This window comes from Chlorocebus sabaeus, chromosome 11 (assembly GCF_047675955.1).
Source record: "Chlorocebus sabaeus isolate Y175 chromosome 11, mChlSab1.0.hap1, whole genome shotgun sequence".
In the NCBI taxonomy this organism is placed as follows: Eukaryota; Metazoa; Chordata; class Mammalia; order Primates; family Cercopithecidae; genus Chlorocebus; species Chlorocebus sabaeus.
The window spans coordinates 81,361,548-81,505,726 of NC_132914.1; the positions used below are offsets into that span (position 1 = coordinate 81,361,548).

Consider the following 144,179-nt stretch of genomic DNA (forward strand, 5'->3'; position numbering starts at 1 on the left):
GTCTTCGGAAGGTTAGGTGCATTCATGCCTGCAGCTTTACATGGAATTCCCTTCATTTATTTGAACCTCCTGCAACTTCTTTTGTAAATCATAATTCAAGTCCAGTTAAAAAAACAAACTTAGATGATCTAACACCATGTGGCTTAAAATAGTGAGAAACAATCCTCCAGTACATTGCTACATATGACATTCTGGTTTGAGCCACCACAAAGGCCTTCAAACAGAATGAAACATAAATCAGTGCAAGCTGTGGAAACAATAGCTTTCCAAATATTGTACTCTAGTGTCGACATCGTGCCACAACACAAAAACATAACAGAGTTTGAACTAGACCACACTCAGAATTTCAAAGGAAAATATACATTTCTGCACAGCACAGATGCCATCTCTTTTTTTTCTGGTATACACACATCTGTTGCAATTCTGAAACAGGTTTGTAGCGCAGTGATGGCATCACCATTAACTGATTTCAATCATGTTTGCACTAAATGAAAATATTAGAAGAATTTCTGAAGTGCTTTTTTTTCTGAGACTTGTTTCCTTGTGAAGTCTTACTATTGTAATATTTACAAAGGGCCAATTAAAAACATATTATGACTAAGACTTTCTCTTGATAATCTCCAGTGGCAATTACGCTCAAAATACATAGACGAAAATGATTTTTATACAAGGCATTCTATAGTAGTTAACATATTTATATTTGTAACCCAAGATAACTTAGTGATATTGTAGATGCACTGCTCTAAAACCTGAACCATGGTAAGATAAGAAATCAACCTTGCTCCACTTAAGAGACCTCACATATTTTAGTTATCACATTTTATAAGTTTTTACCAACCACTTAAGTAGTCTTATGATAAAAATGTATACATACATACAAACATATTATGTATATGTGTGTATACATACAAATACATACATACATATATATACACATATATACATATATATACACACACATACACAGAGGTAGAGACAGTCAGACAGACAGACAGAGAGATATCTGGAGCTACAGTTAAACTGGATGATCAATTTACTCCCCAATATCTGGAGAAACACGAAGTTTAGTGGAAATATGGTAACTCTAAAATGGAGAACTAAAGAAGCATATGAACTTTTATACACATTGTTATCTTTTAGCTTTTCATTTCCATTACATGTAAGTCTCTAGAAGTTTTATTTAACTATACCTCTTGTAATTCCTATTTATTAAAGCTGAATTTACATGAATATTACTGTGTGCTTGTTTTTACTGTGGGACAAGAAAGCCAGAAAAAATTGGGCTCTGACTCAATGTTCCCCCTAAAGATTGCCCTAATGGTGAGTGGTACAATGGAAAGATTAATGAGAATTTTTAAAAGTCTGAAATTTTTCAAATATATATATATATATACACACACACACACACGTATATGTATATTTAGCAAATAGTAGTAACTTAAATTTATTGCATGCTTATTATACTCTAGGCACCAGGCTAAGAGCTTTATACATATCTCTTATTTAATTTTTGAAGACGCTCTGAAAAGTAAATAACATTAAAAACTTATTTTACAAATGAGTAAATCAAAGCACAAATAGTTTACCCAAAATTATACATGCATGGAAATTATAATTAGTAATTAATGGACCCTGGTGTTTACTTTTTAAACTACCATGTTTTAAACTATGAGAAAGAATTTGCTTAAATAATTTTTAAGTTTAATGTAATCAATAGACACTACCTCCTAATAACTTATATTTCTGTATTATCTAGGCTATAAGTGAAAAAAATCACTTGGAGCTACACAGAATGTTTGTAACAGTGGCACAGGAGGTATCTCATGCAACTCAAGCCATAGAAATAGACTAGAAACAGAGTCTGAAGTGCAGAGCTTCAGATAGAAAGAGAAAGACACAAATAATTAAAAGCACAGAGTGGAAAATTGTTGCTGACAAATTACATTTTCTCACCACTCAGAGACGAAATATGAATTCTTTTTGACCTACTTTTTGAAAACTCTGGCAAAAAGAATCTAGATGATATTGGCAGGGCTGGTATCTGTGAGATGAGATTTGTGATAGAAGATGCAAATATGTCGGGGAAGACCTCAGGGCAGAGAAAATTTTACATCCATTTCCGAGATTTACTTTACATCCATTTCCAAGATTTATTTTACAAAGACTCTTGCAAGACCCTTATGGAAGCCCTGGCCCCACAAGAATCTGTACATTTGCAGGGGAGAGTTTTGCCTCCCTAGGACATCATGAAAGCACATCAGAAATAGGTCAAGAGCAACTGAAAGGTCCAGAAACACAGCTGAGAGCAAGTGTTATGGAACAGGATATAAACAGAACATAATATGACTGTGGACATAAACAGCAGATGAAGTGGTTCTCAAATCCTTTTAATTTTTTATGACTTTCTTTTTATCAATTTGTCCAATGAGCATTTACTGGACACATAGTATGTGCTACACACTGTTCTGGATGCTAGGGATACAGCCAAATATAGAACTGAAATACTCGGCCTTCATGTAAATTACATCTTTGTGGGGAGACTTACCAGAAACAAAAAAGTAAATAGATAAATTGCCAGATATTGGTAAGTACTTACTGACAAAAGATGACTGAGGGAGGGACCATTTGCTATTGTATCCTATAGTCTGTCCAGGGAAGGATTGTGTATTAAAATGCCAACTGAGAACAAACCTAAGGGTAGTGAGAGAGCACCTTACATTATATCTGGCACAGGAAGCATGAAAACATCAAGTGCAAAGTCCCCGTAGGAGAAGTATGGCTGGGCTGTACAGACTTGAGCAATGAGGCTAATGTGGCTTGAGTCAAGGAGGGGAAGTGTGGCGGGAGGAAGATCCAATAGGGTCACTGGAGGCCAGTGAGCAGAAATAAAACTGCACGTATCCTATATATTCTAGTATTATGAAGGCAACCCCTATGTTCAAATATCATTTGGAAAGAAGATGAAAAGGACGGAATGGCATGAAAATTTTGATTGAGCAGTTAACAATAAAGATTAAATGTCCAAAAAATGTTGCTCTGAATAACATTTAATTGGCTAGATTATGATTATCCAGAAAATAGGACCCGTAGCAGAGACTGAATTAATTAGGAAGAAATACTATAAACATTTGCAGGTATAAATGTAATACATATAAACTGTATTACTCCATTTTCATTCTGCTAATAAAGACATCCAAAGACAAGGTAATTTATACAGGGAAGAGATTTAATGGACTCTCAGTTCCACATGGCTGGGGAGGCCTCACAATAATGGCAGAGACAATGAAGAGCAATTCATGTCTTAAATGGATGGCAGTAGGCAAAAAAAAAAAAAAAGAAAGAAAGAGCTCGTGCAGGGAAACTCTCCTTTATAAAACCATCAGATATTGTGAGACTTATTCACTATCAAGAAAACAGCACGGGAGAGACCCACCCCCATGATTCAGTTACCTCAATACATGGGAATTATGGGAGCTACAATTCAAGATGAGATTTGGGCGGGGACACAGAGCCAAACCATATCATTCTGCCACTTACATGTATACCTGGCATAGGAAGTATGAAAACAGCAAATCCAAAAGCCCCACAGGAGAAGTATGCCGGCAGTGTACAAACTTTAGCAATGAGTCCAATATGGCTAGAGTGAAGGAGGGGAAGAGTGGAAGCATGAAAAGTCCAATAGGGTCATTGGAGGCCAGTGAGCACAAATAAAACTGCACATATTGTACGTATCCTGGTATTATGTAGACCACCCTTACATCCAAATATAATTTGGAAAGAAGATAAAAAGGAAGAAATGGCAGGAAAATATTGATTGAGTAGTTAGCAATAAAGACTAAACTTCCAAAAAGATGTAGCTCTGGATAACATTGAATTGGCCGTATTATGCTTATCTAGTAAATAGGGTCCATAGCATAGATGGAATTAATTAGAAAGAAATATTGAAAATGTTTGCATGTTTTTTTTATATATAAACTAAAATGTTTACACTGAAAACCAGTGTGAATCATCAAATAATGAAAAAGTAATATCAATTTGTAGAGCTTTATGGGAGAAAACATTAAATAATATTTCACAGCAATGATTAGAATCTAACATACTCATTTATTTTTTTAACTACCATCAATAGAGCTTAAAGGTTAAGCATCTTTACGGCACTTTGGCAATCTAAAGAAAAAAAATGACTTAAATAAGACAAAATAAGACAATGAAAACGTTGAATAAACTAACTATGGACTGTTTAATGAGAGAGACTAGAAACAGGTTTTTTTAAAAATTACTAAAAAGCTTTGGCAAAAATATGTGTGATAGAAACATCTTATGACATGAAAGAATATCTAGGCAAAAATATTTAAATAAAAACGGGTTTTGTAGTAGTATTTTAAACAAACAATCTTGCATAGTTAACCAGATAAATTTCTACAAGTGCTAATTTGCATCTTGTAAATAGTAAGGAGATTCTTTATTAAACTTTTACCATTATTTAATGTGTTAGTTTAATTTCTAAAAATGGCTAAGCTTGATTTAGTTGGGTCTTTACTGAGTGACAGGGAGCAGAATTATTTTTTAATTTTTTATTATACTTTAAGTTCTAGGGTAGATGTGCACAACATGCAGGTTTGTTACATAGGTATACATGTGCCATGCTGGTGTGCTGCACCCATTAACTCGTCATTTACATTAGGTATATCTCCTAATGCTATCCCTCCCCACTCCCCCCACCCCACAACAGGCCCTGGTGTGTGATGTTCCCCTTCCTGTGTCCAAGTGTTCTCATTGTTCGATTTCCACCTGTGAGTGAGAACATGTGGTGGTTGGTTTTCTGTTCTTGCGATAGTTTGCTGAGAATGATGGTTTCCAACTGCATCCATGTCCCTACAAAGAACATGAACTCATCCTTTTTTATGGCTGCATAGTATTCCATGGTGTATATGTGCCACATTTTCTTAATCCAGTCTGTCATTGATGGACATTTAGGTCAGTTCCAAGTCTTTCCTAATGTGAATAGTGCTGTAATAAACATATGTGTGCATGTGCCTTTATAGTAGCATGATTTATAACCCTTTGGGTATATACCCAGTAATGGGATGGCTGGGTCAAATGGTATTTCTAGTTCTAGATCCTTGAGGAATTGCCACACTGTCTTCCACAATGGTTGAGCTGGTTTACAGTTCCACCAACAGTGTAAAAGTGTTTCTATTTCTCCACATCCTCTCCAACAGAATGTGTTTCCTGACTTTTTAATGATTGCCATTCTAACTGGTGTGAGATGGTATCTCATTGTAGTTTTGATTTGCATTTCTCTGATGGCAAGTGATGATGAGCATTTTTTCATGTGTCTGTTGGCTGTATGAATGTCTTCTTTTGAGAAGTGTCTGTTCATATCCTTTGCCCACTTTTTGATGGGGTTGTTTTGTTCTTGTAAATTTGATTGAGTTCTTTGTAGGTTCCGGATATTAGCACTTTGTCAGATGAGTAGAATGCAAAAATTTTCTCCCATTCTGTAGGTTGCCTGTTCACTCTGATGGTAGTTTCTTTTGCTGTGCAGAATCTCTTTAGTTTAATTAGATCCTATTTATCAATTTTGGCTATTGTTGCCATTGCTTTTGGTGTTTTAGACATGAAGCCCTTTCCCATGCCTATGTCCTGAATGGTATTGCCTAGGTTTTCTTCTAGGGTTTTTATGGTGTTAGGTCTAACATTTAAGTCTCTAATACATCTTGAATTAATTTTCATATAAGGTGTAAGGAAGGGATCCAGTTTCAACTTTCTACACATGACTAGCCAGTTTTCCCAGCACCATTATTAAATAGGGAATCCTTTCCCCATTTCTTGTTTTTGTCAGGTTTGTCAAAGATCAGATGCTTGTAGATGTGTGGTATTATTTCTGAGGGCTCCGTTCTGATCCATTGGTCTGTATCTCTATTTTGGTACCAGTCCCTTGCTGTTTTGGTTACTGTAGCCTTGTAGTATAGTTTGAAGTCAGGTAGCATGATGCCTCCAGCTTTGTTCTTTTGGCTTATGATTGTCTTGGCAATGCAGGGTCTTTTGTGGTTTCATATGAACTTTAAAGCAGTTTTTTCCAATTCTGTGAAGAAAGTCAGTGATAGCTTGATGGGGATGGTATTGAATCTATAAATTACCTTGGGCAGTATGGTCATTTTCACGATATTGATTCTTCCTGTCCATGAGCATGGGATGTTCTTCCATTTGTTTGTGTCCTCTTTTATTTCATTGAGCGATGGTTTGTAGTTCTCCTTGAAGAGGTCCTTCACGTTCCTTGTAAGTTGGATTCCTAGGTATTTTATTCTATTGGAAGCAACTGTGAATGGGAGTTCACTCATGATTTGGCTATCTGTTTGTATGTTATTGGCGTATAAGAATGCTTGTGATTTTTGCTCACTGATTTTGTATCCTGAGACTTTGCTGAAGTTGCTTATCAGCTTAAGGAGATTTTGGGCTGAGACAATGAGTTTTTCTAAATATACAATCATATCATCTGTGAATAGGGACAATTTGACTTCCTCTTTTTCTAATTGAATACCCTTTATTTCTTTCTCTTGCCTGATTGCCCTGGCCAGAACTTCCAGCACTGTGTTGAATAGGAGTGGTGAGAGAGGGCATCCCTATCTTGTGCCAGTTTTCAAAGGAAATGCTTCCAGATTTTGCCCATTCAGTATGATATTGGCTGTGGGTTTGTCATAAATAGCTCTTATTATTTTGAGATACATTCCATCAATACCGAATTTATTGAGAGTTTTTAATATGAAGTGCTGTTGAATTTTGTCAAAGGCCTTTTCTGCGTCTATTGAGATAATCATGTAGTTTTTGTATTTGTTTCTGTTTGTATGCTGGATTATGTTTATTGATTTGCATATGTTGAACCAGTCTTGCATCCCAGGGATGACCACTTGATCAAGGTGGATAAGCTTTTTGATGTGCTGCTGGATTCGGTTTGCCAGTATTTTATTGAGGATTTTTGCATGGATGTTCATCAGGGATATTGGTCTAAGATTCTCTTTTTTCTGTGTGTCTCTGCCAGGTTTTGGTATCAGAATGATGTCAGCCTCATAAAATGAGTTAAGGAGGATTCCCTCTTTTTCTGTTGATTGGAATACTTTCAGAGGGAATGGTACCAGCTCCTCCTTGTACCTCTGGTAGAATTTGGCTGTGAATCTGTCTGGTCCTTGACTTTTTTTGGTTGGTAGGCTATTAATTATTGCCTCAATTTCAGAGTCTGTTATTGGTCTATTCAGGGATTCAACTTCTTCCTGGTTTAGTCTTGGGAGAGTGTTTGTGTCCAGGAATTTATTGATTTCTTCTAGGTTTTCTAGTTTATTTGTGTAGAGGTGTTTATAGTATTCTCTGATGGTAGTTTGTATTTCTGTGGGGTCAGTGGTGATATCCCCTTTACTATTTTTTATTGCCTCTGTTGGATTCTTCTCTCTTTTCCTCTTTATTAGTCTTGCTAGTGGTCTATCAATTTTGTTGATCTTTTCAAAAAACCGGCTCCTGGATTCATTGATTTTTTGAAGGTTTTTTTTGTTTGTTTGTTTGTTTGTTTGTTTTTTGTCTCTATCTCCTTCAGTTCTGCTCTGATCTTAGTTATTTCTTGCCTTCTGCTAGCTTTTGAATGTGTTTGCTCTTGCTTCTCTAGTTCTTTTCATTGTAATGTTAGGGTGTCAATTTTAGATCTTTCTTGCTTTCTCTTGTGGACATTTAGTGCCATAAATTTCCCTGTACACACTGCTTTAAATATATCAGGGAGCAGAATTTTAATCTATGCCAGGGGATGCTTAATTCCTCACTACATAAATAGAAGAATAACGGATAAGTAAATAGTTTTTCAGAAACAAACAAGTAGCATTTGCACTTGTCAGTGTGACTTGATACTTAGAATACTCATTTAGAATACTAATCATTTTTCTAGCTTTTTATAGAATGATACTAATAAAATAATATCTATTTGTTAATCTCATGTAAAATTTACTTTTTCTTGCACACTGTTCTGAGTCACATAATATAATGGGTTTTATTTGGCAATGAGACGGCAGGGCTAATCCATTTTTATAATGGAATAATAAACAAGGAATTTACATTGGATAGCAGCAGTATTTTTGTATATGGAAGATTGATGCAGTTAGTAGTTTGTGGTGGTAGTTGATTAGTAATTTCTCTCTTGTCTTTTTTCCTCCAGAAATTAAAGCAATCTCTTGTGCCCTTAGAGAGTTAAAAAAAATTGCAAAGTTATTTAGGTTGAATTTGTTGATGGACTAAGATTATCAGGATGGCCCGATACATGGATAAATGGATGAGTGGATGGATGGATGGTAGATTGACAAATAGGTGAGAAATACAATCTACTCCAAAAAGTTTGAGATGCCCTTCCCCTGGAAAGGCTGTTTTCTCTCTTGTTCCTGGTAGACATTAGGATAATGAAAATCTGTGAGAATTAAGAAAAAGATTACTGCACAAAGTGTCTGTGGCCGTGAAACAAAGTAGGTCATAAGGGTCACAAAAAGAGAGAGAGAGAGAAAGAAAAGAAAAGGAAGAAAGAAATTAGATTGTCAGGCGGACTTTCCAGTTTTCCTTTGATGCAGGATTTCTTTTCGAAACAGTAGTGGGAATAGAGCAATCAATCTCAGTAGGTAAAAGTGTCAAATAGAAACATTTTGATGAATGGAGCTGGCAGAAACATAGCAGAAGAATTCTCTGGGTCGGTCAAGCTATTTTGCACTTATATACATTAGACAAAGATGGTTTCACCCTCATCAAACCTGAATGGAAGAGACAAGTGGGGTTACCTATTTCTTGATACATCCTTTTAGGTAAGTTTGTAAAAAAAGAAATATTGATAGTGATGGATGAAATCAAAAGTCAACAAGGGAGACTGATAAGAAAAATATATATATACACACACACACACACACACACACATATATATATATGATTGCGTTTAATGGTTATTCTAGGCTCTCGTGGTCTGAGGGAAACAGTTATATTTGACCCTTCTAATGCTATACTAATTTTACGATTCATCAATTAAACTATAATGTAAAGGGAAATTTGAGTTGCAAAGGGTGCATTTTTTATTTTATAGATTGAGCAAATTAGGTGATTCATAATCTATGAAAAAGAGGGTTCCAAAAGAGTAAAGATATTTCAGATCAAATTGGGAAAAATATGTAAATAAATAAATAACAAATGCTAGACATCAAATGTAATTGAATACTAGACACATGAAATGCTTTTGTTTTATATTGTATGGGTCAAAGACCATTTCAGTACTTAAAAACATATCAAATTGTAGTTGAGCATTTACTGTGTTCGATCATGATAACTAGTACAGATAATTAAATACAATGATAACATTGTAGTATGACAACTCTTATTATAACAATTTTCTAAACAAAAGAAATTGAAGATTAGAAAAGTTAATACGCTCACAGTCATTCAGCTGACGAATTGCCATCTTGGAAACAAAAGTCATTCTTTCTTTGTCGTTGTTATTGTTCATATCAAAATCTATTCACTGTGCAGAAGTGCCTTATTTGGTAACATATGGATAGATACTACTATCCTAAACCAATTTTAATGTTACACAACTCCATGAATTGTGAAAGGATATTTTTCTTTTAAATAAAATATATTTAGAGAATGGGGCAGCCATTTTTAACTTAGGAAAAAACTTGTAAATTATTTCTCTGTTATTTTGGAAAATCATAATGTTTTCTCTGTCTTTAGAATTCAGAACACATAGTGAGGGGTAAAAAGTTGGATGGAGAAAAAAAAAAAAAAGAGCATGCTAGAAAGTTTCTACTTTATCATTACCTCAACATGAATAGCAATCTAAATGGTGCAGTCAGAAGAGTGTATTTGATGACAAATCTGGTCATTATTAGGCAAAATATTCCCTTGTGTTCAGACTCATGAAATGGTACTATATCCTGAGCATGGAAATATTTTCCACTTGTGGGGAAATATGAATGGTATTTAATTGCCTATTCACATTTTTTTGTGCCACAGTGAGTAGAAGATTTGATTTGGAGAAATTTTAAACAAAATAGACATCTGCTATCCTTGAATGTGTAAAATCAAGTATCACTCTTCTTTTCTCTACCTCAATTTACCCCCAAGTTTTAAAATCATTGCAAGATAAGATTTTTTTAAATATATGGAAACTTTTAATAACATGCTGTTCAAAAAGCTTTCTTTTTAAATTTTCTTTTGTCACAGAGGAAAAACTGAATGAATATAAAGTGGATTTTTATGTAGACAAGTGATAACAGTTTTTTTAGGAAGTATTATGACAGCCAATATTTGATGTGAAAAACTAACAGATATTGTGCATGCTACTGTTTTCTAAAACCATAAAGTCATGAAGTAGTTACTATAAATGTGGTAATACACTGTTTTATTTCACTTTCAAGTTTCATGTGTATCAACAAAGCAAATGATTTTCTAGCCATGAATTAGTGTTCAAGCAACATCTTTACCATTCATCAATCACAGTGATTTTCAATGATTTATTCTCTATCACCTGACTTTATTAAGTACAGTCTCTCTTCCTGTCTCTCAATCCCTTTAAAGCTTCTAATTCTCATTGACTATTTTCCCTTGCCTTTCAGCAACAGAAAGTTATCCACATATTAATGAAGATCAAAATAAAGGCAATTCATAGGGCCAATAAATATTTTATATAATTTAAAGTTATTTTGTTATGTGTTATCTGTATTATAATTTGATTATGTAGGATTACAATATTTATTGCATAAGTAAACACAACTTAACAGGCATTTTTTAATTAACTTATGAACTTAGATTATATCTTTCTATGAATTCATACAAAATTAACAATCTGTTCATTTGGGCTAAATAATTGTTTTGCTAATTCATAACTTTTGGTAAATTCTTGGATTTACTCTACTATCAGATTCTAAGATGGACAAGATGTTTTCATTATTACATTGTACAAGTAATTTTAATCATATCTAGATTTAAATGTTGTAGTTAAATCTGTAACTTTCTTGCCTATAATTCCCAGTCTAGGATGAGGAATTCATCTGCACAGTTACATTCAGTTCTGTTTTACCTTTTCCAAACAACTTTACTAAGATTATTACTGTCAGCTTAATAATGGTTCAACAAATCCTATGCCTCACAGAGGCACTTCAGCAAAGAGGTGGATAAGGTGGGTAAGCAAGAAAATCAGTTTATTTTCCAGGGTTTGAGATGTATATTCTCAAATGTAACCTCATAGCATTGTACTAGCTCATTACTCTAAATTTAATGTACCCTGTTTGGTGTGGAAGTTTTTATGAAAACCTTCTTGAGAACATGAGGATTCTATCACTCAAGTTTTTTCCAACAAAATCTTAGGTAGTACCTGTACATAGTAGCAAGTAATTAATATTTGTTTCAATGAATCAAGGGATCACATGGTGTTGAATTATGCATAAACATAATGATAATTATATTGTTTAGTGTTTATATTTCCATCACAGGGCTAAACATTGAACACATATCATATTTCTTGTTTAAAATAAGTACATGATGCAAATATTATCCCCATCATATAACATTCCCTAATCCAAATTCAATGCATACTAAGATTTTTGTAGTTATTTGATGATTTGATAGTATTGAGACTAAGGATTATTGCCGCAATGGGTATTATATAATACCAATTAGATTCTTTCTGGTATTAGCTAACACTATAAAGGTAATTTATTTGGAATGGGAGAAGGGAGTCATGTGACAAATTAGACCTACAGAAACAAAGAATATGGTATATTTAATATACTTCTATCTGCCATTTGAATATAAGAAATTGATATACTACATAATATAGAAAGATTTTACTAGCCTAGACCACAAATGGTTGAATATGTCATTTTATTCAATCTGCAGGTCTTGGCATTTCATGTTAAGTCATTTGGACATGAGTGAGATGGAGCAGATTTGTGAGAGTGTTCCACTTTGGAAATTCAGAAGCTAGGATATAGCTCAGAATTTATTATCAGTAAACGTCATTCACCAGAAAGTAAGGACAACCTCTTTAAGTCTTTTATTAAGACAAAATTCAAACACACATAAATTATATAAAATGGTATAATGCTATACAACATCTAGATTTAAGAAGTATAAATGTATTTTATTTGCTTTATCTAAAGTTTTAAAGAATGGCTCAGTATGCATCTCTCAGAAACTTAACTAAATACTTAGACTATTATAAATACTTCTCAAAATCACATTTTTGGGTGAAGTTCAATAATGTCATTTGCAACTGATTATTTCAAACCAGGATCCAGTCAAGAATCACATGGTACATTTATTTAGACCAGATTAAAAAAAAAAAAAAGTTTTGACCTCGGAAACTTGCTCCAAACATTTGTGGCAGATTAATAAGGATAGGAAAGGAAAATCTATATACAGTGTATCAGTTATCCATTGCTGCCTTACAAACCAACTCAAACATGGTGGCTTAAAACAAGCACTATCAATTTAACTTGCAATTTTGTGGTTTGGCAATTTGTGCTTCAGCAAATAATTTCTTTTGTTCTTGGCGGGATCCTCTAATACATCTGTGGTCAGATGCCAGCTAGTTGCAGGATGGCTGAGAGAGGTGGGCCTACAATGCCCTTATTTATATATGTGATGGTTGGCATTGTGTCAGCTAGAGCAGTAAGAGCAACTAGCCATATGTCTCTCATCATCTATCAGGGTAGCCTGACCTTGTTCAAATACTGTCTCCACCAGGTTCCCAAGAGAAATCCTACTGGAATAAGCGAGTTTCAATGCCTCTCAGATTCAACGTATGGAGAAAGGTTTTACCTTTAAGTGGAAAAGACTGCAGAGTTTCATTTGAAAGGGATTTGCATAAGATGGGTGAGAAGAATCATGACCCATTTTTTGTAATCTACCACTCATACATTGCTTTAAGATGTTCGCCATGTGTAGAATATAGTAGAACTAACTCTGTCTCTTAGTCATTTTTAAATATTATTGGTTCAAAGTGCTTGGGTAAAATTTTACTCAAAACTTACAAAGCTTTCTACATGGGAAAATCTAGAAAAGCCTCTTAACATCCTATGGGTCACAAGGAAAGGGAGAAAAAAAAAAGAAACCCCACAACCCACAACCCCTGACTTCAAGAAACTCAGGCAAAGGCCAGGCCAATATTCAAGATAGAAAAGGGGAAAATGTGGAAGTTAAACTAAAAATCAAAATCTTAAATTGCACTGTGCTATGTTGGACTTTTGCAATAATTATGACTGGGGAGCAATGAGGTCTTCCACGGTTCTCTTTAAGAGACAGAATGTAGTTCAGTTGAAGCCAGTGATTGAAGAAAAACTATTTTTTGTCTGTATTCTGTCAAGGTATTTCTAAAACCAGTTTGATTTTGTGTGTTTATTTTGTTTAAATTTTTATATGTACCTGTACTTCATTCCAAAAAGAGTATAGAGACTCTATGTATTAAATAATTAAATTTAAGTGGCAGAGTGGTGAAGAAGTAAAGCAATAGGGAAGACATTAAGAGACAAGGGAGACAGTATACCACAAAATACCCACAATTTTTTATTCTTTGCTAGAGTGGTTCATATAGCCAATTTCAAGTGTCCTAGTACCCAATACAAAAAAAAAAATCAATATATTCAATTTCAGCCTTTACAGTGATTGTAAATAAAAGCAAACCAGTTGCCATGAAGAATAAATCATTAGAGAACAGATATTTATTAATCAGCTGCTGTATACTAGACAATGAGAATTTCGTGATCAGATAAGTTCCTTGCCTTCATGGAACTCATAATCCAGTGTGAGAAAAAGATCATTAGACGGATATTTAGAAGTGCAAATGAGAAGCACAGCATATAGGGCATGACTGTTTCCTCTTTTATACTTGCTTGGTATTCCTCTGGTATGTGATAATACCAGAATTTATGTCTCTTTGAAACTGGGAGTGTGTATATATTTCCATGTGTATAATGCACCATTAACCAATATTTAACAGGGCTTTAGCCTTTCTCAGAAATTAGAAATTGTTTAAGGTGAGAATATATATTATTCAACATTTTTATTCCTTGCAAGAACCACCACAATTCAGTTGTTGAATTACACTGCAATGTAAGAGGGATTTTAGGTGTAGTCATTGGAACTCTATCTACAATAATTGTGGAATCTGAAACTTTACTTCTGTCCTTAATGTAGTGGCTTTTTCATACATAACACATTGTTCATTTTCCAAGAAAATTACAAGAATGGCTAACAGAAGTGGAAAATAGTTTTAGAAATAAGGTTATTTTAGCGGTGATCCAATATAAACAAATAGTAATGCGGTTAATAGTGAGAACTTCATTCTTGTGCTGACTAGAAACTTCTGTCTTATTTATATTGTCAGCCTAAAGAAATCCTCACGAGATTTTAAAGCCCATTTCCAGCTAGTCGAACAGAATATTTTCAGGTAGAAATATTACAATGCAATGCTTCAGTTTTAAGTTTCAAATAAGCGAACAATATATTTGGGGAGAATATTCTGATTCTAATAGTGAACCTAAATCTGAAGTCAAATAATATTTAAGGATTAAACTATTGTCATGTTAGCTTAAGCTGTCAGGAAATAGTTAATAAGTGATAATGACACATGATCCTTGGGGTGTTGCTTCATCAGCCAGATACTTCTGTGGCCAGTGGCACCTTTGCCTGAGTGTTGCTTGTGCCTGCTGGATTTGTTCTGCCCCCTCGTCTGGGCAGGCTGCACTCAGCTCATGCTACTGGCCTGAATCACACATCTGCCAAAGGCAGGCCAGGCACAGAGCAGCAAGGCAAGTGTGAGCAAGTGAGTGCAGGGTCTAGCCACTGCACACAGCCAGGCACACCAGCTGCGGTGGCAGGGCAGGCAGCTCCAGGTGCTGGCATAGGTGCTAGCTCCATGCAAGGCTGTGGCTGGACCAGATGTACCACACAAAGATTCTGCTGCAGGCACTGCATCTGGATGAGGGGAACACAGTGACACCTGGAAGCTTGGGGATGCCAGAAACCACAGAGCCTCAAAGAGGGTGTCAGAGCCTTGGCTCGGGGAAGCCCTAGGTCTGGGCTCTTCAAAGGGCTGCAGAATGTCTCTCCTAGTTGCTTGCAGTGTGGTAACTGGACGGGGTAGGGGGGTGCTGTTTCAGCCCTGATTGTGTTATAACTCTTCCAATCCCACCAATCAGCAGGTCCCAAGTGTCTGTTCTGTGTCCAGAAAGAATAAGGTATGTAGACAACTGGAGGGTAAGCAAGGTGGAGAGGAGCTTCATTGAGTGACAGTAAAACTCTCAGGATACCGGAAGTGGGTAGCTCCTTTCTGCAGGCAGGTCATCCCAACATCTGTTTGAGTCTGGCTGAGTCTGGGGTTTTTATGGCCTTAGAAGAGAGGAAGTACATGCTGTTTGGTCCATGGATAGCCATGAGTGGGCCCAGAAAAAGCACCATAATTTCTCACTCTGGGCTGTAGACTCCACCCAGAACTGGCAGCCCGGGCCCCAGGCTTCAGGCCATCCCTGGCTTGAAGGTGGGGTTTCACCGGGACCTGCCCCTTTCTACCTAGGAGCCTGCCTACCTACTACCACTATCAACATGCCACCCACAATGCCCAGGTTGTTAGTGCTGAGGGTCAGCTGTAGGCCCACTCCCAGCTGCCCTCAGGCCTCCCTCAACCTCCCTCCCATGTTCATCAGCGCCCAAAGTCTGGAGGGGGCAGAGGCAGAAGGGGGCTGGTGTGTCAGCATTACCCGGGATCAGCACACACCTGGCCGGGTCACAACAGCTTTTCTAACTTGGCCACACTTTGTTCCACCCCCATTTGGATACAGGGAGCGGGCAAAAGCCAGATAGCAGGAGAAGGCACTTTCACGCCTTCGAGGGAAAGGGGCTTCCTGGGCCCAGCTGAGAGTGCAAGGATGTCCAGGTCTGGAGACATAGCTGGGTGGCTTCAGGTGAACCTGGGAATGTGGGGCTCCAGCCCCGCCAACTTGGTAGAGAGCAGGGTTGCCGTCTGTTCCTGGCCCCTACCAGGTCCATGGAGGGTGCAGCCCCAGCCATGCCTCCCCTGCTGCATCTGGCATCCCTGCAGCAGCTGCTGCAGATGGGCCACCACCACCATCAGTAAGGTTTGACATATGTATTAACTAGAGTATAAGATAAGCTTCTGTTAACCAGAAAAGAGAAAGGGACCTCTAAATCAGTGCATAGAAAGTATACATTTACTTCCACTAATCCTAATGGACAGGAACCAGGTTTGATAGGGTAGTACTGATGGCTTCAAAACTTGGCTTTCAACTTGGAGTCAAAAGGTGTTGATCTAAGTTGCGCCATCATCCAGACAGAAGGAAGGGAGAGAGGGCCACAGGAATGCATGGCAAATTTTTTCAAGTTGAGTCCTGGAAGTGGTAATCATCACTTAAACTCAACAACTATAGGAGTGAAAAATACTTAATCTCAGGGGTATGTGGAGCTACAGAAGGCTGAAAATGTAATATTTTGAAGAGCAGATAATACCCACATGTTTGCAAGAAGGGAGAGCATGTACTGGGGACACCCAGTAGTCAGCCATAAGATATTCTGTCCTAACCAAAATTTCTCAAAAAATAATTTGGTTCTTAGATTTATATATCTTACTTTTATACTTTATAATACACATGCCTTAAATACAATAAAAAACAGTTAAGGAATAGGCTTACCCATAATTTCAACCTTTGAATTTACCAAGTATTTTATATTCCATCACGTATTTTTGTTTAAAAAAATTGTGTAACATTGTTATGAAAGGTTATTAACATTCTGGTTATGTATGAAAATAGTTTGTGGTCATTGTCTATTTTTATAGCATTTACTCACCATCCTGATAGATAAATTATATTTCCTGTGTTTAAATATATATGTCACCACACCTCTCAGAAAACCTCCTGTATTCATTGAGAATTTTGGCACTTGATCTATATTATTTACCCATAAATTCCTGTAATGATTATAGATAAATACAATGTCAATCCATCGTCTTATCCTTACTATTCATTGAAAAGAAAATTGAATTTTGAGATTAATATGGCTCTTAGTAGACCATAATGTTTATCCAGAAAGGTAAGATTTGCTCCACGTATGCAGGACATTTTTTTCAAGTGATAAAATGGAAAAAAAAAAAAGAGGAAATGTATGACTGCCTCAGAAAAGTGTGTGGGGGCTATCTCAAATAAGGGTTTTTGTAGAGTATTTTAACCATATTTGTGTATCCCCTAAAATCCAGAGCCTAACCCTTAGGTTTCCAGAATCAGAAATGAAGAAATCATCCAATCTCTCAAGGAGAAGTCTCAGTAATCAAGTCAAGTCAGGGAAGGCTGATATATATAAAATATAAAGCTATATTAGGTTAAAATAATTGCTGCTCCGCAACAATTACATAAAAACACTACTTTATAAATATTTATGAGTATGAATATTTTGCATAAAACAGCATGCCATTGGGGTATAGATAGACAAATTCACCCTTTAGGAAAAATACTCAAATGAAAGAAATAACTTATCTAAATAATTGTAATATAGGACAATGAACAATGAGACAGAAGTAAAATATCACTGCCTTTAAACTTTCAGTCTTCTAATTTAAAAAACAAGTATTCTTCATATCTTCAAGTTGTTCAACAAATAATTTCCTTCCCCTCATCTGATATATGGCCCAGTCTTCAAAACATAGTTAACATTGTTTGCAATAGAATATAGTAATACTGGGAACACTATTTTCCTAGCACAATTATTGATTAAACCTGTGTTCCCCATTGATATGCAGTATGACTGTTAAAATATACATATTTCTCATTTTTATTGTAGGTCTACTTTAAGGATCTATGTGATTTAGGTAATACATTAGCAAATTTACTTATTTCTAATTCAGCAATACACTGTCTTCATTATGATGCTCTTGTGATAGGCCTTCGTTTCTTATAAGATACGACACCTGTATTATACAGGATATAATTCAGTTGTAAGTGAAAAATAAAATTTCAAAATTTATGTGAATTAAACACAAATTTTTCTCACACATAAATAGGTAATGGATAGACTAGAATTAGTAAATCAGCTCCACAAGCATTAGGACCTAGGGTGTTACTACCTGGTTTTGGTACCAAAGTCAATATCTGGTTTCTTCTTCATGCTTCGGTCCTAGTAATGAATTCAAATTCTAGACTCAGAAGAGAATCCAGGAGGAAAGAAGCATTGTCTCTGCCATTAAGGGTGGATACTAGAGGTAACATATACCATTAATACTTCCATTAACAGTTAAGTCCCACTTAACAGAATTTAATCACCTATAATTATAAGAAAGCCCAGGAAATATTCACTTATATTCAGAGATATTTCTGCTAAATTGAAAAAAACATATGTTAAAATAGATAATGGGGGTCCATGATTTTCTGAATAGTCTCTCAATTTAATTATCTTCAAGAAAACGAAGTCTCTTCTTGTATAATTCATTCAAGTACACTCTAGAGTGATTATCTCAAAGGCTATTTAAAATCCTGGAGAAATCCTAATAGATTATTTTGGGGAGAATTTATAACTTAAATTTTCTATACATAACACTGCATACTGAGAAATCTTGAAAAATATAGAAAATAGATGAAAAGGGATAAAATTTCAGAAATTATTTGCATGTTTGTACACCCATATAAAACAGAAAATAAGACTTAGAAAGGCATCTTTTATATTAGCAACAAAATGTGTAAGACAATGAGGAACACACTGAGATATCTTAGTAAACAGTGATTTTTTCCTGAACCTTTATTTACATATATATATATTTTTTTTTTTTTTTCATTAGCAAACACTTGGAGAACATTAGGCAGAATCAGTGGCAATGGTCATTCTCTCTGATTTTTTTTTTGTTGTTGTTTATTTTAAAGGGAAGTTTTTAAATTTTTATCTCATATATAATATTTTAGACATTGCTCATAGAGTATTAAAAAAGGAAAGAAAGAAAATGTAGGAACTAATAATCTATTTCAAGGTGTAAGACTAAGAACAATAAAAAAAGACCAAAAAAGTAGAAGTAATTATAGCAATACAATAATAAATGTAGATCAAAGCCAGTGAATAAAATTCAACAAATAAACTTTTTTTTGGAGATTTGTGTACTCACACAAGAATATGTAAAATGTGGAACCCAAGTTTAGAAATGTAATTACAGACTGATCTCAGTAATGAAAACAGACACAAAAATACTAAATAAAATTACAACAAAACCCTCAATCTAAAAAGCAAAACAAATTTAGAAAAAAAAAATCTACAAGACAACAAAGCAATGACCGTGATTTTTCCCAGATGTGATGAGAGGAAAAAGTGGTTTCATATTGTTCTCTATTAACTCTACATATAGGATTATGGTAGTCACTTTAGCAAATTAACTGATTTATCTGCTGATTTGTGAAGTGTTTTTATCTTCAATACATTTTGAAATTATCTAATTACTTTTTTCTGAACATATTGAAATAACTACTTGGTCTCTTTCTTTTGCTGTTAATGGGTCAGTTAATATCATCTAGTGTGAAAGCATTTTTTTTCTCATCACATCTGGAGAAAACCACTATGGTGATGTCAGGCTTTGCTACTTTTTAGGGGTTTTTTTTCCCCCCTGAATTTGCTCTATTTTATATTTTTAGATTTAGGGTTTTTGTTGTGATTGTATTTAGTGGTTTTTTTTTTTTTTTTTTTTTTTTTTTGGCATCTGTTTTCATTACTGTGATTGGTCTATAATTACATTTCTAAACTTAGGTTCCCCATTTTACATCTTTTTGTGACAGTAAACACATCTTAAAAACAATTGTTTATTTGATGAGTTTTATTCACTGGCTTTGATCTACATTTATTATTATTTTTATTTCTATAATTTCCCCTCTTCTATTTTTTTTTTTTTTTTGAGGGTATTTTTCTTTTCTTAGTCTTACACCTTGAAATAGATGAATAGCTCCTACATTTCTTTTCCTTTTTAACTACTCAATAAACAATGTCTAGGCATTGTGTATTTTCTTCATACACAAATTTATTTTACTGTCAAAACTGATTATTCATCTTAGTAAATATTACATTTAAAGAGTAAAAATGTTATCACATTACTGTTTAACCATAAGAACTCATGTGGCCACCTTTAGTTAGAAAGTTATGTCAGAACAAATTTAACTGGAGTATATAGAAATGAAAATGTAATATTTTAAGTAAAGACTGAAGGTAGAGTAGAAATAAATGCTATGCTATTAGATGCCAAAACCACAGAAGAGCTTACTACATATCTGCAACACTTTTTCCATAAAGCCATATGTAGCTAACAAAATTCTTTACTTCTACTAGAAACAAATTGATTTGAAGTATGAAGGTGTCAGAGTAATCCTTCCTTCACATTGCATTTTATAAAGCTGTCACTGTATACTTGGATTTCAAAGCTTTCCTTGCTGCCTTAATGTATAAAAGAAGGAATAATTGGAAGGACCCACAAATAAAAATCACTAGAGAAAGTGATATCCTTAGGCATGTGATCTTCTACTTATTCTTGAATCCTCTTTCTTCCTTGATTTTCTCTCAACCAAGCTTGCCTCACTCCTACAAGTCCATACACTGTTGCATATTCTTTAAATTATATCTTGATAATGCCTTTCTTATTTATTATTGTGTTTATGTCTAATTTTGTTGGCAATTTTGGATTGCCATATGCAAATAATAATTTTCAAAGGAGTTTTGCTTCTTTTCAATTACTCCCTTACCCTCATCTAATTGTATAGTTTCTACATTGATAACCTCCAGAACTGCATCTTATATCCTATCTGTCTCTATATTCAATTCCTGGTATGTATTACTAACTATAGATATTCGATGTACCTGAAACTTTTTCCTGGCAAACTGAATGTATTATTTCTCCAGAAAACCTCTTCTTCTTGAATCCCCCTTTCCTGTTTATGACAGAATTATTGTCCTATTCTCTCAATCTTCTTTGACCTTGCTTGTCTGTTCTCCCTTACAACAAATCTAACAATTGTCAAGGTTAGGCTTATCTTTCTACATTTATCAACTCTTTTCTTCTGTAATTATTATAAAATATTTTAAGCATACATTAACTATTAGAAAAATACAACAAATATATATATTTCTTTTTGTATGGATAGTCAGATCTTAATCTCTTGCTGTGTTTAACTCAGATTCATTTTTCTATTTTAAATAAATTATAGCTTTAAAAGTTGAAGACTTCTATATATATATTTACTTATATATATAGACTTCTCTCTATATATATTGTTCTGATCATAAGCCCATCTTTTCATCTCTTGAGTACCTGCTTTTCTGAATTTGATGTTTTTACTTTAAATTTATTATTTATTTTCATTATTTACAATTATATAACACTGGCTTATATATTTTAAAATTTTGTATAAAAGGTACGACATTGTATATACTGCCTGAATTTTTTCACATATTATGTTTTTGAAATTTGTTACTGTTGATACCTGTATCTCTAGTTTATTGGTTGTGATATGTCATATTATAAACAGAACATCATCTGCCCATTTGAATTTTACAGAATATTTAGATTAATTCTAATTTTTAAATGTTGAAAAACATAACAATATTCTTATAAATGTCACATTGTGCATATGTATTAAAACTATATATAGTATTTACCAGTAGTTAGATCACTAGGGTATAGAGTATGTTAGTTTTCAGTTTTCCTAAGCTTTTGTTAAATAGCTTTAGAGAATGGTTGAATCAATTTTTATTTCCTATAATTAATGAGCTTTCCATTGTCCCTCAATCTTATTAACAACTGTTCTTAAGAATTGTTTTGCCAGCCTCATGCCTTTAATCTTAGCACTTTGAGAGGCTGAGCCAGAAAAATTGCTTGAGACCAGGAGTTCAAGACCAGCGTGGGCAACAGAGTGAGACCCCATGTCTAAAAAAATAAAAATAAAAATAAAGCCAGGTGCAGTGGCATGTACCTTTAGTCCCAGCTATTTGGGAGACTGAGGCAGAAGGATCACATGGATTTCTAGGCTGAAGTGAGCAATGGTCACACCCCTTAACTCCAGCCAAGGGGAAAGAACATGACCTTGTCTTGATAAAATACAATAAAATTGTTTTGATTTTTTTGATTTTTCCGAGTCCACTGGATAGAAATGATACCTGTATTTCCCTGATTACTAATGAGACTACAACATACTTATTGGCCATTTTATTTTTCTTTTTGCAAATTGCTATTCATATTCTTTGCTCACTTTTATATAAAGTTGATGCTTCTTAGATTATTTTATTATGACTTTAAGAAGCTCTTTATATATTCATAAAAGAATAATTATAACTAACATTTATGTAGTGCCTACTAAGTTTAATAGACTTAAAAATGTTTTCTATTTATTAGCACATTTCATGGATACTAATTCTATTTTGCATATATATGATAAAATGTATTTTACTTGACTGCTGCCTTATAATGTAGAGAATATATTCATTTTGGCATATTTAAATTCATTAGCCTATTTGTTTTATGTTTTGTTTTTGTTTTTTTTTTTTTTTCAATGTCTCTAGGAATTCTTTGTTGCTACCAGGGTATTAATATATTTCCCTATATATCCTTTTTAAGTAGTTAACATCTTTATTTTCACATTTAATTATCTAATACCCCTGGAGTTTACTTTCAGCAACATTGAGATCTGCTTATTACTATATTCACAAGAAGACTAGTTGTCTCATCACCATTTGTGTTTAGTCTATAATTTTCCAGCTGAATTCTTAAATCTTCTGTCACATATAAACTTTCCAGAATTGTGTGAATCTGTGTCTGAGCTCTCTATTATGTCCAATTGGTCCATTTATCTATTCCAATGACAATATACTTTACTACAATTAGTATAACTACATAATATATCCTGGTACTGACACAATTTATTCATCCACCTTGTTTAAAATTGTATTGGTTGGCCAGGCGCGGTGGCTCACGCCTGTAATCCCAGCACTTTGGGAAGCCAAGACGGGCGGATCACGTGGTCAGGAGATCGAGACCATCCTGGCTAACACGGTGAAACCCCGTCTCTACTAAAAATACAAAAAATTAGCCGGGCGCAGTGGCGGGCGCCTGTAGTCCCAGCTACTTGGGAGGCTGAGGCAGGAGAATGGTGTGAGCCTGGGAGGCGGAGCTTGCAGTGAGCCGAAATGGCGCCACTGCACTCCAGCCTGGGTGACTGAGCGAGACTCCGTTCCAAAAATAAATAAATAAATAAATAAATAAATAGTATTAGTTATGCCCATTCTAATTATTCTTGAGAAGTTCGTTTTAAAACCATATCAACATTTTTGGAGTGAGACCGGCTCTGTAGATTGTATTTTAGACAAACTCTAATGTTCACGATGTTGAGCCTCTTATACTCAAACATAATTCGATTTTCAGATTTTCTTTTATCTCCATCATCTTTTACATTTCTTCATAAAGTTTTGTCATTTCTGTCTTTTAAAGATCTACACATCTTTAATAGATTGATACTTCATTATTTTTTGATAATGTAAATGATCAAATTTTCTACATCAGCTATTTTTAAAAAGCATTTAACATTTAATAAACCTCCCTCCATGTGACTTTAAGTAACTGAGACAAGCCCCATACTCATAAAGAAATCTTCTCCTCAGCTCTTCTGCTGAAAAACTGGCTTTCATGATGATAGGCTGCTTTGGGAAATTTTTCTTCCCCAGACAGAACATTATAGTAGGCCTAGAACAGAGAAAGGGCTTATAGTACACCATAGCAGGCACCAACTCCCAACCCACACCTTCTGGGATCTAGGTAGGCTATGTTTTAGATACTTGTACTGACATAGCCACTGACTGTCTTTGCCAGTGAATCAAGACCAGTAGATTCATCGAGAACTCTAGCACACCAGGACAAGAGCTATGTCAGGATGTTACTCTGGTGTCAGCTTGAAATTAGCTTTTGAGTGTTTATTCTGGCATATAATAGCACAAATTTAGTTTCATAACATTCTTTATTTTCCTTTCTCCATATTCAGTTTCCAGATTCAGAGTCTTAACCATCTCATTGTTATTTTTACAGAAGACAGTAGTTTTCCCTCTTACTTGGTACGGTCCTTAAACATTCTTCATCTTTCATCAGTAATATTCCGAAAGTACATTCCCAGCTATGAGTCTTCTATTTTTATGTATTGACAAAATGGCAAATTCAAAACTTGTTAAACTTAAATACATGACCTTAGCATGCCCTGCATGTTTAGACTCATCTACTCTTTTTCCATTTTGTGATCTGTTCCCAAGCTCGCATGGCTTGCGGTAACTTGTAGTGTATTGTAGGATACCAGCATGCCTACTCCGGATACTTGCTGACTGTGGCTAGATGGTGCCTTTAGTTTTTTTGACATGTGGTTCTCTCCAAAGGGAAGTTCACAACATGGCAGCTTGATTATTTTGATTATTTAAAGTCAGCGAGGAAAACAGCCTCTTCAAAAGGCCAAAAGCTAAAAATTTTTCGATAACATTTATTTAGTCAGAAAGCACTTGTATTTATTCACTCTTTCAATAAATTGAGAACCTCCTACATGCACTACAGTGTGGTATGTTTAGATGCTATACATATGGATAAATCAGACATGACCTTTTATAGGCTATTATAAAGACTAGCACAGGAACATAATTACATATATATCTCATCACCTTTATTATTTTGTTTTAAAAGGAAATTTTAATAATTATTTGGGTGCACAAATATAAAAATATTAATGTATGCCTCTTAGTAGTTATATGAGCAATGTACTAGTATCATTTCCATTTTAATGTTATAAGGGATTATTCTCTCAATCCCACACTTCTAGTAAGAGTTAAACCAGGATTAGATACAGGTACCTAAAATATTAATATTTTCTTTATATTTTCCAAATTCTTTGTAATGAACTAATTTATGAAGTATGTATATAGTATATATGTTTTATATTTGCATATGATATATAATACAGTATATATAATATGTGTGTGTACCACATATATACATAAGAGTCAAGTCTAAATCTAATTTTTGATAGGTAGAGAAATAGTTTTTCTATTGCAATTCAGAATCCATCTGAATTTCCTTGGCAATAATGGTTCCCCTTATTTACTTGATGTAAACGTACACATAAAAACTATTTACACTAGCCATGGTGTCACAATACAAATTTTTCATACTGCTGAAGGTTTGTGAAGTACAGAGAGGTCTTGACAAAATGTCAAACAAAATTAAATGAGGTAAATTATTTGTCAATCAGTATGAATAAAACATAAGTTGTATAAAAGAAAGAAAATTATTTTAATCATTAGGATGCCATAAAAATAGCATTAGAATATGAGACATACCTGTAGCAGAGGCTGACTAATCAACCTGTGAGCCAAACAATTAATCAAATACTGACCAGAATTTGCTGGGGAGGTAGACTTAGATGCTGGTACTTATGCTTGGAAAAACACATTCCATAGGTTTAAAGCAGGCTGTTAAATCTATCTTGTATTACGGGCTGTCAGAGAGAGTACAGTAGGATAACGATGATGGAGACCAGATCCGTAACCACAAGACGTAGGAATCATTGCCAAGTTAGTAGTTATATTCTATTAATGTAGGCTATAATGTTCTACCTAATCTGTTAGTTGAAAAAAACATGTATATGCAAATAAGATATGTATGTATTACTACAATAAAAGTGCATTAATTTTATGTATTAATATTTTTACTACTGGAGTAAGAATTATGATTAAACAATGACTTTCTAAATATGGGGTAGCTTTATTCATTGACTTAGTGTTTTGCTAAATGATTTTTAGAATGCAAAAATGAGACCAACCCTGTTTTAATATTATTGTACCAGAAAACCGATAGAATAACCAATCTGACCACAAGTTTCATAATAATACTTAAGAAAAATAAAACTTAAGTGGGTCAATAAAACAAACAAAAACCCACTTTTTAAAAAACCTTTTTTATTATTATTATATTTTAAGTTCTAGGGTATATGTGCACAACATGCAGGTTTGTTACATATGTATACCTGTGCCATGTTGGTGTGCTGCACCCACCAACTCATCAGCACCCATCAACTGGTCATTTACATCAGGTATAACTCCCAATGCCATCCCTCCCTCCTCCCCCCTCCCCATAATAGGCCCCAGTGTGTTATGCTCCCCTTCCAGGTGATCTTATTGTTCAGTTCCCACCTATGAATGAGAACATGGGGTGTTTGGTTTTCTGTTCTTGTGATAGCTTGCTGAGAATGATGGTTTCCAACTGCATTCATGTCCCTACAAAGGACACAAACTCATCCTTTTTTATGGCTGCATAGTATTCCATGGTGTATATGTGCCACATTTTCTTAATTTAGTCTATCACTGATGGACATTTGGGTGGTTTCCAAGTCTTTGCTATTGTGAATAGTGCCTCAATGAACATACGTGTGCATGTGTCTTTATTGCAGCATGATTTATAATCCTTTGGGTATATACCCAGTAATGGGATGGCTGGGTCATATGGTACTTCTAGTTCTAGATCCTTGAGGAATTTCCATACTGTTTTCCATAATGGTTGAACTAGTTTACAATCCCACCAACAGTGTAAAAGTGTTCCTATTTCTCCATATCATCTCCAGCACCTGTTGTTTCCTGACTTTTTAATGATTGCCATTCTAACTGGTGTGAGATGGTATCTCATTGTGGTTTTGATTTGCATTTCTCATTAATTTCAATAAAATTTAGAAATTAGAGTCTGGCTAAAATGAAATAGGCATTTTATAAAAGACAAATTAAAAGAACAAGAATATTCAAATTAAAAATGACAAAGTTGGTATAAATCACATATAAAAAGATATTGATTGCAATATAAAATAAAATATTAATGTAAACATACATTAAAATGTTACAATTATAAAAAACTAAACTTTATGAAAATTAACAAAGTAATATTGAAATCAAATTGACCACACACTAAAAAAATTATTAGTTTTCAAATATTATATTTAATCATTGTTTCAGGCTGAGATATTATGTTAAAATTTTCAGTTTTTCATGAAAAACAATTTTCAAGAACACATACTTTGAGATAATAAAAAATATACTTGCACATGCATGTATACAGCAACACAATTTGCAATTGCAAAAATGTGGAACCAACTCAAATGCCTATCCATCAAAGAGTAGATAAAGAAACTGTGATCTATCTATCTATCTATGAATGAGATTGGAGACTATTATTCTAAGTAAAGTAACTCATGAATGGAAAATCAAACATCATCTGTGCTCACACCTAAGTAGGAGCCAAGCTATGAGGATGAACAGGCATAAGAGTTACACAATGGACTTTAGGGACTCATAGGGAAAGGGTGAGAAGGGGGCGAGGGATAAAAGAGTACAAATATGGTGCAGTATATACTGCTCACGTGATAGATGCACAAAAATATCACAAATCATCACTAAAGAACTTACTTATATAACCAAACACCACCTGTTCCCCAATAACCAACAGAAATAAAACATTAAAAAAGAAAAGACCCATTCACTGGGTAACATCAAAAGTAATAAAGATAACTATTTTTCATTAAGGTACAGTTTTTTCCCATCCAATAAATAAATAAATAATAAATAATATGGAACTTTTTTCAGTAGATTTTATAAACTCAGAAACAAAAAAAATCAAATATATCTCTTAGTATATGTTAATTCTTATTCAATCTTTTATTACCTCACTGATTCTAGCTGTCTCAGTACAAGTGTGAATATGTGTGTGTGTGTGTGTGTGTGTGTACTGCATATACACACATACACAGGTTTCATTCACAGCACCTTTTACAGGTTTCAGCACCATTCTCCCCGAATTTGATAAACCTTCGTAAGAATGTATTTTCTATCAAGCATTAATCCTAATTGTCATATGCAATGCCCTCACAACAACTGCAGAACCCTCACAACAACTGCAGAACACATAATCTTTCACACCACACATGGAACACTCATTAAGATGAGTATATAATGAACTATAAAACATGTCTCAAGAAATTAAAAATTATTTAAATCATACATTATATGTTATCACAATGGGACAGTATCAAAAATCTATTTTTTCAAGTACCTGGAAAATCCCCAAATGTTGCAAATTAAATATAACACTTGTAGTCACCCACTGTGCAGAAAAGAAAAATTACAAGGTAACTCAGAAACTAGAAGTGAATACAGCCACACTCTCAGAGCAAAACACAATGAAAATAGAAATCAATACCAAGAAGATGTCTCAAAGCCATACAATTTACATTGACATTAAAAGTCTTGCTGAATGGCTTTTGTGTAAACAATAAAATTAAGGCAGAAATTGAGAAATATTTGAAACTAATGAAAGCAAAGGTAAAACATACCAGATTCTCTACGACACAACTAAAGCACTTTTAAGAGGAAAGTTTATAGCACTAAATATACACCTCAAAAAGCTAGTAAGATCTCAAACTAACAACCTAACATCACACCCAGAAAAACTAGAAAACAATAGCAAAGAAACCTCAAAGCTAGCAGAAAAAAATTACCAACATCAGAGCTAAACTGAAAATAAATAAATAAATAAGACAGGAAAAACTGTATGAAAGAGCAGCAGAACCAAAAATGGTTATTTCAAAGTATAAAAAGGATTGATAGACTGCAAGCTAGAATAATAAAGAAACAAAGAAAGAAGATCCAAATGAACAAAAACACAAATGGCAAAGGGGTTGTTAACACTCTCCCCATGGAAATATAATATAATATAATATAATATAATATAATATAAACAGAATATTATGAACATATCTATTCACACAAATTTTAAAAATAGAGAAGAAATGGATACATTCCTGCAAACATGTAACTCCCAAGATTAAACCCGGAATAACTTGAAACCCTGAATAGACCAATAATAAGTTCCAAAATTGAATCAGTAATAAAAAGCTTACCAACCAAAAAAGGCCGTGGATCAGATGGATTCACATCCAAATTCTAGCAGACAAATGAAAAAGAGCTGGTACAATTCTACTGAAACTATTCCAAAAAACTGAGAAAACATAACTCCTCTCTAACTTACTATATGAGGCCAGCATCATGCTGATATCAAAACCTAGCAGACACAGTGAGAAAAGCAAACTTCAGGCCAATATCCCTGATGAACATATATGTAAAAATCCTCAAAAAATACAAGCAAACTGAATCCAATAGCACATTAGAAAGCCAATCCACCACAATGAAATAGACTTTATTCCTGGGATGCAAGGTTAGTCCAACATACACAAATCAATAAATGTGATTTATTACATAGAATTAAAACAAAAAAACACATGATCATCTCAATAGAAGCAGAAAAGGCATTCAATAAAATGTGATTCCTTCATGTTAAAATCCCTCAATAAACTAGACATCAAAGAAACATGCCTCAAAATAAACAGAGGCACGTATGACAAACCTGCCCCCCACCATGAACATCATACTGAAAGGTAAAAGCTGGAAGCATTCCCCTTGAGAACTGGCACAGCATGAAGATGCTCCTTCCCACCACTCCTATTGGAAATAGTACTGTAAGTCTTAGCCAGAGCAAGCACGCAAGAGAAAGAAATAAAAGCCATCCAAATATGATGAGAGAAAGCCAAACTATCTTCACAGGTGATAAAATTCTATACCTAGAAAACCCCATACTCTGCTCAGAGGCTCCTAGAACTGATAAACAATTTCAGCAATGTTTCAGGGTACATACAGTATGTACAAACATCAGCAACATTTCTATAAATCAATAATGTCTAAGTCCACAGCCAAATCAAGAATGCAATCCCATTTACAATTGCTACAGAAAGAATACAATAGGTAGGAATACAGCTAGCCAGGGAAGTGAAAGATCTCTACAATGAGAATTTCAAAACACTGCTGAAAGGAATCAGAGATGTCACAAACAAATGGAAAAACATTCCATGTTCATAGACAGGAAGAGTCAATATCACTAAAATTGCCATACTACCCAAAGCAATTTGAAGATTCAATGCTCTTCATTATCAAAATATCTATATCATTCTTCACAGAATTAGAAAAAATTATTCTGAAGTTCATGTGGAACAGAAAAGAAGCCTGATAACCAAAGCAATCCGAAGCAAAAAGAAAGAAGCTAGAAGTTATCACATTACCTCACTTCAAATTATACTACAAGGCTACAGTAACCAAAAGGTCATGGTAGTGGTACAGAAACAGACACATAGAACAATGTAACAGCTTAGAGAACCCAGAAATAAAGCTACACACTTAAAATAATCTCATCTTTGATGAAGTTAACAATAACAAACAATAGGGAAGAAATCCCTATTCAATAAATGGTGCTGAGATAACTGGCTATCTATATGCAGAAGCTGGAAACTGGACCCCTTTTTGTCACTGTATGCGAAAATCAACTTAAGGTGGATTCAGCACATTTTTTATTGTAATTTTATTTTTTATTTTGGGGGGTTCATAGTAGATGTATATATTTGTGGGATTCATGAGATATTTTAATGCAGGCATGCAATGCAAAATAATCTTATCAGAGTAAATGGGGCATCCATCACCTCAAACATTTATCCTTTGTGTTACAAACAATCCAATTATACTCAGTTATTTTAACTTGTACAATTACTGTTTAATACAGTCACCTTGTTGTGCTAGGAAATACTAAGTCATATTCATTTTTTCAACCATGTTTTTTTACCCATTAACCCTCCCCATATCCCTTGCAATCCTTCACTGTCCTCCTCAGTCTCTGTTAACCATTCTACTCACTATCTCCATGAGTTCAGTTATTTTGATTTTTAGCTTCCACAAATAAGTGGGGACAAGAGAAATTTGTCTTTCTGTGCCTGGCTTATTTCACTTAACATAATGACTTCCAGTCCCATCCATGTTCTTGCAAGTAACAGGGTCTAATTTTTTTAATGGCTGAATAGTAGTCTATTGCGTATATGTATTTTCTGTATCCATTCACCTATTGATGAATGAGTTGCTTACAAATTGTGGCCATTATCAATAATGTTTGGGAAATCCTCTGTTATTATCCATTTGAATAAGTTTCCCACCTGTGTATCTCTCCCTCCCCTTTAAGGCCAATAATGCTAGATTTGCCCTTTCGAGGCTATTTTCTAGATCTTTTAAGTATGCTTCACTGTTTTTATTCTTTTTTCTTTTTCTTTTTCTTTTTTTTTTTTTTTTTTTTTTTTTTTTTTTTGCCTGGCTGTGTTTTCAAATAGCCTGCTTCAAACTCAATAATACTTTCTTCTGCTTCATCAGTTGTGCTATTAAGAGACTCTGATGCCTTCTTCACTATGTTAACTGCATTTTCCAACTCTAGAATATCTGCTCAATTTTTTAGTTATTTCAATCTCTTTTTTAAATTTATCTAGTAGAATTCTGAATTCCTTTCAGCTTCCTCAAAACAACTATTCTGAATTCTCTCTATGAAAGTTCACATATCTCTGTTTCTCCAGGATTGATCCCTGGTGCCTCATTTACGTCATTTGGTGAGGTTACATTTTCCTGGATGGTCTTTATGCTTATGGATGTTTGTCTGTGTCTGGACATTGAACAGTTAGGTATTTATTGTAGTATTCACTCTCTGGGCTTGTTTGTACCTGTCCCTCTGAGGAAGTCTTTCCAGGAATTCAAAAAGTCTTGGGTATTGTGGTTTAAATTGCATCCGCATGAGAAAGCACCCCCAAATCAGCAATCCTGTGGTTTTAGCAGACTCCTAAAGATACTACCTCAATAGTCTTGAATAAGATCTGGAAGAATACTTTATATTACCAGTCAGTAAAAACTCTTCTTCAATGCCTTTACTTTTTCCCAACAAATGGAGTCTGTCTCTGTTCTGAGCCACCTGTAGATGGTGGTAGGGGAACACAAGCACCCCTGTGGCAACCACCACTGGGACTGTGCTGGGTCAGACCTAAAGCCAGCACAGTACAGAGGTTCACCAGGGCCCACTGTAATCACTGCCCGGCTACAGTCTATGTGTGCTCAAGGCCCGAAGGCCCTACAATTAACAGGTAGTGAAGCCACCTAGGCTTGTATCCTTCACTTCATTACAGTGAGTTCCTCCAGGCCCTCAGCAGGTCCAGAAGTGCATTCTGGGAGCCAGGGACTGCAATAAAAAACTTTACAACACTACCTTGTGTTCTATTGTACAGTGACTAAGCAAGCACACAAACCATAAGACACAGTCCTTCCCTCTCCTCCCTCTCCTTTCCACAGGAAGTGAAGCCCCATAGTAAGTAATGCCAGGCTAGTGCCAATATTCCCTTCAGGCTCAAGGAAACCTCATTCAGCTTGTGGTGAACACTGCCTGGCCTGGGACTCAACATTCAGGGCATTGGGTTCCCCTCTGGCCCAGAGATGGTCCAGAAATGCTATCCAAGAGCTAAGGCGTAGAGTCAGGGAGCCCAAGAACCTGCTTGGTGCTCTACCCTGCTGTGGTAGAGATGGTACCTAAGGTGGAAGACAAAGTCTCCTTTTCTTTTCCCTCCACTTTTCTCAAACAGAAAGAGTGTCTCCTTATAGTCAACACAGCTGGGAGTATGCTGAGTCTCACCTGAGGCCAAAAAGTCTCAGTCTCTCACCCAAGGTCCTTGGCATACGACCTGGGTATTGCTGCAGATTATCTAGGGATCAAGGGCTCTCTAGTCAACAAGTGATGGCTCATACCCTTCATGACAATGAGTTCCTTTCTGGCCCAGGGTATGTCTAGAAATGTCATCTAGGAGTTAGAGCCTGGAAAGGGAGCCTCACAATGCTGCATGGTGCCCTCTTCTACTCTGGCTTAGCTGATATCCAAATAAAAGACAAAGTCCTCTTTAGTCTTACGTCTCTTCTCAAGCAGAAGGAAGGCGTTTGTTTTGGAGCCACAACCTGTGAAGCCTGAGTTTAGGGAAGGGGTGGTGCAAGCACTGTCTCAGCCACGCTGGCTGGTGTTTCAGTACCCCCTAAAGCTACTGGTTCTGAGCGTAGTCAGCACTAGGACTCACCTAGGATTTTCAGTCCTTGAGACTTAGACTGCTTTTCAAGTTTATGTAGAGCCCCAGAGTACTTCAGCCCAGGGTGGTGAGGCTTACCAGAATTCACATTCTGACCATTGGTATGAGTGATTCCCCTCTGGCTAGAGCCTGTTTAAATGATCCCTACATGGGTGGGTATCAGCTCAGTTCAGCTCGATTTTGTTTTTTGCTATTGACAGGACAACACTTGAGTTCAATGCAGTGTCGCAGAGGTGTTTCACTCTCTCTACCCAAAGTGCACAGATTTTCTTCCAGTGACACATAGCAATTTATTTTCTTTTGTATGTGTTTTCAGTAATGGAATTGCTGGATCAAATCTCTCCGCCAGGGGATGGCGGAGAGATGGTGTCAGCAATTCAAGATTGTCTTTCCTACCTTCCTCAATGCCTCTTTCAGTGATATGTATTTAAAACAAGGTATTGTGCGCACTCACCTGATTTTTGGTTCTAATGAATGTGTCTTTTCGTGTAGATAGTTGCTAAATTTGCGACGTTACAGGGGGACCAATCAGTGGAGCCATGTATTTGGCCATCTTGTTCCACCCTCTGTCTCAGATTAGACACTTAATCATAAACCTTAAAGCTATAAATAGCCTAGAAGAAAACCTAGGAAAAAACATTCTGGACAGAGAACTAGGCAAAGATTAATGACAAAGATGCCAAAAGCAATTGCAGCAAAACCAAAAATTCACAAATGGAACTTCATTAAAGTAAAGAGCTTCTGCACGGGAAAAGAAAAATCTGTCAACAATGTAAATAGACAACCTACGGAATGAAAGAAAATATTTACAAACTATCATTCAACAAAGGTCTAATATCCAGAATCTACAAGGAAATTAAACAATTCAGCAGGTACAAAACAAATAACCCCATTAAAAAATGGGCAAAGGACATGACAGATCACTTTTCAAAAGAAGACATACAAGGGCCAACAAATATGAAAAAAAATGTTCCACATAACTAATCATCAGAGAAAAGCAAATCAAAACTCTAATGAGATAACATATCACACCAGTCAAAATGACTATTAATAAAAAGTCAAAAAGCAGCAGATGCTTACAAGGCAGTGGAGAAAAGAGAATGCTAATACACTATTGGTGGAAATGTAAACTAGCTCAGCCACTGTGGAAAGCAGTTCGTACATTTCTCAAAGAACTCAAAATAGAACTACCATTTGACCCAGCAATTCCATTACTGAAAACACATATAAAAGAAAATAAATTGCTCCACCAAAAAGACACATGCACTTATATGTTCATCATAGCACTATTCAGAATAGCAAAGACATGGAGTTAACCTAGCTGCCCATCAGCAATGGATTGGGTAGATAAAATGTGGTACATATATAAACCATAGAATACTATGCAACCATAAAAAAAATTATTTCTTTTGTAGCAACATGGATACAGCTGGAGGCCATTATCCTTAACAAATTAACATAGGAACCGAAAACCACATACTTCATGTTCTCACTTATTAGTGGGAGCAAACAATGGGGACTCATGAACATAAAGATAGGAACAGTAGACATTGGGAACTCCTAGAGGTGAAGACAGGTAGGGGCAAGGTTTCAAAACCTAACTATTTGGTACTATACTCACTACTTGGGTTATGTGATCAATCATTCTCCAAATCTTAGCATCACATGATATATCCATATAACAAACCTGCACATATACTCCTTAGACCTAAAGGAAAAGTTGGAATTATTTTTTAACAAATAAATAAATCAATCAATAAATAAAACATATTTTCATATTTCCATAATATCATTAATAATCATTAAAAAGTGTAACTGAAATAGGAGACTGATAGGACTTGTTTTCTGGTCACAACACTCTTGAGCAAAACGGGATCTGATCTAGACACAATGTGGTAAAGAAACCACTCAAAACCAGCAGATAGTGAGGAAAGTGATCTCAAGCAGCGCTGGTTACTCATTAGCATAAGACACTCCCACTAGTGCCATAGCAGTTCACAAATTCCATGGCAATGACCAGGAAGTTACTGCCCTCTTCCACGACACAACTCACAAGTTACCACAACTTTCCTAGAAATTTCTGGATACCCTGCCCCTTTATTTGCATGTAACTGAAAGTGGGTCTAAGTATATATAAATATTTTGCCCATAGTCTAGAATTGCAGCACAGGGCACACTGCCTATGAATTATCCCTGCTCCAAAAGGAGCAGTTCCAGTTCAATAAAAGATTGTTGTTTAAAAACACCGGCCCACTCTTGCATTCTTTCCTCAATTTGGGGACTCGCCTGCCTACGTGTATCACCTCTACACCCAAATTTATCACAGACAAATTCTTTTCACGCTAATATTCCGTTTCCTTTGCCTCTATATTGACTCTTTCAATTAAACTTCCTGAAAAAGTTTATCAGAAATTTGCCTTATATGTAAAAACAAGGAACAAATCTCCCATTATTTTTCTTAAGATTCTTACATACTGAAGATATGACCATGACGATTATAAGTCATTATTTTCATTCTTGAACCTTATTTGGACGTTTTAATAGGTTGATCTGGTTCTAACAAATGCTGCTCGCTTAAAAAATGATAAATGAAAACTCACTCAAAACTGCACAACTACATGAAAACTGAACAACCTTCTCTTGAATGACTACTGGGTAAATAACTAAATTAAGGTAGAAATAAAGAAGTCATTTGAAACCAATGAGAACAGAGACACAACATAGCAGAATCTCTAAGACAAAGCTAAAGCAGTGTTTAGAGGGAAATTTATAGCACTAAATGCCCACAAGAGAAAGCAGGAAAGATCTAGAATCAGCACCCTAACATTACAATTAAAAGAACCTGGGAAGCAAGAGCAAACAAATTCAAAAGCTAGCAGAAGACAAGAAATAACTAAGCTCAGAGCAGAACTGAAGGAGATAGAGACACGAAAAACCCTTAAAAAAATCAATGATTTCAGGAGCTGGATTTTTGAAAAGATTAACAGAAAAGATAAACTGCTTGCCAGACAAAGAAGAAAACACAGAAAAATCAAATAGACACAATAAAAAATGATAAATGGGATATCACCACTCATCCCACAGAAATGCAGACTTCCATCAGAGAATACTACAAACACCCCTACACGAATAAACTAGAAAATCCAGAACAAATGGATAAATTCTTAAACACATACACCCTCCGAATACTAGACCAGGAAGAAGTAACAAGTTCTGAAATTGAGGCAGTAATTAATAGCCTGCCAACCAAAAAAAAACCAGAATCAGAGGGATTCACAGCCAAATTCTACCAGAGGTACAAAGAGGAGCTGGTACCACTCCTTCTCAAACTATTCCAAACAACACAAAAAGAGGGACTTCTCCCTAACTCATTTTATGAGGCCAGCATCATCCTAATGGCAAAGCCTGTCAGAGACACAACAAAAAAATGAAAATTTTAGGCTAATATACCTGATGAACATCGATGTGAAAATCCTCAATAAAATACTGGAAAACCTTATCCAGCAGCACATCAAAAAGCTTATCCACCATGATCAAGTCAGTTTCATCTCTGGGATGCAAGGCTGGTTCAATATACATAAAACAATAAATGTAATCCATCACATAAACATAATAAATGATAAAAATCACATGATTATGTCAATAGATGCAGAAAAGTCCTTTGATAAAATTTAAAACTCCTTCATGCTAACAACTCTCAATAAACTAGATATTGATGGAACATGTCTCAAAATAATAAGAACTATTTATGACAATCCAACAGCCAATACCATACTGAATGGGCAAAAACTGGAAGCATTCCCTTTGAAAACCGGCACAAGACAAGGATAGCTTCTCTCACCACTCCTATTCCACATAGTATTAGAAGTTCTGGCAAGGGCAATCAGGTAATAGAAAGAAATAACGTGTATTCAAATAGGAAGAGAGGAAGTCAAATTGTCTCTGTTTGCAGATGAAATATTTGTATACCTAGAAAACCCCATTGTCTCAGCTTAAATTCTCCTTAAGCTGATAAATGACATCAGCAAAGTCTCAGGATACAAAATCCATGTGCAAATATTACAACCATTCCTATACATCAATAATAGATAGAGAGCCAAATCATGAGTGAACTCCCATTCACAATTGCTACAAAGAGAATAAAATACCTAGGAACACAACTTACAAGGGATGTGAAGGACCTCTTCAAGGAGAACTACAAAATACTGCTCAAGGACATAAGAGAGGACACAAACAAATAGAAAAACATTCCATGCTCATGGATAGGAAGAATCAATATTGTGAAAATGTCCCTACTGCCCAAAGTAATTCATAGATTTAATGCTATCCTCATCAAGCTACCATTGACTTTCTTCACAGACTTAGAAAAAACTACTTTAAATATCATATGGAAGCAAAAAAAAGAGCCCATATAGCCAAGACAGTCCTAAACAAAAAGAACAAAGCTGAAGGCATCACCCTACATGACTTCAAACTATACTACAAAGCTACAGTAACCAAAACAGCATGGTATTTGTACTGAAACAGATATGTAGACCAATGGAGCAGAACAAAGGCCTCAGAAATAATGTCACATATAAACTACCATCTGATTTTTGACAACCCTGACAGAAACAAGCAATGGGGAAAGGATTCTCTATTTAATAAATGGTGTTGGGAAAACTGGCTAGTCACATGCGGAAAACTGTAACTGGGCCCCTCCTTACACCTTATGCAAAAATTAACTCAAGATGGATTAAAAACTTAAACATAAGACCAAAAACCATAAAATCCCTAGAAGAGAATCTAGGTAATACCATTCAGGATATAGGCATGTGCAAAGATTTCATGACTGAAACACCAAAAGCAATAGCAACAAAAGTCAAAATTGACAAATGGGTTCTGTTAAACTAAAGAGCTTCTGCACAGCAAAAGAAACTATCATCAGAGTGGACAGGCAACTTACAGAATGGAGGAAAAAATTGCAGTCTATCCATTTGACAAAGGCCTAATATCCAGAATCTACAAGGAACTTAAACAAATTTGCAAGAAAAAATCAACCACATCAAAAAGTGGGCAAAGGATATGAACAGACACTTCTCCAAAGGGGATATTTATGCAGCCAACAAATATATGAAAAAAAGCTCATCTTCACTGTTCATTAGAGAAATGGAAATGAAAACCACAAAGAGATACCATCTCACGCCAGTTAGAATGATAATCATTAAAAAGTCAGGAAACAACAGATGCTAGAGAGGATGTGGAGAAATGGGAATGCTTTTACACTGTTGGTGGAAGTGTAAATTAGTTCAACCATTGTGGAAGACAGTGTGGCGATTCCTCAAGGATCTAGAACTAGAAATAGAAATACCATTTGATCCAGCAAGCTCATTACTGGGCATATACCCAAAGGATTATAAATCATTCTACTGTAAAGACAAATGCACATGTATGTTTACTGCAGCACTATTCATAATAGTGAAGACTTGGAACCAAGCCAAACGCCCATCAATGATAGACTGGATAAAGAAAATGTGGCACATATACACCACGGAAAACTATGCAGTCATAAAAAAGGATGAGTTCAGCCAGGCGCCATGGCTCACACCTGTAATCCTAGCACTTTGGGAGGCCAAGGTGGGCAGATCTCAAGGTCAGGAGTTTGAGACCAGTCTGACCAACATGGTGAAACCTCATCTCTACTAAAAATACAAAAATTAGCCAGGCTTGGTGGCACCTGCCTGTAGTCTCAGCTACTCAGGAGGTCAAGGCAGGAGAATCATTTGAACCTGGGAGGTGGAGGTTACAGTGAGCCAAGATGGTGCCACTGCATTCCAGCCTGGGCAACAGAGCAAGATTCCATTTCATGAAAAAAAGGAAAAAGAAAAGAAAAATAAAAGGATGAGTTTATATCCTTTGCAGGGACATGGATGAAGCTGAGAAAACATCATTCTCAGCTAATTAACACAGGATCAAAAAACCAAGCACCGCAAGTTCTCACTCATAAGTGGGAGTTGAACAATGAGAACACCTGGAGACAGGGAGGGGAACACCACACATGGGTGCCTTTTGGAGGGTGGTGGGCTAGGGGAAGGATAGCATTAAGAGAAATTCCTAATGTAGATGGAGGGTTGATGGGTGCGGGAAACCACGAAGGCACGCATGTACCTGTGTAACAAACCTGCACATTCTGCACATGTATCCCAGAACTTAAAATATAATTTTAAAAAATGACAAAGAAAATTACAAAATGAAAGCAATGTTACATTTCTTGGTAGAGTATGGTTTGAAAGCCATTTTTAAGTAGGAGGACTACTTTTAACTGGAGACCAGAAAACCTGCCAAGAATATGTCATAAATGAATTTTTTTAATGTCGGTAAATTCAGTCAGTGATTGATATGCTTTGAAAGACTGTTCACTTAGCAGAAATCCCCATTTGCAATGCTAAAGTGTAAAATAGCAAAAGAGAGGAAATAAACGTACTTGAATCATTTATAAAGATTTGCAGAGGCAGTAATAAGTTCACCTTTAGAAAATTATCAGTGAATGAAGTTTGTGGTGGTGAAACTGAGGGATAGAAGCCAAATGCCTATTGGCTGGTGTCCTGTGGACTTCCCCTCACATTTCTGCCAACAATCCTTAGCTCTGACCCTGAAACACCTGCTTCCTCGAAGGGACAGTCTGTCAAACTGATCTAAGTAAAAATTGTTCTGTACTTTGAGAAAATGTGCAGGAGTAGAATGAAATCTTACAGTCTATTTTTTAAATCTGGGATCTGAGCTTTAAAACAGAAATTGTCTGAGTTTAATCAGTTCATTAGTCCTCATCTCAGTTACCAAATCTAATGTCTTGAGAAAAAAAGTGTTATCTAAAATGTGAAATAAAAATATGTAAACTTTCTAAATTGGGGTTAAAAATTGTACATTATTTGTTTAAATTGAAACTAAAAACAAACCGATATTGTATTTTGGAAGGAATGATTTGAAAATAATATAAACATAATTTTAAAGCACTGCTGATATTAATACTACTATTACCCTTTTGATTCCTTTGTGTTGCAATGTTTGTAATAAATGAATTGCATCAATAGTTATTGCTCTTATCACCAGGAAAGAAAAATAGACCAGCATGTGAGTCTACACTCAACTGATTAACTGAAGTTATGGTTTTGAACAATCGGTTTTGTCATTGTCAGCCTCAGATTCTTCTATAAAAATGGATAATTCTCTCTTCCATAATGTGCAATAAAACATTTATATGTCCTTCAGTTTGTCATTTATCAAGCAACTTTGAAACAAATAAGAGGTTAGACGAACAGGTTGTTGAAAAATTAAACATTTAACTAGTATTTAGATTCATCTAGATAAAATTTAGAAATTGTAATTATTTACACACCAAGTACTATAAAATTAAAAATTAACATGTGAGTACTTTGTATCTACCATAACAGAGTTATTTCTATTTACAACACTTTTATGAAAAAGATTTAAAAAATCGATATTGGTAAGTTGGTTTTTATAACCCCAAGGGCTGTTAATTTAACTTGAAATTCTGACATTTTTAATCTTTATTAAGGAAGATTAAATGTATTAATATCTCATTATAGAAAACTTTCAGTTGTAAATGCACCTAAAAGTTAAACTGTATTTGTTACAGGAGGTTGACTATACCCACAAAAATTATAATTAGCTCATTGTACTTGATTTTAGCTTATTTTGTAAATTATAAGTTAATTATTTCTACTTCACTTGTTGCTGTGAATGTATTGATTCTTTAAATCTATATATTTCTCTCTATAGCCTCATTTTGTTTATTTTTGAAAAAATCAACAGATACTTATTATATAGACATTCAAAAATGTGCAGCTAGTAGAAAACCCAATAGAAGACCTTCATAAATTTAAAATTCAATTTAAAAACTTGCTTGTAGCATATGAACTTCTATACTAGACAAAATTAAATTAAACAGAGATTTGATATGTGAGCAATTTAAATATCTAGGATATCTTAATAATAAAATCACTTTGTTAGTTTCCTATAAATAATATATATTCAAAATACATGAAAGTCATTTGATATTTTAATGAAGGAAAGCTTAAATACCTGTTTGATAATGTATATGATAGTTTTAAAACAGAATCAATTTGAGAATAACTGTCTCTCATTTAATGCACCGCTGAGACTCCTTCACCCATCTCCAACTTCTCACCATGGCATTCAGCAAAACGTTCATTTCCTCATCTTCTTTAGCATGATACATCAAGCTCCTGATGACTTGTCTTCCTATCTATATGGTATAGGCATGTCATACCACATGTAATTTATGAGCCAGGTGTAATGAATTAGTGTCAGTACTCAGAATATAACATAGCATTCCACATTTCTGTATATGTGTACATATTGTCAATGCCATCTCATTTTCCTTTCCATCGGCTTTTTTTTTTTTTTTTTAAATAAAATACACCCATTCTTCAGCAGTTGATTCTTATTAGCAGGTTCTTCCTCCTCTATTCTACTGCAGATCTCCTCTGACTTACAATGGTTTGATATGTAATTTTTTGACATAAAGATGGTGCAAATGCAATATGCATTCAGTACACTCCCAGGGTTGTAATGAGGTTATGTCCATATAAATCTTTTTAATTTGAAAATATTATCAGTGGAAATACATTTTCAGTTTACAATATTTTCAATTCCCAATGAGTTTATCAGATTGTAACCCCACTGTAAACCAAGGAGCATCTGTATAGATTATTGTATAGTAGTATATTTCAATTATATGTCTACTTTGTTCTGTTAGTATTAAGTTTTCTGAGAACAGATTTTATTTCAAATGAATTTTAGTTAAAAGCTCTTTGAGATCAAATATTTAATTTTCTTATATTTGAAGCACACATTCTAAGAGGTTCAATTATTTAATAATGAATGAAAATGAAATGACTGGAGGAGTAAAATATATTTTCAATGATGGATTACTCTTGTTTTTCTTGAACTCATTGCACTGAACCAAAAGAATCGATCTATGTCTTAAAGAATACATTTAAAACTCTCACATTCTTTCTATTACCCACTACTTATCCTTTTTAGGAATATATATTCTTTTATAACATCATTTGCATTGTAATTAAAAGTAACTTTTCTGTTACTTAAATATCTCCAAACATAGTAGAGAATGGACATGATAAATATGGAAATAAAACAACTGATTTGTTTACTGACTTAATGGCAATTATTTCAATGAAGACAAAGCAAAATTTGAAGCATTTATTCTTAGTAATATAAGAAACAAAACAATTATCTGGAAAAAGCCACAAAATGAGAGACAATTGTTTAAATAGAAAGAAGGAGGAAAGAATGCCTAAAATTCCTAGTTTCTCAAACAAAATATTCTTAATAAACCATTTGTGTGAAAACTAGATAAGATGTTTTGTTTGTTTTTTATTAAGTTTAAACATATTACCAGAGGATAAAGTTTGAAATCATTGAGATGTTAAATAAAAACAAAATCAGTTAAAATTTTTGCAAAATAATTGCTTTCAGAAAAGCAATATAAACTTTAGTATTTTCATTTAAATTCAACCACTACTTTCAAGCACTAGCAGATACAGTATAATAGTGAATGAGCATTCTTTTGCAAATGTCTAGCAGATACCAATATAAAAAAAAAATTAATGAAATATGGAGCACCTGATACTTATTGAGTACTCACTATGCCCTAGGCACTGATCTGGGTTCTAGAAATATATAAGGAATGAAATTAACAAATGTTTTCACTCTATAGAACTTTTATTTTAATATGGTTGAACATAATAATTATATTACATGGTTATGTGTGTGTGTATATATGTATGTATATATACACATACATAGAAAGATAATTTTTTTTTTCTTCCTTTTTTTTTTTTGAGACAGAACCTCAGTCTGTCCCTCAGGCTGGAGTGCAGTGGTGTGATCTTGGCTCATTGCAACTTCTGCCTCTTGGGTTTAAGTAATTCTCCAGCCTCAGCCTCCTGAGTAGCTGGGATTACAGTGAGGGCCATCATGCCTTGCTACTTGTGTATTTTTATTACAGATGAGGTTTCACCATGTTAGCCCGGCTGGTTTTGAGTGCCTGGTCTCAAAAGATCTGCCCAATATGCTGGGATTACAGGCTTGAGTGACTATGCCCTGCTGGTTATCAATTTAAGAAGAACAATTGTACTTCAAAAAGGGCATAGAGATTTTTGTTGGGAGGTCAGGAACGGCTTCTTTGATTGAGCGTTACCTGTGTTTTATGCACAGCAAAAATCATTAGATGTGGAAAATATACACAAACATACACATACATACACTTTTGAGCAGGAATTAAAATAAACAAATCATTAGATCTAATTCCCACAGAATATACTCAAAAAGGAAAAACTAAAGAAAAAAAAAGGTAGCAGTAAACCACATACATATACGATCTTTGCAAAGACAGCCACATGAGCACAGAACATCAGCAACTGCTGAAATTAAACAAAAATACAGTGAGAAGAGATCTTACTTGAAGTAAATAGTTTTACATTTCATATCTTTTTACCAACTTCATTGGCATGCTAAGGCTGCCATAACAAACATCAAGATTCTGTAGCTTAAACAACAGAAATTTATTTTCCCCACAGACCTGGAGGCTGGAAGTCTTGAGATCAAGGTGTTGGCAGGTTTGGTTTCTTGTGAGGCCTCTCTCTTTGGCTCGCAGATGCACCTCCCCTCCCTGCTTCTTCACATGGACTTTCTCTGTGTCTGAGGTGCCTCTTTTATAAGGCTATCAGTCATGCTGGATTAGGACCTGCTATCATCACTTCATTTTAACTTACCTCTTTAAAGGCCTTATCGTTAAAGGTGGTCACATTCTAAGGTACTAGAGTTAGGACTTCTGCATATGAATTTAATGGAGGCAGAATACAACTCAGCCCATAGAACAACTTTTATATTTTACATTTAAAGAAAAACTTTGGTAATAGAGAAAGTTCTCCTATATCCCACATCCAGTTCACCTATTATTAACATCTTATATTAGTATAGTACATTTGTTACAATTAATGAACCAATATTGATACATTGTTACTAAAGTCTATAGTATACTCATATTTTCATAATTTTTTAATGTAATATCCTTTTCCTTCTCCTCAGGATCCAATTCCTGATGCCACATCATAATTAGTTGTCATGTCCTCAAAGGCTCATTTTAGCTATGAGAGTTTGCCTGATTTTGTTTTTGATGACCCTGACAGTTAAAAGGAATGTTAGTGAGATATTTTGTATGATGCCTTTCTACTGGAATATGCCTATTTTTTTATTATTAGATTGGACTTATGGTTGGGGGAAGAAGATCACCATGCCATTTTCAGCACATCATAGCAAGCTTATATACTATCTACATACTATTGATGTTGTCCTTGGTAACTTGACTGTGATAGTTTCTCAGGTTCTAAACTGTCACAGCATATCTTTTTCCTCCCCTTCCCATACTATTCCCTTTAAGAAGAAGTCACTACATGCAGCCCACACTTAAGGAGTTTATAGTTACCAGGGTGAACAAAGTACATAAGTTACTTGGAATTAGATATTTGTCTCTTACTCCCCATTTATCAATTTCATTAATTATTTATTTCTATCAGTCCAGATAGGTAAGCGTTTATTTTACTTCGGATTAAAATCCAATATTACTTTTCTGTTTCTCAAAACGTTCCAGCTTTGGCCATCAGGAGTTCTCTCAGCTTCCTCCAGTGTCCCTTTGACTCACTCCCAGGTTTATGGGTGGTTCTTTGTCTTGTTTTTGAGCCTTTCCTTACATGCTGGAATTCCAAGATGCTCCAGTCTTATGTTGCCTGTTTCATCCATTTAGCAAAGGAGACTTCATTTCTCTTATTAGCGAATAATATTAGAAATCAAGGTCTATGTGTCAGATGTGCTTATATCTATAGGTTCGTCATTTCTTTTAAGCTCTCTCAACTGACAAGGTAGATAAACATATGGGTGTATTCTAACCCATATATATATACACATATTTACACATGTTTATATATGTATTAATCTGTATTTATACTATTGAATTATACTCATTTTCTGAAGTGTCCTTCACAATCAGATGTTTTCTCTTTTAATAAAGTCTACCATCAATTTTCTCCTTGACTGTTATCTTGGTGTGGATCTATAAACTTCTCCAAAAACTTAGGTTAAACAAATTTTCCATGTTTTCTTCTAGAAATTTATAGCTTTGTATTTTACATTTAGATATATGATCCACTTTGAGTTCTTTTTTGTAAGAGTCATAAGGTCTGTGTCTGGATTTATTTTTGCATGTGAGTGTCTGATTATTCCGGTACCAAATAATAAGACTCCCCTTCATACATTGAATTGTTTTTTCCCTTTGCTAAAGATAATAGAGGACATTTGTGTGCATCTAATTGAGGGACTCTCCATTCTGTCCCTTTGATTTATGTGCCTCTTGTTATGCCAATCTTTGTGTGTATTGATTACCGTAGATTTATTTATTTATTTATTTATTTATTTTATTTTATTTATTTTTTTTTTTTTTGAGACGGAGTCTCGCTCTGTCGCCCAGGCTGGAGTGCAGTGGCCGGATCTCAGCTCACTGCAAGCTCCGCCTCCCGGGTTCTCGCCATTCTCCTGCCTCAGCCTCCCGAGTAGCTGGGACTACAGGCGCCCGCCACCACGCCCGGCCAGTTTTTTGTATTTTTTAGTAGAGACGGGGTTTCACCGAGTTAGCCAGGATGGTTTCGATCTCCTGACCTCGTGATCCGCCCGTCTCGGCCTCCCAAAGTGCTGGGATTACAGGCTTGAGCCACCGCGCCCGGCTGATTACCGTAGATTTATAGTAAGTCTCAAAGTCAGGTAGCGTCAATGCTCCAGCTTTGTTCCTCTACTTTAGTATTGTGCCGTATATATTGGATCTTTTGCCTTCCCATATAAACTTTAGATTAACATTGCCAATATCCACAAAATAGCTTCCTGAGGTTTTTTTTTCCTTTCTTTCTTTTTTGATGTGTGTATGATTGCATGGAATGATCAATTAGGGAATAATTAACATCTTAACCATACTGAATCTTCTAATTCATGAGCACAGAATAGCTCACATTTATTTACATATTTATTATCTCTTTTACCAGATTTTTGTAGTTTTCCACATATAGATGCTGTACATGTTTTATTAGTTCTATGCCTTATTATTTCTTCATTTTGTGTTAAAGTAAATAGTATTTATTTTTTATTACAATTCTTCCATGGATTCAGAGGTCAGAGTGCTCACCATTACACCATAGAATCTCACGCTTTAATTGCAATTCTTAATTGTTCATTGTGGATATCTAAGAAAACATTGGGTTTTTGTATAATAAATTTAAATTCTGTGACCTTGATGCACTCACTTATTTCCTGGGTTTTTATCTTTGGGGGTTTTCTTGCTAATTATTTGAGATTTCTGCAAGAACAATCATGCCATCTACTAATTAAAACAATTATAGATTTTTTTCTCCCCAATCTTATTGCACTAGTTTGTACTTCCATATAATGTTAAAAGAAGAACTGAATGGGGAACTTTTTCTTGGCCTTTTCCTCAGTCTTAATAAAAAGGCATGCGATTTCTCACAACTATGTCTGATGTTAGCTGTACTTTTTTTGTAGATATTCCTTTTTAAGTAGAAAAAGTTTCTCTCTATTTCAATTTCTAAGAGTTTCTCTCAAAAATGGACATTGGGTTTTGCCACATGATTTTTCTACATTAATTAATATGGTCATATAATATTTTTCCTTGAGACTTTTGATGTGGTGGGTTACTTTAATTGATTTTTTGAATGTTGAATTAGCATTTCATACCTGAAATAAATCCCATTTGGCTTTGTTTTAGAATTCTTTTTACATTTGTGCATTCACTCTTCTAGGATTTTTGTTAAGGCATTTTGCATTTATATTGATGAGAGAGATTGAACTGTGATTTTTTCCTGATATTATGTTTATAACATATTGCTATTAGGATAATGCTGCCCTCACAGAATGAATTAGAAAATATCTCATTTGTTTTTATTTTTCAAGAAGATTGTAGAATATTGTCACCATTTATTCTCTTATAATTGACCAGTGAACTCATTTTGGCCTTAGCTTTCATTTTGGAAGAATATTAATTAGTGGTTAAATTTCCTGATTGCCATAGATTTATTCAGATAATCTATTTGTCCTTGTATTAGCTTGGTGAATTTTAGAAACTTATTAACTTTATGTAAGTTATCAAATGTATGGGTATAAAATTATCCATAAAATTTGTTATTATTTTAATGGCCATGGGATTCTCTTTCATTTCTGATATATATAATTGTGTCTTCTCCGTTTTTCTTGGCTAGCTTGACTAGGGGCATATCACTTTTATTATTGCTTCAATCAGATTTGATTTAATTTTTTTCTCTATGGTTTCTTATTTATTAAAATATTATTACCAATTTCTGCTCTAATTATATTGTATTTTTCTGCTTGTTTTAGCATAAAATTTTTCTACTAAAGTCAAAAAGGTAAAAAAAAAATCACTACAGCTGCATTAAGTTGTTAAGGAACTCACAATATTTAAAGGTGTAAATTAAGGCAATAAAAATATAAATAATGGGGATAGAGAAAAAGACCAGAGTATTTTTATGCAGTCAAAGTTAAGTTGCTATCAGCTTAAAATAATCTATTACAACTACAAGATTCTTTATGCTAGTGTTAGTAACCACAAGGAAATAAATTGCAGCAGATACACGAACCAGAAAGAATAAACAATCAGAGCTTGGCATCACAGAAAACCACAAAAGTAACTATACGAAGAAAGGAAAAAATGGTACACAAAACAACCAGGAAACAATTAACAAAATGGCAGAAGTAAGTTCTTACCTATCAATAGTAACCTTAATTAAAAAAAAAAAAAAAAATGAAATTCCCTAATTAGAAGATATAGAGTGGCAGAATGGTTTTTAAAAACCAAAAATAATAACAAAAACACAAGACCCAACTGTTTTAATTTAATTTAATTTAACTTAATTTAGGAGAGCTAAGTAATTAAACATGAGGCCAAAGTACATAAGAAAGTGGCAGTCTTTTATTGCAAATATGCACACACTCTCGGACGAGGTTCTCTGGTCCTCAGGTGTGGGTGGGGCCAGGGAAGTCGCGCCGGCGCTCTGGGATGATGTTCTCCGGTCCACAAATGCGACGGCCGAAGAAGTCACACGGGCTCCTGCCGGCATTGGACTTTTATGCATTGGTACTGGAAGGGGGAGGGCAGTGGGCGGGATAAGGGCATGATAGGGGCGTCTCCATAGGCGTGGCTGGGTAAGTTTCGATCTCTTCGGATTGACATCACCTGGCGCATGCTCAGTTGATCTGCATCTTCCTGGGGCGGGCTGCATTTTCCCGCGCGCGGGAAAGTTGGTGAGGAAGAACCCAGAAGCAACATGGATTATGCCTTCTTGTTCACCTTCCTCCATCTTGTCCCTTCTCCCTCACCCAAACACCAACTATATGCTAACTACCAGAAACCTACTTCATCTGTAAGAACATGCACAGAGTGCAAGTGAAGGAATGGAAAAGATATTTTATACAAACTGAAACAAAAATGAACAGGAGTAGCTGTAATTATACATCCTGAACCTGTAAATAAAATATTCAAATGCTCAAAAATCTTAAATGTTTTTTAGCACTGACGTGTTGCTTCAAGGTCATGCTCAAAGGAAATACTTATTGGAATATTTCAAATTTTCTGTTTGGGGTAATCAACTGGGTAAATATAATGTAAATATTCTAAAATTGAAAAATCAAATCAAAATTTTAACTTTTTTTTTTTTTTTTTTGATAAGGTCTCACTTTATCACCAAGGCTACAGTGTGGTGGTGTGAGCTTGGCTCACTGCAGCCTTGACCTTCCAGGTTCAGGTGATCCTCCTGTCTCAGCCCACTAAGTAGCTGGGACTATGCATACACACTACCACAGCTGACAGGCTACTTTTTTTTTTTTTTTTTTTTTAAAGAGATGGTATTTCACCATGTTTCCCAGACTGGTCTACAACTCCTGAGCTCAAGTGATCCTCCTGCTTCAGCTTCCCAAAGTGTTAGGATTACAGGCATGAGCCACAGCACCCAGCCTAAAAAAAGTCAAAAAATTAACACTCCTGGTCCCAAGCATTTTGGGTAAGTACTCAATCTGTATCAGATAAAATAGACTTTAAGCCAAAAACTGTTTAAAAAAAAAAACAAAAAGGTAATTATATAATGAGTTTCTAAGGTGTAATCTTGGTTATTAATTTTAGATATTTCTTTTTTTTCTAATGTATTTAATGCTATAATTTTTACTCTAAGAACTCAGTCACAGCTTTCACCAAACCCTATAAATTTTGAAACAGTATGTAAACCGTTACATCAAAAAGTTTGCCATTAGTACCAAATATTTAAGTATTTTTCTTGAAATTTCCTCTTTGGCCCATATTTTACTAAGAAGTATGTGGTTTAGTCAAATATTTTGTTATTTTGGAGCTAGGCATTGTAGTAACGAAAATTTCATGTGCTCCGTGGTTCCCATGTAACATGGACTGAATGTTTGTATTCCCTTCTCAAAATTCCTATGCTAAGAATCTAATCAACAATGTGATCATATTAAAATGTAGAACTTTTGAGAGGTAATCAGATCATAAGGGCAGAGCTACATGAATGAGATTTATGTCCTTAGAAAAGAGGTCTTATAGAGCTGCCTGTCCTGTCCCCTTTCATCATGTGAGCACACACGAAGGCACTATCTATGAACCAGGAAATGGACCTTCACCAGAAACTGGTGGTACCTTGATCTTGGACCTTCCAACTCTAGAATTGTGAGAAACAAGGTTTTGTTGTTTACAAGCTATCCAATTCATGGAAATCTTTTATGGCAGTCTGACCAGACTAAGACATGGTAGAAACATCTAATTTGCTTGTTTAACTAATTTGGTGCAATGGCAGAAAACAGAAACTCATTAAGTTAAGTACTAGGTGCAGTGAAGCTGTTCTGGCTGATACCAGAGCTAGACAGATGGAGTGCCTTTTTGACTAGGTGAAAAGCATATCAGATGAGAGCAGAAGAACTCATGGTAAGGCCTTTGGGGCTCTGTTAGGTACACAGAAGTCAAGACAGCACTGAAAATTCTTTACCTTAGTACACATTTGGCTGAATATCAATCAAATTTGTAATCGTTTTCTGTTTGTTTCACTTGTTATTTGTTTCTGTTTTTTAAAAAACTTTCTTTTCTACCTTTTTTTTTTCCTTTTAACTGAACACTATATAATTCTATTTTGTCTTATTTTAACATATGAATTATACTTATTTTGAAAAAATACTTAGTGCTCACCCTAGAGTTTCCAACACACATTTACAACTAATGTAATTTTACTTTCAAATAACATTACCTCAGACTTTATAGACCATATCACATGGAGGTTGACAACCATATACTGGCCATAGTGACATCACTGAGCTAATGAGGCAAAGATTAGAGTTCAGGGCTGCTTCAGTAGTGGTATTTGTAGGGCAGTTTATCTACAATGAGGAAACCGTTTCGATGAGAAGGATCTTCTCTCCAGAATTCTGGTAAGGAGATTCTTCTTTGTCCTTGTCAAGGGCTGGGCTGAGCATGTTCAGGGCATGTCTCTGCAAGATTTAGCAGAAAATGGCTGCTATTTCCTGAGAGCTGAACAGCAAAGCACGTGTTCATGCAGGGCTAAAAATCATTAGACTTCTGGGTCAGTCAGAATGAAAAATCTTCTTGAGCACCTGAATCATTCAGTAGAGACTCCAAGAAGGCCATGCCTTAAGTGGAAGGACCATAATCTAGAGCAAGCTTGTCCGACCCACAGCTTATGGCCCAGAGAGTAAGGGTAACACAACGGGTCTAAAAACAAAAAATATTACATCAGCCCTAACAAACAATAAAACGAAATGTAAGAGGATCAAAAGGATCTGCCAGTAATTTAACTAACTATCAAGCCTTATTCAAACCTCTTTCAACACTCATTAAATAAAAATTACACAATCCACACCCTATGATATAAATATACGAGATTCATCCTACAATAAATAAAGGACTAGCTATGCAAGGCAGCAAATAAAAGGTGAACCTTCATCAATAAATTGTGACCAATCCACAAATTCAGAGATGACTTAAGTATTGAAGTTAATAGATAAATACTTTCAGATACAATAAATATGTTGTAGGCCTAAAGGAAGAAATATGCATAATGAACAAAAAAAATGAAGAATCTCAGTAGAGAAATGAATACCGTTAAAAAAAAAAAAAAAAAAAAAAACTAAAGAACTCAAAAAGAAATTTTAGAATTAAAAATATAATAAATGTAAAAAAAAATTGCAATTGGTTAAACAGCAGATGGAGACTACAAAATAAAATTTCAATAAAACTAAAAACAAATCAAAACCATCCATTTTGAAGAACAGAGAAAAAAATGACTGAAAAACAACAACAGATGCATAGTCTTGCAGACATGGCAAAATATATCAAGTATTTTCGCATGTGTGTCATATCAATTCCTAAGGGAAAGAAGAAAAAGACTATGATATAAAGATATATTTGAAAAAATAATGACTAAAATTTTATTCAAATAAGTAAAAATATCAAACAAGATTCACAACCCCGTATAGGAAGGAAAACTGCAAAGAAACGCAAAACTAGTGGTTAAACTGTTGTAAGTCAAAGACACAAAAAGAGAAAAAAATCATAAAATCTGCAAGAGAAATACTGTAACTTATAAGTGCATAAAGTTATATAGATGTGACCCAAAAATGGAGGCCAGAAGATAATGGAATGACAACTTTAAAACGCTATAGAAAAATAATCGTCCTAATATTCTATATTCAACAAAAATATATTCAAAGTGAGCATAAAATATACACATTTTTAAATTAATTAAATATAACAGAATTCATTGAGTACAGAACTGTACTCGAATTTTTTAAACTGCTAAAAGGAACGATGCCAGATAAAAACATATCTACAGAAAAAAAAAAAAAAAAAAAACCAGACATTTTAATGATGCATATTGAAGGACTAACCTGCCCCTCCACACCTATGGGTGTTTCTCGTTAGGTGGAACAAGAGACTTGAGAAAAGAAATGAGACACAGAGACAAAGTATAGAGAAAGAAAAAGTGGGCCCAGGGGACCGGTGCTCAGCATACAGAGGACCCGTGCCAGCACCGTCTCTGAGTTCCCTCAGTATTTATTGATCATTATCTTTACCATCTCGGAAAAGGGGAAGTGGCAGGATAATAGGGTCATCGTAGGGAGAAGGTCAGCAGTAAGACACATGAATAAAGATCTTTGTGACATGAATAAGTTTAAGGAAAAGTGCTGTGCCTTGATATGCATATGCAAACATCGCCATAAACCTTTTTAGTGCATAAAGAGCAGCATTGCCGCTAGCATGTCCCACCTTTCACCCTACGGCGGTTTTCTCCTTTCTCAGTAAACAGAACACAATAGGGTTTTACACTGAGATGTTCCATTGCCCAGGGACGGGCAGGAGACTGATGCTTTTCTCTATCTTAGCTGCCAAGAGGCCTTCTTTCCTCTTACACTAGTCCTCCTCAGCACAGATCCTTCACAGGTGTCAGGCTGGGGGACGATCACGTCTTTCCCTTCCCAAGAGGCCATATTTCAGACTATCACATGGGGAGAAACCTTGGACAATACCTAGCTTTCCTAGGCAGAGGTCCCTGCGACCTTCCACAGTGTATGTGTCCCTGGGTACCTGAGGTTAAGAGAATGGTGATGACTTTTCACAAGCTTACTGCATTCAGCGCTTGTTTAACAAAGCACACCCAGCACAGCCCAAAATCCATTAAACCTTGAATCACCACAGCACATATCTCTTGCAAGAACAAGGTTGGGGGTAGGGTCACAGATTAACAGCATCTCAAATACAGAACTACTATTTTCTTTTTACATTTTAATGTATTTGGAACTTCTCATTTTGTGTGTTACGTTTTATAATTCTTTTATGATATGGTGAACCAATTATGGCCACAAGAGGAACCACAGAAGAGGCTCAGGAAAACAAAGTTCTTAACACTCACAGGTCCTAGAGACAACAGGTACAACGTGCCAAGCAAGATCTATTATGTCTACTTCTTTCTATATAGACACAGTAACAGTCTGATCTCTCTTTCTTTTCCCCACACATATAAATACAACTAGTAACATTTTATTGTTACTTTATTAAAAATACAATTGTTAAACACAAAAATTATAATATTGTATTGTGAGTTAAATAATGCATGTATAGTGTAAAAAATATATAACCTCAATAGCACAATGTGTTTAAATTACATTTTGTTGTTGAAGGTGTCTTGTGTTTATGTGAAATGCTAAAATAATGTTTCTACATAGACTGCAGTTGGTTCAATATATAAATTTGATTTCCTAATTCACCATTAAATTAAAAAGTATAACTGAAGACCCGGTGGATGAATAAAATAGGTTATTAAAAATTCCTTGTAAATGAAGAAGAAAAATCTGATGTGACAACCAATTACAAAAAGCAAGATGGTGATAAAAACTAAAGATATTACTATAAATGTGAGTCTATTTCTGTCATCTCATTGTGTATTTTCTATTTGACTGCCTGTTGTGTTTTCTCTTTACTTATTTTCTTTCACTTAGAACAAACAAGTATTTATTTAATTATTTATTTTCTCTTTACAAATAGTAAAATATTTAAGACTAAAATTATGTATGTAGAATAAAAGATTTATTTAATTTTATTACATTTTATCAAAGCATGTTACAAATCAGCCTGCACAAATTGAAAGCTGTGGCATGTTCCTAAGTCTCCCAATGTTATAAATGCAGCAGTCATTCCGTAATATGTTATAATATTTTAATTTAATGTAGATAAATGCAGGACTTGGTTGAACCAATAAATATGAAAACTGAAGGATTATTAAAAAAATAAATGTAATTTGCCTTACATGATACTACTACTTACTACAACCTTCTACAAAATGTAGACAACAAATGAAGAATGAGATTGAGTATATATAATGAAGAAGTCGTTATATACCAAAATAGTTTAAATTGGATAAACACAATTAGACAATTAACTTGTACTGCAAATAGTTTAAATTTTTCTGCATAATATAAAGTGCTTAGAGACACTGCTCTCCCAGGGCTAACGAGTTATTAAAGGTAACAAAGGTCTCAGTTTGAGCATGTTTTTGATATACAAACTAACCACTCTAGAACCATAAGTCCTCTATCTGGTCTGTGTATCCCAGGAGACAATATTTCTCTGCCTTTATTATTCCAATGCTAGGTACCAGGCAACTAGGAACCACCCCTATATTCTAAAGCTGACCAAAATTATTCAAACTAGCCAATCCTAACTACTCACTCTGCCCTGCTTTGCGTTTCCCATGGAAACTCCAGTAAACACATGTCTAAACCTTCCCCTGGCTCCTGTCTTCTGGCGTTTGTTTATCCTGGTGTCTTTCTCACATGACCTTGCTTGGCATGTTGTACCTGTTGTCTCTAGGACCTGTGAGTGTTAAGAACTTTGTTTTCCTGAGCCTCTTCTGTGGTTCCTCTTGTGGCCATACTTTGTTCACCATATCATAAAAGAATTATAAAACGTAACACACAAAATGAGAAGTTCCAAATACATTAAAATGTAAAAAGAAAATATTAGGAGAGTTGGGACAGTCTGTACATCTTGGATGAAGTCAAAGGGAAGCAATAAACTGACAATATCAGCAACATATGTAACAGAAGAAACATACATAGTTTATTAAATTCATCTATCCATTTATAATGAAAGGATACAACTTCAATAGAAAAAAGAGCAAGGATTTAATTAAGCTATCCAAATAATAAAACATAAAGTCTTACAGGCATTGGTAACACAGTACTTAAACTGATATGGAATAAAGAAATAATCTGAACCTTCTAAAAAATGTATTTGTGATAAATCAGAAAGAATTATGATACTTCAGTGAAATAAAGAGTACTCTCACACATCGGTTGTAATAATGTGACTCTAAAATATTCTGGACATATACATTGTAATATTCGTATGCCCTTCTGGTTCAGTAATATCCTTTCTGGCTTTCTATCTTTCACAAAGATAAAATGCACCTACATATAAGGACAAATAAACAAGACGAATTAGAGCAACAGAATTGACAAGATAGAAATTCTGAAAAGAACTAGAATGTTCATCAAGAAAGGAAATATGAATATACTCTATTATAATCACACTATAGAATATTATGGAGCCATTAAAAATATTTGTGTCACTGTATAATACTCATGATGTATTCATAAATGAAAATTTAGGTGCAGAGAAATGTCAGGAATAGTATACCATTCCATAAAATTAGATTTGAAAAATTCTATGTGTTTATGTAAGAATATTTTATGTATGTATGTATATATTTTGGTAATAACATTGGAAAAGATTAGTTCATGAAGGCAACAAGGTGTTCATTTTAATTACGTTAATTAGGATACTGGATAAAACAAGAATAGGAGATATATGAAGAGAAAAAACTATAGATGAATGGGAAAATGCCTTGTTTTATATTATTAAATAAAAATGAAGTAGTGTATAGTATAAGAAACATATCATGGCTATATGACTAATCATAGCCATACCACTCACTCAAACATATTTAAGTCCCAACACTACAGGTTTGCTATCAGTGTGGTGTAAGATGGCCTAGGGTTTTCCAACCCTGGTCTGCGGATTTCCAGGACACAAGACCACCTCAGCACAGATGCAACATAAATAAACCTTAAAACAAAGCTTACCCTTACAAGAATAACTTAAACTCCCTTTATAAAAGGAAGACCCAGTAACTAACCCTGACTGAATACAAGTACAGATGTTCCTTGAATTAAAATGAGGTTGTGTCCTGATAAATCCACCATAAAATGAAAAATATCATAAGAAGAAAATTCATTTTGTACACCTAACCTACTGAACATCATAGCTTAGCCTAGCCTGTCTTAAACCTCCTTGGAACACTTACAGTAGCCTACAGTTGGGCAAAATCATCTAGCACACATCCTACTTTATAATAAAGTGTGAATATCTCATGTAATATATTGAATACTCTACTGAATGTGAAAAACAGAAAGTATGGTGCTTGAAGTATGTTTTCTCCTGAATGTATATGGCTTTCGTGTGCTATTGTAAATTCAGAATCCCCAAATCAAATTGTCTTAAGCCTGGGACATCTGTATAAAAAAGGGAATAGAATCCACCAAACTCAGAGCATGGCCTTCGTATGGAGACCCTCCAGATCAAGCAGTCATTTTGACCTCTTGACTGTATCTGATCCAATCGACTGGCTTGCTTCTGCTATCAGTCTTGTGAGTGTTGGAGAATAAATTGGGCATCAGAGGGTGTCTAAGGCAACTTAGATGCAAATCAGACTGAACAGGAGAAGTGGCCCTTGGGGAAGCCAGTTAACTAGGACTACCAGAAACCCCCTGAACATAACATGTGAAATGAATTACCTCTGTAACACTTCTACAATATATAATACAAAATATGCAAATGAATAAAAGCTAGAAGCTACAGTGGAAAAATGAATAAGTTGGTTTTATTAAGTTGTGGAAGTGTGGGTAATTTACATTTTAGATTACTGTTCTTTCAATATTTGCTTTGCAGTAAAGATTTTGTTTTAGCTCGTAAGGGAAATAATTAGTAAGTTTCCTAATATGGACATAGGAGTCATTAAGGTGGATAATACCATAGCGTACCCCACCTACAAATAAAAAGTTTACTTAATTAATTATTTTCAGTCCCTAACCAATGACCATCTAAGTCAGTGGTCCCCAACCTTTTTGATCCCAGGGGCCGATTTCGTGGAAGACAATATTTCCATGAATGGGTTTGGGGGCTATAGTTTTGGGATGAAACTTTTTCACCTTAGATAATCAGGCATTAGATTATCATAAGGAGTGCACAGCCTAGAGCCCTTGCATGCACAGTTCACAATAGGGTTCGCTGTCTTACAAGAATCTAATGTCGCAGCTGATCTGACAGGAGACAGAGTTCGGGCGGAAACGCTGGCTCACCTGTTACTTTCTGCGTGGGTCCAGTTCCTAAAAGGCAGTGGAGCGATACCAGTCTGAGGTCTGGGAATTGGGTACCCCTGATGTAAGTGATTCCTATAAACAAATAAAGCAAGCAACAAATGCATACGTGCATATTGTAAATATTAAAAAGAATATGGAATTAAAGTATACTTTATTCTTCAAATATGCAATCTAAAGTATATGTTTTACCCCTCTGGAGTATTTTCTATGTGTTTAAGTGTGTGTACTAGTGCGTGCACATTTGGGTGTGAATTTGTAATCACCCAGTGGGTTCCCCTTGCCTGCTGCTTAGACAGAGCCTATTTATTAAGACGGGAGAATTGCAATGGATAAAGAGTAATTCATGTAGAGCCAACTGTGTGAGAGACCAGAGTTTTATTACTACTCTAAGTCTCTCCAAGCATTTAGGGATAGGAATTTTTAAAGATAATTTGGCTGGTAGGGGTTCAGGAAGTGGGGAGTGGGTGCTGATTGGTCAAGCTGAAGATGGAAGTATAGGAGGAGTCGACGTGAGGTTTTCTTGCTGTTTTCTATTCCTCAGTGGAATCACAGAACCGGTTAAGCCAAATTACGAGTCTGAGTGGTGTTAGCTGATCCACTGGGTGCAGAGTTTACAAAATATCCCCAGCACTCATCTTAGGTTTTAGAGTAGTGACGTTATTCCCAGGAGCAATTTGTAGAGGTTCAGACTTTTGCAGCCAGAGGCTGCATGACCCCTAAATCATAATTTCTTATCTTCTGGCTAATTTGTTAGTCCTACAAAGGCAGGCTTGTCTCCATGCAAGAATAAGTCCTTTTTGGGAGAGGTTGTATCAATTTTATTTCAGAGTCAAACCATAAACTAAAGTCCTTCCCAAGGTTAATTCGGGCTAAACCCATGAATAAATAAGGACAGCTTAAAGGTTAGAAGCAAGATGGACTCGGTTAGGTCTGATCTCTTTCACTGCCATAATTTCCTCAGTTGTAATTTTTGCAAAGGCAGTTTCAGATATAGAGGTGAAAGTTATGAAAGACAAAATGAATTAGAGAGACAAAGAGAAACTGTGCTTTTATATTCATGTCTTCTTACTATGGATGTTGTTCCAACAAAACTTTTGCTGCAAAGTTTAAGAATTATGCAATTAATCCCTACATATATAATAATTAATAGTATTGTATAAAATTATTAATTGATAGGAAAATTTATTTTAATAAACTGTAGATGGAAGTGTCTATATATTAGAAAAATACTTTTAATAGAGAATACTTAATTTTTATGCAAGTATGTAAAATTGTGGTCTGAATATACACACAAAGACAAGGGCTGTGAAAAAACAGAAGATAAATTATTTCATTAAAAATATTTTTCTGAAAATGTATTTGAATTTTGTTTATTTATATTGTAGGGTCAATTGAATGAGTTTCACTGCTATGTAATACAAAAAAAACACTTTTGCCCTTACATGATATAAAGAATTTTTTTTTTTCTTGGATCTTGGCTCACCTGGTTCTATTTGCACATGCTTCTATGTTGTGTAATATAGTCTGCATTTGTTTCTCAATTTTTTTCTTAGAGTCTAAATGAATTTTATGATATGTCTATAAATGAAACACATCATAAATATTTCAAAATTTTTTATTTTATGGGAAAAACTGGAGAGTAAATGCACTTATTCCTGAGTGAAAATATAATTTTGAATAATAGGCATAAAGTACATTCACATTCAAGTTGAATTTTATTTTACTTTTACTGAAGCACACATACACACATATTGAGTTTGTTTACAGGAGAAAGATAAGATTTATGAATAGCGATTTTAAAAAGTCCATAAGTCACCTTGATGTCAAAATACTTTTGCTAAACAACTTTTAAATTAACTAACCCTAAATGAATCTAAAAGGTAGATAAATTTAACTTTCTAATAAAATACACATGGGCCTAAAAGTTAATAAACATTATATTTGGCATCACACATTTTAAGTTTAATTGAACTTCAAGCATTAGGAATATAGGTGAAATGCCTATATGGTTCCAATTCTATAGTCATCAAAAAACTGCAGTAATTTGCATTTCATTTTGGAATCTTTAAAGATTTATAACGTTAGCATTTATTGCAACTTAGTCTATTTTCTTCTATAGAACTGTAGTCAAACTGCAGCAAGCAATTTTAGTTAGCTCTCCTTTATCTTCATTTAATTACATAGTCTATGTATTAGTCCATTCCCACACTACTATGAAGAAATACCCAAGACTGTGTAATTCATCAAGGAAAAAGGTTTAATTCACTCCAGGCCTCAGGAAACTTACAATCATGATGGAAGACACCTCTTTACAAGGCAGCAAGAGAGAGAATGGGAGCAGAGCAAAGGGAACAAAGCCCCTTATAAAAGCATCAACCCCGTGATTCAATTAACTCTCACTGGGTCCCTCCCACAACACATGGGGATTATGGGAACTACAAATCAAGATGAGAACTGGGTGGCGACACAGCCAAACCATATCATTCTGCTACTGAAAATTAATATTTTCCATTAAAGCTATGTTCTAATTCTATGTAATCAATGTGGATGTATATATTGAGTCAGTTCAAAAATATACTTGATTTTACCACAAACCCAAACATAAAATACTTTGTAAAAGGAAAATAAAATCTCAGGACTCCAATTCACATATCAAAAGGAAAAAAATATTAAGCCAAGAGCTGACTCAAGCCAGGAACTGTTTTTCCTTTGGTTTCCAAGTCCATAGCTACAGATAAAATTTTGAATATCTCTACAGAGAGCTACTCTATGTTCACCTTATCTTATATAAAATGCTAATTTACTAAGTGCAAGACTAATATATAATTGACTATTCTTTCTATCTGTTTCTTGTGGATTGTAACATGTGGATCTAGTAATGTGACCATACCCTCCTTCTCTCCCCTCCAGCCTGCCTTTCCTCTTTAAATATGGAAGCTCTCAAAATGTTCACATAAGAATATATTTTTTATTTTCATTAAATATTGAAAAACAATACAATTTTACTAATATATGTGGAGGTATAAAGTAGAGCAATAATTCAAATTAGATTGAGCCATTACTCATAAGCACATAACCATTTCATTACAAGCACTCATTCTCTGGAGGTTATTATTTCCTTGAATCCTTCATCTTTGAGTGAAAAGCCAATTTTATCATGTGAGCTTTTTTTATCATTTTATCATTGTTATGCTAGACTGTAGATTACATAGATTTACATAATTTTTAAGTTATAAAGATTGAATTATATAGTATTATGTTATCTTCTTTGATTTTTTCCCTTAATGATATTTTAAGATTTGTGGCAATGTAGCTAAAGTTAATTTATTCTATTTCATTCTATTTCAAAAATAGACATAATATGTATGGTGTGTAGATATGTGTTTACTTTTCCTTTGGATAGATGTTTTTTCTGGCTTACAGACTTTTGTTGCTACTGGTTTAGCTCTCATGAAAATTATCATACTCTCTGTTTTACAAATTAAGACCACCCTCCCTTCTAGGTTATGTGTCCTAAGAAACATGTATCTAGAAATAATGTATTGTCAAATTATTTTTCAGCAGTATTTCCCTCTTCTACTTGCTTACCAACTATTGAAATATTTAGACTTCTGTGCATGCGTGTGTGTGTGTGTTTAATCTATTATGTTTACAATGGAAATGCATTGTGGTTTTATTTTCACTTCTGATTATAAATTAACTAAAACAACATTTCTGATACTTTTGGACATTTTTATTCTTTCTCTTCAGGTACCTCTGGAAGAGTTTATCTATTTCCTCTTGGATTGTTTGTCTTTGTCTAAAATGCTATAAGAATGTATATACACATAAATGTTGTGTGTGTGTGTGTGTGTGTGTGTAATAATATAATCTTTGGATACGAATCCTTTGTCAAATATGTGTAGCAAATATCTGTGGTTTTTTTCCAGTTTATGGCTTGTATTTGAACTCTCTTTATGATCTCCTTAATGTGAAAATATTCTAAATTTTAGAATTATAGAATTTACTAATATATTTTATATTGATTTGTGTTCTTCTCTAATTTAATATATTCATCATATCTATATCAATATCATACTGACATAAATTTGTTTGTATATCAGGGATAGGTGTGTGTGTGTATATATATATAAATATATATATAAATATATATAATATTGACATGGTTACGCTTTGTATCCCCACCAAAATCTCATCTTGAATTATAGTCCCCATAATCCCTATGTTTCGTGGGAGGGACCAGGTGGAGATAATTGAATCATGGGGATGGTTTCCCCAATCCTGTTCTTGTGATAGTGGATAAGTCTCACAAGATTCAATGGTTTTATAAAGGTCAGTTCTCATGCCCATGCTCTTTTGTCTGCCACCTTGTAAGACCTTACTTTCTTCTCAATCACCTTCTGTCAGGTTTGTGAAGTCTCCCCAGCCATGGGGAACTGTGAGTCCATTAAACCTCTTTCCTATATGAATTAGCCAGTCTTGGGTATGTTTTTATTGGCAGTATGAGAACAGACTAGTACATATATATATATATATATATATATATATATATATGGACATTTGGTTTTTGGTGTTGTTCACTATTTATTGGATAAGACTTTTTCACCATTGGCCTCTTATGCCAGGCATCATTTTTTATGTTTCCAGATAGGCATTAGGCTGTTTCTAAACTCTGTAGTCTATTCATCTATTCCTAGATCAATACTCCACTATATTAATTCCTATATCTTTATACTCCTAACTTATATATCTATGAATATTTCATGATTCTTATTATTTTTAACTCCTAATGGAACTTGATTTATTGTTAAATGTTTTCTCTAATCCTCTCTTTTTATTTATTCCATTACAGTATATTTTCATATTTATTTTTTCAGTCACTAGTTGTCTGTTAAACTGTACTTAATTTTATGTTAAATTCTTCTATATTTTACTTCTAACACTTTTTATACGTAGGGATTGTATGGGTCATTCCATAACTGCTTGGGTATTTTCAAAGTCTCCTTATCTGTTTTATCTCCTTAAGCCTGTCTTTTAGTTTTTAAACAGAGTAAATATGTCTTTTAATAATCTTCATCTTATAATTCTAACATCTTAATAAGTCTACTTTTGTCATCTGATGTCTCTTGGTGTCTTTGTTCTGTTTATGCCTTACGGTTTCTTTTTCTTTTTCTTTTTCTTTTTTTTTTGGCTATATTCTAAGTGTGAGAATCTTTGAGACCTTCCCTTCAGAGTAAACAGAGAATATTTGTTTTTACTTCTCACAGGCATATGGGTTAGTACAAAGCTAGGTCTACTTTAAACTCTCTGTTAGAGATTTTGGAGAACACCACAAATTTGGTGGAATTGAGTACCATAGTGAGAAAAGGTCTGTCTCGTTGTTACCCATTAATAGGATATATTTATTTTCCGTTTCAGAAGTTCAAGATTTGTTTGAGACTGTAAAGATGCATTTATTTCTCCTCCTATGTAATGGAACTATCTCCTGGCTTTTGTGATCCATATTTTATGTTAGAGTCTTCTATTAGGTATTCAAACTTAGGAAAGATCTACACATTATGTCTTGTTCTTTTACCTCCATCCCTCCCCCGACACACATATCCCAAATCCAAGTCTTGAATCATGAAGGTCAGCAGAAGCCCTCTAGGCAGAAAGCCAACTTCGGACTCTTCTGACTTTGCTTGCCTCAAATGATTCCCTTTTTAACTTTAGATTTGGCTTTTGTTATTCTCCTATAGTATTAGTACTTTAACAATGTATTTAAGATGAAATGTTCATGTCTTTTGTAGAATTTTTAGCTGTTTTAGTGTGAATGTTATTCAGAGAGTTTAATCTGCCATATTTACAAAATAGAAATCTATATTTATTATTATACCCATGTTTATGTATACATAATTAGAATAAGCTTATTAAAGGGAATACATTAAAACAATTGTAAAATATGTATACATGTAACTAAAATCAGAGAAAAATATATTAACAATATAGTAATTATAATTTCTAGGCTACTGAAAATTGTGAAAATAAAGGAGCTACATAAAATGATTTTCAAGAGGACAAGCTAAAAATAACTCCTATAGAAATAATTATTTTTTTCAATGTTCTGAAACAGAAATGCTTGAATCAATCTTCACCCTTGTTCCTCCTGACATGTCTCCTTTCTTATTGTACGTTTATAAATTATTTCTTTAACATGAATGCAATTGACAAGACTGAGTCCTTTCTAGATCTTTTTGTGTTGGCTTTCTGATCTGCTTGACACATGTGACAATGTCACATGAATAATGGAATATAAGTAACTTGGGTATTTTTAGTCTGATTTTAAAGCTTTTTCCATCTTTTTTTCCTTCCTTTTAAATAGTTTAAATGGAAAAAACAACATTTAAAAAAAATTTTTTTTTTATTATTATTTTATTATTATTATTATACCTTAAGTTCTAGGGTACATGTGCATAACGTGCAGGTTTGTTACATATGTATACTTGTGCCATGTTGCTGTGCTGTACCCATCAACTCGTCAGCACCCATCAACTTGTCATTTACATCAGGTATAACTCCCAAAACAAAATTTTTATTAAAATTTTTTTTAATTAAAAAAGAATTTCATTGAAGATTAAACCACAATATATGAATGAATTGTTGGGAAAAAGCATAACCCAAGGCATAAAAATATATTTTACCACAAATAATTCTACAGATACATATAGAATATTAGTGATCAATACTCATTCAAACTACATCTTGTGAGTTCAAGATGACACTCTTTTAGGAAAAGGGTAGTCATGCTGTTGCAAAGCACATCTGCTTATTAGTGTCTAGCTTTTGGCAACAATGCATTTTTGAGAGAAAAAAAAATATTCCTTCAGTTCCTTGATAGATAACCTCAACACATGGAAAAATGATTTGTCTTTTCCTCTGAGTACATAGCTACCACTATATACTGAATGCTTTGCAATAGTTCTGTGTGTTGATTAAGATTCATAGTGAGGTTTTTCTTATATTTTTGATTTGAAATATAAATTGATTTGACAGAATCTGTTACTTCGTGTATTTCTTTCCAAGCAATATGCACATGTGTTTATATCATTTCCCTTTCTCCCAGCTTTTTTATGCCGAGAAAATTCTGTATTGGCGAATACATTTTCTCCACTACAGTTTCCCAGTGTCTTCAGTTTTCATATGCTGCAGTGTGTGTATGTGAGAGAAACAGAGAGAGATAAAAAGCAACACATTTTGTGACTGAATATATTGAACTGGCACTTAAATAGTAATAATTGCTCCACTGAAAATTTTACTACCCATAATGTTATGGTAAGCTGAGAATCCTTTATAATCAATGAAAACACAGTAGTGACATCCCCATGGTAACATAAATTCTAGAAGACTGATTGCAACAGTTATGCCTAAACCTGAAATAATTCCACAATAACCTGAAGTTGTAGAATTTAAATTCTCAGTACCTTGTTTCTTTATATTTTTTGCATTATTTACTCGAAGTGGATGTATTTTATAAAGGGAAAATACATGACACTTTACAATAATGTAGACATCTCAAAATATGCATATGGCTGTCTAACAGAAAGATCTTCACTTGAAAGAGTGCACCTTTTTTTGGACTAATGATGCAATTATAAGGCAGAAAAGGAATTCATTGTTCATACAATAGATGTGTTTTTGAAAACATCCGTCAAAAAGGACATTTTGAAAACAGTCGTTTAATTCCCTAAGAAATTGCCATTTAAACATAGTCTGATATAAATCTCACTTAAAGAGGATATGGTATAATCTCATTGAAAAGAAAATAATTCCTACTGTTGTACTTTTTTTTTTTTTTTTTTTTTGAAACGCAGTCTCGCTCTGTCGCCCAGGCTGGAGTGCAGTGGCGCGATCTCTATCTCGGCTCACTGCAAGCGCCACCTCCCGGGTTCACGCCATCCTCCTGTCTCAGCCTCCCGAGTAGCTGGGACTACAGGCGCCCACCACAATGCCCGGTTATTTTTTTTTTCTCTCTCTCTCTCTCTTTTTTTTTTTTTTTTTTTTTGTATTTTTAGTAGAGACGGGGTTTCACCCTGTTAGCCAGGATGGTCTCGATCTCCTGGACTTGTGATCCGTCTGCCTCGGCCTCCCAAAGTGCTGGGATTACAGGCGTGAGCCACTGCACCCAGCCACTGTTGCACATTTTTAACAGTGAATCTCTTCTTACAGAAAAAGTTAAGAATTCAACATAAGCAATTAATGTAGCACATTAACAACTTCTAAAATTATATTTAGGGATGTCATTTCACGGTATTACAATATTTGTATTAAAAAAATAAAAGTATTGTGTTTTAATTAGGAAGTTGATTATCTTTTGTGCTTGCTAAAGAACAATATGATCAAATGTTTTTGCTCAATATGTATGACGAGATCTGTAAGACTGAATTATTTCCACAAGGCACATACTCAAAAAAAAGTACACCTGTCTTAGCCTAAATTTTCCTCAAAGAAGAGCTTGAAATATATATTATCTCAGGGAGCTAAAGTGCAGAATATGGGAGTATAATGGGAAAAGTGAAAAAGCAAACACAAGAATGCTATATTAATTTGACCAATGCTTTTAAGAAACTGGTGCTTTAGCTCATGAGCATCTTGTAAGAGGACTTGTATAACGCATCCCAGAACTGTCCATCTGAAGCAACAAATTGAAGCCATATTTATGTATCTGTTCTCATACTTCATTGTTCAAATGTGCCATCATGGGCTCTGACTGTACCACCTTCATAATTTAAACCTGTGAGCACTGGGCAGATTTGCAAATTTATCTGTGCTACAGTTTCAGGGAAGCTCCAAGGCAGGAAGCAGGGAGAATGTGGCTAAGCGTGAGATGAGGTACTATTCAATTACACCTGCATGAGGCTAGTGAGATTCTGCAAGGAATTCTTTGCTATAACAGTTCCTAGAGTGTGAGATGGGGCCAAGAAGATTTTGAAATGGTTATGAGAGTTGTCCAAAAGATTTTAATTTTATTTTCCTGTGCAAAAGACAAACAAAACAGACAATATATAACTCAGACATAAATACGAATCTTGTTAGTTAAACTCAAAAGGTCTTCACCTATCCTCCCACCACTTCCACAATTTCTTCCAGTTGACATTTTGTAATATATAATAACTAAATTTACTTTATGTTATTATTGTACATACATTATCCTATTTTGTAAATGTTTTTTAAATTAGACCTCCAAAAGAGATCTAATTTTAACATTTACTTTTCATGTTAAGAAAAGTAAATATAACATTTCCATTTAATAAATTTCCAAACCACTAGGTGTATATGCAATTTTCCAGCTATAATTTTAGATATGATGGTTCTTATTCTTTGCTACTGCAATGCTTTTGAAATGTATGTGTTTGTCTCATTAACTTGAAATTCTCTGCGGGGTTTCTTATTTGTCTTGGTCTACCATTGAGTCTTAAATTTCTTCTTGACTGTTTTCAACATCATCACCTCAAATATTTTGAAGAGCATCTCCTTTTCAAAGCACAGAATAAAAAAAGCCAAGATCTGAAATAAGATTCTTATACCTGTGAGTAATCAAAACTCAAATGATGATATGAAAATAATTGTTATAAACAGACTTCTTCCATTTAGCTTTTGGAAGCCCTGTATATATTTTTTAAGCACAGAATCCATTGGCAAGTGAGACTGGTTATCTTACCTCCCTATTTGGCTGCCTTTAGGACAATTTGTCAAACTACAAAGCCTGATCATTCTGAGGTTAGCTGCAATTACTTGTCTAAGTAAATTTACAGTTAGAAATTTATAAAATGTGTATTTTCTTAGCAGCATCCAGAGGAATTTTAAGGACATGATTTCATAAAAAATAAGACTTTAAATCTTATTTTCTTTTGCATTATGAAACTATGGATGACTGATATGAAAACTGTCACCTTTAATGACTTTCTTTTTAAGCTCTCTGATACATAACAAAACTCGTGTAACAGACTTTGATTGCACCTTTTCCAAACCTTCCCCCAAGCCTCAGTATTTATTCCATGCAAAGTATTTACAATAGCTTAAAAAGCATATTCAGAAATTCTAAGGCAATACAATGGCTAAGATAAGAAATGTAAAATAAGTATTGTTTCCAGATAAAAACTATTTTAGGAGTATGAATATTTTGTTGTATTTGCCTGTAATAAAAGCCAAATATGACCCACTAACATTTTACCATTTTCCTAGCTGTTAATTTCTCACATAACAATATAATCATGGAAATTACAATAATACCTTTCCTTTATATGGGTTTTTATAATTACATATTGCTTTCACTTTGTCTATTGTCTATAAGAATCACAGACAAATTTAAGAGATTATTATTATCCATATTTAACGGAAGAAAATTAGGTCTTACAGCGATAAAATGAATTGCTTAGTCATGTAACTAAAAAGTCACACGTAGGAACATTCTTTCCTATATTAATAAAATAAACCAACATGAAAATATAATTTGATAAGTATAAACACCTTAATTAGTTGATTAAAAATAATGATCCACTGAATTATTAGGATGTTCTGGGTTTCATTAATTTTAAATGACATACCCACATTTCAGTTTTGAAGTGTATGTGATTTCTGTTCACATGCAAAAATACCAGCAACTGGTTGAAAAATATATGCAACTCTGGACAATTTTTGTAACCTTTATGTTAAACAACAATCATTAGAAAATATAAAATTTTTAAGTTTACTGGATTCATTTAAATATTTTTGTGTGTGCCTATAGATTCTCCAAACATAAAGTTATGACCTTTTCTTTCCATTTGAATTAAATTTAGGAACATGTTATCATTCTTTATGATATAATATGCATGTTTGGATGTTTTATATATATGTATGTATACATTTTCAAAGTACTTTATTTTTTAGAACAGTCTTATATATATAGGAAAGGTGAAGTGGTAGTATAGACAGCTGCCTTCTATCCCACATCACTTTCCCTATTATTAATATCTTAGATTAATTAGTATATTTGCTACATTTAATGAACCAATATTGATACAGTTGTTTTAAATAAAGAATATAACTTATTGAGATATTCTTAATTTCTACCTAATGTTTCTTTTCTATTCCAGATTGCCATTCAGGATACCACATGCAGTATACAACAATATTTGTAGTTTTCCTTTCTCCTTAAGCACCTCTTACCTGTGAGTTTTCTTACTTTTTATACATTTGATGACATGGAAGATTTAAGGAGTACTTGTCAGGCATTTATAAGAGGTCAATCTATTATAATTTGTCTGTCCTGTTCTCATGAGTATACTAGAGATATGAGTTTTAGGGAAGAAGATCACAGAGGTAAAGTACCATTTTTATTACCTCATAATAATGACACATACTATCAATATTATTTATGACTGTAATGTTGAACTTGATCACTCAGCTGGCTGAGGTGCTGTCAGTCAGGCTTTGCCAATTTAATTGTTTTTTATTTCAATAGCTTTAGGGATACAAGTAGTTTTTGGTTACATGGATGAATTATATAGTGATGAAGTCTGGGATTTTAGTGTACACATCACTCAAATAGTGTATGTTGTATCCAATAGGTAGTTTTTCATCCCTCATCCCCTTTCCACCATCTTCCTTTCTGTGAACCCAAATTGTTATAACTTAATAATCATAATGTCCAAAACACAATCTAAAACCACGTGACACACAAAAAATCATGAAAATGGCTTGCATTTCCAAGAAAAAAGAAAAAGCAAAGTCTGCATAAACTATATATTCAAACTATCAAATAAAAGTTTTAAAACAACTATTATAAATGTACTCAATGATGTAATATCAAATGGGCACCACACCCAGTCTAAATGCCCCATTTCTAAATACCAATATCACATCAGGAATAAGGAAAGATTTCAACATATGAATTTCAGAGAGATGAAATGCATTTTATAGCACTGATTTTCCTTATATTATTTTCAAAATTATTTAGCTTTAAATAGGCATTGCACAAATATCTTTGCATGTGTGTATATAAGAATAAGAGATACATTCATAACATCAGTAACTGATGGCTCAGATTCTGTTTAAAAATCTAATTAAGGTTGTAGATACTCCCAGAAGGGCTTCCAAACATCCCTTTATGGTGTCTGTTATACAGGTTGTTACAACATGAATTATTTGGTCACTTTTTTCAAAAAGATATAGATTATTATGACCTAACTTATTTCTTCTTCTTTTAACAAGTAAATAAAAACTTAAAATTACAAGTCTCACTTCTATGACAAAACATAAAATAGAGGGAAAATAATTCTATCATAACTTACTTAAATCTAGAAAAGTTTTTGAGAAGACCTTCAGGGCTATCATTTTTAACGTAAGACATTGTATTTCATATCTATAAGAAGCAAGGTTATATTTCAGGCATGTTGAATTTTGGGTGAAATCAAACTCTTTCGAAATTGCAAAAATGCAATCTTTCCATTGTAATTTATGTGATTTTGTTCAAAAGCATGTGTGTCTTCCTCATACCATTCAGTGTTTTAAAAGTTCAAACTCCTCACATTTATTTAATTTATATAAGTATGATTTAAACACAGCACAACGAATTTGCTGATAACTCTCATAATTTCTCTTGCATAGTTTTTGTAGAAATTATAGCAATGCTTAGTATGATTACTGAACAAGGTCATTTTGAAAATCATTTGTGATAAATGTAATAGAAATTGCTTTGAAAACAAAAGCATTACACAAATGCTGGTAATTATACAATTTTATAATTGTCTTATTCCTGAATTAGAACCACCAGCCTTTTAACTGCAACGGTCTTCTCTATGCTCTTGAAACTCATCAAAGCTGTTTCTCATACTATATATCTATATATTTGCCTATATTATGTCATCTCTCATGGTGTGCAGTTCCTTCTTTTCCTCCATCAGTCGATGTTCAATCACAACTTTCAGGATGAAGAGCTTGAGTTATTGTTTTTCTCCAATTATTCTAGTCTTCATTTATCTTACTGCTATATACTTTTTCTCTTATGTGGCAATGTATTCTGTGAAAATATTCATTTTGGCCTTGAACAAAGACTAACATATATTTTAATCATATCACAAAGCTCCTTTCTGTAGTTGCCATTACCACCTGAGAGAAGTCTTCTACTTACCTGGGGAGGTTGTTACAGATTACTTACTGCTTTTTTTTTTTTTTCCCCTCCCCCCCCAGAGTCTTGCCCTGTCTCCCAGGCTAGACTGCAGTGATGCGATCTCAGCTCATTGCAACCTCCATCTCCCTGGTTCAAGCAATTCCCCTGCCTCAGCCTCCGGAGTAGCTGGGATTACAAGCTCCCGACACCACACCCAGCTAATTGTTTTGTATTTTTAGTAGAGACAGGTTTTCACCATGTTGGCCAGATTGGTGTGGAACTCCTGACCTCTGGCAATTTGCCTGCCTCAGCTTCCCAAAGTGCTGGGATTACAGGTGTGAGCCACCATGCCCTGCCACATACTGCTTTTAATTGAAAAAGATTTTATAATAGGCTACTTTTTAAACAATGTCTTAGCAAGTAGAGGGCTAATACAGTTTTAAAAAGGGTATGTTCTCTTGCCAATGAATATAGATTTTTATATGTTCTTTGAGAAATCAATTTACAATTTTTCTGTAGGTGTACATTTAATGTAAAAAGAATACTTACATTGGAAGAATGATTTTATTAGTAAATCTCAGTAACAAACCTATCATTTTAATGAACCAGAATATAGCTGAACTCTTAAGAATTACAGAATTAACATTTATTTTTGAATTAATACAAGGCTTAGATTTGAGTACATTTTGAATTTAAGAAAGATTGTCTTTGTTGGTTTGTTGGTTTTGTCTTCTGAAATCCCTTACCTTTACTTTTGGAAAAAATATTGTCTGAAAACACCTAATAATGAAAGAAAAAAAAATCAAAAAGTTTTGTGAACACAGTAAAATATTAAAAGTAATGTTTATTCTCAAAAGTTTGAAAATAAGTAAAGCAAAAATATTCAACTTCATATTACTTAAATACAATAGTATAAATATATTAATTTAGATTTCATTTCTTTAGGCGAAGGAACATTCTAACAAATAGAATTATCTAAAAAGTTAAGTTGTGACTTACAGAACACTGACGTTCCTATCTATGAAATCAAAGCATTTATGCTATTAAAGCAAAAACAAATTGATTTTCAGTCAGAGTTAGGGTAGGAAGATTACTCAAGTGTTACGCAGTCCTAATCAATGACAAAATTTTCTTTTTTCTTTTCTTTTTTTCTTTTTTTTTTTTTTTTTTTGAGACAGAGTCTGGCTCTGTCCCCCAGGCTGGAGTGCAGTGGCGCGATCTCGGCTCACTGCAAGCTCCGCCTCCCGGGTTCCCGCCATTCTCCTGCCTCAGCCTCCCGAGTAGCTGGGACTACTACCGCCCGCCACCTCGCCCGGCTAGTTTTTTTGTATTTTTAGTAGAGACGGAGTTTCACCGTGTTAGCCAGGAGGTTCTCAATCTCCTGACCTCGTGATCCGCCTGCCGCGGACTCCCAAAGTGCTGGGATTATAGGCATGAGCCACCGCACCCGGCCGATAAAATTCTCTTTTTACTCGTGTGTGTGTGTGTGTGTGTGTGTGTGTGTGTGTGTGTGTGTGTGTGTCATTGACAGCTGGAGAGCTAGACCATTGGACATGAGAGCTAACAGAAGAAAAGGAAAGGACTACATGATTAGGTACTGATTAAGAACAAGTAAATGAATTGGTAAAATAAGTAAGACCCAATGTGACTGGAGATTATACTTTTGTAAATATTCCCAATGCCTTTTTTCTTGTCCTTAGCAAGTGCAGTAGCTCAGATTCCTGGACCAGAGTGTGCAATTGTAGAACTGATCAAAAGATAAGAGGTAGTGGAATGAGAGTGGTAAGAAGAGTATGGAGCAACGTGGTTGGGTGCTGTCAAGAGAGCAGTGAAGTGATACACCCTTTAAGATGGGTCCTGCAGCTTGGGATGTATTGACTGAAACAGGTTGAAAAGAAAGAATGGGAGAAATAACAATGGGAGGGCAGATGTCAAGTGAGAAACCTACATACTAATATGTGGATGTGTAAGAAATTATTTAATTATACTACCAAAAGAAAGAACTTATATATACTTATAGGATAAAGGAGCAATAACAGTGGGGAGAAAGATTAATAAACCACCCAGAGTCCAGATGTCTTGGATTTTAAATGCTGCATCGTATCAAAATCATTATGTATACTCAAGTGTTTATTTTTCAAGAATTTGAACTTTAAAACCTGTGAAAGAGCCAATTATATGTGCATTTTCACCAAAACATGAAAAATGTTTTGTTTTTTAATGAAAATTCAAGGGAAATGTTTTATATTCTTAAATAACAGAGGCAAGTCACTTCAACGTGTTTTGTCAGTAAATAATTAGGCCCTTCACTAGGTCAAGTTTTAGAGTCAAGGACAACTGTTAATGCTTAGTTCAGAGCACTTATAATGTTTTCTCCATAGCTAGGAAGATGTAAACCAACTGTCTCTTATTATTTAAAATCACCATAAACATACTGTATATGAAACTAATGAGAAACCTCATTTGCCAAAATGTCCAACAATAACTGCTTACTGAACTCTCAAAAAAGGCACATCAAATAAATAAATAAGTAGAATTTCACATCACTCTAGCAACCTTCCTTTGGGTTACTAAGCACCTTGAAGAGTAGGAAATCAGTATTATTTCATCAAGAGTGCTTATAAATAATATCTATCTAAAGCCAGTATTACTATATTATGAACACACACACACACATACACACACACACAAAATTATATCCAGAAAGTTAATTGCAGATCTTATATGAAAATATTCTCATTTTGCAAATCAGGGAATTAGGTCTGGAGATGAGCTATTTTCAAAGTAAAAACAGCTACTTATGAGTAGAATATTTGACTCAAAAGCTGAAATTTTCGTTTCCAACTTCCAGGACTATAACATATTATTTGTGTTATTTCCCTGACTTCAGAGGATATATGGAAATGCCTGGAAGTCCAGGCAGAGGTGTGCTGCAAGGATGGAGTCCTCATGGACTCTGCCCCCAAGTAGAGTCCACACTGGGACACTGTCTAGCAGAGTTGTGAAAAGAGGGCCACCATTATCCAGAACCCAGAATGGTAGATCCACTGACAGCTTGCACCTTGTACCTGGAAAAGCCTCAGACACTCAATGCCAGCCTGTGAAAGCAGCCAGGAGGGGGGCTGTTCCTTGCAAAGCCACAGGGGCAGAGCTGGCCAAGGCTGTGGAAGCCTATCTCTTGCATCTACATTACCTGGATGTGAGATGTGGAGTCAAAGGAGATCAGTTTGGAACTTTAAGGCCTAATGACTGTCCTATCGGATTTCAGACTTGCATGAGGCCTGTAAGCCCCTTCATTATGGCCAATTTATTCCATTTGAAAAAGATGTGTTGGCCCAATTTCTGTACTCCCATTGTATCTAGGAAGTAACTAACTTGGTTTTGATTTTACAGGCTCATAGGCAGAAGGGATTTGCTTTGTCTCAGATGAGACTTCAGACTTGGACTTTTGAGTTAATTCTGGAATGAGTTAAGACTTTGGGGAACTGGTGAAATGGCATGATTGTGTTTTGAAACGTAAGAACATGAAATTTGGGAAGGACCAGGGTTGGAATGATATGGTTTGGCTGTGTCCCCATCCAAATCTCATCTTGAATTGTAGTTCCCATAATCCCCAAATATCATGGAAGGGACCCAGTGGGAGGTAATTGAATTATGGGGGTAGTTACCCCCATTCTGCTGTTCTTGTAATAGTGAGAGAGTCTCACTAGACCTGATGGTTCTATAAAGAAGAGTTCCACTGCACACACTTTCTTGCCTGCTGCCATGCAATATGTGCCTTTGCTCCTTTTTACCTTCCACCATGGTTGTGAGGCCTCCCCAGCCACATGGATCTGCAAGTCCATTAAATCTCCTTTCCTTTATAAATTACCCAGTCTTGGGCATGTCTTCATTAGCATCATGAGAACAGACTAATACACTAGTTGATGGGGGTGGGGGGAGTAAGAATCAGTTCAAAGAAGAGAAAGCAGAATAAAGTAATAAGGATTTCCTGAATAGTGTTTGGATTTGAGCCAAGTTCACTTGCCACTAACATGCCAGATTCTGAATGAAGCTGAGTCTTAGGGAATAGTTTTCAGGCAATTATCCCTAGTGAAAGATTTGGATGGAAGTACGTATATCAAAACATCGCATACAAATTTATTTTTCCTACCTCTATAAGAAAAATATTCATTTCTTCCTCTGTAAATGTACTTGTTTATCTGTGAATTCTTCTACCCCGGACAATTTATTTCTACAATGGAAGGTGAGAATTTCCTATCTTTGTTCACTCGCATAAAATTTGCATTGAAATGCACACCTGTTTTCTTAGATCTATCTTAGTCCATCTAGTTTAAAAGGGATATGTAGCTAAATACATTAATAATATTAATAATAATATTAAAGTCTACCGAGCACATTTTATGCCAGGTACACTTTCTGCTATATACACATTCTTGTTTGGTCCTTAACAACAATTCTACAGATTGGTAATATCCTTATCTCCATACTAAAAATAAAAATACAAAGCAACTTGTGTAAAATTCATATCCCCTGCAATCTCACTTCAAAACTTGCATGTATATAGAAGTTCCTGGAGTTATGTTTCTAGAATAGTTAGGTAAGTAGCACTCTTATCTATCTTTTTTCTTTAACTTTACTGACTCTAATAATATCTTTTCATTATTCTTAAAATTTGCATTTTACATGCAAAATACCCTCTAAATTATAGGCTAGGTCGGGGCCCCTATTTTGTGTTTCCATTGCACTATGGACTTGTACAATCATATTTAATTTTAATTACTTGATTAATTGTTTTTACCACTAGACTTTCAGCAGGAATCTTGTCCATCATCATTTTTATTATATCTTAAGACTATTGCATAGCGTCTGGAGCACAGTCATTATTTCCTAAGTATTTACAGAATGAATCAGTAAGAAAAAAAAAAAAAAAAGGCTAACAAAGGAATGTCCAAGAGAAGGTGAGAATTTGAGTTGTTTATATTATTTGTCTATTATTTATACTATTTCAATAATATAAAATATATTATATATTGTAACTTTAATTTTTCAGTACCTCAAGAAGTAAGGACAGTAATATACTTTTGGCAAGATACTTTCAGTTTATCTTTTATCAGAAATAGTGTTTTAAAGTGTTGAATACTTATAAAATGTTACTCGATTTAGATCTAATGATGACTTTTTCATCTCATATTTTGAATGAGGCGGGCTATTTGCCATTCTTTCATCAGAACCAAGTTCCAACCCCCTAGGAATATATTCTACTATAAACAATGTTACTTTGTATAATAAATTATATCTTTCTTCAGCTTCTCTGAATTCACATTACTAGGAATAACTAAATAAATTGTCTTTTCTAATGTTTACACCATTGTAGTTCAAATAATATATTTTCTGTAATTTAAATAATACTCTTTAAGAAATACAAGTCCACATATTTCAGTTTAAAATGTGTATTAAAAGTATGTATATATCCTATAAAGTATTAAATTAAAAGTATAAATTAATGCTATGTAAACAATTCTTATACAGCATACTTCAGAGATATTGCAGGTTTGTATCCAGACCACTGCAGGAAAGCAAACGTCACAATAAAGGAAGTCACACCTTTCTATAGTTTGTTTTTCAATGTATACAAAAGTTATGTTTATAGTGTACTGTAGTCTTTACAGTGTGTAATAGCATTATGTCAAAAATATAATGAACATGCCTTCGTTAAAAGTATTTATTAGTAAAAATAAGTATACTTTTATTATTTTGAACAATTTTAGTTTTAAGAAGTGAAGCCATATGGGTTCTTCTCAAAATAAAACTTCATTAATTCTTTCAGTTTTCATCTTAGGTTACATAACTTTGGGTTTTGAACATGTGTAAGAAGTAATATCAACTATTCTCCTTCACTGACATTCTATTTTCAAAGGTGCCTTGGATTGAAGTTTCTTCTTCTTTTTTTTTTTTACACTTTAAGTTATAGGGCACATATGCACAATGTGCATGTTTGTTACATATGTATACTTCTGCCATGTTGGTGTGCTGTCATCAACTCGTCAGCACCCATCAACTCGTCATTTACATCAAGTATAACTCCCAATGCCATCCCTTCCCCCTCCCCCCTCCCCATAATAGGCCCCGGTGTGTGATGTTCCCCTTCCAGAGTCCAAGTGATCTCATTGTTTAATTCCCACCTATGAGTGAGAACATGCAGTGTTTGGTTTTCTGTTCTTGCTATAGTTTGCTGAGAATGATGGTTTCCAGCTGCATCCACGTCCCTACAAAGGACACGAACTCATCCTTTTTAATGGCTGCATAGTGTTCCATGGTGTATATGCACCACATTTTCTTAATCCAGTCTGCCACTGATGGACATTTGGGTTAATTCCAAGTCTTTGCTATTGTGAGTAGTGCCACAATGAACATACGTGTCCATGTGTCTTTATTGCAGTATGATTTATAATCCTTTGCGTATATACCCAGTAATGGGATGGCTGGGTCATATGGTATTACTAGTTCTAGATCCTTGAGGAATCACCATACTGTTTTCCACAATGGTTGAGCCAGTTTAGAATCCCACCAACAGTGTAAAAGTGTTCCTATTTCTCCACATCCTCTCCAGCACCTGTTGTTTCCTGGCTTTTTAATGATCGCCATTCTAATTGGTGTGAGATGATATCTCATTGTGGTTTTGATTTGCATTTCTCTGATGGCCAGTGATGACGAGCATTTTTTCATGTGTCTGTCGGCTGTATGAATGTCTTCTTTTGAGAAATGTCTATTCATATCCTTTGCTCACTTTTTGATGGGGTTGTTTGTTTTTTTCTCCTAAATTTGATTGAGTTCTTTGTAGGTTCTGGATGTTAGCCCTTTGTCAGATGAGTAGATTGCAAAAATTTTCTCCCATTCTGTAGGTTGCCTGTTCACTCTGATGGTAGTTTCTTTTGCTGTGCAGAAGCTCTTTAGTTTAATTAGATCACATTTGTCAATTATGGCTTTTGTTCCCATTGCTTTTGGTGTTTTAGACATGAAGTCCTTGCCCATGCCTATGACCTGAATGGTATTACCTATGTTTTCTTCTAGGGTTTTTATGGTTTTAGGTCTAACATTTAAATCTCTAATCCATCTTGAATTGATTTTCATATAGGGAGTAAGGAAAGGATCCAGTTTCAGCTTTCTACTTATGGCTAGCCAATTTTCCCAGCACCATTTATTCAATAGGGAATCCTTTCCCCATTTCTTGTTTTTCTCAGGTTTGTCAAAGATCAGATGGCTGTAGATGTGTGGTATTATTTCTGAGGGCTCTGTTCTGTTTCATTGGTCTATATCTCTGTTTTGGTACCAGTACCATGCTGTTTTGGTTACTGTAACCTTGTAGTACAGTTTGAAGTCAGGTAGCGTGATGCCTCCAGCTTTGTTCTTTTGACTTAGGATTGTCTTGGCGATGCGGGGTCTTTTTTGGTTCCATATGAACTTTAAAGCAGTTTTTTCCAATTCTGTGAAGAAACTCATTGGTAGCTTAATGGGGATGGCATTGAATCTATAGATTACCTTGGGCAGTATGGCCATTTTCATGATATTGATTCTTCCTATCCATGAGCATGGTATGTTCTTCCATTTGTTTGTGTTCTCTTTTATTCACTGAGCAGTAGTTTGTAGTTCTCCTTGAAGAGGTCCTTTACATTCATTTTAAGTTGGATTCCTAGGTATTTTATTCTCTTTGAAGCAATTGTGAATGGAAGTTCATTCGTGATTTGGCTAACTATCCTAAATATATGTGCGCCCAATACAGGAGCACCCAGTCCTTAGAGACTTACATAGAGACTTAGACTCCCATACAATAATAATGGGAGACTTCAACACCCCACTGTCAACATTAGACAGATCAACGAGACAGAAAGTTAACAAGAATTGATGCTTTCTAATGCATGAGTTGAATTCTCCAGAAAACTTCAACATCTGTAAAGTTTTCATTCTATAGTTTTAGCTGGATTTCTTGAAGTCATTCGCTTTTACATATACATTTTTTCTATGAACATCTTCTAGTATATTTCCCATTTTCTAGCCCTGTTTAATTTTCTCATTGTTACCATTTTAAAAATTAGGACATAGACTATATATTTTTACTTTCCAGATACAGTTAAAACACATATTTAGGGTGAAAAGCATAGAGAACATTTACTAGCTAACTTTTGAGAAACTTTAGCCTATTCCCCTTTCTTAACAGCTCACTGATTATTTGTCCAGTATTTCTCTACATTGTTCATGTACCTTAAGGGGTCTGAAACCACCTCTAGCTCCATGGATGCACCTTCTGCGAGCTGAGCCAATTTGGATAATCCTGTCTCCCTAACGCAGGAATCAGTTCAAGAATGTCCTTATACATATCAATGCTCTGCATTCCCCTTAGAAACACTAAATAAGTTAAGGCTAATGCGAGCTAACCTGAGCATACTTTTCCTTCTGCTGGTCCTAGAAAAAAACAAAATGCAGCCTCTACCCTTGGCACTGTAGGCAGCTGAGCAGAGAGGCAGTAGAAAAGGGGATAATTAAAAACATCACAACACTGCAGAATCAACTGATGCAGATATCCCCTTAGCTCTAGATTCTCTAGCTATATGGGTATGTTAATACATTTTTATATTTTAAACCATTTGAATTATCATTTTCTTTCATTTACATCAGAAGGCATCTTTACTACTATAAGCAGTAATTAGACACAGGTCATTCAAGAGTTTCTCCTCTTTTCTTATAATCATTGAATTATGCATAGTCTTTATTTTATATAAACCTATCGAGTCTGTGAAGAAAAATGTAATGTGCATTATTTTTGTACTTGGAAGAACACATGAAGCTTTAAGTATTCAAATTTTCAGTCTACCCAAGTATAGCATCACAATTGTTAATGAGAGCTTTTCTGTCCATCCTTGTAAGTGTCCCACTGGCCAAGCACTTTTTGGTATAGGCAGAAAAGGTTGAGGATATGTTTACTCCATATCATTAACTTCTTTATCCTCCTAAATAGATAAAATCTTTTATTTCAATCATATGGATAGTTCAGTATTATTTCATATAAAAAGGGTAGGTAGGAGATTTACTCAAATTGTTGTGGATAATTCTTCCTTGCTTTATTTCAATTCCAGTCATAAAGACAGTGTTCAGGTCAAAGTTTCCAGATACATCTCAGTTTTTATAAATGGACCTCTGTGCTTTAAAATATTTGGAAAGAAACTAACTTCATTAATAAACGACATTAACTGATAAACTGCCACAGCAATATGTTATATAGTTCACTTTAAAATGATGCTGTAAATAATGAACTTTAGAAGAATCTTTAACTAAAATTCCTTTTTCATTTTCCAACAAAAGCTTTATTATCATACTTCTTCTATTGTACCTAATATAAAATGAATATAAAATGCACATGCGCATTAATGAATTATCTTGTAATTAGTTGTTCATATTTCTGTTTCTTCAATTAAAACATAAACATTCAAAAACAGAGTCCACTTTTGAGTTTATATTAATCTCTACTGCCTAGAAAAGCATTGAATCACAAATAGTACTGTAATCAATATTTGCAAATCAGTGAATAAGCATCCTCATTTTTACTCCATTTTTTAATCCTAATTTTTCTATCTCTTTTTCTGAAACCAGTATTAAAGTTTACCTAACTTGAAGGCCATGAATAGGAAACTGTGATGAATAGAATAATGGCCTTACAGATGGCATATCCTAATCCTCAGAACCAGTGAATATGGTTGGTTCCAGTGCAAAGAGGTATTAAGTTTGCAGATTAAATTTGTAGAGGGGTATTAAGGTTGTGAATCATCTGATCTGCAGATAGTGAGATTATCCTGGATTAACTGAGTGGGATGAATATTATCACAAGGGTCTTTAAAAGTAGATGAGGCAATCAGAGGAGAAAGCTAGAGATTGGGTAGAGTGAGAAGGACTCAGCCCAATGTTCCTGGCTGTGAAAATGGAGGAAGAAGCTCATGGGACAAGGAGAATCTCTTGTAGTTGGAAAAGGAAACAGCACAGAATACCCTACAGTGGATGAGAGGAAGACATGTCTCCAACACTTTGGTCTTAGTTCAGTGAGATCAATGTCATGCTTTTAAATAATGCAGTTGAAAGATAAAAAATGTGGGCTGATTTAAGATAATACATTCATGGTAATCTGTTACAGTAGCAATTAAAATGTTAATATGGGACAGTGGCATGTTCTGCTTCTATGCTGATTTCACAAAAGTTTCTTCTCATGTGCCATCCCTCTGGTCTCTTTTATTGTCCATGGTCTGAGACTTTCTGTGCCATGAAGCCTCCCTTCTCACCAACCACATAACACTTGATATCGTTTCCACATTGCCCATTTAGGGGGGAAAAAGTCAATTAAAAGTGAAGAAGAAACAGATGACCAGAAATGTGAATACCTCAAAAACCCAACCTTTTCACAATGTCAATAACATTTTCTTTTTCTACATTGACAAATATAAATTATATATGTTTAAGGTGATTATGTGCACATACACACTTTGGGAAGTGATTACCACAATCAAGTTTGTTAACATATTCATCATCTCACAAAGTTAATTGTGTATGAGTGTGTGTGTGTGTGTGTATGTGTGTTATAAAAATACTTAACATCAACTCTTAGCAAATATTGGCTTCTCAGTTAATGTACGGTGAAAAAGTTTGTAAAGAAAATGGATTCCCCCCCAAAGAAATGAAATTTAAACTCAAGTTTGTATAAAGACTATTGAGTCATTTTTAAATTGCATAACTTTAATATGAATTTAATAAAGCAATATCTAAAGAAAGACTTTATCTTCTATACTTTTATTCAGATGAGACAAGTTTCAGATTTGCATATTTAGGTCATTGGAAAGCCTTTTTTCTATGAAATATTGGTAATTAGTGCAATGAAACTGGAAAGATCTTACTTTCAGTGCTCTGGCTCATTTATGACCTGTTCATGCTAAAAATTTTAGTGGGAATGTTTAATTCTTTCATTCTGTATGCAATCCTGGAGCTATTATGATATTTTAATGTTTTCTCATATTATCTTTCTGCTTTTTTTATTTGAACAGAAACTATGTAATTTAAAGTTTAAAAATCCTTACAAATGATAAAAGATGAGATAATACTGTATTTTAAGTGCCATCTCTACCCTGATTACTACGTTTAACTATTTTCACAGATTATAAGTACATTCTAATTTTACTTCTTAGGTGATACAAGAGACATGAATAATTCTGAAAACAGAACAGACTCTCAAAGATAAATCTAAATTAACAACAAAAAATAAACCCTGAAAATTAAAACAAAGAATTTATTTTAGTTTCTATTTTTTTAATAGGCAAAGGGTGCCTAGGTGATATATGTGTATGAAAATATTTGGAACTTGGGTTATACATAAAGGGCAAACTGACTAGAGGATAAGGGACAATAAATGGATGGAATATGAAGGATAAGGATGGGTGGGAGAATGGGAATAAGAATGTAGAAGAGAAGAAAACACTCATATTTAGGTGGCTTGTGAAAGGAGTATAAAGAGAATCCTGAAATATTGACTTTCCCAAATATTTGTAGCCTATTCCTTTATTTCTTTCCAGTCCACTCTATTTCTGATCATAAGAACTTAGATAATCAAAGAACCTATATGTCATTTTCTTCATTTCTAAATTATACACTATAGATTATATACTTTTAAGATTGTGGTATCAGAATAAAATGATGGGAAGCTCAACCATTATTTATGTTTATATGCTTAGAAAAATACTTCTATGCTACTATGGTTATATGTTATCAAGATTTTGAGGAAAAAATACCCCAAAATATTGCACTATTTTAGGAAGCTATAACAATTTCCTATGAAAACCAAGTGTCCTGCTGCCACTGAAAAAGTCCTCCCATAAGCCTGAATGCATAAACTTGTCCATTATATTTTCCAAAATAACTTAAATTTGTAAAGGTTAGTTCATCTCAAATTTAGGCTAAATAATTAGGGCCATTGTGACTTCTATGGGAAATTAGGAAAAAAATACTATTAATACAAAACTCAATTGGCCAGAACACATTTTCTTTAGTTGCATGTGGAATTGCACTTGAAATAATTTTAGTTTTATACTAATGAGAAGAAAGTACCAGAGTCTGAAGCAGGGCAGAGAGATAGCAACTCTCACACTGGTTTTGCATTATTTAGGAAATATAAAAAAGTAGATTCTGTCATTAATGCAACAATTTTGTGAGTAAACTCAACTTTTCTAGACAAGTCTTCAAATTTAAGTTGATGTTATGACAACTTTGAATCAACAAAAAGGAGATAAAAAGTATTTATTTAAAATGTTCAGGAAACCTGATGTTTCAATGAACTCCAATTAGGATTGTACCTTTTTTAAAAAGTTACTTAGATTATGGTTAAAAACTGCTTGGAAACACTGGCTATTCACCAAACACATGAAAATAATTATCCATCCTGTCGAATCACCAAAGGTAGAATTTCAACACTCCATTATTTAGGCAGAGAGAGCCTCTTCTAGAAGGAAATAGAAGGAAATGGGAAACACAGCCACTGCCAACAGTTTTGTCTTAATTAAGTTATCTACATTTTGATCCAGTGGAAAAAAGCACACATTCCAAGTAAAACGATAATTTATACTAAGGCTGGGGAGAATAGTGTGGTTGTAAGAGTACACAGTCAGTATGAAGGAACAGGTGTTGAATCTCCACAGACTACTGCTCTCCTTAACTATTTTAAGTCGACTTATTATAGAAAGAATTTCAAACTGGGAAAACAGCTTTATTTACATAGATTTGTCTATTTTTAAGGAAAAGACCTATTTGCAATGAAAGACAAAATTCAATTATTTTGAGTTATAGATTATTTATTTTATTAACATCTGAACTCTGCTATTAGCATAAAAAGGTAATGTCTCTCTAATGAATCATTTACGGTTGCTAGGATTTTTTTATTGTTGCATAATTTTTGTACAATTTTATGAGGTACTTGTAATATTTTGCTGCATGTATAGAATGTGTAATGACCAAGTCAGAGTAAGTTACTAAAATATATTTTAAAAATATTTTCTAATTTGTAAATTAAAGGTATACAGAGTTTCTACCTCTTCAAATAAATTGAGGACTAACCAAGGTAACGAAATATTTTAGTACAATACTTTAGTAGACTGAATGCAATAAATCTTTTCAGGATGATTGTTATTGTTGTTCCCATGGCACATGAAACTGTCTACATGATGCATGCAGCCTAAAATTCGTATCAGGCATGGTCATCATTAGAATGCCAATGAGATATGTACATGGTAGTGCATCGTGTGTCAGGAGGGTGCATCTGTATTGCTTTGTTAGGAAAATCGAACCTTTACTAGCATCAAAAAATAAGGCATTTAATATAGGAATTATAGCTTACAAGAATGTGGGAGAAGCTTATGTCAGTGAAAGTCTGAAAGATTGTACTCAATCACTAGGACCTCAGCCAAATCTCAGAACTAAGAGTATAGAAGCCAGAGTATAATGAGAGTATGGAAGTCAGGAGAGTGTAGAAGAAGTTGATTGAATTGCTGCTCCCTGTATCTATCACTACGAAGAAGGAGAGTTCTTGGGGGAATTCTGCAAAGCTTGAAAGTCACAACATGGGATCTTCTGGACGGCTCTGCAAAATTTTTCCATCTGGCTTCTATGACCTTTTGAGCAGAGTACATTCTTTGTCACTTCGGCTTTTCAAATCTTACTCGACTTGCTCCTCCTTTGCAAACACTAACCAATAACCTAGTGTGGAAAGAGATTCTAGGAAGTATTGTTCCTAGTTTTAGATGGCAGTAGGGGTGGTGTTAATAATAAACAATGGGCACATTATGGAACATACTATGACATATCTGTAGATACAGATCTAGATATAGATATATAGTTTATTTGGATACTTATAAAATTAAGATTTCTCGGCTAGATTTTCAGATATTTTCCACTGTTTTCTTTATTTTTTTAGTGGGGCTTGGAAACAATCTTTACCTTTTAATACCTGTGCTATAAAGGGTAAGTGCTTTTCTCACAATACGATTGGTTTCTCAACCAAATATCAGGTTCAAATGATGAACCTGCTTGCTGTCTTATACACACTATAAAGATTCAGTTTTTCAATAAACCATTATGACCACTTTCTCTTTAAAAATTTAATGATTTCCAATATGTATTTCAAACTGACATTAGTCATGGGCAGAAAAAAGTCACAGTGATAATAAAATAATTAATACTGTAATTTATTGATAGTTTATTATGTATGAAGCAGGGACTAAGGTTTTATGTATTGTAACTCATTAAATTAGCATTTTTAATCATTTTTCTTACTTTAAAGTAGCTTTTAACAACCCCTCCTATAAACTGAATAAGATGAAACTTAAAAATTGTAAATAACCTTTATAAATTCAAAAAGCTAATTAATTTGGATTTGATTTGGATACAAACTCAAATTTGTACTATGATGAGTTATTTAACATTCACAAATCTCTAAAATAATTTTGAGTATGACCAGAAATCTTTATGTAATGGAAGTGTGTTTGGGGAGAGGAGTATAGATAGGCTGCGTACCATGACAGTCATTTATTTTTAAGAAAGTTTGACTCCTTGAAATAGCATATTTTTCTAGACCCCAAACTCTTCTTTAAAAAGCTCCTTCTACTCATGATGACTTTCTAATACTTCTTGAAAGCTATAAGAAATATTTCATTACTAAACCAAAACTCCATTATTCTAAACAATAAATTTTATAAAATAAGTTAAAGTGCCAGTTTAACACCAATTGAAGCAGTTTGCTAGAATAAAATTATTCTCTGCTATATATTTTTAAAATTTTAAGCAAAACATTAACGATCTAAAATACATTGTTTTTTAGACATACATGGTATTGATTTTGAAGTAGTTTAAAGATTTTGATTATCAAACATTGTATTTATACAGATATTAGAATGTTTTGCAATATGATATTAATTTACCCAAGAAATTATCTTACAAGGAATTAAAACATGTGTTTCTAACTATACTTATTACTTTAAAAGCTTAACAAATGACCACCGTGGGAACAAAATCTTTAAAACCATAGACAAATTAGCTGAACATATCGTCTCTCAGGTCAGAAACAACAGCTGTGCATATACATTAAGACAAAATATGAGTTGAGAGGAACAGATAACAGCAAATATGTCTGTCATTTTAGGTTGAAGGATACAAGAACTCTTAATTTTTTTTTCTCTCCTGCATTCTGCTCATTGGCCAACATACTCTGTCAATGAGTAACAACTTGTCATTCCTTATTTTTTTATTTTTTTCTGTTTCTGCTGCTCTTCCACATTATAGTTCATCTCCATGTCTGCTCGGGTCCTTGACACAATTCATCCTGCCATATGGAGCCAAAGGCACTTTCCTTTCACTCTTTAGGATCTCCATTAAGCTTGTTCTACTTTAGAACTATTTTCTTCCTTTTTTAAAACTACAATAAAAGTACTCATTATACTCTTGCCTAAATTTTACACCTCATCCCCCCACCCCTGTGGACTGCCCCTCGCAATTTATTTACTTGAATGTAAGCTGACTGAGAGTTTAACATGAAATGAACATCTCCATATGGAAGACCCTAGTTAAACTGGCTTTCCCAGAATTAGCCAGTCTTTAAAATGGCTCATACAGCCATTCAAACCCTGGTCTTGCATACTTCTCTGGCTTCATTGTTCATCATTCCATTGTTTGTATTTTCTTCTCCAGTGGCTTGACTCTTCTCATCTTTCTCATCCTTAAATCTTCTTACCAACTATAACCTCTTCTTTGATAATCTCCTGCTCTGTGTTTGTGAATAAATCTTATTATTATTATTATTATTTTCAGATATCTGCTGAAAAGTCATGTTCTTTACATGCACTTGAGGAATTTTTGCCTGCTAATCAGGTTCCCCATTTTGTTTAGCTGAAGTAGGTGCTCCTACAGTATCTACTACTTCTGCTACCACAGCATCAGGTTTTTGTTTTTTTTTGTTTGTTTGTTTTTGTATTATGTTTTTAGTGCCTGCTTTCTATTTTATATTGTAAGCTCCCAGAAGAGAGGACCATGTCTATCTTGGTATTCATTTCAAATTTAATTCCTAGCAGTGAGTCTAAATAATTATTTGTTAAATGAATATTTCAAATTTGTAAATTATTTACCTAGACTTTCCTTACCTTCTTGCTTACACATATAGAAACTGTCAGGATTATCAACATGTAAGTCACAGTCATAGGGGTTTGGAGATTTTCACAGGAGACATACTATATTTGTATAGGATATCCAACATTATGTTAAAGTAAATATAACTCAAAATCATAAATATAGTTATATTTTTCTAGCTAAATGTTAGGTTTGTTAATGAGAGTAAAATCACATATGTGTGTGTGTGTTTGTGTTTGTGCGTGTGTATACCACTTTAGCCAATATTACATTTACTACTTATCAAGTGCTTCAAAGATGTAGTAGAGAGAAAAACTCTAGAAATAACAAATATCCTTAAATAAAACAAAGAACTTGTATATAAATATGACTAATATTAAACCTGGAAAAAAAAGCTGAAAGAAAACCAAATTGGAGTAAATAATGTATTTGATTTAAAAAAAAAAAAACAGCCTCCGAAACAAAATATAAATTTTCTTGGCCAGATGAAGTCTCTGAAACACCATTTTGGCATGCTGTGTACTCAATAACAAAATTGTCCCAAATAAATATTGGCTTAGAGAGGAAAACAACTATAGCATCTTATTGTTAATTATAAATAGACTTTAAACAATTTTTCTAACTTCATTGAGGTATAACTGGCAAATAAAATTTTTATATATTTACTGTGAGTAAAGTGATATTTTGATATATGTACTCTTTGTTAAATGTTTATTATAATCAAGCTACTTAAATATCCCTAACCTCACATAGCTATCCTTTGTGTGTATGTGTGTGTGTGTGAGGGTGGGGGGAGTGGCGGTGATAACATTTAAGATTTACATTCTCAGCAATTTTCAAGTATACGATGTATTATTAACTATAGTGACTATGTGGTACAATAGAAGTCCAGAATTTATTCATCTTTTCCAGCTGAAACTATGTACCTTTGACTAAAACCTATCCATGCCCAACTCCTCAGCTCCTGGAAATCACCACCCTACTCTCTGCTTCTATGAGTTCCACATTTTAAATTCTACGTATAAGTGAGATCATGTAGTATTTGTCTTTCTATGCCTGCCTTATTTTACATGGCATAATGTTCTCCAGGTTCATCCATGTTGCTGCAGATTATAAGATTCTTTGTTTTGAAAGGCTGAATAATTTTCCATTGTGTGTATACCATATTTTAAAATTCCATTCTTCCATTGATGGGCAATTAGGTTAATTTTGTATTTTACTCATTGTGAATAATGCTGCAATGAAAATGGGAGTCCACATGTCTGTTTTAAGCACTGATATTGTTTTCTTTCAGTACATGCACAGAAGTGAAATTGCTACATCATATAGTAATTCTATTTTTAATTTTTTGCGGTACCTCCATAATGGTTTTAATTATGATTCTACTTATTCACATTCCTACCAATAGTATGCAAGGGTTTCCTTTTACTAACATCCTTTTCAAAAGTTATTATCTTTCCTCTTTTTGATTAACAAGAATAAGGCAAATTGTCTTTTATTTTCCTAATAAAAAGTGTTTTGTTTACTTGGATCTGAACCGTTACATAAAACCTTTGTTAAAATGGCAGCCAAGCATAATCTATGAGCTTATTAAAGGCTGCATAATTTGCATTACTGCATTTAAAGATTTAATTACAGTAAATAATCATGATATTTAAGTATTTATAAATATTATAAATACTTAACATATTTATTAAAATACATTTATAATAAATTATTTCACACAATTCAATATTAGACACCAATGAGTGAGTGCAGTGTGATATTGTAATTATATATATTATATATATACTTTTATTTCACTCTTTTTTAGAACCAAATTTTATGAAACTTAATGTAGAAATAAGAATGTGAATCCCAGGAGAACAAATATTGAATTATTGATGAATTGCTAGGATTTTTCACAGCTTATATTTCAGAAGCAGCAGGATATTCAGAGCCAGTAATGATTTAAAAAAAAAAAAAAAAAAAAACTTTCAAAAAAGTGCAGCAATTATAATTGAAGTAAAAGGCATTAAAACGGGCAAGTTCCAACAGTCAGCTTCATGCCCCAAGGATACTAAATGAAAACAAACAAACAAAAAGTGAAATGAAAATTATAGAGGAAAATAATAGCATTAGGTAAAATGTAAAACAAACATGAAATAAAATATAAAATGGACAGAATATCCATATGTAAAACAGTAAGATTAATTATTTTTGACTATTAATTTTAACTTTGAAATTTAAAGGCAGCTACAATTTTAAGAAATTCCTTTCTAATCGACAATTTTGAATGTACATTTTATAGACCTTGTGAAATAATTCCTGAAATGAATAAATTAAAACATCACACTATTAATATTATGAAGTTTAAAACATGCAAATATTAGTTCAATGTATATTTATTGAATTTCTTTCTGTGTAAAATATTGCATTGAATGAAACGCAGGATTAAAAACGGACTGAGAATTTATTTCTGTTCTAAAGAAGCTGGTAAGCTTGTGTAGCAACTGGTTACTGGACAACTGATGTGAGATATTTGCTTCGTGTCTACAGGAAAGTGATTCTTATGTTCTTTACAGAAGAGAGACATTAATTCTACTCAGAGACTTGATGTCTTTATTTTTAAAAATGAGATTTAAGATGAGACTAGCAGTTGTATAATTTTAGCTGGTAAGGTTTTGAACTGGCCTGAATTTAGGAAATAAAATATAAAACTATAGTTAACAAAATTTATATGATATATTCAAGAAACAGGTAACACCAGTCTATCTAGATGAGTGAATGGAATAGCTTACTTTTTTTTTCCTTTCAGCAAATTTTTCTGTTACTTTATTTATTTTTATTTTAAGTTCTAGGATACATGTGCAGGGTTTTTACATAGGTAAACATGTGCCGTGGTGGTTTGCTACACCTATAGCTTACTTTTAAGGAAGAGAGGTTAGAAAAAAAAGTGCAGAGAGGACGTAAGTAGCACAGCACAGAACAGGCAAGTATAGATCTAATCATTGTAAGTCATAAATGGGACTCGTTTTTTGAGAAGTGGAGAGTCCGTGTAGATTTTTTTTTTCTTTTCTTTTTTTTTTTTAGATGAAGTCTCGCTCTGTCGCCCAGGTTGGAGTGCAGTGGCTCCATCTCCGCCCACGGCAAGCTCCGCCCCCCGGGTTCACGCCATTCTCTTGCCTCAGCCTCCCTAGTAGCTGGGACTACAGGCGCCCGCCACCACGCCCAGCTAATTTTTTGTATTTTAGTAGAGACAGGGTTTCACCGTATTAGCCAAGATGGTCTCGATCTCCTGACCTCGTGATCCGCCTGCCTTGGCCTCCCAAAGTGTTGGGATTGAGCCACTGCACCCGGCCGAGTCCGTGTAGATTTTTAAGAATGGAAGTAACAGGATCAAAGAAGTTATATTTGAAAGAGCTGTCAGGTAATCGGTTTCTAAGGGAAGAGGCAACAATAGTCTGAAAATTATAGGATGGGAAAAAAGTTGTGGGTGGAGATATTTCTGAATTAGAATTAAGAATTATGAATTCAAATTAATACATATTCATTGCCTTAAAAAGTATTTAATGACAGCTATGTGCTAGGCACTTTCCTAGGACAGGAAATACTTTTTTAGGCAATGAATACATTAAATACATTTAAGGTAATGGATACATATTAATTCACATATTCATGACCATAGTTCCTGGTCATAGGAAAGTGCCTGGCACATAGCTGTCACTGAATACTTTTTGAGTTTCCAATCAGAGAATTTCCCCACTCCCCTCAAAAATTTCCCCACTCCCCATTTTTGCGGGGAGTGGGGAAATTCTGTTCTGAAGCAGCCTGGTCAGATAAGATGTTTCTGAGTGAAGATGGGCTATGATGGGAAAAATGCAGCCATAACATGACAATAAAAGGAAAGAGCGATCCAGATAGCAGGTACAGTTAGTACAACGGCCTACTGAGATGGAAATGCAGCAACCTGGTGATTTCAAAAGACAGGAAGATGTTCTCAATGTTTGGAACTTCAATGGCAAGGGATGGAATCATAAGAGGAATAGGAAAGGGGTAGAGCTTTCTAAGTCAGCATAAGGAATTTGATTATGTTTTGAAGTGGAATTGGAGGACATTAAATAGGAAAGTGAAAGATTTTAGTATATTTAAAATTGTACACAGGGCTTCTTATTAAAAAATCAACCATATGAGGTGGAATGAACAGTAGACTATGTCTCCAGTGCCTTGAATCTGTCTGACCTGAATTGTGATTCCATTATGAGAAAAGAAAAACGATAAAGGGGTTTGGGAATGAAAATAATGAGTTCATTTTTTCTTATTCTTGAATGTAAAGAGTGTAAAAGTGTAACATCACAGATTTGTAGGGAGGAAAACATCACAGAGGACAAAGGCTATGGTGACAAATACTATAAAAAATAAAAAGTGATGAAGACAGAGAAGATGCACATTAATTTATCAATTATAAGGTCACTATAAATCATCTGGATAGCAGCTTGCTAGAGTGATAAGAAGCCAAATTATTAAGGTGAAATGAGAAGTGAGAATTAGAGATAGCAAGTGAATTCTATTATTTCAAAAAGATTAGCAATGAAATAAAGCAAAACATTCATGTATTTCAAATGTTTTATAGCAATAATAAAGAACTATTTCTCTAAAATATTGAGCAGGCATCTAAAAGTTGATCTCTGATTATTTTGACTAACTTTCTGTATTTTTAGTTTGGGAAGTAATATGTCACCTACTTCACATTTACACATACTTTTGAAAATAAGATGGTTACCCATATTGGTCTGATTGTGTTTTATTGCTTAATATAAAGAAAAGTACTGAAAAGTATTTGAAATATGGAAGGCAATTTAATACATTAATTTATAGTGTTTTATTTTATTTTTACATGCTGAAGTTCATTTAAAGATATAATTTAGTAGAGGTGTGACATAAATGAATAAAATAGTTTAAATAATGTTTCTAAGCCTCTGTTTGCTAACACATAAAACGAAGGTGACTGAACTCAATTTGTAAAGCAAACTTACGGTCTAAAACACTACGTCCAAACATTTCTAAGAAGTGTTTACAGCTTAAATGACAGAAATAATAGAATTGTCTATGATTCCGTAGCACCTTTTGATCCCCACAGCAATTCTGTAACTACTCATATTTATGCATAAGTAGAGGGAATTGAATCTTAATGAGGGTGAATTTAATTTTGTGGATTAGCAATAAGAGAATTAATATTTTGGCCCTAGTTTCCTGATACTTAAATTAGAATACTTGTTAGTGAATAATATCCTCCACTCAAAATAATAATAATAATAATTCCAATAAATGCTGTGATGGAGCCAGTGATATTTAAATGTATCCATTTTTTTTTTCTGCTATAGTTTCTAGAAAGTACAGAGAACAATCTTAGAATTATAAGAGGATTTATTAATGTGGTTCTATATTATCTCACTACATTATTGTTACTTTCAATTGTTTTCTCCCTATGTATTACTTAATCTCATCAACTTTATTTAATCAGGAAGTTTAAGTTGTATTTGAAACTAAACACCATGATTACAAAGGATGAATAAATAAATGAATGAAATAATGAAATAATTCCTCGAAATTTTTGCATGTATTGTCAGGGGCATTTATTCAGCTGGGATTTCCATTTAGTAACATATTCAAGCATTATTTATTAATTTAATATTTATTGAATGCTGGTTAAACATACTAACGACTGTAAAACAGTTAAAAGAACAGTATTGTGCACAACATTAAGCTAAGGGTTGTTGAGAGCCGTATAGTCATTCGTCAAGATATTTCACAAGATTGTCTTTGCCTTAGTAAATTTACCTGGGTCTAATGAGTAAACGGTAGTTTTATAACTAGAGGCCTGATGTTTCTGCCCAATGGCAGTAGCTCTTTCCATCAAGGGTAAATATACAACTGCTGAACATAAAACAAGAATTAGGTCCTCCAAGAGTGGAAATATGTCCTGTAAAATAGGGATTACAAACAAAGTTAAAATCAGATGGTAGATTAAAATAAAATGTTTTCACAGTATGTAACATACAATGGATCGCTATAGGGACAATCATTCTTACAATTCCAAAAGTAGACAAAATAAATAGAGTTAAGATAAACGCATAACTTTAGAATAGAAAGAAAAGGCTGGGCACTGTGACTCACACCTGTAATCCTAGCACTTTGAGAGGTCAAGGTGGGTGGATCACTTGAGGTCAGGAGTTTGAGACCAGTCTGGCCAAAATGGTGAAACCTCACCTCTACCAAAAATACAAAATTAGCCAAGAGTGGTGGTGGGTACCTGTAATTCCAGCTACTCGAGAGGCTGAGACAGGAGAATTGCATGAATCCAGGAGGCAGAGGTTGCAGGGAACAGAGATCATATCACACACATGGCACTCCAGCCTGGGAGACAGAGTAAAACTCTGTCAAAAAAAAAAAAAAAAAAGGAAGAAGAGAAGAAGGAGAAGGAGAATGAGATATAAGAGCCAAAAGAAGATATACAAATGATCAACGATTAGCATCTGAAAGTATGCTCAACCTCATTATAAATAAATAAAACAAAAATTAAAATAGATGGCTATGACTGTCTACATTAAATTGGCAAAATGAAGAACTAAACATTTGTATGACCCTATTCCTGGTATAAAGTCCTTGCAATTTATCTTTATAAAACAGCTTTGTGTGCTATTTGGACAAGCCCAGCAGAGTCTTTAGTTCTAAGAGGTATTTCTTTGAATGAAACTTGAAATGCCCTTGCCTCAGTGAATGTCCTTCTCATGTCTCTGTTATTACTGTTCCAACAGTAATAACACCCTTAGTGGATTGACTCACTTTTTAATATTTTATTCACTCTTGCTACTTATGTGTCAATGTCTAAGGTGTCCCTCCAGTTGTTTATAGTAATTTTGCATAGTTTTTAATGATTAATTTTGAAATGATTTTATAATTTTGGTCTTAAAGAACAAACTTTTCTCATTTTCAGGTTCTGAGAGATCATGTCTGTTTCCACTTAAGAAAAATAAACAGAAGGTTTAAGGTACTATTAGAATATGCACATTTTCGAAAAGTCCTCTGGCTTTTTTAACAAAAAAGATAAATAACAGTTATTCAAAGGCTATCAAAGACACATTAGTTTTTATGTGATTGAGCAAATAATACTGCTATTATAAAATACTCTGTATTGAAGAATGTTGCTTCAATTGTGATGATGTGCTTGTTTTACCAATAAAATAGTTTAAATTTAGATTTATTCAAAACAAAGCTATAAATGGAATGACTAAACTGATTACTATTCAACCATTTCAGCATGCTTTCTCAATCTTTTGACACTCTTATATCAGTGCATAACTGAACATATGGCTTTGTAGGATTCTCTGGAGGTTTAAAAAGGGAATTTTTTTTAAAAAAAATCAATTCTAGTATGTGTGATGAGCTCTTTTGTCTGTGTGTATATGTGCATGTTTATGCATTCAACACAACCTGAGGCTGAGGATTGCTGCCAACAGGAAAACATAGAGTCATTCATCACAGGCAGCAATCCCTTACAGAATGCTCCCTCCCCTTTCCAAATGTGGGAAAGTAACTGACCAAAGATAGTAAGGTTAGTTATACAATAACCGTATGAGTATAGTCATTTGAAAAGGAGATATAGATGTATACATGTACAGATGCTCTTCAACTTACAACAGGGTTCCTCCTAATAAATCCATTACAAGTTGAAAATACTTTAAGTTGAAAATGCGTTTAGTACACCTAACTGACCAAACATCATAGCTTAGTTTATGTTACCTTAAATGTGCTCAGAACAGTTACATTAGCCTATGGTTGGTCAAAATCACCCAACAGAAAGACTATTTTATAAGTAAGTGTTGAATATCTCATGTAATTTACTGAATACTGGAGTAAAATTTCTACTGAATACATATGATTTTATGCCATCATAAAGTTAAAAAAAAAAAAAAAAAACTCATGGATGGAATCTAAAGCCTATGAAACTATGGTAAGTTGCCAACCATCTGTGTAGACATACATATATACACGGAGGATTTAAGCTCTTAAATAGTTAAATTTGCATAGTTTTTATTTTAAAGCATAAAGCTAGATTAAAGTTAAGTTCATAGGAAAAGTAAAATGTAATTTTGAATTCAATAAATTCAACCGTGATTTCAAGCAACAGTGTAGAGTTTCTGATTGTGTAAAAAGTTATTTACATGGACATTTAAATGAATGGGGGAAATAGTAAGCTGTTATAGCATTTGGAAACTATTGGTAACATTTAAACAGTGTTGTAACAGTTTATTCTATGATGTCAATCATTATAATTTCTCTATAATTGTTAAAACCTGATGAAAATTTTATTTTATCTTAACAGCATGTGAATATATACATTGATTTTCAAATTCTTTTAGGGAGTAATTGAGCAAGAAAACCAGAAATATATTGTTGAATTGCACAGAATGAGAAGGAATAAAATAGGTAATAGCATGAGAAGAAAAGAGTGAGTGGGGATGCATTTCACATTTCAAGAGAAAATCCAGTACGACAGAGTAATTGATCGCTAGAAATAAGTTGATGCTGGACAAAGGAGGGTGTTAAATAAAAAGGCAGATTTAGAGTCTCAGTAACGAGAACTTGGAAAAATTGGATGTGACTTATGAGATGAAATTTTTAAACTTTTTTCTTGATTTTTATTTGACAGTATTCATCTAAAAAGATTTCAGGACAAGAGTCAATCTGTTTCCTCAACTGTTTAACCTTCATCTAGTAACGCTACTTTAAAATACCTCGGTATTTAAATATACTTGTTGCAGTTAAGGAAAATAAAACATTCAACCTTGATCAACTGAAATTTATGGGATGAATTATCTACATTGTTAATTCATAGGATCCTACATTACTGGAAACTAACTCAATATTCTCTTTAATCAATCTTTTCCTTTTTGTTTTGGCTTAATTGAAATTTTGATAAGATTATGAAAGCTCACCACCATCACTTCTCCCTGCCCCTCAATATATCAAATTTCCTATTTACTGTCATATACCTGACTATTAATATACTCCTAATGCCACACATATACGCTTGCATCTCCAAATTCAGCTTCAGTAGATAACTGCTAAATACTATACCAAATATCTGCTAAATACTGTATTAAGGGCCAAAGAAACATAAATAAATAAGACATTATCCTGCCCTCAAGTTGTACACAGACTAGTAGAAAAGATAGGCCTAGAAGACAATTCAAATATTCAGTGATATTAAAAAAATGATTGAATAATGTTTAATGCAGAGAAAAGTGTTTACTGTACAGAAGAATAATTCCAGGGTGCTAGTAAGGAAAGGCTTCAGACACAAGATAAAATCAGAAGAAAAAAAAAATTGCAATAAATTTGCAAGGGAAACCAAAGGAGGAGGGGTATTCTGAGTGGAAAAAAAAATCTTGAAAGAGTTTGTTATATTCATGCTATATCTGTCTATTATTGTTCAAAACAAAATAAGTAATTGTGGAGATTAAAATATGATTGTGAATGCGATAGGTAAGAGAGGTTGATAAAGCATTATAAGATGGCAATGATGATAACTGTAGGGCCAAAATAATGGATCCCATCTGCACACTTTGCCCTCAAAACCCTGTCTTTCCACTGCTGCTCCTCCAGCCACCCCTAGACTATAGACTGGATCAGGTCTACAAGAAAGGAAATTTAGATGTATACATCTCTTACTACGTGCCAGCCATATCTCATGAGTCAGCAGGTCCTGAAGGCTTCTGGACACATTAAAATGCTAAGATTGTATCCTGTTTGATGGGTATTCCATGGAAACATTTATAATTATAAAATGAAATATTATTCAGATACTTGTATCTGAAACATCACTCTAGCAGCAGCAAATAGAATACCTTGGAGGGGTGTTGAGGGCAAAAATGGAAAAGTATATTCAAGGTATATACACTCACATATTTTAATACTTTTGGTTGTTAGCACATAATAATAGTTTGCTCAATTTTAATCACCATAAATAAAATCGGGTTACATGTAAGGAAGAAAACCTCAATTTTATTATTTACTTCTGGTAAGCCAGATGTTAAAGTCACATATTTAAGCATGGATATTAGAAACTGAGTGACAAAAATCCAAGTGAATGAGAAAAACAGAAGAGTTGAAAATGAAATATTTTTCTAAATATGTTCAAACTCAATTGTGAATTCTACATATTGTTCTTTTACAAGCTATTGCTCCATTGTACCTTTTGTTATACAAGGAAACCACTAATAAAGAGTAGTAATAATGATATGATAAATTTTCTCTAGTGTATTTCAATTCATTTCAGCAATGGCTAATATAACAAAATAAAACTATATAGGAAAGAATAATCAGAAAATATGTGCACATATTATACTCTTTATGGTCTCGTTTCATATTATTCGATATTAATAAATTGCGTGTGTAATAAAAACCTACTCATGACAATACTATTGAAAACAATTCCATAATTGCAGCAGGAAGAATGTGCTTTGAAAGTGGAAACAACAGGTAAACTTCAAACTATTTGTAAAAGGAAAAAAAAAGGTCATTTGGGGAATTTTTACATACTTTGATTCTGTGCCCATATACCTAAATTATTGTGCCTTACAAAACTCTGGTATAATCTCACAATGGCTTGGCCTTTTGAACATCTGGATTTAGTTGGTGGCTTCAGGAACATGGGCTTTTCCAACAGTAGTCTACATTTCGTTTTAGAATTTTGTATTAAGAGTTTTCAAAAAAATTTGAAGGACTTGGGAATAATTCCTTGAAATATGGGTATCAGCAGAAAAAAATTGCCATAGATAGCCTTTAAAGTTCCACACAGTATTGTTAGGAACACAGTCAATACATATTTATCGAGTAGTCAAATAATTAAGGATATAAAATGATGAATCTTCTTCAATATACCTATCTATGCTTAAAAAGAAAGCCAAGTGAGAATTGTAGAGGCCAAGGGGAAATTTTCCTCTTGTTCTCTGAAGGTTCAATAACTGACTAAAGGCAGAATAATAGAAGAAAAGGCGTACAAAATTATTAATGTGCCACAAGAGTCTTACAAAAGAAGATCCCCAAAAAAGGTAAAATGGTAGACCCTTGTATACCATCTTAGAGTTGCAGAGAACATGGGGGCTCAGAGCATGGCATAAAATAGGCCATGGTTGTAAAAGAGGATATGGGAGGGAGAGAAGCAGAGGCCTGGCTAGCAAAGGTTGTCTTGTTATAGAGATGAGACCTCACAGATAAGCAGCCCTCAGAGAGAATAGATGGAAAATGTTTCTTTCATATCAGTAAGCATGGGAGACTCTCACTTAATCTTTCCTAGATGGAAGATAAAGCATCAGAGTAAGTCTGGTTGCATCAGTGCAGATTCTCTACAGATGCAAATCTCCCCCATAAAAGATGTTCAGGGCTGCTTTTGTCTACTGGCTCTCTAAATAGCAGTCTTCAAATATGTCGAAGAAATACAGTTTGGGATGAAATATTTTGGTTTTCTTCAGAATCAATTAAAAGATAACATTTGATTTAGTATATAGTTGTAGTTGTAATAGAGTTTGGATTTAGGTTGGCCCTAGGACTAGGATATGAAGGAAACAAGTTAATGTGTAAATTGTTCAGAAACATTCACATAGCATTCCCAATGTAAAATATTAAAAACAAAGGAAATGTATATATTGATTAACATACACTAATTAGCTTCACAATTTATATTCCTTTAATGTTTGAAACAGATTTCATTGTGCATTTTCATTCCAAATTTATAAGGCAGAAACTGAAACATAGGGAGTGTTATTATTCTGTTCAGTGAGTGGCATTCAACATGTTGTGATACTTTAAAATGTATTCTCTTTTGGCCCCCTCGTCTATAATCCATTTTCCATTCAAACACGAATTGTCAAAGTAAATGTTACACTGGACAATGTTATACAGGTAAAGAAAACTTCATTCAAGGCTGTTTCAATAAGGGAGAGAGATCAGAAAATATTCTGACCTCAACTCCACTGGAAAGGGGGATGCAAGAGTTACTGAGAACTTGAGTTGGGGGCGGAATAATAAGTCATCTATACTTGTTAAATGGCTTTACACAAAGGAGAAGTAAACTTTCTTTTATATTCATGATACAAGGTAGTTTACAACTTGAAGAAGTATGTCCTAACCAGAGTTAGTCTCCTAAACTCCCACCGAAGCAGGAAGACTGAGGCACTCTCTTCTTTAATGATTACATTTCAAAGACATTATCAAAGAGATAACTCCCAGGTGCTTGAGAAAGACATTCATAGGAATTAAAGTTGTTAAGAGGCTTTTAAAAAAGAATTACACATCAAAGTGGGTAGAAAAAGAATGGGCAATTACAAGATTTCTAAAGTGAAAGGTCAGGCACCTAGAGACATGAAAAAACCTGTCTAAAGTGAGGCAAACTGGGAGAAATGTTAATGTTCTCCGGGTCAGAATTGTTTTCCTTATCCCACCGCAGTGTCAGTTTTAGGTAGCCCTAAATCCTTGGGTGTTGGGAATGGAGCTTGTTTTGTAATGTTGCCCATTCTGCTTATAGTGAGTACCCTTGGTAGGCAGCCAGACTCTGCCTTCTATCTCAAGTCTAGAAGGTAGAGAATGCCTTGATCCCCTTCAGGGGTAGTAGGGTACATTTTTTATCCTTCTTCTTTGCCACAGGTCATTTGCCTTTATTCTGTGGGGAACAAGGTTATGGGGAAAACATCCTGTCCTTCTGACGGGAAAAGCCTCTCTCCCCAGGCCTTTACTTCTAAGAGAAGCAATCTTTTTTCACAGTCTTTCTCACTGGATCCAAAAAGGTCTGTAGAGAAGATCCCAGAGAGTAGAAACCACGGTGTCTGCAGCTTCTTCCTATGCTAGCTCAAACATGATATTGAGCGAACCCCTCAAACATATGACTGAAATCTTCTTCACTATGGGTTTCTCTTCCTCTCTTGCTCTTCCACAGGCAGCCATTGCTCTCCTTCTGTTTCTCATGCATGTGGGAGTCTCCAGCATTTACATTAGGTGAGTAGTGGAAAAGTGGCCCCCACATGAAAATCAGGGTGTACTTTAATATGTGTGAAAGAAAGATATGAAGAAAATGAATTGATCACTGAAAATGTGAATTGTAATGATGTAAGCTGGAGGTGGTAATCAGTCTTGCCACGTGGAAAACTATTGCAATGACTGGTATAATAACTGCACTAATAATAATAAGTGATGGAATATAAATTAATGCAAAAGTAGTAATGATATGTAGTGTAATATAATTAAACTAACTATATAGTATATTAATATGCCATAACATATAAGAACATATATATATGCTGTAAAATGGAATGTTACTAATTGAAGGAAAGGGTAACAATACCTCAGCAATTCTGTAATTAAAACACAAATTAAACAATACTTTTACATTAGTCTACAGAATTTATGTTTATGTTAATACGAGTTTTGTAAAAAATTCTTAATTCCTATAATATTTAATCATATTTATTTGAAAGAGGCAGTTATAAAAAAGAAATACATGGATAGGCCAAGGTGGGTGGATCACCTGAGGTCAGGAGTTTGAGACCAGCCTGACCAACATAGCGAAATTCTGTGTCTACTAAAAATACAAAAAATTAGCAAGGCATGGTGGTGGGCACCTGTAATCCCAGCTACTTGGGAGGCTGGGGCAGGAGAATCACTTGAACCTGGGAGGCAGAGGTTGGAGTGAGCAGAGAAGCAGAGATCGCACCACTGATTGCACTCCATGCTGGGCAACAAGAGCAAGACTCCGTCTTTAAAAAAAAAAAAAAAAAAAAAAAAAAGAATGGAAAAGAACAGAACTAAAGTTTATGGTATATAGTCTGTTTCTAAAATCTATTTAATTCTTAGTGCATCATGTTTTATATTTTCGCCATCCCAGCTGATCACTTGTTAACAGAGATAGAGGTGCAGTGTAGTGCTACTCTGAAGAACTCAGGCTAAGATCTAGGTTGTTTGACCTTGAATTTCAACTTCATTATCTACCAGTATGTGACTTGCATGGTGACTTAATTTCTTTATGCTTCAATGTCTTCATCTGAAAGCAGGCTTTAATTCAGAATTTAATTCAGGGATTAAACAAGAATACACATACACACACATACATATAGTGTACACACACACACAAATAAAACTTAAAGCAGTATCTGGCACATAGGAAGCATTTCAAAATTAAATATTGTTAACATAATTAGTCATATTAGATATTATGTGCATTCAGAATCACAACTATTTTCTAACAAAATTTAATGTTTTATATAAAAAATGATCAAACACTTCCAACTACATTCCAAATTTAAAAAAATGGTTTGCTCACAGGGAATTTTTATGAATATTAAAATTGTCTTTATTATAAAAAACAATTTTTTAATGATTAGTTAGACTACTATACTACATTATAATTAGGCTGCAATCATAACAAAACACTAACAATCATAGAACAATTGAAAGCTGTTTTCTATAATCACTATTATTTAGAATAGAAAATGTCTTCTATTTTCACTAGGACATCTATTTTTTGCATCTATTTTCTCTACCTTATAATCTTTGAAAATTTTCATTTCATTTTTCAGAAATTACATCCTTATGCTCTTAAAAAAACCAATGATGTTCCTGTCTGTAAAAGGAGAAAAGGAACTATTTCAAGGTCTATAAACATGAGTGGAGACACATACTCATAGACACATATGCTTACAAAAGCTTTGGAAAACCATGAGACTGGGTGGAGAGTTTAATGGAAGGGTGGAAGAGAATAGAATTTTGGATAGAAAACCAAAAAGAAATCAGAGAAAAACAGTCTAAAATGTTTAATTTGTTCATTTCATTGATTCCTTCAACAATCAGCATCAAATACTCAACTTGTTAGAGTCTCTATCAGAAGCTTTTGCTGAATATCATGTGTGTGCATTTTAATCACTGAATCTGTTGGTGAGTTATTGCAAAGAAATAAATTTAACAAACAATATCAATAATTATGATGTCATATTTAAAACATTCAGATCTAAATGTGTTTTTTACAATAATTGCTATCTGTTTCTGAGCAATATGTGACATTAAGTAATCAAATACTGTATTTGGAAATACCCAAAGTAATATGATACTCTTTCAGAAGGTTTAAGCATGCTAGTGGTATTAATATGACTCCTTAGAAATGTTTTTTTAGAACAAAATGTCCCTAACAGATTAATCAATAAGTATGGCTTAATCAAATGTACAGTTCACAAGGTTGAAGACTGTCATTTGATTCCCAAAACAGGGAGAGCTACCGATCCTGGAATTAATTTGTGTTAATGGATAGGGAAGTGCCTTGAAGTTTGACTAGAGTCAAACTAGTCATATATAAAACTAGACTGTTTCAAGTAGAACATGCTACGAGTTTTAACACCATAAAAATCAACAAATACTACAAATGAGGGTTTATTCGTCTATTTTTTTCCCTCTAGAAAGTAAGTTGTTAAATATTTACCAGCTTATCACTGCTATCTCCTTTAGGGTAGAAAAGTGGCCTTACTTAATTGAGAAAATTCAGGAAATTGACTCTTTTCTCTCAAAAATATGGATGATTTGAAGTATAGGGACAGTGACTCCAATACTGGAGATATGACTACAGTACCATATATATGTGGATGCTATTAAGCAGTCCAACCAAAACCAACAACAAAAATAAACTGAAAAGACAAAAGCTATCAGTACTGTGCTTCCATGCTTCCATAGATATCATATATAATATCTATGTCCTAATAGTTCTAATTCTCTAGAAAACCCTGACTAATACAGGTAACCAAACTTTCCTAACCAAATTCAGAGACAATAAGAATTCTATTTTTCAGAAAATATAAATATGTTGAAAGCAAGAACAATTTTAAAGTGGTGGCTTAAGAAAGTGATTAGACAATTCCAGACTGCATCCAGGACCTGTTTAAAGAGTGTTGCACTTTGGTGTGGTTCTTCACTTTGCCTATATATGCCAGTAGTCCTGAAACATCATTGTGAATATTTATCAACTCTCCACACAATAAAATATTGGAACTCTATATCTCAGTTTTAAACTGTGTGACACCCAGAGAAAAACAAGCTATCAAAAACAGTGTGAAGAAGAGACTCTGGCAAGTTTCTGAGTGAAGGCATTTTCTAGTCATGTCATATGTTAAATATCAGAAAGATAATGGAATTTATTTCTTACATGAAATACAAGCTAAGAGATATCACTTGTAGCAGTAAAACTGGTAAATGGCATATCAATTTCCTTCTGCAGGCCGAGTTACTTGGTGTTTGGCTCTGAAATAAATAGTTGACAGGAGGCTGCACGAATTTGTGGAAAGTGAAAGAGGGACATCAAATGGAATATTTGATCAGTAATCTGTTACTAACGGGATTGATTCAATAAACTGAACCCTAGTGAGGAATTTTATCAGGGTTGTGAAAACATTCTGTTAAGTCTTGTCCTCTTGAAGGGAAGTGAACTCGTACTTCTTTCCTTCACCTCCCTTTACAAAGTACTGCAATTGTGACTTTTGAAAAGGGAGCAATTGTGGGAAGAAAATCTCAACAACAGTTCAGAATGGTAAGGAGTAACTGTAGCAACTAGGATCCGGTCAGAAGACAGTATGACACCAATTATTTTAGTAGAGAATATTTAATTAAAAAAAAAAAATGTTGTATTCCTTTGAAAACAATTCTCAGCAAAATGAAATCAGAATAGTAAAAAAACTGGCTTCCGCCCTTAGGGCAGAGGTTGGGGTTATCACCACTTAGAAGCTTGGAGCAGATGCCAGGCAGCCCTGAAGTTTTGACCTCTGATAGATGTGCAGTGCCCAACTCATGCTGATTCATCAAGGTTATCTGAAGGGGCAAGACAAAGCTGGTTTTGCAGGTTAAAATAAATCGCTGCTCCCAGGATGAAGAAGCGTTGCTGCCAGGACACTGTCCAGAATGGGAAACAAACAGGTGGGAGCAATCTTTTCTTCTTCCAGACTTCCAGACGCCCTCCAGCATCCCATTTGGCAGAGCCTAACAGGGAGCCAACTGGCAGAACAAAATGTGGTTTGCAGAGTCCCAGCCCTCACATCAGAGATTAGTGGATGTAAGAATGGGTTTGAAGCTGAGATTAAGCTGAAACTTGATCTTGATCAGTAGAAGCATGTGGTTTGTAAACTCATGAGCAATAATAATGGATGGCATTTTAAGTTAATATATTTTTTGTGGCTAATTGTACAGCAAGAGATAACTAATGTACTACTGTTTTGGTAAAAGTGCTATTTTCAAATCCAAAGAATTCAGAGATTTTACCCTATGATTGTATATTGAACAAAGAACTAGTGGATAAACTTTATTATTAGTATGTGATAAATAGAGAATATACAGAATTATTGACTCTGAGTAAAAGTAGAACTACTGCCAAAGACAACTATGGAAATGACTACAGAATAGAGTATACATATTTTAAACCATAAAAACATAGAAAAATTATATATACTCAAAAAGTAAAGATGGAAAGGTGTTATAGTAGATGCCTATTGAACCATAATCATTTCTGGCAAAAGTGAACTGGGTATTTTTGTGGCCATATTTCCCTCTTTCTCATGACATAAGAGAGTTAATCCCACTCAGATAGGTTTATATTTATAACCATATCTTTCTCCTACTTGCAATTATTGGCAAGGTATAAGCACATCATTTACTTTAGACCAGGGTTTCTCAAACTTGGCACTATTGAGATTTTTCAGCCAAATAATTATTTGCTGTAGTGGGGGCTATCCTGCATACTGTAGGATGTTCAGCAGCATTCCTGGTCTCTGCTCACTAGATTCAAGTAGCATCTACCCAATCCATGTCTATTGTGACACAGACAAATGTCTTTAAATTTAGCCAAATATCTTCATGGGTATAAAATTGCCCCTGGTTGAAAAATAACTGATTAAGACACAGAGGACAACTGTTTTTGATTGCAGGAATAATTTTTTTTCTTTTTAATTAGATTATATGTAAGTTCCCCAGTCACTGCAGCCATTTTGCAATCACAGAAGAAGGGAATTGTGAAAAACTCAACATTGTAAAATCAAAAAGGAAAAATTGAGAAAGAACCTTAAACACATTAATTGAGCTCCAGAATTTAGTAACATAAGGGCTCCTAAGCCAAATAAATCTTCTTTCTAATTCAAATTTTCTGTTTCTTGCAACAGAAAGAGACCCAACATAACATAAACTTGGTAGGAAGTAATATAATATGCTGTTTTTTCACATTTAGTAATATTTAAACTATGAAGGTCTTATTTTAAAATTATGTATCAAGTAAAAGGAAGTATATTTAAGGGCATTTGACAGTACAGTAACATAAACATATCATATTAGTCAGCTCTCACCCTGCTATAAAGAACTACCTGAGACTGGGTAATTTATAAAGAAAAGAGGTTTAGTTTATTCACAGTTCCACATGATTTACAGGAACCATGACTGCAGGCCTCAGGAAACTCACAATCATGGCAGAAGGCAAAGGGGAAGTGGGGAGCTTCACACATGGTGGCAGGGGAGAGATAGAAAAGGGAAATGCCATACACTCTCAAAGAACCCGATCTCATGAGAACTCACTGACTGTCATGAGAACATTATGGGGAAAGTTTGCCCCACGATTCAATCACCTCCACCAGACCTCTCCCTTGACATGTGGGATTGCAATTGGAAATAAGATTTGGGTGGGGATGCAGAGCCAAACCAAATAATTCCTCCCCCCAGTCCCTCCCAAATCTTATGTACAACTCACATTTCAAAACTAATTGTGCCTTCCTAAGAGTCCTGCAAAGTCATAATTCATTACAGTGTTAACTCAAAAGTTCAAGTCCAAAGTCTCATCTGAGACAAGGCAAGTCCTTTCTGCCTATGAGCCTGTAAAAACAAAAAACAAGTTAGTTACTTTCAAAATACAATGGGGGTACAGGCATTGGGTAAATGCTCCCATTCCAGATGGGATAAATTGTCTAAAACAAAGCAGCTACAGGTCCCATGCAAGTCTGAAACCCAGCAGGGCAGTCATTAAGTCTTAAAACTCCAAAATGATCTCTTTTGACTCTATATCTCATACCCAGGACATGCTGATGCAAGGGTTGAGCCCTTAAAATCTTGAGCATCTCCAATCCTGTGGTTCTGCTGGGTACATCCCCTGTGGCTGCTTTCACTGGCTGACACTGAATGCTTGTGGCTTTTCTAGGGGCACAGTGCAAGCTGTAGGTAGATCTACCATTCTAGGGTCTGGAGAACAGTGGCCCCCTTCTCACGGCTCCACTAAGCAGTGCACCAGTGGGGACTCTGTACAGGGGCTCCAGCTCCACATTTTCCTTCTGTACTGCCCTAACAGATGTTCTCAAAGAGAGCTCCAGTCCCTGCAGCAGACTTCTGCCTGGACATTCAGGCATTTTCATACATCCTCTCAAACCTAGGCAGAGGCTTCCAAGTCTTAACTCTTGCCTTCTGTTCACTGGTATTCCCAAAACCACGTGGAAGCCACCAAGACTTGGGGCTTGCACCCTCTGAAGCAACAGCCTGAGCTGTAACTTGGCCCCTTTTAGCCACAGCTGGTGCTGGAATGGCTGGGACACAGGGTTCCATGTCCCAAGGCTGCACAGGGTAGCAGAGTACTGTGCTCAGCACACAGTACCATTTTTCCCTCCAGTCAGTGATGGGAGGTGCTGTCACAAGGGTCTGTGACATGCCCTGGAGACAATTTCCCCATTATCTTGGCTATTAACATTAGAATCCTCTTTATTCATGCAAATTTCTGCAGCAGGTGGCTTGAATTTCTCACCAGAAAATAAGTTTTTCTTTTTTACCACATGGTCAGGTTGCACATTTTTAAAGCTTTTGTGCTCTGCTTCCCTTTTAAACATAGTTTCCAATTTCAGACCATCTCTTTGTAAATGCATATGATTTTACGCTGTTAGGAGCAGCCAGGCCTCTTCTTGAATGATTTGCTGCTTAGAAATTTCTTCTGCCAAATACCCTAAATCATCTCTCTCATGTTCAACAATCCACGGATCCCTAGAGCAGGGCACAATGCAACCAGTCTCTTTGCTAAAGCATAGCAAGAGTCACCTTTGCTCCAGTTCCCAATAAGTTACTCATCTCCATCTGAGACCTGCTCAGTCTGGATTTCATTGTCCATATTACAATGGACAAAACCAATTCAACAAGTTTCTAGGAAGTTCCAAATATTCTTGTTGTGGGACATCAGGAACCCCAAACAGAGGGACTGGCTGAAGCCAGGGCAAAAGAGCATAAATTGTGAAGCTTTCATGGACATTTATTAGTTCCCCAAATCAATACTTTTATAGTTTCTTATGCCTGTCTTTACTGCAATCTCTGAACATAAATTGTGAAGATTTCGTGGACATTTATCACTTCCCCAATCAATACTCTTATAATTTCCTATGCACATCTTTACTTTAATCTCTTAATCCCATCATCTTTGTAAGCTGAGAATGTATGCTGCCTCAGGACCCTGTGATGATTGCGTTATCTGTACAAATTGCTTGTAAAACATATGTGTTTGAACAATATGAAATCTGGGCACCTTGGAAAAGAACAGGATAACAGCGATTTTCAGGGAGCAAGGGAGATAGCCATAAGGTCTGACTGCCTGCAGGGCTGGGCAGAACAGAGTCATATTTCACTTCTTGCAGAAAGTGAATAGGAGAAATATCGCTGAATTCTTTTCCCAGCAAGGAATAACCCTGGGAAGGGAATGCATTCCCCAGGAGGAGGTGTCTAAAATGGCCGCTCTGGGAGTATCTGTCTTATGCAGTTGAAGATAAGGGATGAAATACGCCCTGGTCTCCTGCAGTGCCCTCAGGAAATTCCAGCCTGGCAAACTCTAGTCAGACTTGTTGTCTGCTCTCAAACCCGGTTTCCTGTTAAGATGTTTATCAATGACAATGCATTCCCAGTGGGATATGGAACCTCATCAGTAATTCTCATTTCACCCTGGCCTTGTGATCTTGTTCTGCCATTTGCCTTGTGATCTTTTATTGCCCTAGGAAGCATGTGATCTCTGTGACCCACTTCCTATTCATGGCCCCCTCCCCTTTTGAAATTCCTAATAAAAACTTGCTGGTTTTTTGGATCAGGTGGGCATCACGGAACCTGCCAATATGTGATGTCACCCCTGGAGGCCCAGCTGTAAAATTTCTCTCTTTGTACTCTTTCTCTTTATTTCTCAGACTGGCCAACACTTAGGGAAAATAGAAAGGAACCTACATTGAAATATCAGGGGCTGGTTCCCCCAATAGTTCTCACAATTTCCTGTCTTCTTCTGAGTCCTTCAAACTGTTCCAACCTCTGTCTGTTACCCAGTTCCAAAGTTTCTCCCACATTTTCAGTTATTTTTATGCAGTGTCCCACTCTCCCAGTACCAATTTTCTGTTTTATTCAATTTTTACACTGCTATAAAGAACTACTAGAGAATGCATAATTTATAAAGTCAAAAGGTTTAATTGACTCTCATTTCTATGCGGCTGGGGATGCCTCAGGAAACTTACACTTGTGACAGAAGGTGAATGGGAAACAAGGCATATCTTACCATGGTGAAGCAGGAGAGAAAGAGAAGAGCAAGGAGGGGAAGTGCCACACACTTTCAAACAACCGGATCTTATGAGAACTCACTCACTATTACAAGAACTCCAAGGGGGAAGTCCCCCCATCCATAACTCAATCACCTCCCACCAGACTCCTCCCTGACATCTGAGTATTACAATATGTGATAAGATTTGAGTGGGGACACAGAGCCAAACCATATAACAATCCATATCAAATTCTGGTAATAGAAAGCAGGATGGGTGGTTGAGGAAGTGCCATTATAATAATTTCTTTACAGTTCATTCTGGGAAGTCAATCAGCAGTTCTAATGAAACAAAATAATACTTATAAATGTAACCACTAGAACTTAAAATGAAATATGAACTTTTCAAATTACTGACAAAGAGAAGCAGATTATAAAACCAATATATTTCATATTTTGACATTTAACAATTAAAGCAGTGTTGAAATAGATTGCTTAATTTAGATATTAGAATAACATTACAATTAACCATTAGCATTTCATAGATTTTCAAGTTTTATTAGCAATTCAACAAAGTGATTTTCAAATTACATAACAAAGCAAAATATTACTGCATATATAAGAGATATACAGTAAAAAATAATGATTTAAGTGTGGCAAATTGTAAATTTTTTCTACAATTATTTGCTGTTCTTTCCCATATTACACATCTCAATGAATTGCCTTGTGACTTAAAGTGGCTTCCTTGAGGTATGGAGTTTACTTCCCCATCCCAGTGACATCCCTTGGCTATAAGAATAGCTTTGGCCAATTGAATGTGAACAGCTGTAAAATATACTGTACCTATGATAAGCAGAAACTTTAAGGGGTATCACATTATTCTTCAGCTCTTTTATGCCCGTTCCTTCCTACCACAATAGAACATAGGTTTAACAGTTAAAAGAAGCTCCTTCAGTTTGGATTTTAGATCAAAGAAGACACAGAGGTAAGCTAAAGACAATCTACAGTGACTTACAGTCCTATACAATGAGAATCAAAAATTAACACTGGCGATGGTAAGCTACTGAGATATCGAGTTTACAGTACTGAAGAGGAATTTAGTAAATGCTACCTAATACAAAATCTGATACCCTAACAATACATCTAAGATGTAAGGCAATTGTAGGGGTATTATATATTAATAACCTGAAGAGCTGCTTCTTCAGGGCATGATCTTCAGCGAATATTCTCTATGGCTGCCAGAAAAACAATTCTTCTGAGAAAGATCATATTTTTCTTTCATACTTTGACTTTAATTTCCCAGAACTTGTTTTCCTACAAATACCATCTGTATAGTTATAACAAAACAATAGATCCTAAAACGTTAATTATAGTTCTAAAAGATCCTGAGTTATTTCTATATCATCAAGAGAAAATTTGTGGTCTTTTGTAGGGGGTGAAATATTTGAATTTCATTTAACAACTATTCTTACATAAAATGTGTAATAAATAACAACAATAATAACAAAATACATATTACATATTCACTCAAGTTCTATTATAAGTTTGCATTATATTAGCTCAGTTAAGGCTCCTAACAATCCTATATATTTTAACCCTATTTAACTAATTAGGATATTGTGACTCAGAGAGGTTAAAGTCCAACATAATAGAAGTATTAAGTGTCAGAACTTTAACTCCAACTGTGTGACTTCAGAACCTATCCTCTTAATGTCTATATACTTATATACATTTCATTTTTAAGGAAAAAAATATATATTCCAGGGTATTCTAAGGTATGGGCAATGCTTATCTTTCAGTAAACAAAAGACTTAATCAGAATACCAACATGTGTCCAATATTACATTATACCACAGAACATATATATTTCTTAAAAATAAGTAAAATGGAAAATACCTGATATATTTGAATATGACAATTTATGAAAATAGAAAATTGAATGCTGACAAAACACAGCTGTCTAGATTTTGTTAGGTGAATAGTGGATGCTCTTGTTGTCACCGTGAAGTATGTTTTCTTAGATATTTTATAATAACAAAACACTTAAACTCTGGTTTCTAAAGTTCTGGAATGGCTTAATTATCCAAAAATTTGCATGACCCATATGTTTTATACACACTTTGCTACATATTTGGAAGATACTGGCCTGGTGTGGTGGCTTGTGTCTGAAATCTCAGCTACTTGGGAGGCTGAGGTGGGAAAATTTCTTGAGCCCAGGAGTTTGAGGTCACAGCAACATACGATAGCACCATTGTACTCAATCCTGGGTAACATAGTAAGACTCCATTTCTAAAGTAATAATATTAATAATAATGAAGAAGAAGAAGAAGAAGAAAAAGAAAAAGATAAGTGCATTTTCATAATCTTTTTGTTCTTAACTAAGTTACAATTTGAGTTTTTACTACATTAATTTTAAAAAAATACATTTAATTCTTTCCTCAATGACTGACATAATTTCATCTGGATAAATTTTATCTAGGGTAGAAATTCTGAAATCATGGAAGTTAAAAATATCAAAGACCCAACTGTTAATACGTACATCAATGATTATAATTTTAAATTAAATTAGAAAAATCATTTTATGGACATAACTTTACCCATCTTTTGTCAATTTATCCTTTTTCTGCTCATAGAATGGATCGCATCTCAAAATTAACTCTAGAGGGAGTAGGACTTTTTTTGTTAGAATAAATAAAGACTACAAAATATCTGAGGAAATAAAGTGGAAAACAATCTTCTGGAATTCATCTGCATATTTTCTTAAACCCTCTATGTCCTGGGCAATTTGGGAACTTTCAGGCGACTCTCAGAATTTTCCCAGACTCACTTTTAAATATTTTTCATATGAAGTTCTACAAACTAACTTCTAAACCAGTTGCTACAGGTCTGGGATTTTTGTTACTAAAACAAATAATATCTCAGTATCCTATCGAGGCTTTGGAACGTCTTTAACACTGAATATCAGTTCGGACTGAGACTGGAACTTAAATTCAACCATAACGGGCTTAGTCTTTTCTGAAGGGAGTTTAATCTTTGAGATGTAATATAGCCTCAATAATTTCTGACCTACAGGAAGGGTCATGATTGGGAATCAGGAGGAGAGAGAGGTAACATAATAAACCAGAGAAAAGTAATTACAGTGATAGGATTCAATCAGATGCGTGTATAAGCTTCCTCAGGACAATAAAAAACACAAATCATTACATGTTCAAATCTTCGCTTCCATTTAGTTTGAATGTTTCTATTAAGAAAATAATTTGGCTTACATTGGCAGTTCTCCAAAGAAGGTACTAAAATTTTAAATTATACTTGGTAAAATTAGGCCATTTAGAAATATCAACACATAAATTGTAGTTATAGAGTGAACACATGTAAGAATTAAGTCTAACTTGGGGGAAGAGTGGACTTAAAATGATCCCTTGAGAATTTGGTAAAAATTAATTAACTATATTGCTTATGTACTTTGTATCTCAGACCCCCAAACTAATGTGGCCACCTCTAATTGCAGAACTTGTAAAGCCATAAAGCCATAGTCTTCAAATAATAAAATGTTTAAAATGAAATGTTTTCTAATTCCAGAATTGTTTAAACAAAAGAAGGCAGCACATAGAAAGTTTTTATACTGTTTTGATAAGTTTCAAAGGCAAAATCTTTTTTTTTTTTAAGAAGCCAGTCTAATGAAAATATTTATTTTATTTTTCATCAGAGCTGGTTTGAGAGATGAAACTATTAGATGTATGTCTGTTTCTGTCCTACTAACATTCTTTTAAAGTTTTCCAATGCAAAGGGATGAAGACATCTGTGAGCTCAACAGAAATAAACTTGAGCTAAGACATAGTGAGGGACCTACCTTGTCATCACAATGTGGAGGTCCCCAAGCAGAAAGCCCTAGAAGCCTCAGGGAACCTTGCTCATTCCAATTCAAGGGTTTTGAGCCACGGCAGTGGAGAGGTTTTGGCTTGATGGAAATGGAACTTTCAAGATTGTTGGCTTACCTAACCCTTTGGAGATATCCTAAGACATCTATTGCTCAAGCAAAACTGAGTTAAATATAAATTTTCTCTAGTAAGATCATTATCTTGAAAAGTCTTAGTAGTATCTCAAAAAAGAAATTAGAGAAGGTTATTTACAGGTTTGGGTTTCTGGATACAAATTATTCAACATAAGAATTTCAAGGTAATTCGCTTTCAAATTGGGCTGATTCACACAATTATACTTTAGGATAAAAGGACATATACTGTAGTAGAATAAGGATCTGAGATAAATTTTGATTAAAAATGCTATTTTTTTCCAGGTGAGAAAACTGTTATCCAAATAAGAAAGCTGTTTGCCTAGAGAGAAAATTGGTTGCTTGGTTAAACTGGTTTATACAAATATTCTAAAAGCAAACAGTGAAGGTCTGTATTTGTTTGTACTTTTATATCTTCTACAGTAAACAGATAAGTTAGGTTTATACAGGTGGTCTTGGTTTTAGTGTATATTTGGGGAGCAAGGGTATGATACTAACCTATACTCATAGTTTTGAGGTACAATTTTCCTATATGTGTACCAAGTTTCTTATTATTACTTTACGTTTTTGATATCTTTTAGAAGATATTAGTTTCATTTTGAATTTTGTCTAGTGTATCGCCATTTTAATTTATAGGATGCAATTTTACACGGACGCTTTGAAAATCCCTATTCAAATGAGTACCCTATCTGCCTGCATTTTCCTTTATGATGTATACAGTTGACATAATTTTTCCACTCTTTTTCTGGGAACTTTTCTTCCACCCGCAAATTTCATGTGTTTAGAGTAGAAGCAGACATTTTTAAGCTTGACCAAAGACAATTAAAAGTCTCTGGGAATTTATTGCTAAGAAATAAGTTACTTCTTAGTGACTCATATGACAACTAAAATACCCCCAGAAACCATATTTGTGTGTGTTTTTGAGTGTACATGCATGTTTGCCTTATGGGCCAGAATATCAGCGGATGAGTTGACCTCCAGAAGTTGAAGAATGAACCAGATATTTAGAAAGTAACCATGATGAGATGAATAGGAAAAGTATTGCTAGTATCCGGACTGGCTACATAATTTGTGGGCTCAGTGCAAAATGAAAACATGAGCACTCTAGTTCAAAAAGGAGGAAAAAAAGTGCTGTTAAAAGGCACTGAGATATAAACTTTTCAACCTTTTCTTGGTAGTCTCTCTTTTAACATGTCATTGCATTTAAAAAAGTATCTTAATGTTTTACTCCCTTGTAAACAAATGACACTTGCAAGGCAAATAAGGACCCTCAGAAGTACCTACTGAAGCAGAAGTTCTTGGTTGTTCTTTTTGCCAGTCACTGGACAGAGATGCTGTGACCCAGAGAGGGGAAAAAAGGCAATGTTTCTTTCCTACAAGCCAATAGCTCCAATCTACAGTGATGGAAGACCCCCCAGGGGATGGTGACCTCTGCACTAGAATGCACTTAGTAGGTGTACTGACGCAATGGTACAGGACAACCTCAAGCTGCAGAATAAGTGGCAGAGCAGGGGACAAGGCTTCCAGGGGGCAGGAGTAGCAGGGGTTACTGGGCAGTTGAGGGGTGATACAAGCAGGCCAGGGTGCCAGAGAACAGGGAGAGTGTAGCCTGGGGGAGAGGAGAAAGTGGAAAGTGGGACCACACAAGCACGTAGGTTTCAAGCCCTGACATGTTCTAGTGTCCTATCAAAATTCACTTACACTGTGCAATTTCAAAGATAAAATCCTTAATAATTTATTTTGTTTTATTTTGTATAGAGACAGAGTATCACTGTGTTGCTAAGACTGGCCTCAAACTCCTAGCCTCAAGGGATCCTCCTGCTTCAGCTTCTTGAGTAGTTAGGATTACAAGCACAGGTCACTGCACCTGGCTAACAATTTTCAGGGAGCAATTACAGAACGTTATATCTTAAATACAGGCTTCCTGGGTGAGAGTCTCCAGATTGGTTACAAACTCATGAACCTGGCAGGTATTGTGGTCCCTTGTTCCCGTTTGTTCCTGAGGCACAGCTGTGTCCATATCATTGGATTTTTGGAGACAGCTATGTATCTTTATAACTTGCTGTCATTATGTTTTTTTGCTCAGGGTAGTCAGAGGGAAGATAATTTATATTAAGAATCCCATTCACTCGATGGCCTATTTCTCTCCCATTCCATTCTTCTTCCTTTTCTACTGTCCCCTCTCTCCATCTTCCTGCTCCTTTCTAACTTTCTGTCATCCTCCTTTGAATGTTTTATCCTAGGATTTATTTTGGGATATGTAGTCATGAAATACCTACTATGCCTGCAACTCTCCACCTGTGGTATGGGAGAAATCAAGTTACCTCAGAGAGGTATTCCCTCCTTAAATTCATGATATTCTCGCATCTTTTCAATTGGAATAATTAAAAACATACTTATGAATTAATTTGAGCTCATTTATTGGTTCAGAATTTATTAAAACAGCAAGAAATTTTTGAATTAAAATGACTGTCTTAAATGTAAACAACCCTCTAGACTTTAAATAATATGAGAGTAAATAAATTATTCTATTTATTTATCTTTGAATAGTGAATGTGAAAATGGAGCAAGTAAATATAAATAGAAAAATAACATTCATGTTCTTAACAAAGCAAAGCATATCAGACCTAAAAGATCTGTAGGTAGAAAAGTGATCTTTCTCTTTAATAGTTTCTGTTTCTTATATTGAATTATTAAACGAACCATCTCCAAACCAAAGGCATTAGTATTCAAAATGCTAGGGGATATAATAGTGGTTTAGAAAGCTTCTTTGAATCAAAAAAATTCCATCTAGCAAATTTAATATACTTAGGCCACAGAATATATTCTTCATTCTTAAATAACTGCCGAAGTACCCATAATGCTGATTCAATCAAGACTTTTTCAGTAAAGGGCAGTGCCTGTTAGCACGTTAACATTCATAAAAAATAATGGCTTTTAGAAGCACATTTTAGAATAAAATGGAAGAGTAGTCTTTGTAGGCTTAAAAAATGGTCACAGGTCTAATATCTCCCACAATTCTGAAACACATTTCCTGATTCTAAAATAATACAATTATTGATGTGCTCTGTGACCTAGAAAAAGACTGCAGAACAAACCAGAAAACCCAAGAGAGCAGTGTCTCTGATGAAACAATGAATCTATTCTCAATTATTGTTTTATGTTACATTCCATTCTTGTTTGTTAATTTGAAGTTTATAAAATGCCCATCACTGTCTGAGCAATGATTTATCTGTACGGTTTTTTACTGTATTTTAAGTAGTTTTAAAACATACAACTCTCTAAAAACCATGCTAAAACTAAAATAACAAGTAAAGTTATTTTACTTAATATTTTTAAAGACAAAAGAACTTTAAATCTGTATCACCAACACTATTATAACCACCATCTGATCTCTTGCCATTCTTAGTCTTTCAAGATTGTGTCTTTATAATTGCCTTTCTCTTTTGCGTATTCATAAACTCTTACTTTCCATTGACACATTATTCTCAGGAAATAAACATTTGCCTCTCTTTTTTATGTTAAGTAAGAGTTTCAAAGGAGTCAGAGGCTCTTCTGAAGCCACCACAATTGAGCCTACTATTTGCCACCAAAATTCTTCATGCTGGTAGAACAGTTGGTGTATATTGACTCAAATTCCTCACCTAAACCACTCAGTGGGCATACTAACCCTATAATGCTACCTAAATTACTTTTTCCAAAGACAGGTAATGACCTAATTGCCATATCGCAATTCAGTCATCTTTCAATGAGATGTTTGCTAGCATGTAACCATCTCTTCTAACCATCTCTTTCTAACCATGTAGAAAACTACACACACACACACACAGAGAAACACACACACACACACATCATCATCATCATCATTACCTGAGCATCAAATATAACATTGCTTTTGCTCTCTTTCAATAAATCTGTTTACTATTAAATTCCTTTTCACAGTTTCCCACATTTTACTTGATTTTATATTTGACAGATGAAGTGCCCTTAGGTCCTCACTTCTCATTTTACATAGTATCTTTGGGCAACCCACTCCATTCCCATGATTTCAAGTAGCTAGCATCAAAATGAGATCTTTTCATATTTGGCCTTTAAAATATTGACGTGTTTCCCCTCTTTTCAGAATATCCTGAGATTTTAAGAATATACGGTCTTGTTGAATTTTGACAAATAGCTATGTGGCATCTATTGAGATGATCTTTTTTTCTGTTTTACTCTCTTAATAGTCACATCCACCTTGCACACATACCTTGCACACTGAATTTTTCAAAAGTTACATTTATCTTGCATACTGGAATAAATCTAACTTGGCTGTACTGCACTCTCCTTTTTACACATTGTTGGATTAGATTTGCTAATGCTATATTAAGAATGTTCGCAACTGCGTTGATGAGGATATAGTTCTGTGGATTTATTCTAATTGTTTTTAGTGTTAATGTTGGCATTAGCATCCCAGAATGACTTTTGAAGTATAATCTCTTCTGCAATTGCCATTTAACTTGTGTCTCTACTTCTTCCTTGATGCATTTGGCCTTTTGTTTGGTATAGCAGAAAGGGTGATCCAGTTAAAAATATAATTTAGATCAATTCCCATTCTCTAATACTAAATGAGTACTCACTACCTTTGTTTCTAAAGAAGTGTCAGACCACCAGTCGCAGAGACTTATTTCTTTTTGAGAATGACAGCTAAAACTATTCTTAACAGGTCAGTTGCAGACAAAAGAAAACAGTTCTTGCAAGAATGAGTATAACTAAGTCAAAGGTGGCTTACAAATTTTTTGTAGTCCTAAAGTGGTAGGTTTTAGATGGGGCTTCCTACAACAATCCTCAGACTTCAGGGTCATGCTGTTCCTGCTTTGACTGACCAAGGTGCTGCTGAGGCCTCTGGAAGCCAGCATCTCAGGAGGCCTTGCTAAAATTTGTATCAATGAATGAATGCCTTACACCATGCTTCTCTCCGCCCCAGCATATTTCAATTCTGGATCAGAAATTACAAATGTGCATCAGAGTGTAGAATTGAAATGATCCTGAAACAACGTACCTATAAGTGAATTTAGAAACGTAGACTTTTTGTGTGTGTGCATGTGTATTTTATTAATTGTTGCTATTTTTTGTTAGTTTATTTTTAGCTTTATAACTAAGAAAGTACACTTAAAGAGATTGGAATGAGCAATAAATAAATCAAGTTTCAGATGAATCCCCTTTTGAATAGGAGCATTGGATTTGTGCATTGTGGCAGCTCTGCTCCATTAAAAAATAATGGCTTCTGCAATTAAAAAAGTGTGTGTGTGTGTGTGTGTGTGTGTGTGTGTAGATATATATATATATTTAGACTATACTTTCAGGTTTCCTCCATAATTAAATGGCATAAAAATGGAAATACAGAAAAAAATCAAGATTTGTATTCTCTTTGAACATTTTGATATCTGTATGAAGTTATATATTTTAATTAAATGACTCAAATATTTAAATTAAATGACTTTATTGTGACTTCATATAGAAAATCATGATGTATTTGTAGGAAAAAAATGCTGGCATTTTTAGAATAAAATTTTTGGTTAAAATATTTGATGTAGTTACTCAACATTTTAGCTGCTAAGAATGATACAGAGCTTAAAATTAATCAATTATGTTCTAGTGATTAGTATTTGATATGTGTGCTAGTTATAATATGAAATAATTGAGATTAAGGTTTCTGTAGTGTAGTACTTACCACCTTTGCCTCACAAAATAATTGAGGCTATTGTCAAGACTCATCAAAGGAATTGGAGCACTATGTATTGCTCTACCAACTAGTCAATAACAAATTATAAAATCAAATTAAATAATTTTAGTGCTTACTACAAGACAAGGAAAAAACACTTTGCAAAATTTTGAAGTAGTATGTATTTCATTAAATAAAAAAGAATGATGCTATGTATTTTGGAAATTCTAATACTAGCTTACACTCCTGTATTTTTATATTCAAAATGTATGAGGATAACGTTCTTTTGGACTTTACTCAGTTCTGCTAGGTTCAAACTGACAAACATACATGCATGTGCAAACACACATGTAGATTGTCTATTATAACAATGCTCAAATTATAGTAAACTGATTTTTTATCATTCTGTTCTGGAAACAAAATTGAAAAACAATGTCATTATGTGTAAAACATCATCAAAGCTATTTTTATTTAGATTCCAAACAATATTCTCATTGCTATATTTATTCTCTTGAATGGACGTATTTTATATGACTCAGTAGATTGCAATATTTAACTTATTATTTTTATTCATTTTTATTTCACTTAAAACGTTAATGTTCGCTAAAGAGAAAATAAAAGTTCATCCTCCTTCACACAGCTTTCTAAATATAACTCCTTTATTTTAATCCCTATGTAAAATGTTGATGCCCAGTCATATTTTGTTCATATTAAATTCAGTAAATAAATCCAGCAACACACTTGTTCATGAACAATAAATGAAGGCAGACTTATGAGTAAATAATTCTTCTCTCAAATTGAGTGTTTCCTAAATGTTATTTGAAATATTTCATCAACATTTAAAAAGTTATCTTAAATATTCCACAACAAAAAATGTCAACCAATTATAAATAGCATTTTAACCCAAGAACCAAAATATCCCAAACTTCTGGATTATGATACTTTGGCCCATAATAGATGCTGTGACTTTCTGGTAAGAAACGATGGTTTTAAGAAAAAAAAAAAAAATCTGCGTAGAAGGTAGATTTAACAGACTTTACTTTCTGTTTTGAATTTGGAAATAACCTCAGACAGATTTTCATAGCATGTCAAATTATCATTAAATAAATCAAGTTAGGAGATTGCTGAACTGTATTATTTAAATGAGGTTAACATTTTTTTTAAGTCAGTATTTTCTGTTAGCAATAAAGACTGCTCAGCTACTTCAGTCAATTCTCCATCTTTCCACACAAACAGACTTACACCTTAGGAAACAAATACTGTTTGCTTTTAACATATATGTGGGAAGGATATTCTGATAAATGGGTCGAACTGTTTTCTGAGTTGAATTTATGCAGAAATTTTTCTGTCAGTGTGAATAAAAATCACCAGGAAGTACATCATGCTATTGTTTCATCACTATATATATATAACATAATTAATAATAATGGTAAACACTCAGACTTCTTTGCTTCAAATAGAGCTTGGACAGGACTCTTTAATTTTAAAAAGCACGTTGGCTCAATACTTACAAACTTACCTGCTACTAAGAGTAACTCTTAGAGAGTTGACAAATTACTCATTGAGAAATTGTTCAACTAGTCCAAACCTACACACACCTATTCATCATTTAGCTTCTGGTTTAAATCAAAACTATTTAATAAATAAATGTCATAGAACTCAGTAGTGGATATTTTTACAAAGACAATCAACAAAACATATTGATTCTCAAAACTATGTTAACAATGTTTGCATGTGTCAAAGGTATAGGGGTTGAGAGTACTGGTAGGTATTTCTGAAAATAATAAGGTTCTGCTCCCAAGAGCTTCTTTGCTTATGAAGCTCTTGGGAAATAGAAAAATCCTATAAGTCATCAATTATAAGGTACATATTTTTCATATTGTAACATTTAAATTTAGGATGCATGTTACAATAAACAGTGCATTAAAATCAAAGTTTGTCCATCTATCAATGTCACATTTTTATCATTGTTTCAATATGCATGAAACTTGGTTGTATGATTAAGAAGATATTAGCATCAAAACGTACAAAATGGGAGGCTGTGGCTTGGAATAAAATCTCAGAGGCCATACTAGAGCACTCTCTTAAGAAACAAATTACCAAATCCTCTTGATGACAGAGAATGCTTCTGAATATCAAACATTGACAATTCAAACTGCAATATAATTCAGTAAAAGTTGAGTCAGAATTTGAAATAGTTCCAGAAGTTTATTTCACTATGTTTTCCTTTTATGTACACACAAAAGTGCTACATCATTAAATGCATGTTTAAGCCTAAAGGGATATTTATACTAGTATAAGATAATTCTAAATAGAATGAAATATTATATATCATATTAACGATATCAACAGTGATTTTTGTTTCCTTTAAGGATTAGAAATTTTAGAACCGGACACAGCCAATGATGCCTTAGATTTGATAAAATATGGCCATTGTGATATAATATGAAAACTAAGATAGAGAAAAACACTGAGCTACGCAAGATCCAATGAGGGTAGTAAATTAGCATAGCCTGTGGAAGTAAGGGGAATATTTGAAAAAGAACTGACTATGGAACTGAGCCTTGAAGGAAGACACACAGGTTTTTATCTGTAGGAGAAAAGCAAAGGTTTTCCCTACAACAGACACAGAAGCATGACATTGCATGGTGTCTAACACAAACAAAATGGCCATAAAGGTTGTTGAAGCATTTTGAACAATGTGTTTCTTAAAGTATTGTAACAGAAATATGTTCATCACTGAAAGGTTTCTGTGGTCAAATAAGGTTAAGAAAAACTGCATATTATATCCTCTCCTACTTAGGAAATTTCACAATATTACAATAATGAATTAGGTATTTGCTTTAATTTTTTAAACTGAATATATTTTGACACAGGATATACTCTTGGGAAATGTCAGGGTAGAGAACAGATTAAAACGGGAAGGGTATAGTGATGGGACTGATTATATAAAATAGGCCCTTAGGCCTTTTGCATATCAAGTAAGATGTTTCAAAGAGTTTTGGGTTTTCTTATTGGAGAAATTATTGGCCATCAAAAAATGAACAGAGAATCTGTATTTGAAATAAAAAAGTTAAAAATAAAAAAACTGAGATTTAAAAAAATTAATACAATTTAATGTTAGCTTTTCAAGAAGAAGGAATAAATCATTTGTTCTTCTTCCACTACATAATAGGTATGCAATGTGAATGCTAATAATATAATAGACTTGCCAAGTGTAAGTAAAATAAAATAGAAAGAAAAAACAGTATTGGATATATTATTGATTTTCTCTCAATCATCTTCCAGCTAATCACATTTTAAAATATTCACAAAACTATTGAAAGACAGATCAACATAATGCAATAGGAATTAAATTATCGAAGAATAATTCCTGTGATAAATCCAATTATTTTAAGGAACATTAAACATAATAATTACTATTTTTGAGACAGTGTCTCTCTTTGTTACCCAGACTGGAGTGCAGTGGCACTGCAAGAACTCACAGCAGCCTTGACCTCGCAGACTCAAGTGTTCCTCCCACCTCATCCTCCCAAATAGCTGAGAATATAGGCATGTGCCACCATACCCTGCTAATTTTTTTATTTTGTGAAGACAAGGTCACACTATATTGCCCAGGTCTTGAATCCCTGGGCTCAAGTCATTCTCCAGCCTCTGCCTCCCAAATTGCTCAGATTACAGATATGAACCACTATGCCTGGACTAAAATTTGTTGATATAAAGGTAGAATGTTTGGAGGTTTACCTGTAAATTCAGTATGTATATAAATTGATATTTACACATAAAATTTGATGATTCATTTAGTTTGCAACCCATTTTCCCAAAATGAGGATTAATTATCCACCCCCATTAAAGCATATCTTAGAACAGGTTCATTGCTTACCTTCATTAATGTGACTTAGCAAGACAGTACTTTGGGATACATTGCCAGGTAAATTATGTTGCATATCATCATTTGAAAGCTTACCATCAGGGTCTGTTAATCAGCTCAAAATAGTGGGAAAACATTCTACTAAGGTATTACAATAAATCGCTTCTCCAATCTCACTGATTGTATTATTTTACTTTCATATAAAGATGGAACCTCGAGTGTATTAACATCATACAAAGCCTGTGGATGCATTAGGCCTGGCTTTGCATTTCACTAAATATGAAGCTGGGCTATGAATCTGGGCAATGCTTTTAAGACCACAAGAGAAGAAACATGACTTTCACAACAATAAAAGAGTACATGCTGGTCAAATACACTGAGCACTAGCAAGGGCTCAAAATATTGTTTTAAGCTAAGAGATGTAATTAGTAAGTAAATGCACTTTTGACTGCCCCATGTTTTACACATGATTTTGAAACTCTGATTCTTTTTACTTTTTTTAGGTGTAAAATAAAGGTACAATGGATGTATAGGGAATAGTACAGCTGCAGTTCTGAGTAACTTAGTTGACAGGTTTGTTTTGTTTTTCCCCAGCAAGAGTAACAGCAGCGGTGGCAGCATCTGGATCCTTGATTGACAGCATTATGGAAAGTTACTGGTCAGATACTCCTTACTTATGTTGGCACCAATCACCTTGACTGGGGATCAGTCAAATGGGGTGAGGCGAGGGGGACTTTAGGAGAACTTTCCCAGATGGATGCCAAACTCCTTTGATAGCCTTGTCGTTGTGAAGAATTTCTTCAAGTTTATGTGTATAAGAATAAAATCTTGTTCAAGTTTATGATGATTTCTTCCACATGTTAAGACCCTTTTTATGACACAGAACAAAGGCCAAAATCATTCAAGTAGAGGCAAATGGAAGGTTCAAAAGATCTATTGGCTGACACACAATTTGATGCATTATTAAACTACATATTTCACCATGTGATAGAGAATTCATTTTTCAACGTGCTAGATGAAATGAAATTTCTACCAAAATGAAAGAACCCTTTTGAGATGTCAGATTTACAGCACAGCTGAAAGATTAATGACTTCAACCCAGAGAAATTTTATTTACAGATAATACAAAGAAAGAACAAGCTGATTTCATAGTTTGACACCAATGAATGAACGGAACATTTATCTAGCACAACTATCACTTTCTCTTAGATGTCAAGAGCAAATTTGCTGAGGTTAACCACAAATGAAGATTTATAGTATATAAGGGTTAGATGAAATACTAAAAAACCTTAACTTTCTGATGTTTAATTCCTCTGCAAATGTCTGCTTTTGTCAGGCTATGCTTTGAGACCACCAATGATAGACGTTGTCTACTTTCTGAGACAGACAATTGAAAAGTATATCCTTGTCTTTCATGGAACTTATTAACCCTCTAGATAATGAGATCAAACTATATCTGTGGTATCTGATACCACTCATGTTAGTCTGCTTTCCAGATATTTGAAGGCAATCATTTTATTCTACCACTCCTCCTATTTTGACTCATTGCCATTTTCAGGACAGCTGAATCACCTTCCAACAATTATGGTTTATATATTTTATAACTATTTATTTCCCTTGCCTACATTTCAATTTGAATATAGTTTCTAAAGTGTAATTCTTAAAACTAAGATTAAATGTGAACCAACCATTCTAACACATTTAATAATTACAAACCAAGATTCCATTAAATAATACAAGTACTAGTTAATATGGTAGATTCAAGGAGATAGAGAATCCACAGGATATCCCAGATACATCAAATCCAAATGGTCAGTATTTGTTTAATTCATTATTACCTTTGTTGGCTAACATAGGAAACTACTGTACCCATTCTTTATCTTCAAAAAGCTTACAATCTATTGGGATAGGAAACTAGTAGTTATATGATAAAAATTGAGTGTAGGAAGTACTATTGTTGGAACAGAGCATATTCTGTGTTTTCTATTGAGGAGATGTAAGGTCTTTAAATTCTCTAAATTCCTTTTGTTCGTCACCAATTATGAACCTAAGAATGTCAAGTCTATTATCTTACTTTTCATCTGTTGTTGTTTCATCATTATTCATTAATTTCACAAGTATTTTATTTGCTCAGTAAAATTATGAAAATATTGCTTGTTCTGTTTTCACCATTTTTTTTCTGGTTTATTTTCCCTTTTCTTCCTACTTTTATTTTGGATTCAGGGAACACATGTGCAGGTTAGTTACATGGGTAAATTGTGTGTCACTGAGAATTGGTCTACCAATTATCCCATCACCAAGATAGTCAGCATAGTATCCAATAGGTAGCTTTTCAATCCATGACTCCCTGTCACCCTCCATTGTCAAGCTGTCCCCAGTGTCTATGGGTCCTGTCTTTGTGTCCATGGGTATTCAATGCTTAACTGCTACTTCTTTGATAGTTTCTCTTGCTGTGCAGAAGTCTTTTAGTTTAATTGGGTCCCACTTGTCAATTCTTGTTTTTGTTGTACTTGCTTTTGTGGACTCAGTCACAAATTCTTGCCAAGGCTCATGTCCAGAATGGTATTTCCTTAGTCTTAGAATTTTTATGGTTTTAGACCTTACATTTAAGTCTTTAATCTATCTTAAGTTTTTTTTTTTTTATTTGGTGAAAGGAAGGGGTCCAATCTTCTGCATATGGCCAGCCCAGTTATCTCAGCATCATTTGTTGAAAGGGAGTCCTTTCCCCATTGTTTGTTATTGCCAACTTTGTTGATCAAGTAGTTGTAGGTGTGTATCTTTCTTCTGGATTCTCTATCTTGTTCCATTGGTCTATGTGTCTGTATTTATACCAGTACCATGCTTATTTGGTTATTGTAGCCTTGCAGTATAGTTCGAAGTCAGGTAAGGTGATGACTCTGACTTTTTTTTTCCCCCTTAGAATTGCTTTGGTGATTCAGGTTCTGTTTTGGCTTCCATACAAATTTTTAGAATTGTTTCTTTCTAATACTGTGGAAAAAATTATGTTAGCAGTTTGATAGGAATAGCATTGAATTTAAAAATTGCTTGGGACAGTGTGGCCATTTTAACAACATTAATTTATCCTACCTATGAGCATGGAGTGTTTTCCCATTTGTTTGCATCATCTCTGATTTCTTTTACCAGTGTTTTGTAATTCTCATTGTAGAGATTTTTCACTTCCTTGGTAAATTGTATTCCTAGTTTCTTTTTATTTTTTATTATTTTGGTGGCAATTGTAAATGAGATTGCATTCTTGTTTTGTCTCTGAGCTTGGATATCGTTGGTGTATAGAAATGCTACTGATTTTGTATGTTGATTTTGTATCCTGAAACTTTAATGAAGTCACTTACAGTTCTAGGAGCCTTCTGGGATAGTCTGTGGGTTTTTCTAAGTTTAGCATATCATCTGTAAGGAGAAATTATTTGACTTTTTCTCTTCGAATTTTATGCCTTTCATTTCTTTTTCTTGTCTGATTGCTGTGGCCAGAATGTCCAGTACTATATTGAATAGGAGTGCTATGAGTAGTCATTCTTGTCTTGTTGCAGTTTCCAAGGAGAAGTCTTTTAGCTTTTGCCTGTTGAGTATGCTGCTGTCTGTAGGTTTGTCATGTATGTTTTTGCTTTCTTTAATTCTGGCTTTCATAAGAGAGTTTTCATATCTTACATATGATAAAAAAAAATCTACAAAATGCTAAAAATCAGTACTAGTAATATGTTTTTAACAAATAAAAAGTCTTTTCTTTAAAAATATTAACATTGCTTCATTAATTCCAAAAGCGGCCATAAAATCTCTGAGAATTTGAAGTCAAGTTTACATTCTATACTCAGTTTTGTTGTTGTTGTTGTTGTTGATTTTATCTCAAATATTAAAACTCAAGATATTTCATAAAAATCACATTACTTAAAGTTTTTCTACTTTTGCTGAACTGATTTAATTTAGTTCAACCATTATGGAAAACAGTATGGCGATTCCTCAAGGATCTAGAACTAGAAGTACCATATGACACAGCCATCCCCTTACTGGGTATATACCCAAAGGATTATAAATCATGCTGCTATAAAGACACATGCACACATATGTTTATTGCGGCACTATTCACAATAGCAAAGACTTGGAATCAACCCAAATGTCCATCAGTGACAGATTGGATTAAAAAAATGTGGCACATATACACCATGGAATACTATGCAGCCATAAAAAAAGGATGAGTTTGTGTCCTTTGTAGGGACATGGATGCAGCTGGAAACCATCATTCTCAGCAAACTATCACAAGAACAGAAAACCAAACACCACATGTTCTCACTCATAGGTGGGAACTGAACAATGAGATCACTTGGACTCGGGAAGGGGAACATCACACACCAGGGCCTATCATGGGGGGGGAGGGGGGAGGGGGGAGGGATTGCATTGGGAGTTATACCTGATGTAAATGACGACTTGATGGGTGCTGACGAGTTGATGGGTGCAGCACACCAACATGGCACAAGTATACATATGTAACAAACCTGCACGTTATGCACATGTACCCTAGAACTTAAAGTATAAAAATAAATAAATAAATAACATATGCCTGCATATATTTTAACATCATATTTTAAAAAGCTTTCTGGTGTATGCTAAAAATCAAATAATTATTTATGCACAAATAGAAAAATGTCTGCACGCTTCCGAAGAACAAAGGTAAAAACATCACTGAACATGATTTGTACCTATTGAATATTTCTTGTGCTGTTTCTTTCTTCCTTTTATATATATTTTTTGAGACAGAGTCTCACTCTGTCACCCAGGATGGAGTTCAGTGGCGGGATCCAAGCTCACTGCAAGCTCCGCCTCCCAGGTTTACGCCTTTCTCCTGCCTCAGCCCCACCACCCCCCCCCCCCCCCCCCCGCTCCCCGAGTAACTGGGACTACAGGTGCCCGCCATCACGCCCAGCTAATTTTTTTTTTTTTTGTATTTTTAGTAGAGACGGGATTTCACCTTGTTAGCCAGTATGGTCTCGATCTCCTGACCTCGTGATCCGCCCGCCCGCCTCGGCCTCCCAAAGTGCTGGGATTACAAGCATGAGCCACCGATCCCGGCCTCCTGTGCTGTTTCTTAAGGTATGTACATGAATAAACTTCTTGACTTTTTCTCCACGCAATATTCATGTCCCAGAATTTTAGATTATCTCACTCATGGCAACTTTCGATATTCTAGTATTTTATTTTACTGTTGATCTTCAACATGAAAACTCTTGGCATAAGATGAATTATCAGCTTAAATTGCTGCAGTCAATGAGATGATATTCTGTGGGATATTATTCTGGCAGTTCTACAATTATTCTCTCTTTAAATAGATCACTAGGGTTAGAACTACCAAATAACAATCACACTAAGGAAGTTACCTTGAAAATATCATATTTTCTATTTAGTCTTTCACAAGTACCTCTGCAAAATGCAAGACTGAATGGTCCAATAAGTTTCTCTACAGCAGAAATTCTCGGAACTTATATAAATACGTTCATAGGAATTATAACTTCACATACATTATAAATTTACAAGGGATAATACAGTAGGCAATATTTTTGAAGCTACATATGTGTGTTTATATATACCTGTATATGTATATTTCAGAATCTGTGTGTGTGTGTGTATTTATAAACATGTCTAGAAAAAGAGAAAGATTTGGAAATGTGAATATACGTGTATGTGATGTGTGTGCATATATATACACACAAAAAATGTGTGTATAGATAGCTCTGTGTGTGTATATATATGTATATATCTATGTATAGACAGTTGTGTATGTATGTGTATATATGTATGTATATACATATGTATATATGTGTAGACAGGTAGATAGGTGTGTATGTATATATACATCTCAACATGTACATATATATCAATATGTGTATACATATATACATGTATATATACATACACACCTATGTATCTATCTACACTAGTGTATCTACACTAGATACATAGATAGACACACTAGATAGATAAATAGACAGATGATAGATTGATAGAGAGATACATAAGTGTGTTTTAATAAACGTTGTTATAGGCAAAATTTTCATCTCACAGAAATGTAAAAAGAATGAAGAGATAATTGTTTGATGTTTTGCTCAGGATCAAACAAATAATTAATTGTGGAACTTGGTTTTAAATATAGATTCTAGAAATACAGATCTGATGGAAATATAGATCTTCTGTCATCTATTGGGTACCCTTTATCACTGTTTTATAACACCACTGCATTCAGAGTAGAGTTGTTGAGTTATGATCTCTGGTTTTAAAAAGTGGACAAATTGTGATAATTTAAGAGAACAAATTTAATAGAACATCAAATTTTCCCAAAACGGTTGCATTCAAACAATATGTAATATCTGTTAAAATACTTATCTACACTTTGCCTTTTGCCTTTGTCAATATCAAGTTTTTTTAAAACATTTCATGCCACTTTTCATCCGTTCTTCTCAATATGTACCTTGCTTTCTCTATTTGTGTGTGTGTACATGTATGTGTATGCATGTCTTCTCCCTGTTTACATATTATATTTCTATCTCCATGTGTTCTTCTTTAATCAATTATCCATTCAATCAATCAAACATCACATTGTGATTATCAATCTTATGCCACAGTGTGCTAGATACCAATGAGATAACAACTTTAGGCAAAGTTAGTTATTTCTAGCAGTGGTAAAAAGACAATTGGCTTATTTAAGTTGAAATGTTACATTCTTCTTTGGGAGCAGGTGGGAGGGTCTTGTTCTGTCACCCAGGCTGGAGTGCAATGGTGCAGTATTGGCTCACTGCAACCTCCGCCTCCTGGGCTTAAGCAATCCACTCACCCCATCCTCCAGAGTCGCTGGGGCCACAGGCACTGTACACCATGCCTGGCTAATTTTATTTCGTTTTATCTTTTTTGAGATGGAGTCTCTGTCACCAGTCTGGAGTGCAGTGGAGGATCTCGGGTCACTGTAACTTCTACTTCCCGGATTCAAGAGATTCTCCTGCCTCTCCCTCCCAAGTAGCTGCGACTACAGGCGTATGCCACCACGTCCAGCTGATTTTTGTATTTTTAGTAGAGACGGGGTTTCTACCATGTTGGCCAGGATGGTCTCAATCTCTTGACTTCATGATCTGCCCACCTCAGCTTCCCAAAGTGTTGGGATTACAGGTGTTTAGAGACACGGTTTCACCACGTTGCCCAAGCTAGTCTCGAACTCCGAGACTCCAGAGATACGCCCCTCTCAGCCTCCCAGAGTGCTGGGATTGCAGGTTTGAGACACTGCTCCCGGCCTACATTCTATTAAAGAATTATAACATTGAGTTATAATTGTCTACAAAGGCAATAAAAATTAAGAAAACCTGATTTGATAGTATAGTAGCATGACTATTGTTAATAATATATTGTATGTTTCAAAATAGCCAAAAGAGAATTGAAATGTTCCAACATGAGGATAAATGTTTGAGGTGTTAGATATTCTAATTACTCTGATTTGATTATTACACATTATATACATGTATCAAAATGTCACATGCACCCCCAAAACATGTACAACAATTTTGTTTCAATTAGAAATTTAAAAAAAGAAACTGACATCAGTATGGATTCTAAAGAGCAAGGTGAAATTTTAGAAGAGAGATGACTTGATCTAGTCCCCAATGTTTTTAGGAGAGCAAAAAATAAATTTCTTGCAATGGTGGAAGCACAGACATATGAATGAAAATAATGTACACAGCCTCACTCATGAATAAGTTACATATATTGTGGAGAATCATGGAATAGAATGGATGCTTGGAATGGAATGGAATGGATGTTTGAAACCAGAATATCATATCTAGCAGTAAGATGTACTTTATTTTTAAATAAAAATATAAAAATTTGATAATGATTTCAACATGTGCAGAAATTGATAAATATTCAACATTTATTTATTATCAAAATTCACACGTTACCAAAGAATAGAAGCAAATATCCTTCACAAGATAAAAATTAAACAAAACCACAAAAAATGCATGTATTTTAGTAAATAGAGAGCTATTAGAAATATTTCCTTTAGTGTCAGTAAAAGTAAAATTATCATAATTGTTTTTACTGCTTTTCATATTTCATGGGTGGTTTTGTATTTACAATAATAATATATACAAGAACTGGGGGTGAGAAATATTTTTCTTCATCAGAAGATAATATACTTATTCGCAATGGACAATCTAACAAAATTTTTGATTACTTATTAAAATTATACCTAAACACAGCAGTCTCATGGATGTATATGCATATAAAAAACAATTTTATATGCTACTGAAAACTAATTGGAAAATATAATTTTAAAATAACACAGTGGTAGGAGTTTTTTTTTTTAGTACTTCGGAATAGTAAAATATAAAAAATATTTATGGATATAATTATACATTTTAATGAATGTTTTAAAATAAGACTAAAATGTGTAAAGACATATCATATTTATAAATAAAAATGTCTAATATTCAAGAGATTTCAATTATCTATAAATTAACCTAAAAATTTAAAGCAATAAAATCAAACCCACTAAGGATTTTTTTCATGAAAACTGAAAAATCTTTAAATTCATATGACATTTTAAAGGCTAAGGATAGTCAACACAACATAATATGGCAACATAAAGAATGAATATATGACATAAAGGTTTAAGGGACAATATTAAGCTATAAAATTCAAGGATTATGGTATATGGACTAAGCATAGGCAAATGAATTAATAAAATGAAATATAAAATGCAGAAGTAGAACTTCAACATTATAAAAAATACAAGCATGCTATAGGTATTCTTATGAGTATAAAAGGCAAAGAAAGTCCTAGAAGATGCCCATATAGGACCCAGCAAAATCCCTGCTACCAATACATCCTAGAGAAACTTACTTATACTTGCTTAGCAAGAGGAGTATAATGTTAGTCATTGTCATATCACTTACAAAAGTAAAGAAACCCCACAAAGTAGATTTCAATACTGGAAAGTACAAATAAATTATAAAATATTCACACTATGGCATGTCAAGTGGAAGGTAAAATAAGTGAACTCGATTTATATTTACCAGGATGGCTACATCTTAAAAATAATTTTGTTTAAAACATGTTTGAAAACATATGACAGCAAGTTTATTTTTGTATATTTGAAACAATCTACTTTTACTGTTTCTATATGTATTATGTATTAGTATGGATGTAAATACATGCCTATATAGTCATATGCATAAGCAATATGATAAAAACAGATGCAATAGTACTTAACTTTGAAAAGGAAAGAAAAAAGTGAGATTGTGGAGGAAATTAAAAACATTACTTCAACTCTATCTGTAAAGCTTTATTTAAAAGATTTCCAAATTTGGTCAATTGAATCCCTTTTCACTGGACTGGAGTTGATGAGAATGATTGACATATAATATGCTAATATCTCTTATGTGAAGTAAGAAAGTCTCACACTTCACTTTCATTAAATTCTTAGTAAATGCTCTGCTTTTCTTACATTGTCTAATGGAAGATGACAGATTATTGCTAGTAGAACCACTTTCATACTCTTTTAGCATATGGTGAATAGATGGTTCTGTAACTTGATTTAGAATATGGTGGTATTTGAGTCTATATTTAAGTCTTGACCTTGGGATTCTTGGGATTCTTCCTACCCTTGAGGTAGGAACAATCACATTTTGACATGCTTCTCTAATGATCTCATCCTCTATATTTTTCCCATTCAAGTGAGCCTGCAGATTCCTACCATAATTTTCCTGCCAAAGTATAATTCAAATAATTATCTTACTTTGCTTAAAGTAAACATTACTATTTCTCCATTGCTGTATAAATAGGTAAAGAGTCTACAATCTGCATTCAAAATTACTTGTAATATGTACCCAAATTGTATTTCTCACTTTCTTGCCATTCAGAATCCATGATAATAGAAAAAAAACAAAAGGAGTGGGGTATTATCCTTTGTTGTTTTTCTTCCATAGTGGGATGAGAGTTTGGTAAGAGAGAGTGCATAATTATTAGCTTTCTAGAAACCTAGAATTTTATAATATTGTATATCTGATCATTAAAATCTGTTTTTTTTCAAGGGCCATGTAAAGCTTCTGATCCTCTTTGACCTATACTCTTTAAGAGAAACAAGCTAATTAAAAAAATTTATTCCATGCCCATTATGTGCCAGACACTCTGCTAAACACTGAGGATAAAGGAATGAATGCAAAGACAAAAAGAGCAATGAACAAAGTAGACAAATATAATTTCCTCCTGCTTTTATATTCTGTTGAATATAATCAGTTATTTCAATTTCTCCTACCATCAGCCCCTCCCTACCTTACATCCAATTTTATCCAAGTGCTAATATCCTTAAAATAATGATATTCCCTATATTGCTATGTTAACTCTATATCCCAAACTCTCTTATCTGTTTCATGAGCAGTGCACATAGCAATGACTTAATGCATATCTTGATTTTACTTCATTCAATAACATACATTTGGTGTCATAAAATATGACAATTGATTCTAGAGTAGATACTAAGTCTGAGAAAATGTAGAATGAATAATGGCTCGAGAGAGGCAGACATTATACATGAGTTAAAGGTCTTTTGTTGAAGTTTGATATATAATATCGCTTTCTAATATGGCAAGATCGAAGAGGTCTGCATAGTCAATGAATAACCTTACGGTCAAAGATTCTGAAATGTTAGAAGGATGTGTTTTTGCGTTGCTAATACAATAGCAAGGGATAGACAGGAAGAAAATGTGAAACAGCTGTGTTATATTCTAGGAAGTCTTAAATAATTCTAAACAGTTATTTTTTTTTTTAAAGAAAGATTATTTGAAGGCTTATGGAAATAATCAGGTTTTAGTTATAGCAAAAAGTAAACAAAAAGAAGTGTATAGAAAAATATACCAAAATAAGTTAGTGAAAGAAGACATACAGAAAAACATAACTAGCATAAATTAGTAAAAGAAGATAGAGAATAGTAATATAAGTAAAAATGATATTGTGGTAAATTCTTATAATTTTATGTTGCTTCAGCATCCATTTTAAAAATAAGTTGTACTTTCTCACACCAGAAGCAGAGCTAAGACACCCTTACCAAAATTTGCAGTTTTCCACCATGCCCACTTTCTCAAAAGGGTTGATGCAGATGTCTGCCCTGTTCAACCACCTTCTATTGACCACACTCGTATCAGACAGCTAGATAAAACCTACTTGATTCACCCCACTGCCACCCATGCCCCGCATGGGTTGGGCAGCAGATAAGCTTCTCAGTCACAAAGTGACCTTCTGGAACTCATGCCTGCTTGCATTAAATCCACCAATTAGAAGTTCCTCAGGGGCCGGGTGCAGTGGCTCACGCCTGTAATCCCAGCACGTTGGGAGGCCGAGGTGGGCGGATGATGAGGTCAGGAGATCGAGACCATCCTGGCTAACACGGTGAAACCCCGTCTCTACTAAAAATACAAAAAAAAAAAAAAAAAAAAAAAAAAAAAAAATTAGCCGGGCGTGGTGGCGGGCGCCTGTAGTCCCAGCTACTCGGGAGGCTGAGGCAGGAGAATGGCGTGAACCCAGGAGGCGGAGCTTGCAGTGAGCCGAGATCACGCCACTGCGCTTCAGCCCGGGCGACAGAGAGAAACTTCATTAAAAAAAAAAAAAAAAAGGAAGTTCCATAGGAAACGTGATTCGGTAATGCCGTGTATCCCATCGAAAGCCTTTGTTCTACAGGACCTCTCTCTCGCTCTCTCTCGCGAGCGTTCCCTACCCTCTGGTTAAACATGCGTGTCCTGGGTGGCTTTCCCATCCCCGTTGGCTCTGTGAGCATGAGGTCATAAGGCCGTTTTCTTGCTGGGAACTGTAAGTAATGTACTGATTCTGTTATTTCATGTGTTTTGTTTCACTGCCTCCTCCGTATTTCATCTGACCAGTACACTCAAACTGAACTCTCCTTTCAGTCAGGGCTCTTCTAGAAAGTAGCTATCTTGGTAGGAATAAACTGAACATAGGTCAGGCAAAAGCCACAGGGTATTTGACAATATAAACAGGGTTCCTTTGAGAGAGACACTTGGTCACAGGCCAGATGCTTCACATTAGGCCATCTGACAGGATAAAGAGGTGTCTTATTAAACGCACATCAGTGTAAACAGCCACAGCTACATCCTCTGGAGCTCCCTCAGGACAAAGCTATTTTTTATGGCCACTTAGAAAGACAGACACTTCAAGAACAAATTAGAGAAAAACACAGCAGATACTTATATATGAAACCTATCATATAGAGTGCAAAATACGTTTTCCTTATCATACTCAATACTTATAGCAAACTTATGAAACAGAAATATGATTACAACTTTCACTCTATTCTTTGTATCCTCAATCCAGTCCCATTGCATTGCTCTGAAACTTCGTCTACAATTTTGGTAGAATTTGTTGGTGTGAGACAAGATACAGTCTTCTAAGTCTATATGGCAAATTTGATTTCCAGCCTCTTGGCAGGTTTTCTTGCAAAATAATTACATATTCTATTAATTAAAAATGGTTATTTATCTAATATCTATGATAATATGCTGTTCCTAAAATTTCCCACTTTAATTTATAGAATTATTTTCTGTATTAATCTACTACAACTACTGCATAACATGTACAAAGTTAAGCATTTACTGTCAGGCTATGTCTAGGCCTATGTTATGCAGTGGGTCATTTGTTCTTTCTAATAACTATTTGTAGGTACCATTGTGCTTCTTATTTTAAAAATAATATAAATGAGGTAGATGAGAGCTTATCAATGTGTTGACTATTATATATTTTGTGACAATATTGATTCCAGGACATCTGACACTAATATCAGTGTTCTGAATGAATCATTTATAATAGGAAGTACTAAATTAACTGCCAGTAACAAAATATAACTTACAAAGAATGTTTTCCTAGTGGGACAGACAGGAAAGTAAATGAGCGTTTACAACACAGTGTAATACTATGTTTGAGATGGTGAGTGTCTTTGTCTGTTTTGTACTGCTATAACAGAATATCCCAGACTGGATAATTTTTAAAGAACAGAAATTTATTTCTTACATTTCTGGAGGCTGGGAAGTCTAAGATCAAGGGACTGGCATCTGTTTAGGGCCATCTTTTTTCATTATCCCATAGCAAAGGGTAGAAGGCCAAGAGAGAAGAGAGAGAGAAAAAGGGGTCAGGGGCTAAACTTGCCCTTTTATAACAAACTTACTCCAGCAATATGGAATTAATCTATTCTATTCTCTTAATCTATACCTCTTAAAGGACCCACCTCTTAATACTGTTATGATGGAAATAAAATTTCAAAATGAGTTTTGGAGGGATGAATATTTAAACCATAGCAGTGCTATTGTATCTAAAAAGATTCAGACTTGCTATGGAGGGTTAAAGAGAATATTCTAGATGATAGAGCTAAACTGACTTTTGAGGAAAATTAGGAATTAGGCAAGTTAGGACAACTATATTGGAAGGGAGTTCTAGGCAAAAGAGAGAGCCTATGCAGTGGTTCTGATATGATGGAAAGTGTGTTGAGATTGTGGATATTTAAGACATTTAAAAAACAGGAACGTGAGTGGTAGGGATACTGAAACAATGTGAGAGAGGATATAGGGGAAAGATTGCAAAATAAAATATAATCATAGTGATAGGAAAAACATTCTGACAACAACATGGAAGACAAAAAAGAGTGGGAAAAAGGCAAAGAAAAAAAATAAAGTGCAGTTAGAAGGGGCTGGAATTAATCTTGTGAGCAGTGACTGTCATGTGAAATAAGTAGTATCGAAGGAGACAGGGAAAATGGGGATGACTTCAGTCATTGTTTCAATGCGAGGATGAAAGAGAAGTCTAACCAGCACTTAAATCCAGATTTCTGGCTTAAGACACTGCTAGTTTACCATATTCTTCATTGCTACCATCAGAAAAGGAGCAGATTTTGTGGTAGAAGGGAGATAATAAATCAGTTTGAGACCTGACTCCTTACTGCAATAAGCTGCACATGAGTCTCATAAATTTATTTGAGGACACATTGAGTTAAGGGTGTCTTATAGTGTATATAAATCACAATTTTTATTATAGAATTTAATAGGTGAATATGAGCTCAGGACAGAACTCAAGGCAGATAGAAAAATTGACACTCATGGGCATATGAATAATGAGTAAAATCATTGACATGTGTGTTTTCACCAAAAAAAGGAAAAAAAAAAAAGGGTCTTTAGAAGTCATGGTGGTAGATAATGAAAACTGGGGAACACCAAGAGATAAGAACTGAGCAGACAGAAAAGGCCATGATGCAGATGCCATAGAGTATATGGAGGAGAAAGTGTGTTATCCAGGATTTCAAGACAAAATGAGCAAGTGAAGGATAAAAGTGGTCAACAGTGTAAAGTTGAAAAGGAACCAGGCAAAATAACTGAAAGTCAATATTCCTACAGAGTGACCATTCACAACTTTAACACCAGACTTGTTTCAGCACACACTTCAGTGTAAAAACCAGGTTTCAAGTGTTTGAGAAATGAATAGAAGAAAAATGTGAAACAATCCTTAGTGTGAATCAAAGAGTTAATTCAATTCTTGGGTGTAAAGGAAAGAGATTATTACGGTCAAAGCGAATATGGATTTAAGGGTGTTTTTTTTTTTTTTTTTCTCTTTGTTTGTTTGTTTGGTTGTTAATTCAAAAACTAAAGCATAGTTAAATGATAAGGAAGTCTTAGTGGAGGGAATAAGGAGGAGGTGATCAGATACGAGGCAGAGATGGTGAGATTAGCCTTGCACGTGTGAGAAATAGTTTTCCCCCAGAGAGACAGAGATAAAGATGGTGAGTCAATTTAGCTTACTTTGCAATGCCTCACATAACCAAAATAAAAGTAATATATATTTTTGATAATGATAACTGCATTATGTACAAATTAGAACCGAAATAGAGCTTAAGATCTATCTTTAATGGAGGACAAGAAAATAAAAAAGTAAATGTGTAAATGTTCAGATGGTATAAGGCATACAGAGCAGCAATTTAGTGGAAAACAACTTCGATCAAGAGAATCTAGTTAACCTCCCAAAGCTAATAGGTATTTGCATGTTTAATCACAGATGGTGTATACAAATTAGGGCCAGAACATGCTGTTTCTAAATAGAAACACCTCAAGTCAGTTCCAGTCCTCTTCCTTAGAAGCCAAATGCACTTTCAGCCCAACTCCTTCATTAAAATTACTGTTTTTTCAAATATGTTCTTCCAAAAATGATTGGCATAAAATGTGCATGTGTTTTATTTTCTCCTTTCCCTATATCAGTACCCTTAGAGTCCAGTTTTTTACCTAAATAGATATAGTTAAATCACATTGATTCTGATAGATTTGACTTTAATTTGTCTCAAACAGCATTTACTTATGATTTCACATCTCATTCCTACATTACTGGAAACGTTTGAACAACCGCTCACTTAAAAAAGATCATTACTGTTCGTAACCTTATAAATATTTAACTATGTTTTTTCCTCATGGACTATACCTTTTCTACTCTGACAAATACAGTTTATATCCTTTAAGTTTCTTGGTGGCTTGTCTGAGTTTCTGGTCATATTTTGTTTACAAATATCCTTATGCTTGTTGATAATTCATTTATGTTTAGTACCATTTTTATTTGTCTCCTCAACACTTTGGAGTTTCTTCTTGGCATCTCTCCATAATCCTTCAACTTTTCTTTCATTGCTATACATTTTAAATTATTAAAATATGACCTTAGAATATACACTAAGTTATCACAGCCTGTTCCATGTTTTTTGTACTTTATTAAACTAAAATATATAAGTAAACAGATAAAAGACAGTTTTTTTTAAATATTACAATGGTATTGCTTAAAAATGTTAGTCGCTGTATTTGTGATTTCAACTTGTACCTACAAAAAATGGGACACAAATAAACATGGGTTCCAATAGCTAGGGAACAAGGAGAATAATGGAAGGAATATAGAAAGAGAGTACAGCAATAATTATGATTAACATTTAAGTTCTATATTTATTGAAAATACTATGTTCTTTACTTATTTGATTAATCTTCATAACCCTACAAAACAGGTACAATTATAATAACCATGTTAAAGTAGAAATAAACTTGAGTTTTAGAGATTTGCCACAAATCACACAGCTAGTAAATACTGGAGCTAATATTTGAATTCTGCTTTTCTGAATGTAGGAAAGATCTGTAAACACTAAACCTATTTCTGGCCAGAGCTTGTTCTACAATTTGGATTTTAGTACTCATTCTGTTGATTACTAATTCCACTGATTACTAGATATATTGATAGAAACTTGGGGAATGTATTTCTGAGTTACAGTTACCTCTGCTCTTATTTTGGGATAATCTTTTTTGTATTCGGTATTGGAGATTTTTTTTGTATTGGGTAAGTTTAACTGCTACTACAAAGAGGCTCCAAGATCTCTACCCAAACAAGATACAGGGTTAAGTATGCCTTGTGTGATGGCCTAGAGATGGGCAGTTGGTTCAGGAGTGGGAAGCTGATCCAACATGGAAGTAGAACACTAGAGAATCATAGAGACTCAGATTTCTTTTGATTGATTATCACCTAGAATCTTTATTTCACATAAAAACATCCAAATTCTAGCCTATACAATGGAGACAAAAAGAGAAAATGAAAAGCAAGCAATTGCCTTATAAAATGCTATCCTTAAGTACTTAAGTGGAACAAATTAATACTTTTTGTTATTGTTGAGTCAGCATCTGGCTCTGTCGACCAGGCTGGAGTGTAGTGGATGATCTTGGCTCACTACGATGTCTGCCTTCTGGGTTCAAGCGATTCCCTTGCCTCAGCCTCTTGAGTAGCTGGGAATACAGGCTCCTGTCGCCACTCCAGGCCAACTTTTTTTTTTTTTTGTATATTTAGTAGAGATGGGATTTCTCCATTTTGGCCTGGTTGGTCTTGAACTCCTGACCTCAAGTCATCCACCCACCTTGGCCTCCCAAAGTGCTGGTGTTAGAGGCGTGAGCCACTGAGACTGGCTGCAAATTAATTCTTTTACTCCATTGAGAGAAATAAGATATACAGCCTCACCTAGCTGTAAGAGAAACTGATAAAAAGGTAGTTTTAGACAGGTTGTTAGGGCAGCCATGGAAATATGCGATTCAGATCTCCCTTAAGAGAAGATAGTACAACAGGTGTAGTTGTCTGACGTTATTCGGTTAATTCACTGTAGCATTTCAGTCAAGGTCATGCTCTCTTCGGCCTGTACCGAACTATTCACCGAGTTTGTTAGCATGCTAAACCATTTCTGCCCAACTTGCAAGTTCACTAGCAGGCTGTTTCCTTCCTTCCTTCCTTCCTTCCTTCCTTCCTTCCTTCCTTCCTTCCTTCCTTCCTTCCTTCCCTTTCTCTTTCTTTGTTTCTTTCTTTTCTTTCTTTTCTTTTTTCTCCTTCCTTCCTTCCTTCCTTCCTTCCTTCCTTCCTTCCTTTCTTTCTTTCTTTTTCTTTCTCTCTCTGTCTCTCCTTCCCTCCCTCCCTCCCTCCCTCCCTCCCTCCCTCCTTCCTTCCTTCCTTCCTTCCTTCCTTCCTTCCTTCCTTCCTTCTCTCCCTTTCTCCTTCCTTCCTTCTTTCCTTCCTTCCTTCCTTCCTTCCTTCCTTCCTTCCTTCCTTCCTTCCTTCCTTCCTCTTGCTTTTTTTTTCTGGAACCACTTATTGGTTTGGCTTATACTTTCTCAAAGTTATACTAAATTCCAAGACTCTTATTAACCAATCAACTTATTTCCATTTCTCTTTTCGCATACTACACTGACTGTGGTCAGCAAATACTCCTTGCCAACTTTTAACACTTTTCCACTTACCCTGGAAGTTAAATATCTTTTACATCAAATTCTGCCCTGGCATTTGCTTTCCAGAGGATCCAAAAGGACATAGATGATCATAAGTCCGATTAAAACTTTAGGGGCTCTGTCAAAAAAGAGGACACTTATAGTAGATTTCAGAGACAGTTAACTGTTCCTGTAATCACCTACAATTCTGTTCCAACAAGTATCCATGAAGATCAGTCTTCCCTTACATAAAACACATTGGTTTTCTCTACACTGAAGAAAATCCACATTTCTAAGCAATTGCTTCATCCAGTTCAAAATTCAGTATCTCTAGTAATGCAATTTATTTTCCATTTAATTGGTATATAATCCTGAAAAACCGATGTACACATAAAAAATAAATTACCTTCTCACATTGACTATACAATGGTGGAATTGGACCTCGCTAAATTCAATAAACACTACCATTTGGAAAGAGGAAGAATTTGGGCATATTCAATAATCAATTTTGAATAGGCAGGAATCAAGGAGAATACTGTTTTGTCTGTGAAATTATTTGGTTAGCCCACCTGATTGTACCTGGAAGTTACTTTTCTGTACCTTGTTCTCTATGTCTCTTGGTTTTTCTCTTGGAGATGTAGTTTCTTAGTGATTAGAGTAGACAGTGTTAGTGTTTAAGACCAGCAAGTTGCTCCCCACTTACAAGCATAGGAATGAATTGGTCTCACATGCCATCGTAAAGATAACTATGGCCATATGACTTGCATTGGCCAATAAAATATATGGAAGCACCTTTGTTATGGGGTAAACATATGTTAATATGGGGGTACAAAAATATAATGCTAAACTATAGAGGCCATCAGCACAAGAAGGAAGCTTGAACTCACATCAGACATTGTAGGCTCGAGAAATAAAACTTTCTAAAGTCTTATGCCACAGAGATTTTGATAATGTAGCAAAACACAGTCAACATTGACTGATACATAATTTTTCTTAACAACCACATTGAAATGCATATTGGAACATGTGCCTTTTCCAGGGGGTGATGAGCTTTTGGAATCTATTTCCTGCTACAGCAGGTTTGAGAGTCCAGGAGCTTTTATAGAAATGAAACAATCACAGGTATTTTTGTAATTTAGACTTGTTTCCCTGGCAAGAAAATTATGTAGTGAGTTTCTAGTATAATTGCTTCCAGAAAATTCCACTTTTGGGTAACCAAATCTAAAGATCTCTTCTTGACATCATAGTTAAGCTTGTGGATTCTTTTTTGTTTACTGTCTTCTGTGTGTGAGTTGTCTGTTGCCCACTGGGTTTAATGAAGTCACACAAAGCAACAAGCCACCTGAAACACCTCTCTTTAATGAATTTTTGCCATGAGTCTAAATCACAAGATCTGGCTGAAATGCTTCAGGAGAGGCCTCAGAGAAAATCTCTGAATAAGAATGATATCTCCTGCTATTTATAATTGAGCAGCTTTTCCAAACCTCTGAGAGACCTCAAATTATTGGATTCTCATCCATTTCTCCTGTCGCTATAGGCCTGGTGAGCATGTGCTCTGCCTTCAAGGTTATCACACAATAATTTAACCAAATGTTTTGAAATTGCATGAGGATCACCAGCTTTTCAGCCTGCCAGACTATCTGCCTCTGAAGTTTTAAGTCAGCACCACATAGTTCAGAGGTATGTGTGTATGTGTGTGTGTGTATGTGTGTGTGTTAATGGTGACTAAGATTCCTCAGTGTTTTCAGCATATATATCACTGAAAAGAAGAAGTCTGAAGATAAAGTGATTTAAGTTAGGTTAAGATTTATTTTTGTCTCAGCTGTGCAGAAATAAGTAAGGGATTGAGAGAATCTGTAGTCTGTTCTATAGAACCATTCATGGATCCAGCTTCTTTCTCTCTCTCTGTCTCTCTCTCTTTTTTTTTTTTTTTGTCATCCTCTCTTGTTGTCACTTATGTGGTCATTGATCTTACAACACCATGATATAGTTTAAGCACTTGGAAAGAATGGAAGAGAAGTGTAGGGAGAGTGGTTTTCTTGTGCAAAAATAATAAAAATAAAAATGATATGGAAATTGTGAGCATCACTTACCAACATGTTCATATCCAGCTGTAATAAATATATTTATTAGCAAAGTGATGAGTTTTCATCTATAATTAAACCCTTCAGGGTAAGGAAAACATCCTTTCTAAAAGGGAGAGAAAGAATCTATAGAGGGAAACAATTAACAACTGTTATAAAATTATTTGTGAAGCACCTGGCACAGTAGCTGACAAATAATGGTTATTTAATGTCTCTTTTATTGTTTCCTGTCCTGTTCCTTAATAATTTGGATTGACATCAAGTAAAAGACCACTTAGACCTGACTTAGCAGCTTTGCTATGATTTTCTATGGTTGAATAACTTCTCGTTCTGTTTACACTATACATAGTACTTTAGGTATATTTAAAAGAGAATTACCTAAATGTAAAGTTTACACGGGTAAAGACATAATAAAGCCTGCTAGTGGTATAGTACTCTGGTACTCCTAATTAACAGTCTACTGATATTCATGAAATATCTAACAAATAATAGGTCCTTTGATGAACAGAGTATGCAGTTATATTCCTTTTTGCTAAGAATGAGAGACGTGTTTAAATTATTTCATGCAAGGATAACAAGGATATTTTGATATTCTCTAAAGATTTCGGGGTCCATCAATCTGAGAATGAATCATAGCATTGGGACAATAAAATTTGCCATCTGTGTCAAATATATTTTTTCCAAGGAGTATTCCAAACTATACAGTGTACTGGGTTTTCAAAATAAATATTTAAATTCCTATTTAGAAAAAAAAAGTAAAAAGCTCTTTATAAAATATTACAGATAATATATTGTAACTTTCATTTAATATGCCATCATAAGCAGGTAGATCATGTTATATACATGCATTTTAATATCCCACTCTTTTTCTGACATGATCCAGAAGAATGACTATGTGTATATATATACACACACACAAACGCATATATACACACATATACATATATACACACACACATATATATCAATAAGAGGTTAAGTATATATCCTCTTACCCCATATAGATATAGATATAGAGTAAGAGAGTATATACTTACCCTCTTTTCCATATATGTATATATGTACATATATGTATATATATACTCTCACATTTATCTTGCTCCATATATATATAAGGAGTAACAGGTTAAGTGTATTTCAGAATAGAATTTAGAAATTCAAATTAAATATTCTTAAAATATGAGTACCTTTTAAAATGCCAATTCCCATTATTTGAATGTAGCTGTATGCCATGAATATTCCAATATTTTTTAGAATGGAATAATTAATCTGCAGAAAGATAAGTCTACAGATATTGTTGATACAATACTCTATATAATAATTGCACTGGTCAAACTTTGTTTGGTAATAAACCACTCCAAACTCCCATTTTTAAAATGAAGCATTTATTTCATGCACATGATGCTGCAGGACAGCTCTGACTGTACCTGACTCTACTGGGCTGTATTAGTTCGTTCTCACGCTGCTGACAAAGACATACCCAAGACTAGGTAATTTACAGAAGAAATAGGTTTAATGTACTCATAGTTCCACGTGGCTGGGGAGGCCTCACAATCATGGTAGAAGGTGAAAGGCACCTCTCACATGGTGGCAGACAAGAGAAGAATGAGAGCTAAGAGAAAGGAGCTTATAAAACCATCAGATCTTGTGTGACTCATTCACCAACACAAGAACAGTGTGGGGGACACCGCCCCCATGATTTGATTATCTCCCACTGGGTCCCTCCCACAATATGAGGGGATTATGGGAGCTACATTATTATACTTTTGCTTATATTTCATTGTTCAAAGCAAGCCACAAAACCAAGGCACAAGTCAAAGGAAATGGGGAGGAAAGGGATTATATTCAACCCTTTTTCTTTTTTTAAGATGGAGTGTCTGTCTGTCGCCCAGGCTGGAGTGCAGTGGCGGGATCTCTGCTCACCGCAAGCTCCACCTCCCGGGTTCTCGCCATTCTCCTGCCTCAGCCTCGTGAGTAGCTGGGATTACAGGCTCCCGCCACCACACCGGGCTAATTTTTTTTTTTTTTTTTTTTTTTGTATTTTTGGTAGAGACAGGGTTTCACCGTGTTAACCAGGATGGTCTCGATCTCCTCGATCTCCTGACCTCATTATCCACCAACTTGGCCTCCCAAAGTGCTAGAATTACAGGCATGAGCCACCGCATCCGGCCTATATTCAACTCTTTACTGGGAGGCACTGCAAAGTCACACGGCTATAAGCTTTTACATATTATTTATTAATATTATAAGGAGAGAGTAAAAATTTGAGAATAACCTAATAGACAGCAATAGACAGCAATTTCCCTCCAACAGAATAATTTAGAGGCAAAGATAGAAATTAAGTTATTATCAAGTGAATGATTAAATACTATAGAATTATAAATGATGTTTTAATTGAGGTAATGATCACAATGTATAAAGTGAAAAAGATTACAATTTATTATGTAATTAATTTCTCAATTTTTAAAGAAAATTATATATGTATGTGAATATACAGACATACACATACATATAATTATTTAAAATACTGACATTTTAATAAATTTTTGACAACATGACATTATATGGAATATTTAT

At 34.3% G+C, this 144,179-nt stretch overlaps 1 non-coding gene across 1 annotated transcript; it reads right to left on the minus strand.

The window, feature by feature from the left end:
- Positions 1-23,853: 23,853 nt before the first annotated feature.
- Positions 23,854-23,982, minus strand: LOC119624046 (small nucleolar RNA SNORA3/SNORA45 family). Its single transcript, XR_005240135.1, has one exon. It is a non-coding gene; the product is annotated as a small nucleolar RNA SNORA3/SNORA45 family (small nucleolar RNA).
- Between the last annotated feature and the right edge of the window lie 120,197 nt (positions 23,983-144,179).